This window comes from Ptychodera flava, chromosome 15 (assembly GCF_041260155.1).
Source record: "Ptychodera flava strain L36383 chromosome 15, AS_Pfla_20210202, whole genome shotgun sequence".
NCBI lineage: Eukaryota > Metazoa > Hemichordata > Enteropneusta > Ptychoderidae > Ptychodera > Ptychodera flava.
In genome coordinates this window covers 34,851,339-34,995,517 of record NC_091942.1, presented here as the reverse complement: position 1 = coordinate 34,995,517, position 144,179 = coordinate 34,851,339, and the positions used below count along the sequence as shown (strand labels likewise).

At 37.6% G+C, this 144,179-nt stretch overlaps 11 protein-coding genes and 1 long non-coding RNA gene across 14 annotated transcripts in view; 7 read left to right on the top strand and 5 right to left on the bottom strand.

Moving 5' to 3' along the window:
* LOC139151991 (mpv17-like protein) overlaps positions 1 to 642 on the top strand; it is a 3,653-nt gene extending 3,011 nt beyond the window's left edge. The window contains exon 4 of the mRNA XM_070725065.1: positions 1 to 642. This exon is cut by the window's left edge and continues 458 nt beyond it. The gene's annotated coding sequence lies outside the window, so the exon portion shown is untranslated.
* A 4,547-nt stretch (positions 643 to 5,189) lies between these two features.
* On the top strand, positions 5,190 to 11,696 carry LOC139151990 (mpv17-like protein). Its single transcript, XM_070725064.1, has 4 exons — positions 5,190 to 5,593; positions 6,119 to 6,219; positions 9,382 to 9,480; positions 9,707 to 11,696. The coding sequence occupies exons 1-4, from the start codon at positions 5,296 to 5,298 to the stop codon at positions 9,749 to 9,751; spliced, it is 543 nt and encodes a 180-aa protein (XP_070581165.1). The 5' UTR covers positions 5,190 to 5,295; the 3' UTR covers positions 9,752 to 11,696.
* Positions 11,697 to 14,874: 3,178 nt separating this feature from the next.
* LOC139151992 (mpv17-like protein) lies at positions 14,875 to 18,295 on the top strand. Its single transcript, XM_070725066.1, has 4 exons — positions 14,875 to 15,275; positions 17,185 to 17,285; positions 17,658 to 17,756; positions 17,999 to 18,295. Exons 1-4 carry the CDS (start codon positions 14,981 to 14,983, stop codon positions 18,017 to 18,019), a joined length of 516 nt encoding a protein of 171 aa, XP_070581167.1. The 5' UTR covers positions 14,875 to 14,980; the 3' UTR covers positions 18,020 to 18,295.
* Positions 18,296 to 29,402: 11,107 nt separating this feature from the next.
* Positions 29,403 to 39,430, top strand: LOC139152402 (uncharacterized). Of its 2 annotated transcripts, XM_070725523.1 has the most exons (7): positions 29,403 to 29,683; positions 33,768 to 33,874; positions 34,751 to 34,806; positions 35,692 to 35,842; positions 36,833 to 36,986; positions 37,800 to 37,960; positions 39,154 to 39,430. In XM_070725523.1, the coding sequence occupies exons 2-7, from the start codon at positions 33,839 to 33,841 to the stop codon at positions 39,370 to 39,372; spliced, it is 777 nt and encodes a 258-aa protein (XP_070581624.1). In that variant the 5' UTR covers positions 29,403 to 29,683; positions 33,768 to 33,838; the 3' UTR covers positions 39,373 to 39,430. The 2 variants fall into 2 exon arrangements, with proteins under 2 accessions (XP_070581624.1, XP_070581625.1); XM_070725524.1 differs by lacking the exon at positions 33,768 to 33,874.
* A 2,191-nt stretch (positions 39,431 to 41,621) lies between these two features.
* On the top strand, positions 41,622 to 48,253 carry LOC139151989 (short transient receptor potential channel 7-like). The gene is made up of 6 exons (XM_070725063.1): positions 41,622 to 42,318; positions 44,049 to 44,298; positions 45,714 to 45,857; positions 46,570 to 46,626; positions 47,281 to 47,322; positions 48,037 to 48,253. The coding sequence occupies exons 1-6, from the start codon at positions 42,143 to 42,145 to the stop codon at positions 48,127 to 48,129; spliced, it is 762 nt and encodes a 253-aa protein (XP_070581164.1). The 5' UTR covers positions 41,622 to 42,142; the 3' UTR covers positions 48,130 to 48,253.
* A 6,231-nt stretch (positions 48,254 to 54,484) lies between these two features.
* On the bottom strand, positions 54,485 to 56,218 carry LOC139150780 (uncharacterized). Its single transcript, XM_070723174.1, has one exon. The coding sequence runs from the start codon at positions 56,216 to 56,218 to the stop codon at positions 54,485 to 54,487; it is 1,734 nt and encodes a 577-aa protein (XP_070579275.1).
* Positions 56,219 to 58,672: 2,454 nt separating this feature from the next.
* Positions 58,673 to 66,720, top strand: LOC139151987 (fascin-like). Of its 2 annotated transcripts, XR_011556530.1 has the most exons (5): positions 58,673 to 59,818; positions 60,259 to 60,418; positions 62,021 to 62,325; positions 63,294 to 63,870; positions 64,371 to 66,720. XR_011556530.1 is itself a non-coding variant. In XM_070725060.1 (4 exons), exons 1-4 carry the CDS (start codon positions 59,017 to 59,019, stop codon positions 63,497 to 63,499), a joined length of 1,473 nt encoding a protein of 490 aa, XP_070581161.1. In that variant the 5' UTR covers positions 58,727 to 59,016; the 3' UTR covers positions 63,500 to 65,251. The 2 variants fall into 2 exon arrangements, 1 of the variants encoding a protein (XP_070581161.1); XM_070725060.1 differs by having other exon boundaries at positions 58,727 to 59,818; positions 63,294 to 65,251.
* On the bottom strand, positions 65,253 to 69,979 carry LOC139151988 (large ribosomal subunit protein eL38). The gene is made up of 5 exons (XM_070725062.1): positions 69,883 to 69,979; positions 69,504 to 69,547; positions 68,471 to 68,531; positions 67,165 to 67,287; positions 65,253 to 65,541 (listed from the first exon to the last, which is right to left on the bottom strand). Exons 1-5 carry the CDS (start codon positions 69,962 to 69,964, stop codon positions 65,516 to 65,518), a joined length of 336 nt encoding a protein of 111 aa, XP_070581163.1. The 5' UTR covers positions 69,965 to 69,979; the 3' UTR covers positions 65,253 to 65,515.
* Positions 69,980 to 73,134: 3,155 nt separating this feature from the next.
* Positions 73,135 to 80,659, bottom strand: LOC139151986 (chondroitin sulfate synthase 1-like). Its single transcript, XM_070725059.1, has 2 exons — positions 79,808 to 80,659; positions 73,135 to 76,866 (listed from the first exon to the last, which is right to left on the bottom strand). Exons 1-2 carry the CDS (start codon positions 80,585 to 80,587, stop codon positions 75,388 to 75,390), a joined length of 2,259 nt encoding a protein of 752 aa, XP_070581160.1. The 5' UTR covers positions 80,588 to 80,659; the 3' UTR covers positions 73,135 to 75,387.
* Positions 80,660 to 83,773: 3,114 nt separating this feature from the next.
* On the bottom strand, positions 83,774 to 99,206 carry LOC139152400 (uncharacterized). The gene is made up of 3 exons (XR_011556627.1): positions 99,044 to 99,206; positions 90,722 to 91,206; positions 83,774 to 84,975 (listed from the first exon to the last, which is right to left on the bottom strand). It is a non-coding gene; the product is annotated as an uncharacterized lncRNA (long non-coding RNA).
* A 3,633-nt stretch (positions 99,207 to 102,839) lies between these two features.
* LOC139151997 (kelch-like protein 3) lies at positions 102,840 to 125,160 on the bottom strand. The gene is made up of 9 exons (XM_070725074.1): positions 124,992 to 125,160; positions 111,680 to 112,188; positions 111,220 to 111,381; positions 109,518 to 109,688; positions 108,858 to 108,990; positions 106,997 to 107,431; positions 106,343 to 106,533; positions 105,461 to 105,625; positions 102,840 to 103,448 (listed from the first exon to the last, which is right to left on the bottom strand). Exons 2-9 carry the CDS (start codon positions 112,149 to 112,151, stop codon positions 103,309 to 103,311), a joined length of 1,869 nt encoding a protein of 622 aa, XP_070581175.1. The 5' UTR covers positions 112,152 to 112,188; positions 124,992 to 125,160; the 3' UTR covers positions 102,840 to 103,308.
* A 36-nt stretch (positions 125,161 to 125,196) lies between these two features.
* Positions 125,197 to 141,699, top strand: LOC139151998 (glutathione hydrolase-like YwrD proenzyme). Its single transcript, XM_070725075.1, has 9 exons — positions 125,197 to 125,432; positions 130,988 to 131,141; positions 132,387 to 132,540; positions 133,526 to 133,732; positions 136,132 to 136,375; positions 137,077 to 137,248; positions 139,549 to 139,702; positions 140,391 to 140,561; positions 140,865 to 141,699. The coding sequence occupies exons 1-9, from the start codon at positions 125,324 to 125,326 to the stop codon at positions 141,204 to 141,206; spliced, it is 1,707 nt and encodes a 568-aa protein (XP_070581176.1). The 5' UTR covers positions 125,197 to 125,323; the 3' UTR covers positions 141,207 to 141,699.
* The last annotated feature ends 2,480 nt before the right edge of the window (positions 141,700 to 144,179 follow it).

The following is a 144,179-nucleotide window of genomic DNA, read 5'->3' as shown; positions in this document are numbered from 1 at the left end:
AAAAAAATCTGCAAAAGTCTTTAAAATTTTGAATTTTTTTTAGATTTTACCGACAGAAAGCAACTTTCTGTATTTTTTAGTACATCCTCCCGGCACATTTTTAATTTTAATTTATACATTTAGAGTGACTGTATCACTTATACTGGAAGTTGTGATTATCTTATCTTTTCAGGACTTTTGTATTCTGATCACTTGAAAATTATGAAATTATAGAACCTGTTTTCTACTTGTTTCCTGCGTACAAACCAAGCAGGTACACTAGGTAAAACATTGAAACTATGGTATGGTTGTCAAGACAGAAAGTTGTATTTGCCTTTTAAGATCAAGGTAAACAGATGCAGGCCACATCAGTTTCATTTTTTCGCAGCATTTTATTGCAATGATGACTGCAAGAATGGGTGAACAAGTAGAAACACGTCAATAATGATAAAACAACATATCAAGTCATTATGTATTATTTTGCTTTTAAAAAGGTATTTTCAATTCTTTTTTCTCAAAAAACAGCCTCAAAAAACAACAGCAACACATGTTTTAACATTCAACAATACACTACGTACAATGCCATCTATCCAACAAATCCCAACACAAAAACACACAAAAGGGGTTGAACTTTGAAAGTTTCTCGATAGCAAATACTGAATAAATCTGAATGAATATCGTTTTTGTGTAGCAAATTTCAAAGAAATTGGACAAGCCCTTTCAGAGAATACAGATTTTTTGACCATGAATGGCATAAATTGCCCTAAAAAGACAAATATTGAAATTTCAACACATCTATACACATCCAATCAATTTGGACATGCTGCTACAGAGAAATAGATGTTTTGATCAAAAAAGGGCAACAATTGCTCTAAAAACACAAATATGCAAATTTAACTATATTATTTAGCTTATTTTAGCTTCTCAGCTTGTCAAAATCAATTGTGAATCATGAGATATGCATGATGTTTGGTGGGGTGCATGTAGCCATTTCACCACGCAGTAGAAAGGGAAGCCAGGAAACCAAAATAGTCAATTTCAAAACTATAGAAGGCTACTGAGGAGCAAGAAGACCATGTTTCAGAGGAAGATGTGTAATCCGAAAAAAATGCTCCCAAAGTGCCACCAAATAACACCATTTTTATCTCTATTTTTCAAAAGCTCCAACAGCAGGAGGGGGGACACCCCCCTCCTGACCTCTCCCCGCAAAAATACTCCCCAAGTGCCACCAAATAACACCATTTTAATTTCTATTTTCAAAAGCTCCAACGACAGGAGGGGGACACCCCCTCCTGACCTCCCCCCGCAAAAATACTCCCCAAGTGCCACCAAATAACACCATTTTAATCTTTATTTTTCAAAAGCTCCAACAGCAGCAGGGGACACCCCACTCCTGACCTCCCCCCCCCCGTGACCGCTTGCGTGGCCGCTTGTGGTGCTTGGCACCACAAGCGGCTTTATCTTCAGACAGCGACGAACTAAAAAAAAATTATAAATCTGAAAATTTACTCTGAAAAAAAAAAATTGCACAGCTAATCTCAATTGGAAAAAAAAAATTTCAGAAATTTACAATAGTAAAAAAAAAATTTTCACAATTTCATTGTGACCACCCCCCTCCCAAGGTCTAATGGTCCATAAACAGTAACTCGTTAAATATGCAAATTGTGTTCACGATCTGTAAGCCACGCCTACCCTAGAACATTATATAAGTGCCTGGAAAGTAATATCAAATTTAAGTTCAGTAATTCTTGAGATATAGTCCATCAAATAAATTCAATAATTATGCAAATGACCATTAATTATTGAGACCACACCCACTAACGAGATCCAAATTTTTCTATGATTTTGCTATTTACTAAATTACATATCACTCTGACCTTTAGGGCCTCGGGCCCACGGTTCTCGAAAACTATGTAGGCTGCTCCTCCATGGTGGAAATGAAGAACATATCTTAAATAGACAGACACCTTGTTTTTGTTTTACTATGGAAGAGAGGAGGTCGATTTTCATCATAGAAATTGGACAAATTATAATGAATATCAAGAATTCGATTTCACACTATTCTAATCCCATAAGGGATAGCTTTGTTGGTAAGAAACGAATAAATAAGCGCAGTCTCCGACTCTATACTCAACCCACCGAAAATACGATCTGATTTTCAACCGAGTTGGTTTTGAGGAAACCTCACCAAATGAAGCGTACAACTAAATTTGATCAAAGTAGAATTGCGGCTCTCATATTGTCGACTGAGAATTACTGGGTAATATCATCGGTACAACTGACTTGTTCGAAAGTATGTAATCAGTAACGGAAAAATTTTCAACGATGCAATTCCGTAAAACCTTGAGAGTTGGATAGTTTGTAATTACGAGGTCACTTTGTTTCCGGTTAGTTTACCAAATAGCCTAGAAAAATATCCTGAAATATAACAAACAGAAAACTGAGAAACAAACAAACAAACAAATAAACAGTAAATGGGATTTGGAATAGCATGCATACTAGTACAGTCCCTCTATAGATGGACTGTGATTCTAATATTTAAATCGATCGGTTTTCCGTATTCTGTTGGCAATTTGCTATAGCAACGCTATTAAGTGCATTTATATCGCTTCGAAAAGTATAAAATATTTTCAACAAACAATGTCATTGTCAATGACAACAAATAAAGAAAATATGTAAAACTTTGCATCCTTATCAAGGCTAAAACAGAGTGAAACAAGAATATTTGTAAGTAAATGATAAGGTTTGTGCGTTCATATTTGGTAAATAAATTGGATATGAAAATCTTGTAAGAACGAGTGAACGGGGCCAGTGACATAGAATGTCATGCGATTGCGAAAGCAATTTCATTGTAGAAAATCTATGAAACTTTCTGTGTAACAGGGCAAACATTTATAACGAATGATGGTGACAAAAAGAACTGATCTGCCAATAATAGAAAAATATTTATCGATAACTGTCGCATTTACTGTAACAAGTCCTAAACAGTGTCACGTGACCGACATATTTATGCTGGCAATTAATGCCAAGAAGTAGAGGAATTCGTAGCATTAACAATTTGGTAAAGAAAGACATCTGGACAACCATTTCTTTACTTCGTCTGACAGAATCCTTTGATCGCAGGCTTTGTTCGGTTATGTCTGTTAAAGGAAGGGGCGTCATCATCCTGTGCAGAGCTACATAACTTTCTTGCTGATCAATATTGCCTCTTGCCAAATTTGGGCGATGAATGTCCATCAAATTTGAAGTAAACCAGCATTTGATGCATTTTGCAGCTTTATAATCACTACGTATGGTCAAAGAATCTTAGAAGTCGTGTGAAAATCTGTGTTTTCAGTATTGATGGATGGTCAAATTCATTAAACATGCAAAGAAGCAGATCATCAGCGTCATTTTATTCACGCTGTACACAACATCTCTGGACCGCGGTATAATTAAAAAGACATATCGAAACTGAATATTAAGGGTAAACGTTTTCAAATTGATTTAGAGAAATCCAAACGTATGTATTTACTGGAATAATTCAGCCTCAAGACAGAACGTAGGATTTCTTGAACGAATATATAAGCAGTAGAAGTTAGGCTTCATTGAACTCAGGGAGCCGTCGTTACTTACGGCCGGGGGTCGGAGGAATGTGAGGGGGTAATTCTAAAAATTGGAAACTTGAAGAGTTTGCTCAAAATGCGAAGAGGAAGAAGGGGCATACTCAATTTTTTGTGCGACATTAATTGCAACACCTCTCAGAATGCTCCATTGGACACATCAATTTCTCAAAATGAGATAGGGGACACCCCCTCTCGTGCTCTCCCTTTGGGTTGTTCTAACAGCTTTATTAGTAAAAGGAAATTGAAAACACCCCTCAGATTACACTAGACTGCACTATTGCACACATCAATTTTTCATTTTTTTCACAGGATCTAGGCCAAAACTGAAATTTTGTGAATTCATCCTTTATTATTACAGAAACATATATTTGAATTTACTTCAGTTCAGTAAACATTTTGACATTTAACCATACTGTATTCAGGCTTGTCATTAGAAACTGGCAGCTGGAGACATGACACAAAAAGGTCCCAGATTTTTCAATTCCTCTCTATTCTTTGGTCTTCAATCTCTTGCAAACTGAGAATTATTTTTTACACAAGGTACTGTCATTATTTGGTTGTTGAATCTTATGAGTCAAACTCTAATCATGCAAAAAATGTAATAAAAATATAAGTGTTCGATGTCATTTTCAAACAATTTTACCAAGTGCAAAATTAATTGAAACACCTCTCCGATTGCACCATAACATACATCAATTTCTCACACATTTCGATACGAGAGGGTTGCTACCTCTCGTGCTCTCCCCCTTGAGTTATTCTAACAGTTTTGCTTAATAAAAAACCTGATTAAAAACACCTCTCAGATTGCACTAGACTGAACCAATTCACACATCAATTTTCTCAAAATTTTCCACGCAAGATAGGGGACATCCCCTCTGACACTTTCTCCCTCAGCCTCTCGCGTATCCAACCCCCCCTGTACTTTCAAATTCTGCCCACTCAGATATTCTAGTGAAAACCCTGTCATGATACCCATCCAAATTAAACAATACTATGTTGTTGGGACATTGGTTATAGCGTGACCTTTCATATCTGAATTTCGTTGTCGCTTTTAATGTCATTTTGTCGGTTTACCTTTTTGAACCGTCATGAGAAAAGAGAAGATAATCTAGCAGAGCACGTCAGGATTTGAAAGGTCTGTGCTATTGCTGCCTTTTGAAAATTGCACAAATACATATATTACTATTTAACTTTTCTAAGTGTGGGGGGCAGTCAAAATTTCTGAGTTAGAGAGGGGGTCACTCAAATTCATCATGGTTAGTCGAAATTTCTGAGTTTCCGATAAAATTCCTCCGACCCCCAGGGCCGTAAATCATGACGGCTCCCTAGTCTCGATGCAAACACTTTTGTGACTCTGAGAGAGAAAGAACACGTCTGCTTCATGTGCATGAACAGTAGGAAGTTCTTCGTACAAAAACTCGTGGCCATGTGACCAGAGACATAGGGAAATTAATCGCCACATGTTAGTAGTGGTCGAGCCTCTAACACCCCTTGGCCGCCCCAAAATGTAATGGTACAGTCCGCAGGGTACGTCCGTTACACGCAAGCTTTCGTTGTACGATACTTGACATGGTCCAACTTGTCGATGTTTCCGTCGAACAGCCTAATCACGCCCAATTTGGCAAATAAACTAAGGAGCGGAACTCCAACTATAACAAAAGAATGTGACCAGTTTGTAGGGACCGCAGTGTGAAACTAGCCCGAATATGCAATGGCCGCGTTACTCAGACGTATTGGTAAAAGTCATCTCATCAGAAACGCAGTCTTTCTTGGCACCGCGTACTGTGTAACAGAATCCTTCCAGCAAACAGTCATTGGAGAAGGGTACGACATTGCCAAAATCGAGCGGTTCGGAATATGGGGGCTGTGTTTCAACGGTCCCGCCATGTACGGTTGGTATAAGCTTCTAGATGGATTTCTTCCGGGTACTACAGCCAGGGCTGTCACAATGAAGTTGTGCCTGGACGAAGTGATTATGGGCCCCCTGTTCGCTGTTGGCTTCTTTATAGGTATGCTTTTCAAATGAATCCTATTTTCAATAAGGTACAGGATATACGGATAGATGCACACGAGGGCAATCGACAGCATCATCGCGGGCCGTGCTTTCCTCTGAAGATCGATATTGTTTGAAAATGCCTCATCGAGGGCCCACAAGAAAAACAGCGATTTTGCTGTCGGGTGAAATTCGAAAAAGTGTCAACTCACATGTGCATGCATCGATCAATTGAAAACTTATATAAGATTACATATGTGAAAAATGTGAAGGTTTTTCAAAGAACTCACGTGTGTTCGCAAATAGAGTGACACAAATTCAGAATATGATATCAACATACTTGCATTTGAAAAGTATGGATGAATCGGGGTATGCACACAGATAGGTTGAAAAGGGATGTATGAATAAAATTTACATTCGGGTTCGTCTAATTAGCAAGTTTGTCATCTGACGCATTTCGGTTAAACATTATTAGGACAATCATGTGATATTTATGCAATGCATGATTTATGGAACAAAGTGCTTGATATCTTGCCAACAGCTATGTCTGCTATGGAAGGAAAATCAGACTTGTTTGCTGAGGCCAAGCTGAAAGCTATACCTGCATATCTTGCAGGCGTTGCATTCTGGGTGCCGGCACAGGTAATGAAATGAAATTTTCTATGAGTGACATAATACAATGGTGGCATGTTTTTCAAGGCCATGTTTTATCTCCAATAAAGGTAAAATTGCCCTTTGTCGTCTTCATTTTGATTTGTTGATATCTTTGCAATTGTCAATATAATCTGCAAATACAACCTAATCTACTTTTGTTTTTAAGTTAGACATTCAATTCAATTCAATTCAATAGAACTTTATTTATCCCAAACACGGGCAATTAAAAGCGTGGCTCAAATACAACATCAAAAATATATAATAATAAAATAATTTACAAGAAGGTAGGAGACGCAGGACTATATAAAAAAAACTGTTTAGGAATCATTTAAAAGCTGCACAGCGGTTTGACCTGCAAGCCGGGTATCTAAGCCGCCGACCAGAGGGAAGTGTGTCGAACTCTGCTGATAAAATATGATCACTAGACAAAAGAATTGAGCGGGCTTTCCTGAGTACTTGCTGATTATGAAACGTAGAAAGACTTCTCTGGGTATACCAATCAGTTTGAGCTAAGTGAAACAATTCTATCAAGTGAAGTTTTGTTTTTAACAGACAGATTTTGATACCAACAAATGAATGAAAATGAAATAACGCTTTCAATGTAAGATTTAATAAAAAAAGAGATAAAATTTGTCTATCAACCATGAATGAACGCAGTTTCCTTAAAAAGTACAATCTTTGCTGCCCCTTCTTCAAGATAGCATCGGTGTTATGATCCCATTTCAATTTGTTGTCAAATATTGAACCAAGGTATGTATACTTCGAAACAATCTCGACTTCTTGATCGTGAACAATGGACGTAGGAGGGTTGCGTTCTTGCCTCCTAAAATCAATTATCATTTCCTTAGTTTTCTTAACATTTAAGTTTAGATACGAATTATCACACCACTCAACAAACTCGCTAAGAGCGGGACCATGATGACATTCTGATCCCTGCAGAGTGAAAGCAGAGCACTATCGTCAGCAAACTTAACAAGATGGCTACCTTTTAGGATTTGATTTTGATTTGATTTATTTATTTAGCACTTAAAAAATAACCATACAGTACAAACAAGAAAAAAGACAAAGACAGAAGTGCTGGGATAACACAGAAAAGTTAAAAACTTATTTCCACTGTGGTCCCACGAAAAATAAAATCACAAGCAAATCGGCACGACAACAATTAATAAAAAACAAAATCATTTTGCTCACGTTGAATCATTGCTTCATAAAAATACTTCTTTAACTTTCTTTTAAACAGAGAATTTGAAGTAATACTCTGTATATTTCTTGGAACTTTGTTCCATTCAACACTAGCTGTATATACAAAACTATTCTGATAAAACCGAGCCCCACCTTCAATAAAAATAGAATAGGGTCCGGATCTCGTTCTATGGACATGACTGTTAAAAACAAAATTATCAGACAAATATTTAGGTGCTAATCCTAATGTAACTCTATGGACATGATTGAGTTTTATATATGCGATTCTGTGGCTAACAGGTAGCCATCCCATTTGTTTGAAGTGAACCGATTCAAGGTGTGCTCTTGCTGACATACCAAGGGCAAACCGTATAACTTTATTTTGGGAAGTTTGAAGTTTTTGTTTGCTTTTTAAAGTCAAGGCACTATACCAGTAAGAGCTTGCATAATCAAAATGGCATTGTTATCAAACAGTTAGCAAACAGTTAGCCAAAGGAAACATTTTTTTGAATGTTTCCAAATTACCTTCATGTGTACTTCTACAATCGTCAGTATAAAGGATGTACAACAGAGGAGACAGAACGCAACCCTGAGGAGAACCTGTATTTGTTTGAATGAAACTTGACAAAAGACCATTGACAAACACCCTTTGTGATCTATTTGTAAGAAAGTCAATAATCCAAAGAACAAGTTGATTGCTAAAATTAAATTTTAAGAGTTTTTCTGCAAGGATGTGGGGTTGGATTGTGTTGAAAGCACTGGAGAAATCTGCGAAAAGGATTCTTGCATGAGCACCTGTTTTTTCTAAGTGTTTGTACAGTGTATTGAGAATGAAAAGCTTAGCATCTTCAACACCTTTTCCCGGTCGATATGCAAATTGTAGGGGGTCTAGTTTGTTGCCAACCTTTGTCAGAATAATGGACTTAATTATTTTCTCAAATGTTTTCATTACCAGGGATGTAAGAGCAACAGGTCGAAAATCATTGGGTTCTTTAGGGCTAGCTTTCTTTGGGACGTATACACTATAGAATTTTTCCATGTGGCAGGAATACTAACTGTATCAAGAGAAACTTGGAAAAGGTGTTGTAAGACTACACTAAGCTGATCAGCACAGAACTTCAGGGTGCGACCACAAATACAATCAGGACCTGGACTTTTGTTCACATTTAATGATTTTAAAGTTTTAGCTACTTTCTCTGTCTCTATAGACATCCCTAACTCAGGAGATAATGACTGTTTTAGATTTGAGATCTGAGATGAAAAATCCTCTGTTTCAAAACGAGTGAAGAATGTGTTCAGGACCTTTGGCAGCGCCGCTGAGTCTAAGTTATTTATTGTAACTTTTGACTCTGAAGGAGTAACCTTATTTACTGCTGCCATATGCTTGATACCTTGCCAAGTAGATCGAAAGTTACCAGAAAGAAACTTTGTTCTTATGAGTACCTTGTAATATTGCAACCTTAATCTCTAACACACCTAACGCTTTTCAGAAAGTTGAAAAATAGGAAGATCGAATCATCTAAAATTAGTGGCTACCGCATACATAATCATAATCATAATCAATATATCTTATATATTTCTAATATAATGCATTACACATTTAAATATCCCAGTACGCTTGACATTAAAGAAGTGAAAATGACAACAGTAAAAATATGCAATAAAGGTAACAGCTTGTAAAAATCATGAAATGGTTAAATTAGATCAACAAATAAAAGTAATGTATAAAAAGACTTAAAAGGGTATACTGACATTAATGCCAATAACCTACACAAGGACTGCCAGTCATTTCAGGACTTATTGTCAATTCTAAACCACTACACAGGATACAATCAGTAATCGCTCACCAAGTTGAAAGCTATCGAGCATACTTAACTTACCACACGATACCATAGAGTTACAAGTAACATCACGAGTGAATGTCACGTTCAATTAATGTTGACAGATTATATTTTGTCTTCTGCACAGTTTATCAACTTCAGGCTAGTCCCTCCAAAATTCAGAGTTGTATACGTTGGTACAACGGCTTTCATTTGGGCAAATATCCTTTGCATCATCAAGAGGCAGGTGAGTTGCTACAGTAAACACGTTCCAGTTGCCTAAATTTTGGAATTTGCTTGAATACGTGAAAAAATTACCATTTTCCGGTCACACGATTGGCGTAAAAACAAACGTACCTTCATCACGAAACCATGGCCTGTAGCTGAATTTTAAAGCTTGTCTATTTCTCTTCGGACTTTTTCATTCTTAAATATCATACATTGTTAAGTTTGCGATACATCTTGTCTTTCAGGGTGAACCTGCATTATCTTCTGCGGAGATGAACCATCCTGAGTAACTCCGTCAGCTTACATGATGACGTGGTTCTCAACCATGTACAGAAAAGTTAGTAAGAGTTATTACAACACACCCCGTCCGACGCTCCTCTCCTTATGACGATTAAGCTCGATCAAAATTGAAAGGCAGACGAAGGTTTTAGCTACTAACACTATGTCAATAGAAGCTATTAGACTATAAGTATTGGTATTTGTGCTGCGTTGAGGTCTCTTGACATTGAATGTAATGAAATTTGATATGTGGCCTAATATACAGTAATTCGGTAAATATGCAAATGTGTTTGCGATCTGTAAACCATGCCTACCAAACTTTGATGATAGTTTAACCCTAGAACAGTACAAGTGGCTTGAAAGTAATATCAAATTTTGGTTCAGTAATTCTTGAGATATAGTCCATCACATAAATTCACTAAGTATGCAAAAGACCATTAATTATTGAGACCACACCCACTAACGAGATCTAGATTTTCATATGATTTTGCTATTTACTAAATTACATATCACTCTGACCTTTAGGGCCTCGGGTCCACGGTTCCCGAAAACTATGTAGGCTGATCCTCAAAGGTGGAAATGAAGAACATACTTTAAATAGACAGACACCTTGTATTTGTTTATAATGATGATGGAAGAGAGGAGGTTGATTTTCATCATAGAAATTTGACAAATTATAACGAATACCAAGAATTCGATTTCACTTGATCTAACCCCGTAAGGGATACCTTTGTTGGTAAGAAACTAATAAATTGGCGCAGTCTCCGACTCTATACTCAACCCACCAAAAATATGATCAAATTGTCAACCGAATTCGTTTTGAGGAAACCTCATCAAAGGAAGTTAAATATAAAAACAGTAGAAAAATATGAAAGTTTCTGTGTGACACGGCACATACAGGACACGGTGACAAAGAGAACTGATCTGCCAATAATAGAAAACTACTCTTCGATAACTAGTGCATTTACTGTAACAAGACCTAAACAGTGTCACGTCACCTACATACTTCTGCTGGCAATTTATGTCAAGAAGCACATGGCTGGAGGATTTCGTAACATCAACATCTTGGTAATGGATGAAATCTGGTCAACAACTTCATACACTTCGTCTAACAGAAGCCTTTGTTCGCAGGCCCGGTTCTGTTAGATATCTAACGTCTGAAGGAGAGGGGCGGTATCCAGTCTGCAGCTACGCGACTGTCTTGTTGATAAGCATTGCCTTTTCCCAAACTTACATTTGAAATAAATATCCATCAAATTTGAAGTTAATCCCACATTTGATGCATTTTACAGCTTTCAAATCACTACGTATTGTCAAAGAATCTTAGAAGTCGGGTCCAAATCGGTGTTTTCGGTATCGATGTATGGTCACATTCATGAAACATGCAAAGAAGCAAATCGTCAGCATCATTTTAGTCACGCATCTCTGGAGGATATTAAAGTCGGTCGTGATCTTGACCTCATGACGTAAGCTGATGTTTAACATATGTAATGACACTGATGAAGTGGTGCTGATGTTGCAGTGTGTAGTGATGATATTCTTAGATGAATGAGAACTTAGCGTGCTTGTTCTGTAAGATATCAAAACTGAAGTTGTACATTTTTCATCGCGCTTTAGATATGACGTAAGAGAACTGGACATTCCGACAGCGAGATTTGGGATCTTCTTAGAAATTAGTATTTTAATACAAGTAATCATATGGTCAAAAAGCTTTTTTTGGTATGTGCTGTGAAACGCATTGCCTTCAGAAATTCGCTGCCCTGGAAAATGTACTCCTTTTAATTGTAATTTGAAGAGCCAGCTTTTTACCAAATTTTACATGCAATTGTAGTTTCACTTTTTGGCTGTGATTTTGTCTCATTTAAACCATTGTGTACAATGCACTTAGACGTTTGTGGAGTGTACTTCTTAATAATATTATTTAAATTATTAAAATAGAGCTGTAATACATCTGAAGCCAATACGCCTCCTCTTCTATCTTGTTATGATGGTACGGCAAGAGTATCCTTGTCACATTATCAGATTAAACAATAATTGACTAACTTGGAAATACAACCGGCAATTTTATTTCTTCGTAATCACCATCGTACACTCCATTGGTTGGTATTGAACTTTCATTCTAAAAGTCCATCAACTCCTCAATCTCAACTTTGTCAACTTCAGACCCTGTTGTCACGGTCTTCCCTGATATGCATCTCAATCCATGCCTTGATATGGCCTGTTTCCTGTTGTTACACTGGAATAGCCTTGGCACTCAGGTTAATCTTTGGTCGGCCCGTTACATACCTTGAACACAGTCATGAGTACTTATCTGGACTCCAATATTGTTCGCTGTTGCATTAATGCAGTGTTCCATGATATCTGGAGAAAGACAACCGTGGATGCCCCATTATATCAACTTGCCACTAGGCTAAACAAAGCCAACTCATCCACGGGCTTATGTCAGAGACGTTTTTACTTCGAGGAGGGGGTTTCGATGAAATTTAAGCTGGGTGTGGAATGCGAAAATTGACCTTCTAACATACTTTTGCTGATCTTGATCCACCAAAATTCGTTGATTGTAAATTGTGGCCCATTTCTACTTTAATACACGAAAAGAGACCTTCACAACAGCTTAGCAATCAATTAAAAAGATGCAGATGACACTTATTAGTGGCATTTCCAGGATGACTTGTTATCAATGTGTTCTTCAAATGACAAGATACCTCTTGTACGAGATGTTTCAATCAAAACGCATTACTTTTTGAGAAATATTAGAGAAACTTAACCCTTTCACCATCATGGTTTCTCCTAAATCCGTTCTTTCTATGGTAAAGTTGGACCTGTACACAGGGAACTTGGGGTGAAAGGGTTAAACTAAAATCAAGGGGAGAGATAATTTATAAATCAATACAGATGCAGTATTTAGCGATATCTTTTCAGTATTAAATGATCAGTGCAGGCTGACGCAAATTCATAAAGTTTAGAAATAAATTGTATAAATCACGGATTTCTCTACTTTAAAAGAATCTCTTTTTTATGGAGCACTATGGCTATACATCTTATCACAAACGATATCATGGATCATTTATTAATGCCTCGATGTAAGTGCAAATCAGTGCATTGAGTTGAATAGGAACATCCGGGGAGTTAGCGAGCCAGTGCACGATGTACTGACCGGTTTCAATGATTACCCAGCCAGTGAAGCCCTTCGACGTTTTCGACTTAAAAGTGGACGTTTAACGATAGATGTAAAATATCCATGCGCGCACTGCTATTTTGACTTTCGTTTAAATCTGTTTGGTGCTGGTCGATAATGGTAAAATTGTTTGAAAGTGCTCTGCATGTAACTAAATATCATATATTATTACATGTGAAGAGACATGTAATAAATATATTATTGCCTGAATACATGGGTTTATGTGCTGTCGCGGCAATAATATATAAAATTTCTACATTTCTGATCAGTTTTAGTTTGACCATGGTTCTTTTGTGATTTTTGTGATTAGATATGGGTTTTATGCCAGCATGAGAAAATGATTTGCATGTCAGTCACAAATTTAGGTCTTTTGCAACTTTTGAGTATTTGATAGGTTTTTCAATGATTTCACTAGTCGGATATTTGAGCAAAGAACCTCTTTTTTTCCCACGGACAGTTTTTCCACGGACAGTGATGGTGAGCAAAATCACCCTGTGCCGTGATTTTGGAACATACACGGATACCAATTTCCCCGGAAAGTGACACGACCGGTGCTTCATCAGGAAGTCTTTTAGGTTACTAATCAAAAATTAATTGGAGGGAGACGTCATAACCATAAATTCAAATATCGCTATTCTTTTTGTTTGGTACTTCTCTTTGTTAAAAGTTCAGATAATTAAATCGTTAACTCCTGCGGTTATTTTCATACTGTAATTTTATATCATATCATGATAACAACTATACCAATTTGCATACTATCTCATGACCATCATTTTGGATGCTCTTAATCGCATTAACCCGGCCAGGTTTGGATTAACTAAAGTCTGCCGGCCGGAATTGAGTGAGCAAAGGTACTCATAAACTTCTATAAGTTCTATATCGCTTTAATTGTTATTCAAAATACTATAGCTTTTGTATTATATAATATTTGGTAACTTTTCACATTAATTTCCATTAGTTTTATAGTTACAACAAATTCTTCGTTTGGCTGCAACTTGAATAATCGTAGACTCGGCCGCTACAAAGCCAACATGACAGAGGAAGCCGGCGCATAGCCCGAGGGCTACAATTATTGCAGCTAATTTTTAGCCACAAGGGAACCGTCGTTATTTACGGCCCGGGAATCTTAGTAATTACTTTAGAAATTCCGAATTTCCCAGCCAATCATGATGAATTTGAGTAACCTCCCTCTCTCACACAAAAATTTTGTGAACCCCAACTGGGACATTAAAGTTAAATATCAATACGTGTATGTGTGTACTTTACGGATACAGCAAAACCAACGACCTTTCAAATTCTGGTTTACCCTGCTATATTATCATCAGTTGCCTCATCACGGTTGAATAAGTTTAAACAACTAATGAAAGTCAAAGTTACTACAATATATATATATATATAAGCTAACCCTACAACTAGTATCCAACAATGTAATATTGTTTAGGTTTTAGGGGTATAGTTAATCGTCAAAATGATTGGTACCCTGTATCGTGGCTCTCTCGCGGACTGTGCCATCATATTTTGGGGGCGGCTCAGGGGTCTGGGGGATTGCCATCAATATCCTGGATTGTGATATAATTAAAAAAACATGTCGAAACTTAAGGAAGGCAAACATATTAAAACTGATTTTAAGAAAATCCAAACATGTATTTACTAGAATAATTCAGCCTCCAGATAGGACGTAGGATTTATTGAACACGTACATAGTTGAACTAATAGGCTTAAAGTTTATTGAACTTGTCTCAGTGCAAGGCTTTATCTAACTACTTTCGGTGCAAACACCTTGTTGCCGTGTGACCAGAAACATACTTGAGGAAATTAACAGTGACAGATCAGTAGTGGTCGAGCGGCAGCCTCTCACACTCCTCAGCCACCCCAAAGTATAATGGTACAGTCCGCGGGGATACTTCCGTTGCACGATATTTGATAAGGTCCAACCTGTTGATGTTTCCGTCGAACAGTAATCACCCCAATTAGGCACAAAAGGGAGCGAAAGTCTAATTTTAACAAAAGAATGTGACCAGTTTGTAGGCTGACCGTAGTGTGAAACTAGCCGGTGTGTGCAATGGCGTTACTCAGACGAATTGCTAAAAGTCATCTCATCAGAAACGCAGTCTTTCTTGGCACCACTTACTCTGTAACAGAGTCCGTCCAGCAGACAGTCATTGGCGACGGGTATGACATTGCCAAAATCGAGCGGTTCGGAATATGGGGGCTGTGTTTCAACGGCCCCGCCATGTACGGCTTGTATAAGCTTCTAGATGGATTTCTACCGGGTACTGCAGCCAGGGCTGTCACAATGAAGATGTGCTTAGACCAAGTGATTATGACCCCCGTGTGCATCGTTGGCTTCTATATTGGTTCGTATTAAAATGAATCGAATTTTAAGATATTTCACCTCAAGGTATACAGAAACATGAGTTCAATCAACAGCAGCACCCCGGGTTGCGCTTTTATCGGAAGATCGTCATTTTATGTATGTCACTTGAAGGCGCACAAGAAAAACAGTGATATGACGGCCGACTGAAATTCGAACAAGCATCAATACTTGTGTCTATGCATGCATCAATTGAAAACTTAAGATAAGGCTACACATGTGAGAAATGTGAAAATTTTTTCAAAGAACAGATGTTTGTTCGCAAATAAACACAAATTTAGAAAATGATATAATCGTATTTAAAAAGTATGGATGTGTCATCTTCTAAATTGGCGCAAAAATTGATATTTCAGGCTCTTTGCGTCCTTGGACAAGTTACATCTCGCCGCAATTTCACTCGATATGGTCTATAACAATGCTTGCACCATGAAATACCAGCACGGAATCAACCACATGCTCTAACTTGTTAATACATTTAACCCAGTCACGATGATACAGGCTCGCGCTGAAAGAAAAAATATTGTTTTCTCGAGCCCTAAGTTATGAAAATCAACCTGTGTATGAAATCAAATTGTTTTACTTTCGCGGAAAACCCTTTTCGGTAAACATTTTTGCTTCGCTCAAAACTTTTAACATAAAAATACTATTTCACACCCTTTAAATCTACACATTTTTCTTTCGAATGAGTTCGAGGATCTATTCGATAGCCAATTTAGCAAATATTTTTGGAACACCAATGCTTGGTCTCTGTATTTCCGTTTTACGCCAAGCCGGCGCGTTGTTCTTGTTAGTAAAAATTAACGAACTTTATTCAAAATAATACTGACGGCAAACGAAGATAGGTCACAAGAAGACGCACAAAGTCTGCCATCCATATGCCCACACGCTATTTACTATTATTCTGGGGGCCAAACGAGCCCAATTATTACCCGCAAAAGACGCGAGGATCTTTCAGGTTAATAATAGCGATCGTGCATTTTATATTTAGCTGTTATTACCGTTTTAAATTATTCATACCGAGGGCTTGAAACATTTGAATAGTAGCATGCCACGCAAGGGCAAGTGATTATTTGTACTTTTGTTTCTTTGTTGATGTCTGTAGAAATCAAGTTAATGCATGCCATCTTATTGTCTTCTTAATGGCGTTGGTATCTGGCATAGCCACGACACTATGAATGTACGGACACACACAATAAGGCCAAGGAAAATAAAAAGTTTGTTTCTCATCCTCGCGCGCGTCAATTTAGACCTCATGCGTCAACCTTTTTTCTGCTCATTAGGAAAAAAATGGGTAAAAATAAACGCAAAAATACGCGACGATAGTACATAACACATTGCTGTATAAAACAGACCTGTAAACAAACTAAATGACACTAACATTCCATTCATAACTGTACACATATGTCAAGACTGTACATTGCTGCACTAAAAGTCAAACTTTTTATTTTTCTTGGTCTAACCAAGACACACTCACGGAGGTAGAGTCACCAATAGGCAGAGCTGAGTTATTGACAGACATACTCCCCATACACAGACTCATGGACACGATACTCTCTCATTTAAGGGATACTCCGACGTATCAGTGTCCGGGCCGTGAGGCCCAGCCATGGTTCCGTAGTAAATAAGTTCAAGTTCTACATCACTCGTTGTTAGAACTAGAGTCTTCCGCATATATTTTCTCACCGAATTACGACAAATGCATGGTGGTATTCATGTATATAAGGTTAAAATGGATATATGAACAAAATATAAAATCCAGTAAATCTAATTAGAGAATGAAGATGTAGGAGTTTGTTTTCTGACATATCTTGGTACAAAAAACTTTAATCGGATAACGGTATGATTTTTATGCAACGCATGATTTATTGACTCGCTTCATATCTTGCCAACAGTTATGTCTGCTATGGAAGGAAAATCGGACTTGTTTTCTGAGGCCAAACGGAAAGCTATACCCACATATCTTGCCAGCCTTGCATTCTGGGTGCCAGCACAGGTAATGAAATGCAAATAATGAAAGTTATACATGGACGTCTTCATTTTGAGTTGTTGATATCTTCGCGTAGGAAAAGAGAACAACTATGTATGAAATGAGGTATTATCTGAAACACTGTGAAAGTCTACGGCATACAAAATACACTGACATTAATGCAAATGACCTACACAAGGACCGCCAGTCATTTTATGACTTTATTTGCCATTTCTAAACCACTACACAGGATACAATCAGTAATCGCTCACCAAGTTTAAAGCTAAAAACATCGAATATACTTAACTTACCACACGATACCGTAGAGCTACAAGTAACATCACGAGTGAATATCTCATTCAATCAATGTTGACAGATTCTATTTTGTCTTCTGCACAGTTTATTAACTTCAGGCTAGTCCCTCCAATATTCCGAGTCGTATACGTTGGTTCAACATCTTTCATTTGGGCAAATATCCTTTGCATCATCAAGAGGCAGGTGAGTTGTTACAATAAACATACATGTTATAGCTGCCAGTAGCTCCGGCCCTCACCAAACGTTTTGAAATGTACTTGTTGTATCCACAGAAAATCCAATCGGACGATCAGTTAAAAAGAAAAGTGCTTTCATTACAAAACATGGCCAGCAACTGAATTGTACATTTCTTCAATTCCTCTTTGGACTTAGTAATTCTTAAACCTTAAAAATTGTTGTGTTTGCGATACATTTTGTTTTTTCAGGGTGAGTCTGTATCATCATGACTGAGGTGAACCAACCGGACAATTCCCGGGGGAAGTAAAAGTAAAAGGGATCATACAATAATAATTAATACATAAACAAGTAAAAAGCTGCAACAAAATCTCAATGTGACAGGACGAAAAGAGGAGCTGCGAGGTTATAGGGTTCCTGTCTTATCTGTCTTACTTTTCAAAATTGGGCAACCTGAGTTTATTAATATTGTTCCGTTATAGTTTAGTAATGTAGTAAATTTACCATTAAAATCAAACGCATTAAAGTTTGTAATTATGGATTTGAAACTGTGTTTGCCTTTAATGATGTAGATGTAAAGAGGACATTTCAAAATGTTCTACATCTCCTAAATCTGCACTTTTTACTCATTACACAAGTTCTGTCTTCCAATGGAATCTTTTGAAAGTCTCCCTGTTGCAATTCTCTCTCGAAATACACCTAATCGAAACTGTCTCATTACACCGCCAAATCGTCATTTTGCATTATTGTTCAATATCTTTCTTAGATAACATTTGTTTTATACCTTCTGTAAGGTCCAAGCTTTCCGTACTCTGTGATGTCTCATAGTATGAAAGGTTTTACTAAAGTGAAAAATGCTTACTTTAGTCTATGGTGTGTTAGTGATGCAGAGAACAGCCTGAAAGGATTAGTTTTACCTTCTGATCTACTGAAAGATCTACCTTGTAAAGTTGGTAATGTCTTATATAGATTGAAGTAAGGAATGTGGATGGAACGGCCGATCTTATATTCCATATTACGACGTAATAATCAGAAATATCTTGTCAGCACAGCAATTAGTTTATCCAGATGAAATTGTTCTATCTTGATGTGTAGAGTACCTCAGATTTTGCAAATTCATGGGCGTCAAGTTTATGACTGGTACTTGTGCGTATCTACCTACATGCATATTCCTCTGTCCACGGATAACCATGTCTAATTTGTGCATGGTCCACATGATTGTACGTCTGTGTATGTATCTATGCAAGGCAGCTTGCAAGTGTGAGCATAAATACTAAAAGAATTCATCGGATAACCTTTAGACTTGCAAACTGGTATCATGCTGTGTATATCTTCCACGCCACCAAAGTCAATAGCAGCTATGTGCCATCGACGCTTTTTTCGGTCGATAACGATTGTAGTAACATATTGCAAAGTTAAAAGTTTTTCCCGTGCGACTATTTTTGAGTCTTGCTATCTTTTATCATGGTGTTTATTGTAATATAGAGGATTTGTCACACGTGGTGTTGACTTCTGCGTAAACGTGTTATAGTTTATGAATGAAGCCTGTTTACATAAATATTTCCATATTTATGCGCGTAGCGGAATAAATGTAAGGCCTCGAAATTTAAGGGGTTTCCTATCAGTAGAACAAGACTTTTGCCACTTTTATGGGACTTTTTTAAAAAATGGCTCTAAACCGCTTCTGTGAGTTGGCGTGAACGCCCTAACTAGGTCACATGATAAATTTTAACACACCTCACGCTCATTCCGTTTCGAGATTCGTTAGAACACATCACGTGACGAGAAAGTAGATACGTCTGATTTTCTTATGGTTCGAAAATAAGCGACGTCAGAGGATATGTTTATCCCAAAGACTATTTTCCCAGTGAAATTATCCTTGAAAAGTGCCCGGTCACATGACCATACGCTTCGTTGTCTGTAGCTTTGAAGCGATGGCGGATGATTAGAAGACGAAGCGAACCCGGTTTGGGCGATGAATGTCTGACTGTAATAGCAAGATTTTCCATTCCAACAGCGTAGGAACTTGAAGAGTTCATTGACATCAAAGATTCAAGTGCAACCGAGGACGTTATGTGTAATGCGAAATACATTCTTGCTTCTTGCTGTGAAGAAACCGACACTACTGCTACTGAAAATTTCTGTTAAAGGATGGCCTCTCTGTGTGACAAACGGACGCTGTATCGCCCTCATGACCAGGTAATATGTGTTTGATGTATATGTGTGTGTGTGTGTGTGTGTGTGTGTGTGTGTGTGTGTGTGTATATATATATATATATATATATATATATATATATATATATATATATATATATATAGATAGATATATATATAGATAGATAGATAGATAGATAGATAGATAGATAGATAGATAGATAGATAGATCCTGTTGTCGATCCCCTAATAAAATTTATCATGCAGACTATAAAATGAAATGTTTACCAATATGAAATATCCGTTATTCTTTTACTGATTTTAAAAATCAAAATTTGCGTTCAAGGATTACGCGCATTCTGTAAGGCCAATGGACAGCATGCATAAGTATTTCTGTGTCAGCAGCAACATAATCGAGCTTTTGTCATTGGATTTAACGTGGCACGCTGTTGTAGGAAACTGTAACTCGTGTGGCAAGTTACTGACTCGAAGAGAGTGGCATGAGGCTCTCCGACCTATCCAAAGTAATTCACAACGTGTGGTCTTTGTGCGGACAGCTCCTAAATTACTAAATGTTGACTATGGCTTTCATCGTCACTGAAGTAGAAAGTCATGTCGCCCACTGTTACCTTGGTCGGTTAACTCTGGTTCACCTCAGCAACTGCAGCGGCTAGGTACTAGTAACATTCTGACCAGGGACTTCGCATGATATTTCGGCGCTTATCTCGATTGCGCGCCCAAACAAAGGATGGAGATCTTTACCTGTCTGTATAGACTTGTCAAGCGCCCGTGGGCTAATCATATCAAAGCAGAGTAAACCGAATGAATAGAATTCAGCAGACTTGCGTTGAAAGTGAGGTGATAGCGAAATTGAAGCAATATATTTTGGCGTACTGTCGCTTAGATGACGGGATGAACGCGAAGTAAATATCGCGTATGCCCGAGAAACCAGCGGCTAGTGGGCTAGTCTACTGTTTGTAATAAACATCGTTTTAGCCTTGTTCTTTTGGGCTGATGGTGGAGCAAGGTTTCAAAGTGAAAGAAGACATTGCAATCGCTATACGTTTTAATGACGCTATAAGCTTACTCAGTCTATTCAGAGTTCTGTTCAGAGCTTGTGTAAACCAGATTTGCGTCGCCAAGTTGACCTCTTCGATCAGTTTTAACCATTGCTTCCCACTCACCTGGCGAAGATGTAATCAACTTCACTGTCTATGTAAAAGTTGTTCAGTAACTCTGCGACGCTATTGAAGTAAGGGGAACCAAACACTTGTACAACAAAAATAGCAGCAAAAGTTATTAGAGGTTAACACAGAATCCACTAAGAGGGCAAGATTTCTGAAAAGATTTCAATAATGTATGAGGAATCGATATCGATGGAAATATTGGACAATGATGCATCTTGTGCAGATCCCGATGTTGTACTGAACAAAGGGAAAGATGACTTCGCAAGCCCTTTTTAGTTCAACGGATTCCGTAGCTGACAACGAAGATAAATTGAGTTTTTATGATGACGATCACATTGGTGATACAATTGGTGAAAAGTTGAAAGATTTCGACCTTGAACTGGACAAGTTGACGCCCTCTGAGTGATCCACACCAGACTACGCAACAGAACTGAGCAAGCCAATAACATTGGCTGAAACTGAAAAGGCTATAAAGAAGGCAAAAACTAGCAAAGCATTTACTCCAAAACGCGACAAAACTGGTCCACAGCTTACTCATATCATGTTTTGATTCCGGTATTATACCCTCAATCTGGCGACAAGGTCTTGTTTGTCCAAGTCCGGAGAGTGGTAACAAAGATAAACGTATTCCATTGAACTACAGGGGTATTACTTTGATATTATGTGTATGCAATATATTCACGTCAATACTGAATAACCGCCTGCTTAACTAGGTAGAAATATGGCAAATTGTCGACGAACAGAATTGGTTTAGAAAACTTAGACCTTGTTTGGATCACCTTTTTGTACTTTATTCAGTTATCGAACAAAGACTAAGTAAGAATTCATTGACCTTGGTGACAGGCGGGGATCACCATGTTTTTGAAATGCCCAGTCATTGTGTTTTTGAATTTTGATGTGGGCTAAACTGCCTAAAATGCATCGTGTCAGCCACAAATATTTCATCATTCAGTTGCATTAGCAGCGCGCACCTTCGGGCGCGTAACTTTAATAACCAGACATATTTTTCAGTATGCCCGACTTTACTATATCAGACATACATATATCAGAGATATCTCTATACGTTCAATATTTTTCAGCGATCTCATCGAGCGCATTCCTTTAATATATCAAACTTTAATATATCACGCCCTTCCGGCCCATGACTTTAATATATCAGACATATATCAGAGATTTTAAGATGCTTCATATTTTTAAGCGCGCCCTTCGGGCGCCGTACTTTAATAAATCAGAGATATATGTCAGAGATATCTTGATGTTTGTTGAGTGAAAGTGTACCATTATGAAATCTGCAGTTCCTATGAAAAGCGTGACAAATTCCGTGGCAGTTTTCGTCATTGTTAGCTGTGGTTTTACGGTTTCAATTGCTGTGGTTTTACGGTTTCAATGTATAAAGAAAAGGTTCTCTCAGGCACTGCACACATCAGATTTGGCTAAAATAGCTCTCTATGGCTTCTCAGGAGATTTAATCGCATGCTTGACAAAGTCGTAACACCCATCAAAGTTTTTGATTTACTGCTTTTTCCTCTTTGATATTAATGATTGACATCCATTTCTGTATAACAGTTCAGGACATCTGGTTAAGTATAGAAAGTATGAAATACATTCACAGCTCATTCAAAATACTGTATTCAAACTTTAAAAAATTGACAATTTGAAATTCCTATCTTACTACTGACATGTCAACAATTTCATTAAAACACAGAATGACTGTTTAAAATTTATATATATATATATATATATATATATATATATATATATATATATATATATATATATATATATATATATATATATATATATATATATATATATATATATATATATATATAATATATATATATATATATATATATATATATATATATATATATATATATATATATATATATTCATTCCACATTCTGTTTTACCGTTGTCGAAATTGGAATTGGGGTAACTAGATGTTTTTAAAATTTGGAACAGGGGGGTGAGCCACTTTTTGACGTAGGCAAAAAATAATCCACCGCCCCCAGGCCGTAGAACTGAGCAGTACCTTATGTTGATATGATAAAGGCCTTTGATGGTGTGGAGGGGAATTGTATATGGTGTAAGTTTTACAAAAGTAAAGTCTCGGGAAATTCCTGAATATTTTGCGTTCATTGTAAAATTATGTTTCGTGTAGAGTACAAGTTAATAATTAAACAACGGACAGTTTCCTCCTTTATATGTGTCAAACAAGGAGATAGTCTTTCACCAACTCTTTTTACAATGTACATAAATGATCTACCTACACAGTTGAATCAATCTAGTGTCGGTAAAAAACTTGGTGAAGATAAAATTAACATGTTATTGTACGCAGATGATATTGTCCCGTTGGCTGATTAGGAAGAAAAGTTACGTCTACTTGACAGGGTCACAAATAATGTGTAAAATGGAGACTTAGATTAAGTCAGGACATTATTTGTAACTTTTGACCATTTTTTACCTCGGAAAATTCCATGTTGGAGGCTCATATTTGTAGCAAAATGTTGTTTTACGAAGCAACAAACATGATTAGTGATGTTATAGCCACATAAAACTGCTAATTTTTGTTCAAACGTGTTGCCCTTCCGAGCTCGTTTGTTGACGTCTGGCATGCTCAGCGTGCTGGGGAGAACGCAGATATGGTGACGCCGCGATCACGCGAGATGTACAAGTTCACGTTTATTGCAGGATCAAAACAACATTGCGTCGTGGATTGCCAGACATCTGGCTACGCAACGTGCTCGGACAATGGACTACGACGTATGTACCGGGCATAAGTAATGAATATTTATTTTGAAATTGTTGTAAATGGCTCGCACAGGTGCAGAAGAATGCCTACGTTGCAATCCGCGTGTCAACAGAGTTTGTATTTCTGTCCGGACAAAAATGAAATTTTCGTTGTAAATCACATGTTATTTAGTTGTAGGGTACGTAATGTTTCCGAATAATATGCGATTCTCTGTTATTTGACAGGCTATTCAACATGAGCCAGTGATCATTTCAAGGGCCGACTCGCAGCGATATCGAAGCTGTTATCCAATTGGGTTGCTGAATCTTACCAATATAATGAAAACAATACAAATAGACTCCCTAAGTGGCTGTGAATAGTGACAATCGACCAATCAGATATAACCTTGCAAACACGCTGCGAGTCAGCCGCATTTCAATCAAAAACTAACGGAAAAATCGCCAGAAGATACAGCTAATGGAACTTTAAGTCAGGACAAAACTTTAATTGTTTACTTCAGGAAAAAATGGTACACCGCGTACAAAAATTCAGTTTAACTGCGGTCCTATGTGTGTTAGTTTAACAACAAATTATAAATATTTAGAAATATATACTTCAGCGAACATTTGGATCTGAATGTTACAGCCTCCCACCTTGCTGAATCAGCGTCAAAATCTATTGGTATTGTAATTGCAAAGTGTAAAATGTAAGATGGAATGTATTTATACCAGATGTTTTCAACACTTTCTGATACACTGGTAGTCCCGATTCTTGATTACGCATCAGCTGTTTACCACAGGAATGCATTGTCTGGTCCCCTGCCCCATTTCTTCCGCTGCTAACGAAATATGGTCAGGTATGGACTGTCGTTTCAGTCATAATTTTGACTGCATATTAATGAGCACCGTCACCTGGCATGATCATGTGATCAGCATATCTGAAAAATGGGAAGCTTTGAAATTAGACCACGAAACATCGCATGTTGAAGTTATTTGCACGGCCTCACCTTTAAGTCTCCTTTGGAGGTAAAATTGCTCAATGGGCAAACAAAATCTAAATTCGAAGGTAGCTCCAAGTTGGAAATAAATTCAATACAATCGCTTCGCTCGTACTATTGACCAATGACAGCCATGCTTACAATAGCCCATACCTGACCCTATGTTCGTTAGCAGCGAAGCCAGCAGTTGAAACGGGGCAGGTGACCAGACTGAGGAATGCAATCAATAGTATTGACAAAGTTAAACAACGTGCAATACGTTCATTCCTCGGAGTAGGAATTTCCAGTCCTATTGCGTCACTTTATGGTGACACGGGATGGGCGTCTAGTGAATATATAGGTAAGATAGATGTTATACGATTATGGGCTAGATTATACAGAGATTACCAAATACTAGATTGACAAAACGAGTATTCTAAATGATCAAATATTGAAGAAAAGCAAAACGTGTCTTTAGAGAAGATGGACTTACTGACTTACACATTTGTGTGAGTCTGGAAATGATCAAAATATCAGTATCAATGTTATTCTTAAGCAAGCAAAACAGAAATTGAAAGCAAAAAACTTTGTAAATCGGAGATATAATTGTTTAAACCAACCAAAATTTAAGACTTACTGTACTTTTTAACATAGCTATATTACCGAACCTTATTTATTGTATAATATTCCACGTAAGTTCAGGTTAGTGATCGCAAGGCTGCACAACGGAACATTACCTCTGAGAATCGAACCGCCAGCTTACAAGTTAAAGAAAGAAAATGTTGTGGAAAATGAACTTCACTTTGTCTTTGAGTGCAGATAGTACAATGATATTCGATCACGATTTATAAACGCAGTCATTACTATTGTACCACCGAGTCAGGAGCTTGCAAAAATTTTTACCAGTAATTACATAAATAATTCTCTAAATGTATGTATGAAATGTTTATCCGAAGGAGCAATGTACCTTCAGTTCCTTAAGAGAAATCGTTGCACACTCGGGAGAGTTTCACATTAGTTACTTATGATATATCCTAAAGGATCTATGTATGTATTTTTTATTTATTTAGTTTTATTTACACTTTTACTGAGCGATCGAGTTACTCAAAGAGTAACTTTCGTCGGGGCTCAAATATATATAGAAAAAAGCAGCAGAATATCAATACAAAAAGAAAAAATCTCAAAAACAAAGAACAAAAACTAATTGCAGAGGGCCATTTTCTTTTATGAATTGTTTCACTTTCACCTAAACGTTGTTATATTTGGAGCATGTCTTAATGCACTGGGTAACGAATTCAAGACTTGCGAAGATCGATATTTAAAACTTCTCTGACCCATACATATATTGGAGCATGTCTTAATGCACTGGGTAACGAATTCAAGACTTGCGAAGATCGATATTTAAAACTTCTCTGACCCATACATATATTTGCTTTGGGAATATTGAAATCCATTTTGTCTACAGAACGTGTATAATATTGGTGAATTCTACTTCGGAAGATTTACATATCCGAAATATATTGCGTAGCATTACCTGTCACACAGTTAAATATTAAAATTGCAAGGAAATAATAAATTCTCTGTCTAACTGACAAAACAGAATACAGAAAACGAAAGATTAAAATTGCAAGGAAATAATAAATTCTCTGTCTAACTGACAAAACAGAATACAGAAAACAATTCAACAGAAGGAAAAATCATAGGACAATTCAAAAAGTACACGCAAAGCTCTCTGTTGCAGTGTAAAAAGTTTCTCCAGATTTTTCTCAGTTCTGTTACCCCATACTACGCAACAATAATCTAATGTGCTTTGCATTAAACCATAGTATAAAATAATACGATAATCAATGGGTATAAAAGAACGTACCCTGCGTAAAAGACCAATTCTTTTGCTCAACGATGTACACATGCAATTTATATGATCATTCCAAGATAAGCTTTCATCAAGAGTTACACCTAAAACCTTTGCAGAAACACATGGTATAAAAAATCCATGAATGACTGCAGATAACGATACATCACGATCATTTAAACGATTTCACCTATATGGAGTTGTAATCAAAAGACTCTTAGTTTTCTTAACATTAAGGCGCATAGAATTTACAGAAATCCAGCTCTTGATAGGTACAGCATCATTATCTCATACAAAAGCCAAGTTTGTCGTCTCTGAACAAAAAATACGGTGATTTATACTCTGGTAGTTTCTAGTACGTCACGACAACCTCCGTCTATGTCATCAATTTTTGTGTGTCGGACCTTTTTTTATCGATCTTCGGTGTGCTTGTAAATATGTAAACAAACAACATGGCGGCCGATGTTTCTCCCACGATCAAAATTCATGTAATGAAATCGATATTTTCACAGACTACGACATTACTAATCCGAACAATGTAAACACAAGAGTGTACCGCCTGTATATTCCGAAGGAATTCCGTGAATAATTTGCGGAAACAACGAACTCGAAGCTGGTCGCGTATACCGTGGGTTCCGTAAGCATTGCAAACAGGGTTAGGCGCGACGTTTACAGTGTTCGCGCAGTCGAGATTCAGTCGATATTTGCTCCCGAAAAATAGCGTATCTGCGTCTGTGATAAATTTCTAGGACTATGCTATCTTTGAAATAGAGTATAACTTTGCGGAAGGTGGCCTACGTGTAGACCGAGAGCTGTCATTTGCTCCACACACGAACGACCGTGAGCGCTAACGCACACGACGGACGACTGGAAATGATTGACACCTGTGCACGGCCGTACTGATATTTATTCCTAAAGTAGTTCAAAAGTTTAAACGCGGAATCGTCATGGAAAACTTATTTTATTTTGCAAAAAATAACGAATTCTTGGCTTGTGCATGTGATAAGTATATTATTCCCTAATATTTTTCTTCGCTCAGCTCGGAAAATACTCGTGACGTAATGACCGTGTCACCACTCGTCTTCGACTCGTGGTGACACGGTCATTACGTCACTCGTATTTTCCTTCGCTGAACAAAGAAAAATATTAGGGAATAATATCTAATTATTTATGGTACTCTTTAAATCATCAACGGATTTCCCACGTGCAAGCAACGTCTGATCGTCTGCATACATATGTAAATGAGAAGAAACTACAGATAATGATAAATCATTAATAAAAAGTGTGAATAAGAGCGGGCCTAAAATAGAGCCTTGTGGGACGCCCGCTTGAACGAGAGCTGTCTCAGACATACCGCTCATATAGCTAACGATTAAATGACGATTGGAAAGATAAGATTTGAACCAACTGAAAGCTTCATCACATACACGATAAACTGACAATTTCTTCACGATAAACTGACAATTTCTTCAAAAGAATGTTGCGGTTGATTACATCAAAAGCCTTTGAGAGGTCAAGCAAGAGTACTCCATTTGGGTATCCGTCATCCATATTATATAAAATATCATCTGTAAGGCGTAATAAAGCAGTTTGGCACGAGAATATTTTTCTAAAACCAGACTGGTTATCTAACAGCAAACTATTACATGACAAATAATCATACAGCGCAATGTGAACATGTTTCTCAAGTATCGAAAGAGCTGCATGGTAAGATAGAAATAGGACGATAATTCGCAAAGTCATCGACACTTCCTGATCCTTTGTACGATGGAACCACTCTAACACATTTAAAGGCGTTTGGAAAAACAGACTGAGATAAAGTCATATTAAATAAACGTAGAAGAGAATCAGTAATTACAGGAGCAGCAATTTTCAGGAGTTTGCAATGGACATTATCTGAACCAGTACACTTCGCCTTCAATAACGAAGAAAAGACAAAGTTACTTGAAATAGGAGGGATTCTAAAAACATGCTGATTTCTGAGTAAATCATCAACAAATTCCTGTAACTTTACAAAATTACCAGAAAAAGAGAAATGGTCGAGATGACTATTAATATTTGTAAAATAATTCATGAAAGCGTTGGAATGTCAGTTGGTTTACTCAAGGACAATCCATCTTTAGCAAAAAATGGGCTCTTACAAGTATTAGAGTTAATGATACTATCATAAATTCGCCAAATAACAGCAGGATTAGAATAAGGTGAACAGCTTTGTTCCTTAAAACCTTATACTCAGAGCAAAGCTTATGAGGATCATATGATTTAGCGCGTTTAAGAGTCTTGTCACGCATTTTCATAACATCTGAAATCTCTCTTGAAAACCATTCTGGCTGTCTGAAACGCTTAACACGTCTTTTGACGAAAGGACCATGTAATTAAAAATAATATTGAAAATCGAAATCCACGTATTAAAAGCATCATTGTAATGAAATAATAACTAATGTATTTCGCTTGTTGCCATTTCACAAGACACGTATTTGGTCAAACACGCAGACGCATATACTCACTAGCATACCCTACATCCACGAAAATGCAACCAAAGCCAGTATGTCTTCAGATGTCCTCGGGGTAAAGTCTATCTGACTCATCCACCCACGCTGAGAATTTTACAAATATTTCTATGGTCATGTGATTTTTGTCTTTCTGTGTTTTTAGGTAAAGTACAGCATCCTTTCTGACGAGCCTCCCCCCCGCCGTAAGTTAATGTATTGGCGGCGAGCTCAGGAATTATTCAAATGAATTGTCTGTTGTGTTGTTTTGAAGCAGATCAGATTTTGGCCTCATCATTTTATCCTTAAGTGACTTTTAGCCATATATCGTTCGCTTAAGAGTTGTCTCATCATTAACATTAGAGTTGCCGCATTGGCGAGCCCAAATTTATGAGTTCCAGAGTGCTTTGTGTGTGTGTGTGTGGCTTTACTCGGAGATCCAACAACACTACAGCTAGTCACTATACAGGAAGGAGTGAAACCCATCAACGCCCTCGATACTTTAATAACCAGACTGATTTCTTGGTTTCCTACGTTGCCTTAGGTATGTAATCAGTAGTTTTTTCTATTTTTCCTTTTACAAAACATTGACCAGGAATCAATGTGTTACTTTCAATATCACTTTTTTAATACTGAGATTACAGTCAGAAGAGCATCGTGACAAAAAAACTAAGAACGACATAAGATAACGCGCAAACATTCTATTGTGTGAGAGACAAGACACTCTGCTGCGTTGTCTTACCTCAAAATGAACAATTTATTTTCGGTCGCAATATAAAACGTCAAGCCTTGGTGACAATAGGGATCATGGTTCGCCACAGTTACTGTAATGGACAATTCAGCCAATGGGTAAGTTTTTAAGGGAGAATTTTATGGTCAAATGTATGGTACCAAATCAAGTTTATCCACAAGAAAACATTCGCCTTCTGCAGTCGCTCGCGCAAGACTTTAAACTTCAATCTACATTTAACTCGCACTCAAAACATGCGGTACTCACTCATCTAGCAAAGACGCCCGTATTATAGCCACCCTGTCACATCAACCAAATATCTATAACACATAGCCCTAGAACAAATCTAAGTTCTTTTTCAATTTTGATCAGGACACCTTAGCATGGTACAAGTTCAATCAACCACTGAAAAATATACACACTGACACACACTAGGGAGCCGTCATTATTTACGTCCTAGGGGTCGCAGGAATCTGAAGAGGTCACTCAAAAATTGAAAGTTGCAAGGGAGGGTTGCTCAAAATGTGGAGAGGAAAGGGGGTTACTCAATTTTTTGGGCGAAATTAAGTGAAACACCTCTCAGATTGCACCATTGCACACATCAATTTCTCAAAATTTTCGATACGAGAGGTGGTACACCCCCCTCTCGTGCTCTACCTCTTTGGGTTTTCTAACAGTTTTACTTAGTTACAAACAAATTGAAAAATACCTCTCAGATTGCACCAGGCTGCGTCATTGGGCACAGCAATTTCTCAAAATTTCCCATGCAAGATATAGGACGCTCCCCTCTGACACTTTCCCCCTCAGCCTCTCGCGTGTTCTCCTCCTGTACATTCAAATTCTGCCCACTCAGATATCCTGGTGAAAACCCTGTCATGATACCCATCCAAATTAAACAATGATGTATGTGGTTGCATACTGGCTATTGCGTGAGCTTTGTTGTGACTTTGAGTTTCATTTTATAAGTTTCGCCCTTTTAAAATGCATGACACAATCGATGATAATCTAGCAGGGTACACAAGGATTTGGAAGGTCTTTACTATGGCTGTATTTTTCTAAATTATATTAAATACATGTATTGAAATTTAACCTTTCTATGTAGGGGTTTTAGTTAAATTTCTGTGTTAGAGAGGGGGCCGGGAGAGGGGATTACTCCAATTCACTGTGGTTGGCAGGGGGTTTACTCGAAATTTCAGAGTTTACGATGAAATTCCTCCGACTCCCAGGCCGTAAATAATGACGGTTCCCTTACGGAAACAGATTTAATCTACATATACGTCTAAGTTGTCCAGGGTTCACATGACCTCGGAGACAACTTTGAGAGCTTTTCTTTGTGCAGTCTTGTTTATGGTTGTTCGAGCGCATTAGTCCTTTCATGTATGTCGTCTTTTTTGTTTGGCGAAACTGACTTTCTTGAAGGTTTTATAACCATCCCAGCAACCCTAATGACCTTTGGTCATATGTTTCATTTGCTCATGCGTAGTCTGGCCGTAAAACTTACAATCATGGTGTTAGTAAGTGGTAGCATGCAAGTTTGAGTGCACATTGTGTACGGAACTAAAAAACTCATCAAACAAGTAGAAGTGAAACCAATACATACGTGCCTTCGGTAATAGGTGGTTTGATGAAATTTGATTTGATGGTCGTTAGACATGCTGAAAGTATTACAATCAGTCCCTTTCCTGCTACACATCATACACCATGGACAAGCATTAAGTTGCGACTGGCAGTACCACGGTACTTTTCTTAACAACAACACCGATCGCAGAGAATCCAGAAAGCCAAGGAATAAGCATGCAAACGTCATTGAAGGAGTATGAGTGACACAACTCTGCTTTATAGCCATTGTAGATCTCAGCTTTGCTGTCAACTGTTTAGCGCGGCCTATTCTGAGTGGCATTAGCCGTACTGCAGTGAATAGAATAAGTCAAGTATGGTCTGCTTCATTTGCTTGAAATATACCTGAAGAGAAAATTGCTTCACAAATTTAGTTACCGTTGTTCGCAAACTTTGCTACAAAATGCATGGTGGAGAAAGCAGTACTCATGGTCTATATATGATTATTTAGGGGCACAGACGGATTTTGTCAACATCACTTGACGATTATGGGAAACTACTGGGACTGAAAAGGATTCGCAATAATTAATTGAATTGATTTTTGTTGCGACCAATTGCCAAAAACTAAAAAGATGATTTCTGGTCAATTATTTTGATACCTAGACCAAAAACATTTTTCATTTTCACTATCTATGAGTAACCTTTCTCTAACAAAGAAATTTTGACCCCCACTTAGAAAAGTTAAAAATCAAGACATGTCGTAAAATTTACCAAAAAAAGCAATAGAACAGACCTTTCATATCCCGCTAGATTATCATCGGTTATCTCATGATAGTTGAAAAAGGAGAAACCAGCAAAATGAAATGTAAAATGAAATCCGAAGTCACAATAAAATGCAGATATAAAAGCTCACGCTATAGGCTAACCAGTATCTAACCATATAATATTGTTTACTTTCGATGGGTATCATGACAAGGTTTTCACCAAAATATCTGACAGGGCAGAATTTGAAAGTACAGAGGAGAGAACACGCAGGAGGCAGAGCAGCAGTATCAGAGGAGGTTGTACTCTCTCTTGTGTCGAAAAATTTCAGAAATTGATGTGTGCAATGATGAAATTTGGTGCAATATGAGAGATGTTTTCAATTTGTATTTTTACTGAGTAAAACTGTTAGAACACCCCAAGGGGGTGGAAAGTGCAAGAGGGGGTGTACCCCCTCTCGCATCGAAAATTTTTGAGAAATTGATGCGTGAAATGGTGCAATCTGAGAGGTGTTTAATTCATTTTGCACCAAAAATTGAGTCATCCCCCTTCTTTCTCTCCACATTTTGAGCAACTCTCTTGTAGCTTTCAATTTTTGAGTGACCCCCACCTCATATTCCTCCGACCCCCAGACCGTAAATAATGATGGCTCCCTTAGAGTAACCATTGTAGAACACATCGAGTCCTTTTTATTCCGGAGTAGAACCATACGAAGTCTTTCAGACTTTCTTTTAGCTACGTGTGGACATTGGTCAGACTCGCTAGCTAGATAATAATCGCAAAAGCTGAGCTACAATCTCTGTACGGAGATTGATGCTATAGTAGACCCTAGAAAAGAATAGTCTATGGTGGTATTCATCATTTTATGTATAATGCTGATATATGAAAAGAGCAAGTTATCGGTAACCAGTTTCCAGAACTGTTAACCAGTTCACGGCTCGGAACCACTTTGACTCTGAGGAAGTTGGAAAGTGCTGTCCATGCGCGCGCATTCTAGAACGTGTGAAGAAGATGAACGTGTCATCTGCGACTGAGACGAGTGGTGATAGTTGAGGAACTTCTCGATTTATTCGGTGGGAATTAGAATCACAGGACAACTAGGTACATGACACAATTATAGGATTCTGTTTTACAAACCCCATGCGTAGACCGGCCAAGTCATCCCTACCTCCACCCTACCCCTGGGACAGACTTGTCCGCTGTTCCCCATATAAAATGTTAAAAATTATGGATGAAATATCGAGTAGGTCTTATTACGATGAATGCGAAGTGCTTTTATTTAAATAGACAGCTTTGTCCCGGACATGGCAGCGTGCATGAAATTGATATTTTCTGGTGAAATACGCCCGGAAGTGACATAGATCCTGGCAAAACATACCATTTATTGAATTACAATATGATAGGATCGTTTCTTTTACAGCCATCGTCTGTGAATCAACATTAGTGTGAAAAGCAGAAACAGATTTCTACAGCAGATCGGCATCAGAGATGTCAGTACAGCCACTTAAAGAGTTATAAGATTCTTTTGCAATTTATCTTGAACATTTCCAAACAATTATCAATTATTTTAACTTTTCAGAGCACTCCGACTCCCTTGACAGTGATTCGATCATTCGATCGATTTGAAAGTGTTATAAGCAAGGAGATAACATGGCAAAGGATCTTTTTGGAGGCTTTGAACCAAAGGTAAATACAAGATACTTCTTTGGTTTTGCTGATGACGTCACTCCTTGCACGTCTTTGGTCTTTCTAATATTCCCTTCATGTCACTTTTCTTACTAAACCGCCCTTATTCTGTCCACAGCTATTCTACCTCAAAGTAAAACCATCAAAACCTTGTAAGGGTATTCCTTATCTTCACTGAAGGCTGCAACGATGAAGCCCCCATATAACAGCAGATGCTACAAAATACAATCAATTTGCCATCCAAAACATTGCCAAGGAAATGCTGAGTGACCTTGTGCTAGATATAATGTAGATGTTTGCATGTTTAATATTCTCATATTTTGCCCTACGGGCTAACCAAGGGCAATTAACCATTCGGTTGACGGCCAAAATACGATAACATTGCACTCGGTGAATTTCTTGCCTCTTTTTGACTTGGAAGTGTCATTACTCCTGTTTTTGCAAGAATAAGCAAAATATTTTCATAAAATCGTGACACCATATTTAAGTGTTACTCCTTGACTTTAATGTTTATACACTAAAGCTGTTACAACTTCCAAATACATTTTCCTAATTTATTTACCATTCGAGCCTGGAGTTCGTGGAAGTCTTACTTAGATTTCATTATAGAGACAATGACAAAATATTGAAATCTTCGGAGTTCTTTTGGTATATCGTGAAAATTCTAGCAGTTCCTTCTCAAATTTGCCTTTGCAATGCGGTTAACTGCTGATCAGTTGACTTTATCAAAAGACAGTTTATCCATAAATGAACATTTCATTAGCTCTGTTGACATTATAGCATAATAGCATGGAATGTCAAGTGCACTTTGACGTGCTTACTGAGTGTAGTGCAGTGCAGTATTGACTCGCTCTGTCTTCTGAACTTGTTTAACAGCGCATGCCCGATGAAGCCGATGGCAAAACTTACGATGAAGCTGACGACGCTGATAGGTAAGAATGACTTACCTTTAAATGAATAAATAATTGTAGATCTATTGTCATATTGTTGAAACTTTTCAATGATGGGGTATATGTATGAATGAAATCGCTCATATGCTGGAGTCCCTCGAGTTTCTCTTTAATACGTCGTTAACTTCAATACCAGTAAGTTAAGAGATTTCTGCAAGGTGGAATAATCTATCGGTTCGTTCAGAAAATCGAGTTAGTTTGGAAATTCATGAAACTTCAATATTCACATGGAAGACATCAATTGAACGCTGTTATGTGCTTCCATTTGAACAGAACTAATGGAAGTCGGGCGTATCAAATTTAAATAACATCTTGTTTTATCAAATTATAACATTGGCCTAAACTTATCAGTGCAAAATCATCACAATTTGAATAAATCTTGATTAGGTCACCCCCTAGAACCGAAATGATCGAGTTTCTGGGCAAATATGTTTTGATTATAAATGACAAAAATGACCTAAAAAATTATAAACACAAATTTTCATAATCACGAGAATAGAGTTTTAGAGTTCAGTATACAAGTACCTTTGAAGAAAACTTATTACTTTCCCCCAACCACTCCCTGAAACGGAAAAGGAAAAAATAGAATGTCAGATGAAAAACAGTTTTCCAGAAGACCATACTTTTACTGAACCAGAACACCTTTACACTTTGATTGCTCGCCTATTGAATACATCTTTCAAAAAAAAAAAAGCAGACGAGTTTAGATTAAGCGCAGTCGTTCGAGAGCACACTGTAATGTGTAGACAACTTGGCATAATTACCTATTGCACTCCCTATATATTTCTGATTCAATTTCTCATCAAAATGTGTCACAGGGTGTGTATTCACTCCGAAATTTATTTTATTTTATTGTTCTATGCATAGGTGTGGAGCTAACATCAGTGAAATATTTGGAAATGTTGGAAATGATATACTGCTGTACCTTAAAGGTGGTCAAAGAAATGAAGGAGAGAGGGACAAATTCCTGCAATATGTCAGGCAGGGAAACATAGGAAAGATCAAAGAGATGATGTCGGTAGGTCATCTTTTAGTTTTGGAGAGACGTTGATGAATAATAATCACAATCATATCCATTCATAATCCAATAACACTTGGTAAAAATTTGGCAATACATAGTCAATTGTTATAAACATACAAAACAGCACAGAACAGACAGTAAAGCACCGGTACACACAACAAAGTCAAATTCATGAAAGAAAGATATATGGATCTGTGGGCAAAAGACCAAGAATTAATGTCTGGTGTTTCGAAAATCGTAAGCGAATCCTGCCCCACATTTGGCCCCCGCCATATATCAGTCAAGTCAAAATAGGTAGTGGTCACCAACTAAGTCCCAATGTCACTGATGCCATCAGCGATCATTTGTCGAAGAGAGATATCGTATTTATCTAACAGCTTGTGATACCTGCTTGTGATATTGCATCAGAGCGACACGTATCATTTTGACGTTCCTAACCAAACCCTCTATGATGAATACGGTATCGAACTGAAAAGGAGGTTAGAAAATAAACAAAACTTAGAAACTTTTGCTCAAACTTTCATCAAGCAACTTTTCAACCACTCTCTTTGAAAATCAAGAATAAAAATCAGGGGTCACTGAGCAAATTTTGGTACTGGAGACACGAATTACCAAATACTTACATACATTTGAAATTCAAAATGGCCACCGCCCCAGTGTTTTCTCTATGGAGTAAAATAAACTTCCCAAATTTCACAAGTTTACTTTATAAGCTTCAAAATGAGCCCCGACAATTTATCGATCAAAAGAATATTGTTACAAGTTTAAGAGTCCGAATATCTGTCCCCGAGGCGCATTCTACCCAGATTTGTTCTGAAATGAGGTAATCATGTGTATGGATTAGAATAGAGAGATGAATCAAACATAGGTGCTGCTATTTTGGAGCTCATGCTTGTTTCTGTTGATGAATCATTCGATTAGTACGAGGTTAATCATGTTATTATGGTAGTACACAGACTTTCACTCTAAATACTTCCCTCTTTCAAGCTCGAACACGTCAACAAAGATGAAAAATACAAGATGGAGAGAATGCAACCGAAAGCCTTGCAAATAGCCTCAGAGAATGGGTGTTTTCAAATGGTTCACTTGTTCAAGAAGGCTTGCGGAAAACTCGAAATTGTGGGAATATATCAAGCCAAAGGTACTTTAAAGGAAAGGGGTCGTCCCGTCTGCGGCTTTGCGTATGGGACCCATACGTTGAGTCTGTTTCTATGCACAACATATTCCAACATCCCTCGTGCATATCCAAAATTTAAAATGGCGGCTGTACCGACACAAGTGACAATATAAACGAAGTGACGCAACCAATGTGTATTTGACAGTCTTCCAGTAATTTGAAAGCTACAAGACTGGTGAATTATGTTCATGCATCAAGTGCTGAGTGTGCTTGACATTTGCTCGACATTGATCGCCAATTTCTGAGAAGAGGCAATGTTAATTAGCGAGGAAGTCGCGCAGCTGCAGACGGGACTACCTCTTCCTCTAATGTCTACGTGGCAGTGAACATTTTACATTTATTTCCGATGCGATTTTCATGCTATTTATTTTGCATTATACAATTGATTGATGGTAATCAATGTCAAAAAATTTGCAAGTTCAGTACACATTACAATAGTGAATGAACAATATATTGTATGGCGTCTATTCAAAGTAACAAATCAATCAAACTACGAGAAAGTGTGTAAGATCATATAATATATATAGTAACCTCTGCCACTGGCGTTTACGAGACAAAACATTACGTCATACATCTTTCCCGGTTCAGTGTGGTTTTCAACAGTGTTGTTAACATTTTTAAGACTAAAGATAGTCGCAAAGTCATTCGTAGCGAAGACAAAAAAGTTTCTCTCGATTTAAATTTCTGGAGAGGTATCCTATTGAGTGTGCACTACGCAGCAATTTTTTATTTTATTGTTTTGATGACGGCCAATGCTTGGACCAAAATATTCTACAGATATTGACTATGAAGCCGTTGAGCAATTACCAAAGATGGTCGCCAAAGCGAATCCAGCTTACTTGTGCGTGAACGAGGATGATCCAATTCAAGCCGCTTTCATGTGGCCGTCAGAGTTCAAAGACGTATTTGGACCAACGAACACTTTACATGTACTTCGGGTATGTTTGTCACGTTTATTGTACTTTACTTTTTGTGAGTGTTCCTGTTATATTTAGCTCGTTGAGTCGCGGACCCGTAGTATGATTTAATAACCCCATCCTTGCGCGGTGACTTATCATTGCACTTGTTCCTGCCCCATTTCGTCAAATTTCTGAGAAAATAAAATGATATTGGTTTTGTTGTTTCATCCTTCGTTCCCCTCGGTCGGCATATCCAAAAGCAAATTCACTAAATTCTGTACGCGAAATGCGGCCCAGAGTTTACTTTAATGCAAATATTATCTTTGCTTTGTCACGACACCGAAATAAATTATTGCGTACTAAACAACATCTCCAGCAATGTCCTGCTAAAAGTGCCAGAATTTTAGGCTATACAAATGTCATGAAAATGGCCAACAACAGGCCTGGATATCCAAAGTATAAGGTTAGGGCAATGAGAACTAAGGTTGCCTTGCTGCAGGAGATATCGCAGCCGAGTTGGCATCGTGACAACAGCTTAAGTATATTTTTCAATTTGTTTACAATATTCCAATACAACAACTCATACGCAGTCTTACTCCTCATGTTCCAATATCAACATTAATGCCTAACATTGGCAAAGATATGGTATTTTATTTATTCCCCTTAAATATTTGAAGCACACCAGTTTCTTCAAAAACAGGAAGAAGCTGATCAACAGATGTAGCAAGTCGACAGCATCAAACAGCTAGCTCATTTGTAATAAAAGTGAATCTTTAAGCAAATGTCAGGTTTTCATTTAACATCTGGCTTCCTATAATGGCTTGCCCTATATCTGTGAAAGCCTGCCAGGAACCTGTCATTTCACTTAGGCTGCATAACAGGCTTTTATACATGAGATTTTCCCATGAAAAATGTTAGTGAGATCACAGTGGTGAATATTTTAAGCTGTTTATTCGGCTGATATTTTTGAAAATCGAGTGATGAGCCCCTCACCTAACAGTGGCATGTAAACAAAACATGACCTACGCCTCCGCTTAGATATCCCCCAGGGTGTTGCCAAACCAGCCCGGCCATAATAACTTTAGAGAACGGTTACGCCGACATGTTCAGAGAGAGAGAGAGAGAGAGAGAGAGAGAGAGAGAGAGAGAGAGAGAGAGAGAGAGAGAGAGAGAGGTGTTATAGCACATGTTCATTTGTATAGTTCTTTTGTTATGACATTGATCGTTTTCAGGAAAAGTATAAGTTCTGCAAGAGACAACTGACAACCTTCCTTGAAAATCTACTTCACTGTTGCCATACACCAACAGAAGTGAGAACATTGTTAAAGGGTAAATGTGATAAGAAGAGCGGAATCTTTCTCAATGACAGATTGCATTTGGTCTACGATGCTGTTAAATATGAAGGGAAAGGGGTAGGTGATCAACCTATTGTCTGTTTCATTTTTATGTGAAAGTTTGTATTCAACCACAGATACATAGATAAATACATACATACCTACATACATACATACATACATACATGCATGCATGCATGCATGCATACATGCACACACACACACACACACACACACACACACACACACACACACACACACACACACACGCACATACATACATGCATGCAGGCATGCATGCATACATACACACACATACATACATACATACATACATACATACATACATACATACATACATACATACATACATACATACATACATACATACATACATACATACATACATACATACATACATACATACATACATACATACATACATACATACATACATACATACATACATACATACATACATACATACATACATACATACATACATACATACATACATACATACATACAAGCATGCATGCATGCATGCATGCATGCATGCATGCATACATACACACACACACACACACACACACACACACACACACACACATACATACATACATACATACATACATACATACATACATACATACATACATACATACATACATACATACATACACACATAGTTTTTGTTTTGTTATTTCTCTGGCAACAATCTGATTTTTTATTCTGTTTTCTCTGTTACAGTTTGTTGCTCATCGTTGCTCATCGCAAGAGAGATGTAGCTCAGGAACACTGTCAACCATAGTATTTGAAGAGAGCATGATAAAGACAAAGATTGGAAACTTGGATGCTAACAAAGCTGCAGGTCCAGACCAAATAACAAATAGAGTACTGATCGAGTGTAAGGGACAATTATCTTTTCCGCTGTCGATACTATTTAGTAGATCTTTGAAGGAAAGACACATACCATCTGATTGGAAGATGGCTAATGTATGTCCGATATTTAAAAAGGGGAAGAAAACAGTACCAGGTAACTACAGACCTGTGAGTTTGACATCAGTTGTGTGCAAGCTTATGGAATCATGCCTGAGGGACAGTATTATTAGCCATTTGAAGGTTCATCGCTTGATTAACACATCTCAACATGGATTTGCATCTGGTAAATCATGCCTGACCAACTTGCTTGAATTTCTAGAAGACATAACAGAGTATGCTGACAAAGGGTCTCCAGTTGACATCATTTATTTAGATTTTGCCAAGGCGTTTGATAAGGTTCCACATAAGAGGTTGATTCATAAACTGCATATACATGGAATAATGGAAGACATCTCAGGATGGATACAGGAATGGCTAAGTAATCGGCAGCAAAGAGTGGTCGTTAGTGGTAAATGTTCTTCATGGAAACCAGTGACTAGTGGTGTACCACAAGGATCCGTATTAGGGCCTGTTCTGTTCGTCATTTTTATAAACGATATCGATGACAATATCCATGCTCGTCTTAAGAAATTTGCCGATGACACAAAGGTTTATAGAGAAATTCATAGCTTCAATGACCATGTAAAGTTACAGAGAGATTTGGATCATCCAGTGGACTGGTCTGATAAATGGTTCATGAAATTTTATACTGACAAGTACAAAGTTATCCATATTAGACATGATAACTCCAAAAGGAATTATGAAATGTGTAATGTGCCTCTAGAAGAAGTTGAAAAAGAAAAGGATATTGGAATTATAGTGCACAGAAGTTTAAAACCCAGTCGTCAGTGTTCAGAGGCACTTAAAAAGGCAAATCATGTAATTGGTATGATCAAGAGATCATTCACTTCGCACGAGAGATATCATGCTCAGGCTTTATAAGCAATTTGTGAGGCCTTGCCTAGAGTATGCTGTTCAAGTGTGGTCTCCTTGGTTACAAAACGATAAACGTTTATTGGAGAAAGTCCAGGCCCGTTTTACCATGTCTATCCGAGAATGTAGAGGCAAATCTTATTTTGAAAGACTATCCTTACTTGAACTAACTACCTTGGAAACTCGTCGTGTGAGAGGTGATATGATAGAAGTGTACAAGATCTTGAATAATATAGATGACTGCAACATAATAATGGAGCGATGTTTGTCTAAAACTACAAGAGGACATGTAGAGAAACTACAAAAGAAATTGTGTAGACTGGATATCCGTAAATACTCCTTTTCCCTTCGCATTGTTGATGAGTGGAACTCATTACCGGACTATGTAGTACTTTCGAAGGATGTAAATAGCTTCAAGAACAACATTGATAGATACTTCCGTACCATTAACAGGATCTGACATGGGATGTTATTATCGCAAGATAGTCAATCCCTAGTATACTGAACTGAACTGAACTGCAAGACTCAAGTTGAGCTTCAAAGGCAGTGGCTTGATGGGCAGCCCAAGTGGTTTCGATGGGGAGGAAGCAGTTGGGGATTATTTTTATTCTACCATTTGTTTTTCTTTTTGTTCTACGCACTATCCTACCCTATCCTACCTTTGGTCTATCTATTCCCCTGTTGTAATGGATTAATATCCAGTCCAAAAGGAAAATTCGCCGGGGAGTTCATCTCTTCAGCCTTCTTCCTGGTTGCACTGTTCTTCTATGAGGTTTTTGATGTCTATCATTATATTGTGTACTATTTTCTTCTTTCATGGATCGTCGGATCTTTTCTGTATGAACTCGTGCAGATTAACATCGTTGGCTGTAGGCTTTACTTCACTGATATCTGGAATATTCTAGATATAATAATTTTGATTTCGTTTGCCGCGGGTGTAATCATAAAGGATTTTGTCGATACAGGATATCACTTTGTCTTCTTCCTGGAAAAGTTGCCTGCCTTGACATTGGTCTGTATCCTGCTCCGCCGCATGCAGGCGTTTTACCTATCGGCATTAATTGGAAAAATGTTTTTGATATTCCTTGAAATGAGGGCTGAAGTCTTCCGCTTTCTTGTCATCTTTGGATACGTGGTCCTGGTGTTTGCGAGTGCGTTCTATTTTCTCTACCATCGTATGCGAAGTGGAATCTTCAGGCCATTTTCAACGTAAGTGAAACTTTGTAAATTCTGTTGTCTGTGCAAAGCGACGACACCTTAGAAAAATTGGCGATTTTATGATCAGTAGATGTATAGATCTTGCGCAGTCGCTTTTTCCACACACTCAAGATGAGGTGGATGTCAGACAACCGCGAATGCATTTTTCTGGAATCGGAGTTCAACATAGACAAAACGTACTACAGTATCTCCTGTGAGTAAGGAAAATATTCGTCCTTGCTTTGTCGTTTTCTCCTTCAGTCATCAACTTGGTAAGACTTGTCCAAAGTTTGATATTATTAGGCTATCAAACTTTGTACAAGACTTGTCCAAAGTTTGCTAGCCTAATATTGCGCCATTTTAATAGATTGTCGTCATTTTGTGATAAAAGTGTGAGGGGCGCAACCCACTTATACCGTCCCTTGATTTGATAGTCGTGAATTGTTTTACGGGCCATCATGGCCGGAGATAGAGTCACGCGTTCGACTGACGCCGGGCAAATTACCACCTGATCTGGTATGCAGAACCAAAGGCCTTGTAAACAACGACATGAAGCGTACGGTTCGAGATTGAAACAAGTGATTCTGAATCAGTTCTTGTTCGTTCTTGAGTCATTACGCCAAATATTATGTTCTTTCCAAAAAAGGTAGGTTGGTCGGGATTTTTTTGCACTGTTTTAGTTCTTATTCAAGTAATGCAGTTGCTTAATACAACAGTAGTGGTGAATAGTTCCTTTGTAACACGTACTCGGATTGGCTGGTGTTGTTATCACAAGACAAGACGAGTTTTTTATGCAATTAAGTGCCACCAAAACTGATTTGACTCATTATTATTAATATACAGGAGACTAAGCCGGTTGTCATTGACCACAGTAAGGGTTTAGAAATGAAATTATGATTCACTCATATTAATTTGATGGCATTCATGTAAATAGGAATGAACACTTAACATTTATGCTTATCAACTACACTATTAGTCCAGACACAAACCGCAGCTTGGGTACGAGCTCCGTCCTTACTTTCAGATGATTTTTGAAAATACTGTTCATCTATGTATTAGTCACTACGCTAGTTTAGCTCAAACATGCAATTCGAAAATGGACGACAGTATGGCTTGGTCGATCGAATATGTAAGATTCCGGTCGATTAACTCGCTAGTGATTTTGAAAGTGTCTGCACTGGGCTGAACGATGCGACGATGGAAGTATTACTAGTTGGTGCGTGAAAGGATGAAGAATTATATCAGGGCTAGAATATTTCTCATGGTAACACTACTGTCAGACCAAAAGAAACTGATTTTTTCGTCCCCACGATCGAAATTGTTTGCATAATAGACCCTCGAGAAGGTCTATGATTGCATGCTACAGACATCGCTAGCTGCCTTGTTGCTTCTTCGTAGCGCAACAAAAAATTACGTTAGAGATCCCGATGGATTTGTCACGGACTTGCATAATTCGCCTGATTTCACATGCCTTTTAAATGTTTTTCACTTCCGCGTTTTCGTAGGACTTTAAAAAGTTCAGGTTCGGCGGATGATCGTTAGGATAGGTCAGATAACAGGAACCACTCAACTTTTTCTGGCCTTACCGAGCAACGGTACGCCTACTGATGAGCGTATCGACACTCCCATGATAATCAGATAATTTAACTCCTTTATTTTTGTCTGCAGGCACCTGCATACTTATTGTGAACTACGCTTTCATGCGACAAATTCTAACACTAAATACTGCATTTGCTACTCAGATTCAATTCCTCCTTGCTGCACTTGACAATGACTATGTTTTCTGGAGGTGGCCATATTGAATTTCTACAACTGCTCAACCACAATGTTACCCGTGTAAATGCACTGTCGAATGGAACTCACGTGATCGATAACAGTAATATCTACGACATTATCGGGTTTACGTTGTACATGGTATTTTTGACGATGGCTATCTTCATCCTTCTAAAATTGTGCGGCGCCATGATGACCAATAAATACAGCATTCTGGACGTAAGTATGAACAATTAAGCTGAAAAAGAAAAGATTTTGTTTCTCATGCTTGCGGGCGCCCTCCTAGACTGTACACGTCTGTTTTCACTATCGCCCGAAAAAATTAACATCCGGAAATCCCGGTATTTCTCGCAGCAGAAAATGCTAGTATCTGAACAGTCACACATATATGATCTGCGTAGTTCTTATTGGCCAACATGGTTAAGTCGAACCCTGTAAGCTGGAAAAAGAAAAAGAAACAAACAAAAAGACAAACAAAATGGACAAATCTGCATTACCACATCATATTTGTAAGAGTGCTGGTATGAGAAACAAGTCTATAAATTTTGGCTTAATAATGATTTTTACCGTCTGTTAATAGAAATGTATATTCCAGAGAAATGTTATCACAATAGGAAGCGTTGAATGTCTATGCCCTATGCATCAGTCATGTCGGGACACATTGCGTTTAGGATTTATTATAACACGCCACATGCTCATTCCGTGTAGCTATTCGCCAGCATACGTCACGTGACGAGAAAATGGATACGTCTAGTCCCCACCGGATCGACAAAAGTGACGTCAGAGGGTATTTTTGAAAAGCTATTTCCCTAAGGAAATAGTTCTGACCAAATTTCGAAACGTGCCCGGTCACGTGACCGTAGTGTCGTCTGCAGCTTTGGAACAATGGCGGGTAACTAGAACGTGAAGCGCGTCCGGAATAGGTGACGACACATTCTCTAAAACAGATTTTCCAACATTTTCCAACATTCAAACAACGTAGGAACTTGAACAGCTCATCGACGGAAAAGATTAAAGTGCAACTAAGGATGTCGCTAGGTATGCTTATAATATTTTTGAAAGAAGGTGGTACCACGTACAACTGAAACCGCTGTGGAAACATCGCCCAGTAAACTTGTCACAATGGATTGTTGCCGTGCAAAATATCAAAACACATTAAAAACTATATAACAGTACAGCATGAACATGTGGTGTGTTATAAAACACCTATAGCCTAGTCTTTATTCGGGCTATAGCGCTCGTCTATTACCTCTCGTGGCCGTGTGTTACCAGAAACACATCGCTATACCCTCAACGTACGGCCTCGGGGAATAGCGATGTGTTTCTGGTAACACACGGCCCCTCGGGGTAATAGACGGGCGCTATAGCCCTCATGACCAGACAATAGGTGTTTACTATCTGCTGAATCACAACAAAATGTGTGCCGGAGCTGGTGCTCAGTAGTTCATAGTCTGGTCGACTTCTACAGCACCTGTCGTTCACCTTTCCGAAGTTATAAATTGACGTTTGACTAAATTCTATAAACGACTTTCGATTGCTAATTGTCAAGCCTAATACCTGTGAAAACATATATTTCGCAAACATATTCTTAGTGTATATTTATTTCTGCTTCCTATCGATGTATTGCTTTCAAGGAACGTATCGTGAGGGAATGGTATTTCAAGAGATCTGAGATCTGGCTACTGTTCATCAGACAGAAGATCATATTTCCACCACCGCACAATAAACTGGAAATTATTTTCAGAACATTGCTTGGTCTGAAACGATGCATTCAGTCGGTAATATCTATAAAATTTTAAGTTGGTGAACTTTGCTCGTTAAGGTTGTTTGAAAAGGATTTATGAGACTGAAGGCGAAGTAAATAAGCACAAAGTAATATATTCTATGATGAATTTAATGTCTCAAAATGTTGCATCAGACACTTCAAGTTACCTGGAAGAGTTACTGGGGAAAGTAACCTTGGGGACGAATATTCAGACTCGGAAACTATTATAATATTCTTTTTGCCTACCACTTGTTTGGGACTCACTTTTAAGCTTATAAAAAAATATCACCGGCTTGCTTTTCTGACAATCAGGAATTCCATTTTCCTGCATAGAGATAACACAGGGATAGTGGCCATTTTGAATTTCAAATATCGGTAAATATTAGGTAAATTTTTCCCTAGTCCAAAAATTTGCTTAAAGAGAATAGTTTCAAGTTTGCTTGAGGGAAGTTTGAGCAGAAATTTAAGTCTTGTATTTTCGAGTATGGTCTAGATCGACATGTTTACTTTTAATCGTTACGTATTTTCTACACAGGACAAGTGGCAAAATATCAAGTTTTCACGTGACATTAGTTTTCCGCCAAGCCTTTTCTATCGGAAAGAGTACTTTCCTCTTCTAATTAAATCGCCTATCTTAATTTTTAATGTTATGGGATCACGATTTCCTCATTTTTAGTCAATTTCATGTTCTTTTTTTGATTGAAATTGATGTCTTTGATTTGCAGGCTCTCTATCGTAGGTGTAAAATTGACACAAACCGCAAGGACGAGGAGCGGATTCAGGTGGGTGTTTTAGATAGTACAGAAACTGACTCCTGCATGTTGTGAGATAAAAGATGGAATGGTAGAGTATTGTTAATTAAAAATAATACATCATTATAAGTGGCATCAAGATGCTGTTTTACTAAGTCTTTAACGACAACGAGTGCCTGATCACTGAGACCTTGGAGGGCTCTGATGTACAAAAACGAAATTGTTCGTTTCTCATACTCGCATGCCATTTCGTCAAATGATAGAAATCTAAAGCTGACATACATATTTCTATAAAGAATTTACAAACAATCATTTTGTCCCTCTGAATGTACACAAACACACTCATCGACAGCTAAAAATTAACTTAAACTGCACTGCGTCATGCAGGTCATGAGGTTAATGTTCAGAAGGCATGGTGCTTCCGTCATAAAACCTGTAAAAACCCTCGCTGTAAAATATCCCCTGATTAGTTTAAATTCGGAGCAATAATTCATGATTGCGTCGTTTGATAAATCTTGCAAACTGAAACCTTCTAATGAACTGCGAGCAGAACTGTACCGGAGAGTGGCTGCAATATTCTGTGATATTTGACGCTATGTCTGCTTACCGCAATTAAGTTCACCAAAAAGACATGTTATTGTATCCACATAGTTTTTTCCCGATTTTTTTAAAAATTTATTTTAGATGGCAGATGGACGAGAAGATTTCATTCCAAGCTACGAACAGGTATTCAATATTAATTTAATGTACATGAACATTGATAAGTTGTTGTGTAATTTATACACAGTAGTTTAACTTGTGTGGGATAATTAAGGGCAGTGGCTGTCGTCGTTTGAAAAAAGAACACAGAAGCCCTCCGAGTTCCTGATCTTCTCTCTCTTGAAATGTTGGTACATCTGCGGAGCGGACATAATTCAGGCGTAAGTGGTTGATTCAAGTACGGGTACTCATTGAACAATTACCCGTCAGGCATTGACCCTAAATCCTGTTCCTCATTGTGTACCTTCAGCTGGTGGGTGACAAATGTCTAGGCAGTGAGTTGCCTGATAGAGTATGGTTTCCAGTGGACACGGCAGTGATAAGAAGCCGCGGGTGGAAATAATGGTTGCAAAGAATGAATGTTGATTTGCTTTTTACTTTCCTTCAAAGGATTCATTTCCACAGACATACATGAAGATTCCTCCAAGTTTGCAAGATAAACAATGCATGCGCTGATGGTGATATTTGTTGTTGGAAGTCGGTCAATGCAGGGCAAAGGATATCGATCTTTGCAGCGCTGAACAAAATCATGAAACTGTTTAACTGTCAATTTCTACCAAGTCTGGACATTATTTCAAGCTTGATACCCATTTTACTCGTATAAAATCGTTCTGGTTAGGGCCGAAAATTAAACTCTGTTAACTTATCCTATTAATGCTGGTGTCTTTTTCCCTCCAACAGCTTATTACAATTCTGAAAATTCGCTACTACCGAGAGTATGGCCGTAAAAACTGCCGGATACATGGACTTTGTGAAGACAAAACACACGTTTGATGCTGCTACATAAATACCAGTGTGAAGAAGAAGACGAAGACTTTAATGAAACGATAGAGTAGCAGAGTTGTTGGTCATCTTGGATGACAGAGGATAAAACAATTCGAGTCCGATTGTTATTCTCATTGATTGAGCATTAACACGTTACACTTAGAATAATATAAAGCTGTTGTGTAGGCAGGCTTATACTTTGTTAAAGATTATTGCTTGCAGTGGTATATATGAAAGTCTTTGACATTTTCGTGTTTGGGACTGATTTTAAAGAAACTAGTAAAGAAGCCTCTAGTTATTTACCTGTCACGTGATGGTAATGTAAGCAATGGTGACACCGTGGTTACCAAAATGTTCCTCTATATCTAGGCTATCAGAAAATGTATAATTTACAGGGGTTCTTAATCACCAGAGAATTGTTAGATTAAAAAGGTCAATTTCTTGTCTTAGAACCTTAACTTATACAAAACTTACCCATAACGTATTCGTCGTACGCCAGCGTATTCACCAAATTTTTTATTCGTTTTCAAGGTGTGACAGGACAGTTACAGGGGGAAGGCTGCCACTGGCTGGTGTTTTTCGCACAGGCAGTTTTGAAGGGAAATTTCACACATGCCTTTTGGGGAAGGTCAGCAATTTTTTGCGCAACTATTTGAAGCCAAGATGTGGTCGATATAGGCTTTGTCCAAAATTATAAAATCATAATACATTGGAGTCGATTTGGCAAACTATTTACAATTTTCTCCAACAAAACAAGCTATATCTGTACTGCTATATATATTTGGTAATTCATGTTAATGTGCATTTCAAACTATTAAGTTTGGAGTGGGATTACATTTTAAAAAGGGGCATCATTTTACATGATGGACCATCCTCAATTTCCTCCTGCCCACCCCCTCATAATAACTGAAGGCTCCCGAAAAGGGTTCTACATCAACTGTGAATTGCTATTAGACAGCTCTGTTTGACGTCATAGATAAAAGCAAAACAGGGCGCCCTCTGTCAGCTATCCTATTGGCGATATCTATTTTTTTTTTATTGCAGAAATACGAAACGCTTTTAATCAAAGTAAGGATTAAAGTTGGTACCGTGTGCCAAAATGAATGCATTAGAAACGCGGTGCAGAAGCGGAAGATAGCTAAATTACCAGTGTTCATCCAAAGTTGTTTATGTATATATCATCCCATAGAATCATTTGTTCTTAGGCTCGGTTATTCAAGATATCATCAAAATCTTATGAAGGGAGGGCATCATCCCGTCTGCGGCTGAGCTACTTTCTTGTTAATAAATATCGCCCCTTCCCAAAAATTGGCGATGAATGAAGAACAAATGTGAAGCAAATTGATTCATTTTTGCAGCTTCCCAACCACTGCAACACTTTGCCAAATAAACTTTTGTCCCTTCGTTTATATGAGGCCGTTCGGCGCTGCGGACACCGGCTTCGGTACATCCGCCATTTCAAAATTCTTGAAATGCACAAGGGATGTTTGGATATTTTGTGCATAGCAACAGACCTGTTTTATGGATTCCGTACGCACAGCCGAAGACGGGACAACCCCTCCCCATAAACAATAATTTTAATCGGTAAATATTTAAGTAAGCCAGAATACGCCTCGCGGTAGATACTCGGACTCTCAGACGTTTACAATATTTTGTCTACAACTTGTGCGGCTTAGTTCTTTTGTTTTTTGTTTCGATGAAAATCCAACATTTAACTTTTCCCTGCGTAGCTAAAAGAGGGGTGGCGACCATTTTGAATTTCAAGTGCCGGTATATATTTGGTAATTTATCTCTCTGGTACCACTGTCTTTACGGTGACCCCCGATTTTTATTCTTGGTTTCTTGGTTTCAAAAGGAAATGATTTAAAGTTTCCGTGCGGAAAGTCATAACAAAAGTTTAAGTCTTTTATTTTCGAGGCGAGTATACTACAATAATACTGCTTACTTTGGTGGTAGCTTGCAAACATTTCAATTATTCATGGGGAATTACACATGAAACAAAGTTGTATACTCATACACAAACGTGATTTGTTAAGCTTTTAGAAATTGTAATCATCGGAATTTTTCCCCAGAAATTGTAATGGATCATTTCATGTCTTCCCCTGTCTTCGATTGTAGTGTTGTGTTTTATAACACGATTGGAACTATTTGGGATAATTGGATCTTAATATTTTTCAAATTTCTAAAATATATTAGGTTTCCTATGGCTGAATGTAACAATTTTTAAAATTAAAAATTACTCTTGAAAACAAGTGCATAATTTAAAAAGAAAAGCAGATGAGCTTACGTTTGCAGATGAAACATACATTACTTTACTATCCAAATGTCCCAAATTAGTTCCAATCGTGTTTTCATCACTTGATGTATTACGCCATTAAAATTCATGTATAATTGTTTATTGTTTGACCCGGACATTTCTTTTTAGTCGTTCACGACTCCTTTCGGTCTTATCATTCATCGTTTTTCTTGTATTCCTGGCAAAATATCGATGTGTCAAGTCTTGCTGCTGGTACACATCATCGTCGTGTTGCTAATATCTTGAAGAAATAAGACGCCATTTTTTCTTCTTTTGGTGCTTGGGCCTTTCTAGAAATATGATGTTGCTTCTATCCAGAACAAAGGATTTGGAGAAAAAAAAAACATTACGGATAGTAAGCGATCAAACGTAAGACGAGGGTATGGAAATGGTAAACGGTCTGTCCGACGAAAGAAGGAACGAACCCATGAAAATGTCATCTATCGACGAAAGAGCTCTGAAGTATTTTCTTTATTTCTACCGCTTAGGAAAAGGAGACGCTCTCGCTCACCTATCCGCTGACGAAAAAGAAATCGCCCATCCGCCCTCATGAGGCTAATTGCGAACATATCCTGTTTTGAACAGTTTTATACAAGTTCGACTTTTTGCCGTAGGAACTTTTAGAGATATTCCAAAATGTTATGGTGAAATGCAAACGTTCATCATGTTGTCAATTTTGTAGTTCGTCTTTTTTAGACATATACGTTTGTAAAGCAGTGTCAGAATTAATGTTGTAGTCCTCCCATCCTGTTAAGGGAGGTGTTGATAATTTAGTTTGTGTTTTGAAACGTAACGTGCACGACGCACATCTTGAAGTGGTTGTTTTCATTAGAAAGTTTCGATCACGTAGAAGAGACAAACCACGTGGATATTTCTCAGTGAACATTTCCATAAAAATAGATCCTATAACAGGAAATATCATACTATAGGAAAGAGGCCGCAACAGTCGATGTTTGCGATTTGTATTTTATCGCTCTACAGTGATCCGAGTAACTCATACCCCCATCCTGACTTCTTGTTGAATAATTACCACACACAAGGTGATAGGGTGGAAGATTTGAGTATAAGTCCATGGCCGCGACTTTGTTATCCTCGGATGAATATTCAGTGAAATTACGTTCTTAATCACAGACACTAACAAATTAAAGTCTTCGTCTGACGGAAGAATATCTCATATTAAAACATAGTGTTTATTACAGTTCTTGTTAGACACTGACGTGATTTATGGGTGATCATATAACACCGCTTTCACTTCCAGATTATTCAGGGCACGCGCCAGTGAATCCTTTTTTATGAACTTAGATAAAAAGGAATTAATCTACGGAAACATTAAAAATAGTGCGGTAAATATCGTATTTCATTCGAAATAAACTTAAGATACAGGAAATATGGGTTAGAATCCAGGCTGCTAGCAGGAATTAGGCCAGGCGGGTCGGGGGGACTGAGCGAGGGTCACTTTTTAGAAAATGTCCTGGGAGAACGGTCGCCTTTTACAAAATGTTTGGGTAACGTTTCGCAGAAATTAATTTTATGAAATTGAATCCCAAATAATCGATATCAAATTTCAGGAGAAGGTAAAATTTAAAAATTTAAACGACACTTTTCAAAAATTTAAACGACACTTTTCAATATCTGATTATAGTTTAGGTGGTCCACCTTGACCAGCTGATTTTATGAAATCCTGTTACGTATATGGATGACCGACATCTTCAAAAGGAGCAAGAAAGAATGTGATACAGGAAGGGAAATCCATGGTAATAGCCACAGCACTCAACCTATTCTAAACTTAACTCCTGGAAGAAGAAGTCACTGCGCATAATGTTTCAGAATCTTTAATGGCATCGCATAAAGCAACCTGACGTCTGTGGATCCGTAAATCAATGTCTGTGTTTAACGTAATTTGATTTAGAGACCTAGGTGATCTTTTGTCGGTAACTCATCAAATACGTGAACGGTCGCATAATATTTTACTATACAAACTAAAACATTAATTACATTGATAAGACAATAACATCATCAAAGTATACATGCTGGTCTTATTTAATATATGGCATTCATGGCGTAGTACCATTTCGCTTAAAATCCTTAATTGTACAAATCATACGATGCGAGTATATGTAAAGATAAGTAAACACCCAAACACAATAATGAGGTGCATTTCGTGGTTTGAAATATTAAAAAATAAACATGATGAAATCGAGACAAATTTTACTTTTATTTTTTGCCTAACTTATGTACTTTAAAAATCCAGTTCGGTTCAAAGTTAACTGTCATATTTAGTTAGTTACTGATTTAATGCGCAGCACAAGCAAGAGTGTCAAATTGCCATAAAAATGTACGTTACAAAAGACGTGTTGAGAAGTTATCTGTTATGAAAAGTTTAATGTTTTACATGCAAGAACAGTAACTATGAAAAAATCAGAGGAAGACATTGTAGTTTAACAAAATGTGATCAACTGGCATATTGTCTCAAGTATTTCACAGAGCCGGTTTTCAAGAGCTCCACTTCTATGGCGCCCGACCAACAATTTCAGTTCAATGTCAAAAGTATGTTACGATCGTTCAGTATAAATTAACAAATAGACAGCCCAGAACAATTTAGTTAGTCTCACACAACAGTCCACTGAATACTTAAACAAAACAGCAAAACGTTGAAGATGTTTATCGTATTGAGCTTTGAGTGTCAATGCAAATGTAGCAGCCATACACAGTTAACGAACATTTCAAGACGATGACATTTTTCCGCCTTATGTAATCTTTATCCAATCGCAAGTTACACACTGAATGGAGTTGCTTTGAATATGTGCAAGTTTAGAAAAGTACAACGTTCTCCAAAAAACGTATTTCCTTAAGCCTGTTTTGGACATGTTTTTCATCCAAATGCAGACTCCATAGCTGGATAGATAATGATAAGATTAAATACTAGGGATGAAAAACCAGCCAATGCCGGTAACACAAACATGTAGTCATCAATACTTCATTATCTTGTTCTGTTAAGTTGTAGTTCATGGAACCATGATCTAACCCTAACTATATTACAAGTTCATGTTCATCAAATTTTTAAAACAAAGGCAACAACTAACATTTTAAAACAGTAACGAATGTTTCATGGAAAGTAAGTGTTTCTGCAAAGTTATACGGGCAGTCAGTAAATGTGTTTGCCAGTAGTGCGTTTGTATAGTTCGGCGTGACACGCGAAAATATGGTTTTTAGAGGCATGAAAAGTCAACAAACCATAAGTATGAACAATGTTGAACAGTTATTATCTTAGCCGGTAACGAACATTTCAAGGCAACTGCGTGAACTTTTCGAGGATACACTCGCGATCCTCCGCGTCCAATCCAATTTCACCATTCTCTTTGACTTCCGACTGGCAATGGTTCTTTCACTTTGCATATTATGTCTTTTCTATCACACCAGATGACGTCTTGTCTTGATGGCCACTGGAAAAGTTGTTTTTTCTTTTCCATGAAAGTTATTTCAACAGTGTTATCACTTCCGTCAACGGTTAACACTTTTCCGATGTACCAGTTTCCATCATAAATAGCTGCTACATAATGACCGACTGAAACATCGATTTCTAAACAGCAACTGGTCGATGGTTGGGTATCCTGTGTGCCAGCATCATTTTCACCTTCAACGGCAATACTATCAGCATCACCTGCACCACTGTACGCTGTATGCTTGTCAGATATTTCCGTGGTTTCATCTTTCCATTTTCCACACATTTCCCCCGAAACACAGATTTGGCAATAGCAGCTGACTTCACTGACTGCAACGACTGAATTGCCTTTTCCAACAACTGCATGCAACTTCATGGTTCCTCTCACTGCTTGCAACTTTTTCCCTTGACCTGATCGGAAATTTCCTGACACTCTGCCGCTGAAACAAAGACAAACTTTACAGCTTTCATGCTAGATTCTGTTGCCCACTTGAAGAAATCAGTTGCATCCTGAATGGCACATTTACCACTACGAACAGCTTCATCAGCCATGCGCTTGCAGGTGCCTCCTAGACCGTCGCATGGTCCTTTACCATGCCCTGCTTCGAAGTAATTCCAACGTGCTTTCATTCCAAATACAGTTTCATGGTTTGCAACAGTATTGAATATGACTTTGTTGCGATACTGACTGGTGGACTGTCTGTCCAGTAGTGTACAACATCAATGTCTTTGACCAATGACTTAATGTCGGGCATGACCTTTCCCAGAATGGCAAGAACTGTTGGTGATGAATGGGACATTTCGTCGGATACTGCGATGAAACTCTGATGCTCAAGCTTGTTGTCTTGTCCTCTGAAATACACCACAATCGGGTGCAGTGTAACACCTACTTGGTTCCAGTATGCACTTTGGACCTCATCAACTGTCTTGCAGGAGTAATTTTCTGCAAAGTCCATATGGACAATGACGTCATGCTGCGGGAGTTGTTCCTTTAATCTTCTGATTTCAGCATACTGAGTTTTAACGCGTTCTACGTGATCCTTGAAATCAAAGGTTTGCTTCTTAAACGCTTCAATGAAGTCACCTACTTTCATCTGCGAATCAACAATTCTTGTAACGCTTTTGCTTTTCTCTTTCTCTTTGATGATGACTCTTTTCCACTGACTTACAACAATAGTTGACGGGAGTTGCTTCACTAAGTCATCGATGTCGTGTTCTTCTTTCAGAAATGTTTCCGGATTTGATGGTACAACCACCCCCTCTCGCCTTAGAGTTTTCATCTGAAGTGCCATGTTTTGATGTTTCGTGCAAAGACAGCTATGTCGGCTGATGAGCGATGTCAATAAGATATATCTTGGTCGCATACGGCGAAACGTTTCTATGGACATTTTGATGTCTGGGTTCTCAGCCTGAAACTTGGCAAACAAATTTGATATATAGTCTGTCAAGACCCGTGTTTGCATTTTCTCACCATTTTCCACTTTCTTCGCATCAGCTTTGCCGGGTTGTGATCTGCTGTTGTCATCCCTGGTAAGAAATTCTAACACAGTGGCTTTATTTTTCTCCATGATACGACATCGTTTACTTTTCGACCAGGTCATATTTTTGCTAGTTACGTTTGATAGTCGATTGCGACAAAATCCGGTAGACATGCTTAACGATTTTATACATCGGTATTTCTTTACGATTTTGCCGGCGACTGTCTGGTGTAAAACCCGAATCTTTGACTTTTGAGCACCCTTTTTAGCTTTGTTGACTTCAGCTAGAACTGCATTACCAAGAAGAAGTTGCTTCCTCACACTACTTGCTTGCTGTCTATTCAAACGTGCAGCGCGAATAAGTGACTCTGTTTTACTTCTGGGAGAGTTCGCGGTCATGGCAGTTTTCTTTTTCAGCCTTTCCAGGCGCTTTTTAACTGCTTCGTGGTTCCTCTGGAGTTGTGTATATTTACCCTCTAACTTTGAGATTTTTCTATATGCGCTTGCTAATGCCCTCTGTGTTCTTCGTTTAGGACCTAATCTGCGACCACTTAGTCTTGGAAATGGTAGTTTAACAACGAGCGGGGTGGTTTGCGAAGAACTGCCTTCCCCACGAGTTTCATACCCACTGCTTTCAACTGGTGAATCTGACTGTCTCTCTTCGGCTAACGCTTCAAGCATTTGTCTTTTTTTATCTCTGTGTTTTCTCAGGCGCATTCTATTTTGCTCGTTTCTTCGAATTCGCTGCACACGATTTAGCTGAGAAGATGGAATGTAGTTTCGTCTTCGTCTCTCGCGTTCTTTTGCCAAGTAGGCATCTCCCTCCTTTTCTTTCTTTCTTTCCCTGTAGGCCCGCTGTATTTCTGCCCTAGACTTTGGCATTCTATCTGCAATCAATTACGTTTTCGTTATGCTACACAAGATTACTTGGTATCCAATGGCAATGGTAAAATCACGTGGTAATTAAGTTTGTAATGTACGTGATTAATTTATGAAATGTCTGTTACCGTAATAGCATTTGTATTGCCAAGAGATGATATATGTATTTCAACAAACTAGCATAAATCGGTGATATGATTTTACTTAGTTACACAAATAGTTATATTTCATTGAGTAGAACATTAGATACACACTAAGACGCTGTCTCAAATACAAGGGAACTTTTATCTCTAGACACAGTATGTTTTTGAATAGCAAGGAACTTCTACTATCGTGTTATTTGAGAGTGAATCGAGAAAATTAAATCATTGCAAATTTTACCATATCTATTGAAGATTTAACTTAAATCAATACGTAGAGTTTTAGTTCATTTTGAACAAAGAAGTAGCTTATGAAGACAAAGACAATTCTTCTGAAATGTACGTTACCTCCTGTAACGAACATTTCAGCAACAATAACAGCATCAATATATGCGAGGCGCGAGTTTTGAGTAATTCACATAGATGCGCTAGAATTATTGTTTCATCAGCATCTTAAAAACCAAGTATCATTGCCAGGAAGTACTAATTGAACTGTCCTCAAATACAGTGTATGCATCATACCTTATTGACTGAGGAAACTCCCGTTTCTTACGTAGCCGAAATGACAGCTGGCTCAGATCAAAGAGATTCTTTTGAAAATGGCAGGCGAAAGGAAACACGTGATGGTCCTAAAATGAGTTGGTTTATTGTTTTTTTGCTCCAATTTTGAAAATTGGTATCGTACATTTCATTAACGTACATTTTTTCATATACATTTTCGACTGCCTCCTGAATATTGTATAACGAATTTAGTCCTGCTATGCAACATTGCAACAGTTTTACCCCCTTAGGTGTTTCAATGAGTTGTTATTAAATTTGTACTGTATTTATATAATATCCAAGTCGTAACGCACATTTCACACTAAAAATTACGCACCCAATCATTTACCTTCACGACTTACTGGTTTCCACGGATGAAATAATAAAGACTTTTGACTATGTTCTGCACTGATTCCAATATAAACCACATATTCTGCAGACTTATTTACCAGGAACAGAAGAAATATTAATAGTATTTTATCGACGGAAATTATGTGTAACGTACATTTTGCTTGACCTAGGGACAGCCCATTTTTTGCTGATTGCAAACCCATATTGTGATATCATGGGCCATTAATCTAGGAAACTTTGAGTACAAGGACTGGTGATAGCAGATATATGACAGATTTGGCTTTATGAATGGTTTTATATACAATGCCACTGTAAAGTGTGTCACACTTTCCTCATCGGGACAGTAACGTACATGTCTTTTAAGGGGGTTATTCTGAATTTTAGACTAAGTTAATGAAATGCTAGAGAAATGAAACTTTTGTTTTCAGTAGACCAGGGTATGGCCTTCACTAGGAACACATAAAATATTTCACTTCATGGGTCCTATTCAAGCAGGTTGCGCAGGACAGCATTTGCACCTCATTATTGTGTTTGGGTGAAAAACTAGTGAAGTCGAGATTTTCGTCAGGACATCGTAATTATACAATAAAGGAAATTTGTATTTGATAAATTGCTTTCATGTTATCATTGAATAAATTTGTGAGTGGACATATTACACCTGCTAGACCCTTGTTGACGCAATGGGAGAGAGAGAGAGAGAGAGAGAGAGAGAGAGAGAGAGAGAGAGAGAGAGAGAGAGAGAGAGAGAGAGAGAGAGAGAGATTACAATAAGATGGTATTCGTGCCTCGAGCGCATTGCAACAAACACTATCTGTCGTGGTCAGATCTGACAGACACTTTGGATTGTATGAGAAACATATGGTAAATATATACATATACACTGAATATACACTCACAAAAACACACATGTATACACCTGACTTGCACATGTCTTTCCGGTGAGATACAGTGGTCGATGCTACATCGCAGAGCCGTATATCTGTAAAACAATGTTAAAATGTCAAATATTTAGGATGTCTGTTGCTAAAGTTTCTGGCATTCAGGCGATCATCAGACAGACAGAGGCGGGTCACATTATGACGGACCTGCATGTTTGAAACCTTCTCATTTTCTCGATCCGCCCTCTATGTTATAATTACTGCAAGTTGCCTGGAAAGGTCACCTAAATGTGAATATCTACTGATCGCAAAGCTTCAGGATATTTACCAGTCAGGGCAATCATCGAGAATGCTATTAAATTACTGATGTCGGTGTTTCATCCAGTAACATATTTTTGCATATCCGTCTTCGGAGCTGATAATTTGTTTTCGTTCACACAAAACTATACGTTTGAAGCCCCTGGCTAAATAGCTATATGATCGCTATGTAATTTAATTACATTGTAATATGGTTCTCCAATTGTGTGAACATCGCCCCATGATTCTCCGCGCGAGAGTGACTGGACTGGGAGTGACTACACGCGTACAATCAGCGTTCCAATATTCCATAGGGAGATTGTGGAAGTAACAATCACTAATTTCAAGCTGTCGAAACTTTTTAAGCTCTTTCTTCCGTGTCTGAGATTTCTAACCATTTCCCGGTAGAGTGTTATAGACTGATAAAACCCGTCACTGTCAGCCATGAATTTTATCACATGGTTATTCTCACAGCTATCCTGGAAAGAGGTATCATTATATCCACAGCAACTCTCGTAGACAGCATACAATTGCAGAGGTAAGGCGTTGATTGCGGATTTCTTTGTTCTGTATAACACCTAACTTACATCCCACGATGTCCTTTGGTGGTGAGAAGCACTTGGTATTGGGTCTGATCGGCCACAACAAGAAATACTTGACGCAGGAAAAATTTGGCATGAAAGTGAACGCGATGGGAAGATCCATGCAAGTAAAGCAGCGATGGACCGTAGAACAGCCCGGTGGCGATGACTATGTACTTTTACGCAGTCATCTGGATCGGTACCTGTCTGCCGATGCGAAGGGCAACATTCGTTGCGATGCAGAGGCAGCGGGTGAAAACGAAAGATTCACCGTAGAAACACAGAATGACGGTCGATGGGCCATCCGTAGCAGCGCTTATGGGTGTTATTTCGGCGGCACCGATGATATGCTGAGCTGCCGCAGCAAGACGATCGGCAATACGGAACTCTGGACGGCGCAAATGTGTATCCATCCGCAGGTGCATCTGAAAAATGTCGCACGCAAGAGATATGTGAAGCTACAAGAGGGAGAACTGAGAATCACGGATGATATTCCTTGGGGCAATGAATCTGTAATCACGCTTGGCTTTGAAGATGGAAAGCACACTCTGCAAGCTTACGATGGCACATATCTGAGAGGTGACGGTAAAATGGTGGAAGAATCTAGCCAAGATACTCGGTTCAATCTTGAACTTCGCGGCGGAAAAGTGACTTTCAGAGATCACGAGGGCCGTTACCTATCACCGTTCGGTCCAAGAGCAATCCTGCAGCGTAGAAATAAGACATTGGGAAAGGACGATTTCTTCGTCCTGGAAGAAAGTGTGGCGCAGGGTGCATTCCTTGCACACAATGGTAAATATGTTTCGTATAAACAAGGTAAGCCTTGGTTCATCTGTCAATTTTAGCATCATGACTCTGTGATATTAAGCGCAATCAAAGAATAAAAAAAAGACTTTTCAATCTGCATTTACATAAATATCAGACGAGGAAGCAGCTGAAAGATTGAAGCATTAAGCTTTTAACAATTCTCTTTCATCTATGTGTTTCCGTATATCTGGGTAAGATCAAAATAGCATGGTCGTACCTTTTCAAGCAGCTGATGCAACGCTTAAGGAACCGTTTGAAATTTCCTAAATATCTATCGTAATTTATCTTGATGTAAAAATCTCAGATATATCAACATCGAAATTTATTATAGGTTATGTACGAACGAAATAAATACTTAATAACCTTCACCTTGTCGGGATAAACAATGCGCCCTCAGGGGAAGCGCATTCCCTATACAGACTCTGAACTTTTCATACTTACTGGCACAGGTGAAGATCTGTCTGCGAACCAGCGAGGAAATCCTGGAAATCTGGAGACGTTTCAATTGGAATACGACGACGACAATGGCAAGTGGGCTGTGCGTGCTGCTGTAGACAAATACTGGTCATTAACGCAGACATCTGGTATACAACTCACCACAATGAATCAGTGGGTATTTTTTTATAACTGCAACGCCTGGTATCGTTCATCCACCTTCCCCTTGGAAGTCTGTCGTTATATATTAGGGTGTAATAGGGATAAGGTTCTGATTTGAAATTACGCAAGTGACGTTATCGGCACAGCCAAACCACATGGATGGACCGGATTGTACGTTCCGACGTTTGTCCTGGCACTGTCAATGAATTCCCCAATTGCGCCATTAACCATTCAAAATCTAATCGAGTAGACAGAATTTGTTATATGAGGACCATTTAGGCTATATCCCGTTACAGTATACACTTGATTTATGAACACTGACCAATGTAAAAAGTTAGTGTCCGAGACATGTATAGCCCCGAAACCAATACAATATATCATCCTGACGTGCAGATCTTCATTCAATCTAGACAGCCACCGTGACAGGAAAACTAATTCGTGCAACTCACAAAAAGAGGATTACCCATCAGACACAAAAATTTCACGAGACAACAAACCGAGAATTAATTCACAGAATTTGTAGCTTTCCGTACCTTATCAGTACCGTCAGGTAGAATGGGCCTCGGGGACAGGTATACAGAGACTCTACATTTTACAATACATTTACGGCTTATCACCTGTGGGGCTTATTTTGAAGCTCGTGCATTGAAGAAACTTTTCACCCGCCTATTTTTGTGAAAATCAAACATTAAATTTTTTCCCTTATAGTTAAAACAGGGATAGCGAATTTGAAGTTTATCGGTAAATATCGGGTTGTTTCTCGAGTACCAAATTTTGCACCGTGACCCCTGACTGTTATTCTAGATTTTGAAAGGGAAACGGTTTAATGTTTCCTAGAGGAAAGTTTGGTCAAAAGTTTACGTAATTTATTTTCAAGGCGCGAACTGCCTACCTTAAGACCATTTTCACGTGTAGATTTATCTATTTCTTTTGTCTGTTCCAATGTTGAAGACCAGGTTGGTCACATATAGTAATAATACTGTGATATACATTGCCAAAACTAAAAGGTCGACTAGTACACCGAGTATGGTACAACCGAGCTGAGACAGGGTGGCGTGAAAGCCGTCTAAATCTCGTGTTACTCGGAGCATAGACCCTCGAGGGTCTATTTATGATCGGAGACAGCTAACATATATCGCCGATTGACAGCACTCGAATATCAATATTTTTATCATGACTGAATCGAGTAATCATTTCTTTCAGTTTCTGTAAAATTAAGAACTTTAAAGAACTTTCAAAGAAACACGGACCGAAACAACTACTCAAAAGCTTTTAATAAACCAAAAATATGTATTTTATTAAAGAAATTTAACACACTGTAGTCGTATCTTCTTTCAAGCGCCGGCCAGCTTTCCTACGCAGTTATGCACACAGAACAGCTGCCTATTAGAAAGGCCAAAGTCATTCGGTCATAAAGAATCCATGTGAATAATTCAGCATCTTTCCTGATAGTTTTTTCAACTATTGACCATTAGATTTGGTCACACTCTCATACTCTACAGCTACGTCAGTGAGACGAGTGGCTCCATCGCTGACATTTTGGGGGGAACGATGGTTTCACATAGTGTCCGATGAACCGACCGAAACTTCACCGCGTTACTGTTGTCTTTACAGGATAACACCCGAGGCACTATTCAGTATCGAATACGGGGACAGGTGCCTGGCTATGATGGCGAACAACGGCAAATACATCACAGCCAAACCGAACGGCCACCTCTACGCTACATGTGAGTCAATCTCGGAAAAGACGAATCTGAAATTCCAGTTGATGAATCGTAATGCACTGGTCTTGCGAGGGCAGTACGGTTTTGTCGGCGTGAAACCGACGTCTGCGACCAACAAACTGGAATGTAATTGCAGCAAATACAGTTTGGTTCACCTAACTTACCGAGATGGCACTTACCAAGTCAGGGTCAAAGGTAAAATTGATGTTTTCCGAGATCTTTGTAGAATGTTTGGGCTACCACAAAATACAGTACAAAGATGTACTAAATATTGGGTAGAATTTGAAAATTGTCTTGAAGAGATATAGCCACACATGTTACGATATATTACGTCAAATTAAAGAGAAATAATTAAGTTTAAACCAAGGAGCGTAGATCTCACTATGGGTACGTCCATCACTGATTTCATCGAATTATTAGAACACGGTAAGCGCGATGAGATTCATATGAATATCATTTCCTGTTGCTTTGTCAATTTTCAATAATCATCGAGACAAATGTATTCCTACAGCCTTCAATGCAACATCTGTGAGGAAACGTATTTAGGTTATGAATGACAGATGATGTCGGTCCTCGTAGGTGTTGTGCACTATTTGCATTTCCATGACATTAATTTCAGATAAATGATTTACAACATATTGAATATTTTTTCTCCGCAATTTTTTGTGGATTGCATGCAACGTACCAAACGCCTTCACAGAGCCCGGTGACTTGACATTTATGTACTGAAAGCGACACGACTTCACATGACCCAAGCTCTGCAGCATTTCTTATAAAATCAATACAAAAGACTTGTCAGTCGAGGTCAAATACGATCACTGAATGCAAAACGAGTCAAGGGGGTCAACACTAATTATGCAAATGTCTCTAGAAACTTGATTCGCCGATCTCCGTTGGCACCCTTCGTTTTTGGCAGGTTTACTTAACACTTCTTCCGCAACTGCAATGTTTTATTTCGTCATGTACCCTGTAACGTCACAGTCCTAACGCCCTCCTTTCCACTCATTGTTTTTTGTTGTTGATAATTACAATTTACCTAACGCTCAATCCCTGTATAGGAAGTTTGCATCGAAAATTGGGTTTGAAATAAAGCTGGGTTTTAACCACAAATATGTTCTCGTTGCTTTGCTTTCCCTAACTCATCTGTTTAAATTGTTTCACAGGATCAGATGGAAACTTCCTGTCACTCGGCAAGGATGGAAGCCTATCGACGGATGGCACGGAACCTTGTGAATTTACGTTGGAATTCCACAAGGGCAATAAGGTCTGTCTGCGCGCCCCCAACGGCAACTTAGTGAAAGGTGAACAACACGGAACAATCAGCGCCACTGGCGACAAAGTCGAACTCAAGACGCTGTGGGAATTTTGAATTAGCCTCTGACACTGTATACGCGACCTTCATGTAGCATAAGATTCTTAGGTGTTTCAAACTACATTAGTGTACTTAGAGTAACAATTAGATTTTTAAATAAATACTGAGAGATTGGTGCATTTTTCAAGAGTAAGAGGGACAAAACATAATTTACCCTTTAACTTGCTATTTTAAAGTTCTCCGAATTTCAATTTGCCTATTTTTATCATTTTAAACATCTCAGAAACTTGATTGTACATTGTACAAGTAATGGTCACTTTTCTAAGTCGCATAAGGCATGGTTTAACATTCAACTCCTTTTTTTCTTTATTTCTGATGCCCATGGAGCAAAAAAAATCAATGTTCAATAATTTAAATTATAATACCAAGCCCTGGCTGTCGCATTTTGATTGGTCGAGCTGAACCACGTGACTGACCACAAATACACAGTAATGGTCTGTTTACGTGCCCGTGAATATGAATAATAAGATTAACAACTCAAAGTATGGTAACTTTACAGCTCAAACGTAAATCATAATCAATCACAAAATAAAATGGAGCACTTGTGGGCCAAGTTGAGATACTTTTTTCTGAAAATCTCTCCGGATTTGCCAATTTTTTACAGCGCGCGTGACAATTTATCATGTATTGCTCAGTTCTGGGGACCAGTTGACGTTCGCTCCGGAAATTTTCGCAAATTTTGACAGTTTTCTTCGGTTCGTTGATAATTTAATGGAAATAACAGACTCCGCTCTGACCATTAACGTTTGGGCGCGGGCTCGAGGAAAGCCAAATTAACGGGCTCGGCTTAATTTTTGGCTTTCCTCTCGCCCTTGCCCATAAATGTTAATGGTCTGCGCGTCGCCCGTTATTTCTATAATACAGTTAGTTATATTTGCAGAGCAAAGTGCCACATTCACCAGTCTCCAAGGGCCCAAACTATACTACAATGAGCAGTCTTCATGATTTTTGTAGCCAGAAAAAAACTGATATCCTAATGTCAAGGGCAAAGTCAAGTGTTGGCATGATACTAATGCACTAATGCAGGATCTGTCACTCTATGGACCTGCCCACACATTGCAGGATTTCAGAGTGGAAGAGTTGAGTGCCCCTGGCAAGGATTTTAGTTATATTGGTTATGCTAAGAGATACACTGGAGTACCATTTGCTATTACCTTTAAAATTTCAGAATTGGCACTGTGTAGGGGACCATTGGTAATTACGACATGCACATGGCAAACATAACTCCTTATGTTTGACGTCGACCAATATCCTCTTCTCCTAAATTAAGTTTTGAAGAAAGAAAAACTTCAAATTGTGATTTGAACTTGTCATATAACTCAATTGCTGAAATAGACTTTTCGGATCTATTCACAGGTTTCTGAACAAAACCATCATTACGCATTGGGTAGCACATAATACAGTGTTTCATCCAGGATGGCATCAACGGGGTGATTTCCCCCTTTATCAGAAAATTTAGGGGGGGGGGGGATTTCACCAGTTTGTGTTCTACTTGTATCTCTAGGGTGTGACTCGCACCATTTCATGGGACGCTGGTCCCTCATGACAAATTACCAGCGGTGCCAAGGTGTCAACAGAGGGGGAATCCCCATCCCTCTTCCAGATGAAACACTGATAATGAATAAAGTGAATTTGCACACAGAAATCAAAATACAAATATCCCCCTAAAGCATGACTAGTTATGTTTTTCATTCACATGGCTTAATTATCCAGAAGAAGGCATTACAAAGCACACATGCAATGCACTATATTGTTTGACCAATATTACTTTTATTGATCATCAAAAACTGCATGGTGACTGTTAATTAATATTTACCAATCCTAAATCCTGGCAATCGACAGGAAATACATTGTAATTGGTTCATTTGATGTTAAGAAGTACAACAAAATTATTTCCTGTTAATTTTTGATGGCAAAATGTCAATTTGATGAAAACACGACACAGCAAGATGAATTTCTGTGACAAAGAAGCCCCTTTATTTTTCTTGTTTCATCCTAAAATACAAATCTTGTCTACTTCAGTTCTTTCACAGAGAGACCTGAAAGGGAAAAGAAAACAGGAGTTACTAAACAAATTTACAACTACTTCAGTTATTATATATAGTGTCTGGATGAAGACAGGTCACAATAATTTAAGCAGATTTACTAAATAGTGTAACAGTAAGCGGATAATATCATATATCTTTATCATATAGCTTTACCCAGTAAAGGTAAAGTAACTAGATTGAAATATTGGAGAAACATCTCTAGCCAGATATGAAGTTGATACTTCACAGGTATCTCTTCAGAAAACTAACTGCCACTTATCTGTGCTACATTTATAGTGAGTCAGCATCTACTATTTGAGACAATATAAACACACAAGGTGCATATGATTTCTCTTTGACAATGAAATTTTGACATTCTATATACTTATATACGTCAGCCATCAAGACATTTTTATGAACTTTATACATTGATTAATTCACTAAAGGTGCTCATATACATTGCGTGTTTGAAGGGTACACCTGTACGATTGACTGATCAATGTCTGTGTAAAGCATTTCACATTAACATACTTGTCTAATCCTGAACCCATAGTGTGTCACATTCAATATGTGTAACTCAGAGAGAGTTGACAGCATTGATGTACATGCTGATTTTGACATTGTATTACACAGACATAACCTGTCGCAATCTGCAGCATGTATTCTCACATATTGTAGTCGGTAAAAATGTTCATTTGATTCTGTTAGTCCTCATTTAAACTCTCAAGTGAGTTTCTTTGCATGAGACTATGGAGTTATTTCAGTGAAACAGGGACAGAGTTGCTGTTACGAAACATTAAGTTTGCAAATTTCATGTAAGAAAGCATGTCCCTCATAGATTGAAAGGATGGTCAATACAACATGTTTTGGGAACCTCAGTACCAATTGTTGTCCTTTTGTTTAATTGCATTGATATTCCAAGAGAACTCTGGTAAAATGACTGGGATTTCAAACACAATTTACCAGGGTACCGACCTTAACAAAAACCCTGCTACAAAAAACACGTTCTGTGGGCTACTGACTATGTAAAGGAAGCAATAGAATTCCAGGGGTTACTTGACACATCATACTCTACAAGTACGTTATCTAAATCAATGCATTTGACTTGAATGACAGAACATTGGAATTATGCCTCTTTGAAGTTATATTGTCACTATTTTAAGACATTAAAAAAAACTATACAAGCAGTGCAAATATGTGTTGTCTATATATCTAATATTCGTACGCAGACGAATAGTAGGGTCAAACAGTCTGCCCTGAAAGTTGGAAGTGTGACTTGTCATATTTTTGTTTGGCTACAGTAATTGCACAGTCCATTAATGCAAGTCAGATTTGACGTTTATTCTGACAAATGCTACATTTTCAGAGCAAGCAATTTCACTGTACAGGCCAATGACATAAGGCAACCAGGAAGCTGCACAGCAAAGTTTGGCACTGTTAATGCACTCCCAATATACTGTTCAGAGGATGTACCTGTCAATTTGCATTTACAGCTGGGGATCTTTGTTAAGTAATTTGTAGAGACATATCTTTGAACAGTGTCTACATCCAAACACACAATGTATACAGGCTGTAATAAGGTCAGAGGATCTCTGCTAGCACAGTCACTAACTAGATGAGCTGTCTTCTACAAACCTGGGGGCAATGACTGTTTCAGTTTTTCTGCCTTCTCTTTATCTTGGATGACCAATGTGTACAGATATCTGCTACATCGCACCTTGAATTTGGTGTTGTCTTTGTTCTTCTTGATCTTGACGGCTGCATAAAAAGGAGAATATCAGAAACTTCCTACTTACACAAAGAGCATATTCAGAACACCACCATTCCACCACTGCACAGTTTGACTAATAGTGGAAATGAATGGCTACACTGGCCTTACTTTGTGATGGCATTGACAGCCAAGGTCAGAGTCCCAAGCTAGCCCACACTTGTTTAATTTCATTGAATTTACAGGGTCACTGGTACACAACCATAAAATGCCCAATTAAAATCTCTCTGGTCAAGTAAACATATCCATACACGACAATCACATGGCTACTATCATGGCAACTTGTCAGAGTAAATCTCTCATGAAAATACTGTAAGGCCCCCAAAAAAAAGTGTGTTTCTCATCCTAGACATATTTCAAAAATGGTGCAGTGACACGGTTTTTTTCTTCTCTCAATTTTTTTAATTGTTCAATCATCAAGAACACTCAAAAAACCATGAAAACAACGTAGGAATGCATGCAGAGATAAATGCACAACAGCGTTGCTTTAGTATTTTTGTATAGCAACAGCTCTGTGGTTTGACTTTTAGTGCAGCAGTCAGTGCACAGTTTTGACAGCGTAATATGACAGTGACATATGTGTACAGTTCTGATTGGAATGTTAGTGTCTGTTATTTTGTTTATGGTTCTGTTTTATACAGCACTGTATTATGCACTATCGTTGCATATTTTTACATTTATTTTTTTCATTTTATTTCCTCATGACCAGAAAAAAAGGTGACGCTGTGGGTCTGAATTGGTGTGCAGGGGATTAGAAACAAACTTTTTATTTTTCTTGGCCTAACAAGCTTTAAGATACATTTGGTCTGAAAACGGCATCTGATATGTGAAATACATAGCACGCTAAGAAACACAGTCTGGTGTAAGGAGAGTTTGAACAACGGGATTTGCGGAAAGGTATGTCAAGCAAAATGAAGTAACATTTTTGAAGTCCAACTAAAGAGAGAAATAATTTTGCTCTTTTACGTTGTATAAAACACGTACACTGCCCTATTTCCTCAGACCAAGTAGAAATATTCTTTTTGAAAACTTTCTCTTTGTAGAGGACGTACGGTAATGTCACTCTAGAACAAAAGTTCATCAGATGGGATCTATCAAAGGCAATCACATTTATAAAGGCTCGGTATCAACTTGTGATTTCTTGTCATACAAATCACAGCACCTTTCACTTACATTTTGCATCTTTCCTCCTTGCTGTCAGCAGGAAGTCTTTGATTTCCATAATCTGTTTAGGCTGAAGACAAACATCAAATTAGACAATGCTAGCTACTGAAATCAGTTATGTCTTTACAGTACAACTTTCTGCATCACTATGAGCCAACTTGGTGAAAAAGGATCAACAGGCAATATGAAGGAAGAACCCTCATGACAGAGATTATTCTGTATTATGAGAACAGGTATACATATTGCAGAAAAATATGTATTGTATAGTATGTACTGACATATTTCACTGCGTTTATACCAGCCATGTTGATGTTGGTTTCCAAGGCAACCATAGAATGTTTTTGTTCTGTAAACAGCCTGTACAATCCTGAAGCCAGACAACCAATGACAAAATTCACAGAAAGTACTACAAAAGAGAGTGGAACAAACCCAATGGCTGGGAACACAGAAGGTGATTAAATCTTGCAACAAACATCCATAGTGACTACTGTAATATCACTTTCATCGCAGAATTTCCGTACCAATGATATGAAAGACAGTTAAACAAATCAGTATTTAAAATCAATAAAATATTTCAGCTGTACAAATATTTTATAGTAGGACAGAAATGTCCTTATGTCATGATGATGATGATGTAGAGTTCTCTGGTGTGTCCACATATCTACAAAGGTTGAGTTCAGCAGTATTACACGTGTCAAGAACTTAGACAGAGTGTTGCATACACCGCAACTTTGTACACCAGCATGACGGTAGAAGCAAGACTTGTTATGTACCTCCACCATGATACCAGATGCAACACACTGTTCAAAGCCAGGCACATTGAGGAAATGGCACAAAAATCTAAACACTAATACACAACCCACACTCATGTTATTTCAATAAAAATTACGTTGTGGTGTGAACGCTCAGAATGCGTGCAGTGAATTTACTATCTTACGGCAACTTGTACTTGAACGCTTGAGTTTCTACAGTGTCTAGATCGAGAGAGAAATGGAAACTCCCAAGTTCGAGAGGATCGAGTTTGTTGTGATCCAGCACTCACCATTTTGACGCGAGGATTTGCAGTAGCTTCTCCGAACAAGACCTCTGTAAATTAACAAAAGAGGATGTGTGATTTATTGAGGGGGCTCCAGACGGTCAAGATAGATATGTCAACTGAACAGTGGCAAGAAAGACTTTGTCAGGGCGATCCAAGTACACGTACATTCTGTACCATGGAAGCCGCCATTTTGGATTTCAAAGTAGGGGATGTACATGTAATAGTAAACAATTTTGTTGTGCTTTTACGGGGTAAATTGGATCCAACGGCTATAAGATAACTCTGATATAAATAATAGTTCAAAATCTATGTAAAGTTTTTCTATCATAGGTTAAGTTACGCTGATGGATGGCGATAGGATGTCCAGTGTATTCATTCTTACCTATCGAATACAGAAGGCTCTGCAGAAAGGAAAGATTGCCCGGATGTGACCTGCATACTGGCAGTGTCTGGAGCGCCCTCATGATAATGTGCGACACACGTAAATCACTTTGTTTTCACAGCCGTACGTTGTCATTACGGTAAACAGAACTTTTTTCTGGTGCTAATCTGTTAAACTATTATAACTTTTCTCCGCATTTTTTTAATAGGGTTGATAGAATTGGTTCCCATGTGCTCTGTATGCTGGATTTGAACAAATAATGAAATGATTTTATTTATGATGATATTGAATTTGTTTATGAAAACCTGTTACCTGTTTGCCATCATGCAAATTCAAACCAACGATGTTCTGCCTTTTACGCTTAAAGGGACAAAAACTGAAATGCTTCAGCTCTAATAATCTGATACGTTAATTTTACATCCTAAAATCATTAATTTTTATAAATTACATGTACCATTTTTTCATATTTCTTAATCAAATTTTTTTGTATTTGTGCATATATTGATATTTTTTGTACAAATATTCGATATCTGAGTCAGTGAACTGGGGAAAACTATGTCATCAGATTATCTTCTGCGTAATATGAGGAAGTATACACCAGTATGTAACGCTCCCCAATGGATTTTTCAATCGAGCAATTTGTAATTGTTTTCTTTATCTTTCAAAAGGAGTAACTACAATATTTTACTGTACTTATTTTAAAAGCTGCAATATTATCTTATCGGTCGCATTAAAACGAAAGTTACTCAATCCAAAAACGATATATTCAGTTCGTCTATTCGTGGGGACAGGTGATACGAATGCATCTGTCCATATGTGGCCAAAAGTCAAACACTTGTCTTCGATGACGTCAGAAGTTCAGAATACGGGAACATAAGGCCAGAGTAACTACTATTATCAGACTCGGCCTTGACAGTGAACAAGGGCATGGGGTCTTGGGCATCGTCAGTATTCTGCCGCTATACGCTCTAACAACTTGAACAATCATAGCTGCTGAACTACAATCGGGTTAAAATGTCACCTCAAACCAAACGGTTCTGAATTACTAAAGCTAAACGTGCCTGTCGTTGTCACACAAACTAAAATCTTTGTTGAAAAGTCGATTTTACACTTTGTAATGGGCAATGACACTCAATCAACACAGTTTAAATTAATCAACGTAAATAAACTGCCAGGCTGCTCGACACACTTCAATGCCTTCAAAGTCGTACAGAAATCGCGATTTTTGCCCAGAAATCGCGATATTTTTGCCTCTTCCCTCGTCTTGTGGAGTCTGCAGTATATTCCATACTATATATATATATATATATATATATATATATATATATATATATATATATTATATATATATATATATATATATATATATATATATATATATGGTGTAGATTCAGAGACGACATTTTCCTAATCTTCATTGGAACTGAACACGAACTCCACGAATTCATTACACTAATCAACAAAATGCATCCCACTTTCAAATTTTCATATGAAAGTTCCTCACACGAAATAACATATCTTGACCTAGTCATTTACAAAGGTCAACGATACAACAAGGAAAACATACTAGACACCAGAACACACACAAAACCAACAGATACATTCCAGTTCCTACATAGAAAATCATGTCATCCAAAATCAACCTTCAAGGGCCTAATCAAAGGCGAAACATTAAGGTACATGAGGACATGTAACAATGAAGAAGACTTCAACAACAAAGTCAAAACATTTAATGAAAAGCTATTACTGCGAGAATATCCACAACAAGAAATATCAAACATCAATGCGGAAACAAATTACGCTACACGAAGAACACATTTAAATCACAAACAAACGCACAACAACAACAACAACAACACAAATAAATTGATATTTGCTACCAAATATAGTCCACACATCAAAACAAAAGACATCAAACAAGCACTCCTGAAGAACTGGAAGAAATAGAAAAAGACCAAACACTAAATAATTTATTCACGATGAAACCGATCATCGCTTACAAAAGAAATCCAAACATTGGCGACACACTCATAAATGCACAAGTACACAATCTTGGAGAAACGACCGAACAAAATGCAACACAGCAAACGGACCCAAACATAAGTATTCTAGCCTCCTTGCTAGACGAACAAAACACTGACAATAATTAAACCACGAACAGTGAAACATAAATCTAAGGAGAGCAATCTCCAAAGAAAAGCGACCGAGGAAGAAACCACACACTGGTTTCGAAACGTAGCGTCAATCACCCTGTCATTCGACAGCCAGATTACGGCTACGTCTCGCCATGGCTTAGGCCTATATCTACACCAATAGCCAAACACACAAAATCAAACACAAACACAGAGAACGAAAAAATAGTGTAGGCGATGTGTGCAGCCGCTTTCCCTTTATAACAACAGAGTTGCAACGGGTATTGTTTAAGGCGTGAAGCGGTTACGTAACCCATCCATGTTCGCCTCGCCTCAGGTTGCTCTCGCCTCTCTTTTCCGAAGAGTGCCGACCATGCATCCTTCGGTAATTTTCGGATTTTCGCCAATTGTTAGGCGAAAGTATGTTCGGCAAAGTTTGTGTTGTTGTTGTCGTGTGGTGCTGAGCGGAATTGACGTGCTTGAGAAAACGGGAGTGTTTTGAGCTTCAGGAAAGTGAGTTTTAACCGTTTTAAAAATTCCTCTCATATTTTTATGAATATATAATGAGTGTGTTTGAACCAAATTTGAAAGTCCTTTATCGATAATGTCTGGTTTTACTCAATGGTTTACGTCGTCTAGTCTACCGTCTTTTACACGTGCGTCAAGGAAGGACATGTTTATGAAACTGCTGGCGTGTTATGTTTTGATTTGCGTGAAGCAGTGTTTCTGGCCTGAGAGCTCACAAAGTAACTATGGTTGCTACGCGACTGGCAGTACGATGCCATCTCGTCGTATTTTTCGCATAATCTCGTGTAATTATCAACCACAAACAAAGCCTCCAAAAAGTTTAACACCTTTGAAACTCATTTTAATATGAAAAGCCAATAGTCTACCGAGACGACCATGGAACAAAAGGCATGCAAGCGTTGCCACTCTGTCTATGTTACTCTGTGGCTCTGCTTAGCATCGAGCACTGTAATTTTCCAAGAGGACATCTGTATATATCTTTATTTTTTGCAGTAGTAAGACTAAGTCATTCAGCATAAATGACAGAGTACAGATCACATAAACAGTTATGATACCGGGTTATCTTACGTTTTTATTCATTTTCACGGCAAATTTCATATGAAAGGCCGGTGGCAATATTATGGTAACAATTTATGATTTAATAGACAAAAAATTGAAAAATGACACAATGACAACAAAATGTTAGCCTACTACTATTTCTCAGTTGCTGCTACTATTTTAAAGACCACAATACTCGGCGCAAAGGGCAAAGAACTCCTGCACTGTTCATGGCATACTACCTTTCACTCATAAATTTCATAATAAATTAACCCGGAAAAAATCAAATTTTATATCTTCCGATTTTGGTCTACTTTTAGTTATGTTACTTGGCAGTATCCCCCGAGCACAAAACCGCATGAATGATTTATGTTGCGATTTGTTTGAGGTTTGGCTACTTTTTTCGTTATTTTGACTGGACTAAGTCGAGTCAGTTACGGGACGCCTAACATAACATCGAGTGCAATCGTTGTGTCAGTCAAGGGGCTGTATTATGGACGTTTTTTCATTGACCGGATATATGTGTCCCATCTACCGAAAAAACTTCACCAAACATATTAAACATATTACTTCAGGCTGCGAGTCTATGTTGTAAAGTCTGTAAACACAATCCCTGCCGGAAAAACAAAACAAAACACATGAAATTCTACACACCTCTAGAACAGAAACATCACGGTAGCGATTGAAAATGTTAAACCTCCACGTATCACAAATAATATAATAACAATAATATTTATTGCTTAAACGCGCACTACACTACGTCTCATTTTTCTTTACATTACAATAAAAATTACATAAACATGACATAAAAATCAATTCCAGTAATATAAAATTACAGATAAGTACTATAACACTGCCTAAAAGATTGGTTTTAATTTTGACAACGTTTAAAAGACTCACAAGACCAACCAAGACAGTGCGTATCAAACCTCATTCCACAGCTAGTGAGCAGCAATTGAAAATGCGCGATAACTATTATTAACTGTAGCGGCCCTGGCGACACGACTGGTAAGAAATATTTTGTTAGATGAACGGAGAGCACGCTCAGGGATATTTATATCCACCAATGATTGCAAATACTGTGGACATTCTCTACGAAGAATTTTGAACACACAAAAGGACGATTTTGAACTTGATCCTCTCTTTCACTGGCAACTAATGAAGTTGGAATAAAACAGGTGTGATGTGTTCACACGTGCAGCCGCATTGTGAACTGACTGAAATTTTTTAATCTGGTAGTCAGGAATCCCATGCATCAGGCCATTAAAATAGTCCAGTCGTGATATGACAAAGCATGTACTAATTTCTCTGTGTGGTCGGCGTATCTATCAAAGAACGAATTTTACCGATTTTTTCAGTGCGAAAAAGACAGATTTACAAGTGCTATTTATTTGACTTATCGTAGAACCATCCGAATCGGGCAGAACACCAAGATCTTTTACTATGACGGATGGGTGACATAGAACGTACCGATCTTGAGACTGTCAAGACTGTCAAATTTCTTTTGAAACGCGATGAAAAGTGAACAACCTCAGTCTTATCATCATTTAAGATCAGCATATTTGACCTCATCCATTCGCGCACATAATCAATGCCTAATTCGAGATCCAACTTGACATCGTCTGGACTATTACAAACAACATAAATCTGAGAATCGTCAGCGCAAAGCATGTAATCAAGGCCATGACAAGAAATAATATCATCAAGAGGAGTTGTGTAAAGAGTAAAAAGTAAAGGTCCTAGAACAGATTCGAACCTTATGGGACACCGAATCGTAGAACAGCATCTTGCGATGTTGTGGAATGAACATAAACACGTTGAAGATGGCCTGTTAAATACGAATGAACTCACTGTAAGGCTGAACCTGTGAGAGTTCAATATGTGAGAGTTTAAAGAACACGATTGAAACTTATTTGGGATAATTGGATAACAAAGTATTGTCGGTTTAATCTGCAAATGTAATCTCATCTGCTTTTCTTTTTTAAGTTATACACTTGTTTTTATGAGTAGTATATATTACTGCAATATTAAGCTATAGGGCACCTAACACTTTTGAGAAATTATAAAATATGAAGATCCATTTATCCCAAATTAGTTCCAGACGTGTTAAAGTAGAACGCGCCTCGGGAACAAGTATCCAGACTCTCAATTTTAGAATTTGTTCTGATCTACCACTTGTTAGGGGTCATTTTAAGGCTCTTGGAGTAAGAAAATTGACATTGACAATGATGATGACCCTGATCCTGATCCTGACAATCATCATCATCATCATCATCATCATCATCATCATCATCACCTTTCCATCCGATTAATACTTGTCGCTTGTGTGTCTTTTGTTATCTATGATTTTAGACAACTGTACCGTGTTGGCAATAATCATGCTCTTCGATCCAATGCACATGTTATACTGTTTCTTATTGAGTTGAGGATCACAGTGCTTCGCATGGTACTTATGTATCATATCGACATCGAACGAGCGAAAAACTGTTACGTTATTGCGAAGAAATTTATCATAGAGATCAACATCCTCGGAACCCCATCCAACAATGCTAAGATCAAAGCCGCCTACATTTTTAATATCTCGGTTGTATGCACAAAGCATCCCATACGAAAAATCTCGGAAAAAACCGACGTCATCGGATATTGTGAATTTGGAATCAGGACGATGATCATACGCTGTTGTATTGTGAACAAATCTTGGGTCATATTGATTGAACATAATGGGAAAGTAGACCTGTTTCCCTTTGATGGCATTTCCACGACAACGGTGTAGGAGACTTCGTCCAATGTGAAGATCGACGTCTAAAAACATGAGTAAGGCGTCATCCGGGTACTCCGCTGCTCCCAATTCAAGTGCCACGCCACGAGAAAATTGTCCTTTAGCCAATACAAGGCGAATGTCAACACCAGAGTGTTTACTCTGATATTTGCGAATCAGCTCGATGGAAGTGCTTCTCGTTGGATCTTCTGTTGACTCTCCGAACAAAACCACGACAAGTTTCACGTCTTCTTTATTGTTTAGAAAGACTTCTTCGAAATTCTTCAAAAAGTCTTGGAGAGTTTCAAATCTACCCGACAATGGAACGATAAAGTGAACACTGTTCGCACTCAAAGTTTTCTCTTCCACATAGCTTCCATGGTTTTCAAGTGAAAATGGATGGGACGGGTCCTCACGGAATTCTATTATGCCAAATGGTCGACGTAGATAAACATATCGCATTGAAGTGGGATCTGAGTGTTTCCTTTTCGTTCTCCTACGAGATTTGAGCGACAGATTTAAAATGTAAGAACATCCCACCTGAGGATTAACTTGTCTGTATCCGTGCATTAATCTTTGGAGATTAGTCGCACTTTTAAAGTCTATTTTCCCGGTCTCAACAAACAAAGATACAAGATCTCTTAACTCCACAAGATAGGAGTACAGTATCCGTTGTTTTTCGCGTCCTGTCACCCATGACGAGTATGATGACGTAGAACGAAATTCCCAGGGGATCACCTGCCTGTAATCGGTGACCTTAACGTTCCAAGATGAACTTGACATTTCAGTTTCAGCTGATATGAAGTTCTCGCCTAAAATTTCGTTCATTTGTTCCATTTCTTGCTTGATTTTAGAGATTTTTGAATTCAACGTGGCAATCTGATCGGCCTGGGTATGGGAATGCATTCTGTACACATTGTGCGTTGTTTTAATTGGGTGGAGAGATATCGCCGTGTTAACTTCAGGCACATTCAGGTTTCCATTGAAGCCGTCTTTAGTGGAGTGATTTTGATAGAACATTCGTTGCATCTGTGGAAATATGAAAGAAGAGAAACCGTTGCCATGATAACCATAGTCTCCGGTCCCCATTTACTGTGGGTACCCCTGTCATCTTGCCAGACTATTTAGCTCGTCACCCTAATCAAGCAATTTACAAGGAGAAATGCCAGTTATCATTGAAGGGTAAGCAGCTGCAACTTCTAATTATTTATTCACTATTGCAAGTTCTTCTTCTACTCCCTAACGCATGTTGAATGCATAGCGCTATGGTCATCCTGGTTATCCTTAATGGCTTGATCATCATACTGAACCAAGTCATGCCAACCGCTCTACATTTGCTTCAGATGTACTACTCATTTTTGTTGCCATTCGGGATTTTTTAAGCAATAAGCTTGTTTTATCTAGACTCCAACTTCACATTGCTATGATTGTTAATGCTTGTGCAGGGGTATAAACAACGACATGCAGCTAGAATGACAGCTGTGCGTCTGTGAATGACAGTTCTGAACAAGTTACTCTGAATTAATGTTTTTAATTTCGTCATTACGACAGTCTGCAAATTCATTTCAAAGAGATCCGCTATGGTTAAACACAAGAAAGAATTCAGCAATATTCACTCGATGCAATATTCGGCACAAACAGAACAGTATACGAGAGTAAATAAACTGTGAATACAGTCAGAAGAAAACCCTTTTCGTTTCCCCCGGATAATAATATTTAGTGTGAATAACTAAACGTGTCAATGAGAACACCTGGTTATGTTGAATCCTGTCAAAGCTTCGCTGGCATATGAAGACGTAAAACGCAATATGTCAAGGTTAAATGTTAAATTGCAGTATCTGCAAGTGTAAATACAGAAACTCAACAAGGCGGGTGATTTGTACAGCTGCTACAATGAAATGTGCAGGTACCCCATCGTTCGGTCCGCACCGCTTGGTAAGGTCGACGCAGCATAATCTCTTAACAAAGTAAACACCCCTTGGCCAGTGAAGTTGCAGGTACCGGTGGACATGGGTTTGCAAATACGCAAATTTTTGGGGTGGCTAGTAGCTTTATTTGATTGCTAACTACTCGAGTGTCAAGTCACTGTGATGAAATATGGTAAAGAAGGGTAGGTTTACTGGGCTTGTTTAACGTTTGTTTCTTTTCAAATTGCTGTATTGTTAGGGATTTTCATCGTCGAGAAGCCAGCGCCGGCCGCGCCGACGATGAATCGTTTCCTTTCTGAACATTGTGGGAAAACGCAGAAGGGTAAATTTGAAAATATCAGCTTATTATAGTTTATCTATAATTGATAATACTCCATATCAGAGAAATACAATATAAATAAGTCTCTTCTTTAGTGTTCCTGACGGCACTCAAAATTTATTTGATAATTTAATGGGCTTACTCGCACATACAGTTATTAATTACAGTACCAGTACCTTTGATGATTTTTCGTTGTATGTCAGCTCCAGTTTCTACTCCCTAAATCATGTTAGATACACAATATTTACCTTGTCGATTCTGCCTGTACACGAGTAGACTGCACTTTTATTGTTGACACGTGAATTCTGGTTCTGACAAGAATTCAACTGTTTGAACAATAGCAGGGCTTTTTACATGTTTATAGACGCTCTGTTGGTAAGCTAAATAGCTGATGTTTGAACATGCTATTGGAGTAGAACAAGGGACTAGCTTACATTAAACACCACCAGATATGAACTGAAAATGCGCACATGTTTCATTATATATTTCAGTTATGTGTAAATTTGAACCTTTGCCACATGTTTGCAACTTCATTGAAATTATTATGATCAACATAATGAATAATATTCACCACAGATTAATTCTGAATCCAAGTATATATCCCCAATCAGGAAAGTTCATTGAAATATACAAATTAGGAATTGACTGAAGTAAAAATGTTAAATGACTTTCAATAATGTCGTATCATAGTATCTTTAACCCTTTTAGGCCTAAACCTCTAAATATAGGGGTAGCTCTGATAAGTTACCAGAAAGTCAGGCCTGAAAGGGTTAATGTACAAAGCAATTCGTCAACTTTGATCTAGTCAAGACAGATAAAGTTAAGAAAGTTCATTAAATTTGCAAATAAGGAATTGGTTAAAGTAAAAATGTTTAATGACTTTCAATTTTGTATCATAGTATCTTTAATGTACGTATCAAGTTTTGTCAAATTTTGTCTAGTCAATACAGATAAATATCCCTAATTAGGAAAGTTCATTAAATATGCAAATTAGGAATTCGCTGAAGTAAAAAAGTTTAATGACTTTCAATAATGTTGTTTTCTAGTATCTTCGATATATGTAGCAAGATTCATCAACTTCGGTCGAGTCAATTCAGATATATACCCCTAATTAGTGAAGTTCATTAAATATGTAAATAAGGAATTGGCTGAAGTAAAACTGCTTAATGACTTTCAACAATGCTTTATCATAGTATCTTTAATGTACATAGCATGTTTCATCAATTTTGGTCGAGTCAATTTAAATAAATATCCCTAATTTCAAAAGTTCATCAAATATGCAAATTAGGACAGACATCGCTGCGACATATGCTCATGTGTGTGAACACGTGAGCAAAAATAGAGGACAAAAATCATCAAATGTTACAGCTACTGGCCTTTCAACCGACTTGTTACTCTTCACATTTGTCAGTGCAAAGACTATCACATTCACCAATGCGTAGAAGTTAAAATCAGCGCTCTAACTCGTCGTATTTTATTTATATATGACAAACCGTACGGAACCAAACGACGACTCGATCTAAATGCCTAAGTAAAGTCACTCCTCGCATTTCTTTCTCCTATCATATTCATTATGTTTTTATTCATATTTCACCGAACTTCAGTGCAAAGACGTTTAATTATGATGGGTCAAACTTTGATAAAGTTGATTGTAAGAATCTTAGCATCTTAGCATGGAAATATGGATTGAACAAATGTTATAGGAATGGCTTTCTAGACTTACATCGTATGACCAGGTGCAATTGACTTTGGCAAACCTGTGGACACAGCGTCCTATTTCCACATCTTCATGTGTAGTATAAGTGTTCTTCACGCAGTGGCTGATGTGTGGAACAATCCTGCGTAGCGTTTCACCACTGAATACAACACCTGGCCCTCCTATACAGTAGTTTTGGCCAGGATCGAGGTAAAGCTTACCCAGTTCTTCCTTGTTACCTAGTCCGCACTGTCCAATGTAATGTGTCTGGGAACTGTTAATGGAACGCAAAAATCGTTCCAGTTTGTCGCCCTTGATGTAAACATCGTCATCGGCACGTATAAACCACTCATATTGATCAATGTAATTGTCATACATGTATTTCAACATCAGGAATGCTTTCTTTTGAGGAGGGTACGTGTCATCGACCCCTGGAAGACTAACCAATGGTAAATGCAGGTGGGAAACATTGGAGTCTACACTGGAGAAAAATGTCACTTTTCCTGGTATCGATTCGGCCCATGTACGATTGATTGCTGCAGCTCGAGACGAGAGGTACTTTTTAGCTGTCATCACTCCAACAAAGAGGAAATTTTCGTTTCGTTGATGTGCTTTACAAACCCTTCCCACATGATCAGCACTAGTATCTTGCGATAACAGGCTGTGGCTTCGACGTTCCCAAGGCAGTCTGCTAATTCCTTTGCCGATCGCCAAGTAACAGTAGAAATAGCCAACGATTAATCCTGTGAGCAATTTTCCTACGGTGCAGAGAATTCTTGTCTTTGATCGTGACCACCGACAGAACATGGCTGAAATCTTGGCTACTGTTATTGGTAGAAATAAACAGTGAATGATGATTTGGTCTCGGTGGATTCTGTTCGCACAAGGCTTGTTCTTTCCATATAGCGGTTTATATATGGCACATACGGGCACAATGTAAATGAGCCCAATGTCAAACACTGGAACATATTGTTCTGCATTGTAAATTTTTTGAATTTACCTTTGATGCCAGACAACGACTCTTGTCTTGACCTATCGTAACCCAAATCACCAAACTATACCTTGTTGTAACTTTTGTCTTCCTTTGGCGATAGCGATGACCCAAGGTTTAGATTTGACCACCATGCCTTGTGTTGACAGATCCGCTTCATCAAGTTAACTATCATATTAGGGAGTGGCTCCTGTGTCCCCTTTCTGTATTTATGTCTTACGGATGCGTGCCAAAGTCACTACAATGTGCAGATTTTAAACGAAAGGCCCATTCCATTCACTAAACATGTGAACGTAGTTTGAGACTTACAGGTACACGTACTTGAAGACATACCACTTACTTCAATAACAAAACAGCCCGTTTAAACTGTGGGGGACATTGTCTTTGATGATATATCTGGCTTTCCTAGATATTGTAACCATATAGAAGTATTATGATTAAACTTATACTGAATCATGAAGTACATGCATGTACATTATTATCGTCCATCAACAATTGGCGACGTGAAAATATGGCATATATATATATATAGAGAGAGAGAGAGAGAGAGAGAGAGAGAGAGACAGAGACAGAGAGAGGCAGAGAGACAGAGAGACAGAGAGAGACAGAGAAGGGTTATCATATCAAGTAAGCTCTCCTTCCGAAACAAAACGTTTGCTCTTGGAATATGTTTATAAAAGGTCGCCATTTTTAAACTAGCCGTATTCTTGTACATCGACTTTATAGAGACACCACGCTACGACCATACCCAGTGAGAAATACTGTACCACGCTGACAAGTTATAGCTCTGTTATTGTCACGGCCGCTGACCTCTGAAGCATATGCCCTCTGGCCTCTGTTGTTGCACAGAGGAACATAAACAGAGTCGCAACGGGTATTGTTTAAGGCGTGAAGCGGTTACGTAACCCAGCCATGTTCGCCTCGCCTCAGGTTGCTCTCGCCTCTCTTTTCCGAAGAGTGCCGACCATGCATCCTTCGGTAATTTTCGGATTTTCGCCAATTGTTAAACGAAAGTATGTTCGACAAAGTTTGTGTTGTTGTTGTCGTGTGGTGCTGAGCGGAATTGACGTGCTTGCGAAAACGGGAGTGTTTTGAGCTTCAGGAAAGTGAGTTTTACCAATTTTAAAAATTCCTCTCATATTTTTATGAATATATAATGAGTGTGTTTGAACCAAATTTGAAAGTCTTTTATCGATACTGTCTGGTTTTACTCAATGGTTTACGGTCAGTCATACCGTCTTTTACACGTGCGTCAAGGAAGGACATGTTTATGAAACTGCTGGCGTGTTATGTTTTGATTTGCGTGAAGCAGTGTTTCTGGCCTGAGAGCTCACAAAGTAGCTATGGTTGCTACGCGACTGGCAGTACGATGCCATCTCGTCGTATTTTTCGCATAATCTCGTGTAATTATCAACCACAAACAAAGCTAGTCTGGTTCCCTGACCCTTTTCCCCTGTAGAGGGCGTGGGGAAATATAGGGTCAGGTACCGGGTAGCCATCTTGAACAGAATTTTGTTCAAGATGGCGGAGATTAGCCACCTGACAGAACATGCTACAACAAATATGGCTGCTACCATCAAAACGCCGGTCAAAATTCGACTGGATCAGAATTATGTTCGAACACTGGTATCCGAACCAAAATCATTGGCACACGAGACGGGAAACATAAACTGAAAGGATTAATCCATAAGTACGGGGAAATAGAGGTGATTGAAGGCTGGCTGTGATATCGCAGCAGTACTTGTTGCGTGTATCGAACGCGCTAGGGTCATTGAGGTCATCGCCGACTGTGGCGTGACCCCAATGACCCGAGCACGTTCGATACACGCCACAAGTACTGCTACGATATCACAGCTAATTGAAAGCAAACTTTCTTGGAACTGTGAAGGACGATTGATTTCGATGGATAGAATGGTGTCCGAATTTCGTGAAAAATGCCAGGCATCATGTCGACGTTCTAAAAGTATTGAGAGGTGTGCTAAATCACAGTGGCTAAATCATGGAGGTAGAAAGTCTTTCTTTCTACCTCCACGGCTTTGTGGTACAAACAAGAAGTTAATGTCAAGTGAGCCTGAAAGTGCGAAACCCAAGAAAGATTAGAAAAAGTTACAAGTGTTACTTTCATCCAATCACAGCTTGTTTATTTTAACCCAATGGCGTCCATGTTACATTAGCCGGTACCTGACCCTATATTTCCCCACGCCCTCTACCGGGGAAATGGGTCAGGGAACCAGCTCCCTAGCTCGCCCACCTTTATTTGACACAGAAAAAAGCCAGATGTAGGTTGCAATATTAGCCCTAACGATAAAGTTTGTACGGGAGTTTCGGAAAACTTAAGGTACTAAGCTTATCTTCTGAAGTCGCCCCTGCTGAAATTTTAAGAACACTGTATCTACGAGATAGCAACCTCTGTCTCTGTTGATATAGTTGATGCCACAAAGCAAGTGATTGAAGCAGCTATATAAAGTATTGGATTAATCAAACAACGTCCTTGCCGAAGCTCTAAGTTTCTCGGGAAGAAAGCTGAGAATCTCATGCAAGAAGCCTAGTGTGACTGTACAGCTTCTCTATTATTTATGCATATAACACGATTGGAACTAATTTTGGATAATTGGATCTTCATATTTTTCAAATTTCTCAAAAGTGTTTGGTGCTTTATAGGTGAATGTTTCAATTATACAAATTACTCATAAAAAGAAGTGTATAACTTGAAAAGAAAAGCAGATGAGCTAAATAAATGTTTGCAGATCAAACTGACATTACTATACCATCCTATTATCCCAAATTAGTTCCAATCGTGTTATATTCAAACGCATTTTCTTCTAGTTCAAAGTGCAAAAATGTTAATGGGGCATGTGTTCTTAATCAGATAATCAATTTATAAATCTACGCAACGAACTTGAGTGTCACTGGAAAGGAACACCTTTGTTGATGTTTCATGCAGCATTCTCCTTGTCATGGACATATTCTTATCTCACAATCATTGACAGTATACAAATGGATAGAATAGTCAAATTGCTATTTACTTCTCTGTAAATCGGGTATGTGATTATTAATACATTCATAATTGGAGCGCAAAAAGCAAACAGACATACAACAAAAATAGTCCGCATTTGCGTATGTGCAAGTCGAAAGTAGTTGTAACAATCTGCGTTAAAGGTATAAAGTCCGAAAGCCATACGCACTGATGTAAAATCAATCTATCATAACAAGCCGGCAGTGTACGTAGGTCTGGGTCTGTTACGAACTGTTTTTACGAACGTGATAACTGAATAGCAGAAACTGGGTACACAAACAATTGCTTAAATGTAAATTATTTGTTGTGTTTATGAAATGTTGGCAGGATCATCGATTTTGACAGATAAAGATTGAAACCAGTTATCTTTGAAATTGGTATGGTAATTTTGTTATATTTATTTATTTACTTATCAAGTTATTGAGTTCACTTTTGTAACCTTCATTGTTTGCGCTTTTTTCCTTCTACATTTACTTTTTCAGTTCTTTTTCTGCAAAAAAACCTCCAAAGTTTTTCTCACACGTACCACTCGGCTATAAAAACAGTCGAATTTGCCACCTGTAATCCCCCAATCCATACTTTGGCGAGAAGCTGTACAAACCTAAGTGTCGCAAAGAAGTGACTACGTATATGCAGCACAGCGGTTTCCAGGATCACCGACAGAGGGCGCGATGTAAATCTAAAATGTTATAAATGTTGGGGTTCAGGTGACATCAACCAGGTGTTTGTCTAACAAACAGGAGAAAACAAGCATTGAACTTAAAACCAAATGAATATAGAAGGAAAAAATACCGCACACGATAAAGGAGGTTTACAAGTGAACTTCAAAAGTAAATAAATCTTGTAGTAAAAGTAAAACTGAAGCAAAAATTGCTTCAATAACTTTATTGGCCAGTTTCAATCTTGATGACATTGACATTCGATTATAGTTACTGAATAGGAATTGGTATTTCATTAGGGAGGTAACTTCCACTGTTACAACCGGAAGACGTTCTCTTGCTCTTCTTCTTACTACATTTAGAATCCTTTGTTCTCGACGGTCCGACAATGAATGTGGGTTCATAAACACTTTCAACTCTGTACTTGTCGTCACCGTTAAAATGTGAAGTTCCGTAATAATCGATGACGTCAGTAGTTTCTGTGTGTACGTTGGCAGATAATGAGTTCTCCGTCACTGTTGAAATATAACTGTGAAAGAATGAAAAAGAGGGTAAAGAGTAAGTGGAAATTATTTCGAACAGTTTCGTAAGTTTTTGTATATATAGCTTAACGTTGATAATCTTATTTTTGACTATGACTCTTTTGTATTGAATATTTGTATATGATGTCATTCTTTCATTGTAAAGTCGATTTTATAAATGCATTTATTGTGTTCTCAAACTATATGAAAGGAGATTTTTCTAAGCTATGGAGTTATCAAGGTTGTATGAATATATATCACAAAAACACATAATTTGCGATGATACTAACAATGCGAATAAAAATGATTTTGGAGCAAAAAACTGGGTACAGCGCCCCCTTAACAGAGGTTTTAGACATACAATAAAAAAATTGTCACTACATCTTTAGTATTCATTGTCCACGAACTATCCTTATATGTACTTATATTTTGGGAAACATTAGAAGTGTTTTTTCGTATATTTAAATAAATTCATCGGTGATTATTTACTCCTTAACTATACCTCCATACACCTTCAAGGAATGTCGATAGAATAGTATTGACATGTTGCTGTCGAGACACCCTAATGATGAGGGCATTCGCTGGCTCAAAGAGATTACGCCGATTTAGCAATCACTTCCAGAGTCAGTGCTCGCGTGTACTCCACACTGCACAGATTTATGAGAAACATGAAACATTTGGCAAACTCCAAATTTTAACAGTGCTCTCATCAAAAGTTCTGCTTTTTTATCACTCAACAGCTACCTTACATAATAATGTTTATTGCAGATTTGATCAGTGAATACAGTAGGGTTGGTTTGTAGCATATTTTTCTTTGTTATCTAATAGAGTATAGACATATACTGTCAACATTAACATGAAGCTGAACATTAGCGCCATGTTCTGGTGTGTGCCCAAACATGTAATTTGTACACTTAAATCAAGTCATACATCGTCCTTATAAGCGCAATACCAGATAATCACATGTCTCTAGCTTAGACTGCAAACAAAAACCTCTGGAGGGGGCGGGAGATTCAAAAACGAGTTCTCCGATTTTTTCAACTACCCTCTAACAAACTCACAATGTGTTCAAGTCCCCCTTTCTGTCTTATTGAAATTTTGAACTCCCCCCTCAAAGGAAGGCAAAATGTGGCGGATATAATGTTTCGTCCAAAAATATCAAATCATAATACATGGGAGTCAATTTGGCAAACTATTAACATTTTCCCCATGAAAACAAGCTATATCCCTACATCTATAATGTGTGATTATTCATGTAAATGCTCTTTGCTTGAAGTGACGAGTAGAAAGTGATGTGTGTACAAAAAAATTTGATATTCGGATTTCTTCGATAATGTTGATTCACTGTACAAGGTAGTCATGAGAAAACTATGGACGCGTATTTTCCAATATAAAACTAGCAATAGCTGTTCATCTATAGATATAAGTCATTTAATAACTGATATAAATGTACTTGATTAGCATGGGGTGTTTACAAGTGCACTTGTGTACAATGAAATTTAGTTTGGAATTTCGCCGAAAATGTACATACGGCGACATGAACATTTGACACTGACCTATACCCAATTTTTTGTCATGGGGAGAATGTTATCAAAAAAGTTATCTCCTAAATTGTTATTGAAAGGTTAAGTTAAAACTTTTGGTCATTATAGAGGACAGTTTTGCACAACAGAGGCGTTGGGTAAGTAGAAATCATGACAACCTAAATGTTTGCCTCAAGTGGCTGCTTGGATCAATAAATTGTTTAATATACCCTAAAACTTGCGCCCGAAGGGGGCGCCGAAAATGGAAATGGCAAGAAATGAAAGTGCTAGAACGTATTTGAAAAAGGAATTTGATATTCAATAAATTTTCAAGTCCCCCTTTGCAATGTCAATTTTTTCAGATCCCCCTGGCATGTTGTAATTTTTTTTCAAGTACCCCCTTGAAATCTCCCAACCCCTTCCACAGGTGTTAGTGAATGCAGCCTTAATGATTATAATAACGTGAAATAACATCAGCTTGGAAGTAAACTCATGACAATATGCGAAAAGTCAAAGATATTGGGGATATAATGTGATTGGTAATGCGTATGGATTATTAAGCCTCATACGTAAGTATACCATTGACATAAGTACACAATCGAGAAAGTTTGTCATCAGTTTCTATGAGTCTACGTCGACGTCACACTGACAGGCAATGGTTTGTGCCATCAGATCTTCCATTGAAGACTTATCGACTGAAAGGCACATTCAGTGCCACTCATTTACCGTTAAAAATAACAGCAACTGAAAAATATTGTCGTTTGAAAAACCTTACTAAGTGCCTCATCTAGATAATTTAATGTAAGAAAGCGTTATTAAAAATACAGAAACACATTAAATCCATGAAAACTAATGTGACTTCTGACATTTAAAGTTCACATGTTTATTTTCTTTTTATTATACAGTAACAGAATAACCGTAATACGCCCGAGGCGATAGAGCGAGTAATGTTATTCTCGTGGTCACCCTTTACACGACACAGAATCCAATAATCGCATAAAAGCCAAGGGAACATAACTGTATTGAGAACACGATGGATACCATCATCAAGAGATGCAATGAACAGTTTGAATTTCAAGAACAGTTGAAGTACTTTAGCTTGTCTACGCCTGTTTATGAATTAATGATATGTATTCAGCTTCCTGCATTATATGAAACCAGTCATTTTAACTATGTATGCTGTCATAAGGGAGCGTTCAGTTTTTACGGCCTGGGGGGGCCGGCAAAATCTTGTCGCCAGTGTTCAAAAAAATAGAGACCCCCCCTGCATTTTTCGTGAAAAAAAGATGACCCCCCCCCCCTTTGTCAGACGAAAAAATTGATGACCCCCCCCCCCCTGAAAAATAACCAAACCCATATGTCAAATTTACCCGCATGGTTTGGATTTGAACTCCGGTACGCGGCGCACTTTATTCGATGCCAGTGCACAAACTTCTCAGCCACATCCATTGAAACGTCTGTTAATTAGGACGACTGTAAGGCAATTTTTAACTTCATTTCCATAGACAACTCATGTCCATGGACATTGTATAAAGTAAACTTTATTGGAGTGGTTCGCCAAAGGCAGCCCTTTGGTTAAGAGGGTCATGGGCCATTACGTACATACATACATGTTTTAAACTCAGACAAGACAAAATGAAAAAGACAAAGTAAACTATTTATGAACCTTTAATATGTTGACCTCATGTATAGATATTTATATTTTATATATATATTATATATACTCTTTCATTGTTTTTTTTTTGCAAAACCTTTATTGTACTTTATGATCAAGATCCCAACTGGGATACGATTTCAATAAAGGCTTACTTTACTTTACTTTACGTAAAGTCAACTTTATTCTAGTGGGCCACCAAAGGTGGTACGCCGGTAAAGAGGGTCAATCATGGCTATTGCATAAAGTAGACTTTACTGGACAGGGCCGCTGAAGGCGCGCGGCCATTACCATTATTCAGTGCGTGATCCCAGGGGTCCCTCAAAAATGTTTCTAATACAAGCCGCGGCTTCAATTGGGAATTTTACGGTAAGATTGCCGTGGGGTATTACATAAAGTCAATTTATTGTAGTGGGCCGCCAGAGGCGGCCCGCCGGTAAAGAGGGTCAATCATGGCCATTGCATGAAGTAAACCTAATTGGAGTGGGCCGCCAAAGGCGTCTGCCCGTTAAGAGGGTCATGGGTAATACATAATGTATATTTATTGTAGTGGGCCGCCGAAGGCGGCCCGCCGGTAAAGAGGGTCGATCATGGCCATGGCATAAAGTGAACTTTATTGTTGGTATCATGTTTTTGAAAATGTGGTGACCCCCCCTTTCCTACCAGTGAAAAAGCGATGACCCCCCCTTTGCGGATTCCAAAATTATGATGACCCCCCCCCCCCTGGATTTTGCCGGGCCCCCCCCCCCGGCCGTAAAACTGAACGGTACCATAATGTTGCAGGATTCATTGTAAACCTTCAATCTTTCTCGACGCCAGTCCAGCAACACCACCGTTACAAACATTTGTGGCGTAGAATTTTCACCCATGACACCATACATGCACGATACTGCATACTAGCACGTACTGACACACAAATCACGCATGGCATGACATGGCTCACTGCAAATATCATGTAAAAGATAATGTTCCATTAAAACATAGAAGACACGGCAACCGCGCACAACACTAAGTTGGTTTGAATTATACAATTAACAGTAGTCACCAAATCACTGAGCAAGCTACCTCATTACGCTACACCTTACAAAGTCTGGCACACAGGGACGCGTTATATTCCCAGCTGTGTCATGCGCACGCTGCAACCTCTTGCGAATTTGGGTACTATGAATAGTTGTACACACACTCTTACTCATAAGAAATCCAAGAACATATATAAGAACAGTGGCAAAGCACTTAATCTTGAAAATACTATTTTTACAATCAGACGGAAATATAAATATTCATTAATAATTGATATGTTATTGTGAACAAGCAAACACGGAAAACAAATGTTGTAAAAGATCGAGTCATAATGTTCGAAAATGGGTACTCATAGTACCAACATTCGTCATTCGAAAGATAACGCGTCCCTGTGGTCTGGCAGAGACCCTGCGATTCGCGTTCTTCCCTGCTGGAACACGCGCGCGCCCTTCAGAGACGCGACGCGAATCCCAGGGTCTGGACGTTCTTGCAAGCGACCGGTCGGATTTCTGCCTGATCCGGGTACTTTATAGAACTCCACACATCCGTTAATCAAAACAAAAAATGACAGGTAGCATAGCCAAATAAAATGAAAAATGAAAAGTAAAAACATACCGCGTATATAAGTCTACCAGCTACTAGTTTATATTCATATACTTGCAAGAACCGACAGTCGCTGTGTCTGGCAGCGCGTGCGCACAGCTGCACAGCCTTCGAATGCAGGCCATCGCGGCGCGCACAAAACAAGGCACAGCGACTGTGGAGAGTCATTACGCTACACCTTACAAAGTTTCAACGCACTACATCACACTGCAATGGAATAGTATACCTTGTCAGTGTACTTATAGAGAACTGGAATTTCTGTCTCATCGACTAAGTTTATGGAAAGTTTTGATATCATTATAAAAGTATAAAACTGCGTCAACAACTTCTTAGACCCTTGTGTATTTCATCCATCAGTCAAAACTCAATCAAGCAAAGGGGACAAAAATGCGTTTATGAGCCCATCATCAGGCATAACCTCACCATTTTCTGACTCCAAACCAAGTACTCTCCCTACTCGGCAACGATGTATATATCCAAAATTCTACAGTACACTACACCATCTAGGTGTCATTAGATTAGATTAGATTAGATAAGATTAGATTAGATTACGTTAGATTACATTAGATGAGATTACATTTAATCACATTATAAACACCCGCTCTTGTATTTTAGGTTTCACTCTTTTTTTCTGAGTCATCACAGTCAAAATTCGATTATTAGAGAAAAAAATAAAAAACATATTGCAACACGGGTACAACTACCAATAAGTTAAGCAAATACACCACTAAAAAGTCATTTTAGATTATTTTTTTTTTAATCAAACTTTAACGTTAAAGAACTCGGCAAAAACTAAATGAGCGAAACCCTAAATACATGAGCGGGTGTTTACATTACATTGCACCACATCACAGACTCAAAGGATTTACATGGCATTAGCTATTACTCTCAGTGATTTCCTTTATATAATAATTAGACAACGTCAGAGAAGTCACAGATAATTTGATAGCTTACCTAGTGTGACGTTGCATTCCGCGTTCTTGTTCAAAATCCACCTGATCATAGCGTTGGTCACATCTGACGTCAACACCATCCAAAGGGTTGCTCACAACAGGCGCAACCAAGTCCCGTTTAGCTTTGATCAACATGTACAGGTAGATACAGGACACCACTATGATAAACATCCCCAGGGCTATTATGACTATACCATAGTAATATGCACCGGAGTGTACTCCAGTCACTGACGTAATAGTGTAGATTAAACCGATGCAAACCGTAATAAGTCCCGTCAAAGTAGTTCGTTTGGTTCGAAACTGTCTTTCTTGGTTGTCCTTCCTCTTCACGTCCAATTCATTCTGCCAAACCCAGTCGTATTTGCCGTCATTCATCACTGTCTTTTCTCAGTCTTCAAGTTGTTTTGTTTTCTTAAGATTTGTAGTCTCGTACCGTAGAAAAATGTACAACTGATCAAGTCAACTCCATATCGCTCTCGAAGAACTCTGGGAAACAAAAATGACAAAGAAAGTCAGGTTTCTTCTGGGTAAACCAGCTTGTCTACTGTCAAAATAAATTATCAGGTCTATCGACTAACTCCACATAAACTATAACAGTTTGTCTGTTACCTAAGTGCAGTTGAGAAATGGACTTGGCCATGACGAGAGTATACTGTTGAACAAAAATTTTATTGAGCCATGAATTGAGTGGAAACTTACAGATATGGGTATAGTTTACTTGAATTCATTCCTACATGTACATACCTCAGCCTCACAATACGGGGCATCACAACTACAACCATTCTTGTATAAACTGTTTAAAAACCATTTCTAAGATTGACTCAAAAATCTTCAAAAATTCACTTTAATGGTACCAGCATCTTTTTGCATTTCCCGTTCAAATATCAATTAAATTTCAGCAACTTTCTCTGAAGACACATTTGCCAGAAAAGTATAATGCTGCCTTGTTGTCCTATTGTGACCGCTGATCAGTTTATGAAAGTTTGTGTTTTAGGGTCAAAACTTTCAAATTATGATTTGTATTCTGGTGTCATTTGTTATGTATTAATACAATGAACTTCACTGTGAGACATGTTGAGGAATGCAGAAAGGTAACTTTCTGATATTGCTTTTCCTACATTATTTTTACTAGGCAGGTATATGTTTACATGTATGAAGCCAAGGTAATATTTGCCTATTCATTCCGTCCCAACCTTTTCTGTCAATGTATAAAGTTAATATATGAACGCATGAAACATAAAAACCAATGTGATCTGTGATTGCTCGTGGACAAATGTGTAAAAACTCTATGAACATTCTGTTTGCTGTTTGAAGTTACAAATCAGTGATACTCCAAAACAATGTGATTTGAGTGAAAACAATATCACTTGGCTGAATCAGTGGCATAAAGCACTTTTATTGAATAATTATTTTAAGCGAATTTCGGACAAAAATTATTTCACGCAACACGACATCACATAACATAACTCTACCTGAGTGATTCCATTGAAAGTTGGTACAAGACGATACACTTTGACATATATATGCATTTTCATTGGTTTTGCGACAGCATGGGGTCCGATATTGGTGATTGGTGGCCATTTTGTTAAAATTTGTCTTGAGCAAGATTTCTGACATACATGGCCCAATTCTAATCAAACTTGATCAACTAGAAGGACATAGTACATTGAAATGCAAGTGCATGTCAACATATATCGCGATGCAACCGAATATGTGCGCAAAACATTTTCTTAGGTTATTGTCACATAGCTTTTAAATGTATGATTACTTTTCCAGTCTTTTAGGGACGACTTACTCTATTTTTGATGAAATGGTGGTATAAATTTGCTGGTGCAAATTTCAAGTATATAACTATATTTTATAGAAAATGTTTCCCCTTTGAAGTTACTTGTCACCTATACGTGGTGAATCGTCAGAACGGCGTTTATTGTGACGATCAGTTTAAGGTCATATCAAATTTCAAAGCGATTGGACAAGCACTGGTCTCTTTCAACCAAAAACTGCAAACAAATTTTAGGAAAGCGAAATATTCCATTACAATTTAAGAAATCTCAATGACGTCACCCCAGGAAGGTGTTCAAAATAATAATAATAATAATAATAATAATAATAATAATAATAATAATAATGGATTCCAAAAGCTGATTCCTTAACCAAAACCTGCAACATAGCACAAAAATTGTAATCTGTATAAATTTTGTCAAAATTTGAACAAATCTGACTTCGATCAACTCTACTGACCTGTATATCGAACATCAAACTGTGTGACCAGAGATTTCTCAGAAGAAGTCACTGATTGGCGGACGATGACGGACAATCACTCTCTACGATTTTTTTGACAAATCAGCAAAATCATCTACTTGTTTGATCGTTACTAATGACTTGAAGTCTGGATTTTACAAACTTTCCATAAGGGCATTCAATATACAGACAGCATCGACAGGACAAATTCTGTGCATTTCCACAAACAAAATCTTTGAAAATATGCACTACAAAATGCCCTAACAGATGCAGTACAGAAATATATATATTTGACGCAATTTAAAAAAAAAAATCAAAATTGGCGAAGCAGGAGCGTCGATTCCGAGAAACAATTTAATTATTCTTTCCGGCCTAATAGCTTATCTTATTTTACTGTTTGCAAAAACAAGTAAATATTATAGTATTGTTTACAGCTTGTACGCAAAATTTAATTCAGTTTTTCTGTCGGATTCTAAACCGCACTCGACAGTTCCTACACCCGTTGGTATCTCGGGTATGGGGGTAACTTGGGTAAACACTACCGCGTTTGACATCCTGCCGTCAATAAAAGATTCAAATGAAGACTGCAGAACACATTTTTTTGCTGATGGTCAAGAACAATCTTGAAAAATATTAACTTTGCTCACTGCATGCGGATGTATCTCCTCTTATCAGTGTAGAATTTTGCTAAAAGAATGTGTTGTTATTACTGAACGTTCGCTGAACAAAAACAGTGGCGTGTCTCCCATGCTTTAAGTCTGTCATCTGCTATCGAACGCAAAACCAAAAAGAAGCTGATCTATATTTAAGATTGAACAGCCAAATTCTATGTATGTATGTATGTATGTATGTATGTATGTATGTATGTATGTATGTATGTATGTATGTATGTATGTATGTATGTATGTATGTATGTATGTATGTATGTATGTATGTATGTATGTATGTATGTATGTATGTATGTATGTATGTATGTATGTATGTATGTATGTATGTATGTATGTATGTATGTATGTATGTATGGATGGATGGATGGATGTATGTATGGATGGATGTATGTATGGATGGATGTATGTATGGATGGATGGATGAATCAATGTGTGAGAGAGTGCGTGCATTCGTGTGTACGCATATGCCTTTAAGGGACTGGTCAGTTTCTTCGACCGGGGTGGATTATTTTTTGCAGAAGTCAAAAAGTGGCTGACCCCCCATTCCAACTTTTGAAAACAGGGTGACCCCACCACATCGCGCGCGACAAAGGTAAAACAAAATTTGGAATATAAATTCGGTAAATATATATATATAATATATATATTATATATATATATATATATATATATATATATATAATATATATATATATATATATATATATATATATATATATATATATATATAATAATTTGGGGATATATTTTATGCATTCAGTTAATTCTAAAGTTTGAATACAGTATTTTGAATGAGTTGTGATAATGAGATGTCATTGTATTCCACGCTTTCTATGCATAACCAGATATCCAGAAGTGTTTTAAGAGAAATGTGATTGTGGAATATTATTCAGTACATGCTACTTTCTAATACTGAATTCTCATAGAGAACACAGAGTATCAGGAACTTGTCATGCTTTTCATATGAACTGCAGATTGCATTATGATGAGAAGACTTTGCAAAACAGACTTTCAATTTACAGACATCAAGATATTTCTGACATATATCTCTGATATATTAAAGTATCGCGGCCGAAGGGCGCGCCGAAAAAAATGAAACATCCAGATATCTCTGATATATATGTCTGATATATGCTATGAAGGTCATGCAGCTGAAGGGCATGCTGAAAAATATGTTTGATATTTTTAAGTAACGCGCCCCGCCGAAAAAATTTAAACATACAGATATCTCTGATATATGTCTGTCTGATATATTAAAGTTTCACGCTTGGAGGGGGCTCTGAAAAATATGTCTTATTAGATTATTACTATTAAAGTTACGCATCCGAAGGGTGCGCCTAAAATGCAACTGAATGATGAAATTTGTGGCTGGCACGATACATTTTAGGCAAGCATGAGCCCGTGTTGAAATTCAAAAACACACTGACCCCCCCCCCCCAATTGGGCATTTTTTAAGCATGGTGACCCCCTATCACCAAAGTCAAAAACAGGGTGACCTCCATGAATCTACCAGTCCCCCCCCCAGGCCGAAGAAACTGACCAGTCCCTAATACGTACTTAAGGTGTGTGTATGTGCGTGGGTGTATGCCTGCAGGCCTAAGGACATCGTACAGCTTAACCTTTAATTGATAAACAAGGCACTGGAATAAAATACCGCAAAAGGAAGGCCACAAAAACTGCAATTTTTCCTTCTTTTCCATGCAACAAAAGGCTTGCAGTTTCAATTCAAAAGATTTGCTTGAACCTCCAGGCTATGTCATGTTTCCAAATAATCATGATAATGATTCCTCATGTTGCATTAACGACTGAGGAAACGGCTTTAGTCGAGGGAATGTAATTGATGCAATGCAAGTGAAAGAGGAAGTTACTAACGGGTAAGCAGTAGAAGGTTTATCATGTTCATTCTTACACTATCGCTACCGTAATCTGACTCTTCCTGGCGTTGATACACTTGTATACTTTGGCTAAAAATAGAAAGTGTCGGGCAAACAGTTTCTAAAGAGTGCAGACGTGGATGAAAGATAAAATGAAGGACAAATACGGCCAAATGATGCTGGAAATAATGGAAAATGAAAATTACGGCAAAATTGTGAAGAAGGAAAACGTACCATGAACCATGGAATCTGGTTTATCCAGCTAATGTATATGTTTATTAAACACCCGCAAGCAACCGAGACTGTACAGCTCAGTCTATTAAATTTTGCCTTGTGCTAATACGATTCCATTTTCAAGAAAGATCAAGGACGGCTTATTTGAATATGGTTTCGGAAAAATGGTTGAAAGGTACAACCCAGTTGAAGTTAAATGATATAAAATATGCAGATTCGAAAATAAACAATTCGTGGTCGAAATACTCAACGCTTGGTTCACATTACGTGGAAACCCTGCTTATGTCGACAATTGTCACTTCGCAATACGTCTAACTAGTCATGGCGCCAACAACATCCAATCAATTCTTAATACCATTTAGCTAATAATCCAAGAAACCCAGAGGAAGAGAAAGGAATGAAGGTATCATATATGTAACAGAGGAAGATGGACGCCGACCATTTCTCAACGCCGATAAAACAGGCTGATCCTTATCATAATGTGCAGTGATTGCAAATGATTTAGTAATACTCAGGAAAATTGCTTTATAGTTTCTCATCCTCGCAACCGTCGATCTAGACGAGCCACGTCAGCCTTTTACCTTCGCTTGAAAAATTAAATGTAAATGACTGGTGTATGTACGGCAGAGTATTTGAAGGATCATGTGTCAGTTAATCAGAGGCATGTAGAATGCTATCATGAAGCAGTAATTCAGCGGTAATATTCGTTAGTGGGATCTTGTAAGCTACTTTCATATGACAACCCCATCTCCCCAAATAATATTAAACAAACAAACAAACAAATCAAACAAAACAAAACAGCGTCACTGCACCATTTTTGTGAGCGGCTTAGGATTAGAAACATATCATTTTTTTTGTTGAAGCTTTATACATAATTGTTTTCATCGAGACACCAAATTATTCCGAAAACTACATTTTTAATTTAGCCACAAACAAACCAATTAGAGCAAATGAAATGTATTTCTCTGTTCCTTAATGAGTCTGTAGTTTTCTTTTCTATCTCAAATCATTTTACCACCTTTATTTTTACCACACTGTGTCGTGACAACTGTATAGAATCTAAGTAAGTCCGTCAAACATAGATGCATGATAATCAAATTGTCTTCCATAAAATTCCATTTTTTCCAGGGAAAGCAAACGAAAACTATATCAAATATTTAGTGATACCCTAGCCATGGTGTAGCCTTCCCATTATTTACACGAGAACCACTGTAGAAATTAAATAAGTCTTGCTCTATAGACTTAGTTCTGTGACACTTTCATTGTATAGGGTATGTCCATCAAGAGTCCGGACAATAATGAGATTTCAATCTGAAAGAAAACTCCGATATTCCGCCAGGACCGTTGTTGAATGAGTGCCGTAAATTAGATCACCTACAGCGTTGACGTGCAATTTCCTTGTGATTTGAATGCATATAATTAGAGAGGTTAGAAGGGCGACTTTTTGATAGGTTACATATTTTCATGAACTCTCCATGAGTTAATTTTACACTCGAAACGCAAAATGACGAATAGATGTATTGACTCATAATTTCACAACATCAGATCCAGAAATATCTGACATCGAATTTAATACGCCGGTAGCCTAACTTCTCCATCTAATCCTGCAAAGCAATTCTTTTCATCTTCCACAGCATGTTTTCAGCTGCGCTAGGTTGGTTTTTAAGACGCATGCCGTGTGACTCGACCTACTTTTATAAGCATTACAATTAATTGTAGCAGCCCGAACACCCACAGATTACTAAGCATATCTTATCCGTCACGGAGGCTGGACAATGCATGATAATTAAAAATTTATGCCTACCGCAAAAAAACCTACACAGATCAACAAAAATGATATGACATGCGTCAAACGACTGAGGAGTGTTACTGTTAAATTTATCAGCGTATCCGAAATAAAATTCATTGACACAAAGCTCGCCAGACTACCACTGCAATATCAATTTTCTAATAACTGGTTTAATACGTCCACGGACTTCTATACGATTCGGTTCCAAGTTACAGACAAACAAGTTCAATGTTCATATTGATATTGCGAAGTTTTATTCGAGCATTATTCTGTAAGTACGCGGCACCTCAATGAAAAACCAGTCTCATAAAATTAAACGCTGGGTTCCAAACTGCATTCTTGCTTTTCGGTGAAGTTCATGGATGAGTTGGCTTAAACGGTTAAACGAGCAGCTTCCTGTATGTGATAGCTGCTGTCTTATAACGTATACTCGTGACTGCAGAAGGCACTGCCATTATTCAGGTGTCACTCCTTTGTAAGTGAATCGTGCCGTGACATCATTTCAAAATTTGGGAGCAATGAACGAGATCATGTTTTGTGACAACTCAAAATGTAAAACAAGGTTCAACGCTATGACCTGAACATGTACGAATTGTGGCATAATACGATGAGCTCTCTCTCTCTCTCTCTCTCTCTCTCTCTCTCTCTCTCTGATATCCGATATCCTGTCGCATGCAAAATGTAAAACACATATCTCAGCACGTTCTAAAAATTCACAACGGGGACAAAATATGTCGTGTGAAAGTATAAGGATAATGGTTTTTGGAAATTGTTTCCCCCTAACATATATATGTAAATATCTCAGGAAATTGGGGATAGAAAAACCCCAAACTACATTATTTACACAAAATTGTTCTTTGATTTTAATGATTTACCGTAAGTAATTTGCAAAACGATTTCTGTTTCAAGGGATTTCAACTCGCCAATCCTTTGTCCAAGCGTCCTTACGTCACACAGTTCTTGGTTGCTAGGTGAAGCGATCGTAGAGATCAAATTTTAGCATCGCACGACATGTTCTGATTCTGTGACTTGTACAAATGATAAATCTAACGGTAGAATTGAACAGATGTCATGAGTGGCAGCAATCGATAATCTTTGGTGAATCACCTCTCTTTCTCTCAAATGTCAGTCAGATTCAAAGTTCATTTTACATCCCTGCCTGCACTACATTATCCCATGGAAGCGAATTAATTATTTTACTCGTTCATGATCTCTGCATCAAATATAAGGGAAAATCGTCAAATGTAAGAGGAACTCGTCGTGCCATGTATTCTTACATTATGTATTCGGTGTAGTGGATGAGACACAAGTAATCGACAGCAATCTGATATGTGGAGAAAAATACGGAATATATCTTAATTTACAAGAGACTATAATCATTATTATGTCGCATGTAAACTATACCTGCAGTATCATATAGCGAAACGTGTAACGGAACATTGAACGCAAAGGAAACATATATTTCAGGAACTCTATCACAAGGCACAATTACGACACCAGAGAAATCACGACATTACCTTTGTAAGAAAGCATGAATCACTATTTCTCCCTCTATGATTGTCGTTTCCGCTCATTTGCCTCGCACACGAAAAATATTGCTTCCATGGCAGCCGTTCAGTGATGTTTTCATTTCGTGTGAAACCCTAAAGCAGCATCTTTTCTCTTTCGACTAATTTGCGCATGCGTGGCCGGAAAATAATCGAATCACCAGCTTGTTGATTGTTTGCAATTTTGGGGAAGGTAAGGAAACATATACCTTTACATTTAACTGTTGCCCTTAATACCGGAAAATTCTAGAATATCCATATAATTCAATGTATTTAAGGCTATGATTCTTCCGAAATGGACTATGTCGTACTTTCCGACAACCTTTGCCAAGATACAAGTTATTAGCACGTGGCAACAATTGTGTAGCACAATGACTATGTATTAAACCACCAAATGATGTTTTCATTTGCTCACTCATCCGTGGCTGCTTTCCTGGCCGTAGTGCAGTTGTGCGTTGTTGTGCTTGGCTGCCTGTGTTTGTGAAAGTACGTGTCTGTTCATAAATGGTAGTAAATTACGGTGACAGAAATCGTACACGTTGTTAAAATTGCCATAATCATGGTGTGTCTGAAACAACCGGATCCGATTTTAATGGACCGTGAAACACGAGCCAACATTATACACTCAGATTAAGGAAGAAATTACAAGCTAGATGGCGCCTCTTCGACAGTAAGTGGTATTAGCGATGCAAATGTATGTCTGCGACACCTGTTGTTAAATATTAAGTTGTATCTTGTAGATATGTGATCAAATATGACATCGATGATATCTGTCTTTACAATGTTACAGTGTTACACGCTAACATAGGTGGCATCACAGGTGGCACCTTAGCGTAGAAATGTGCCAAATGCACGTGCTCAGCTCTTGTCTACAGAACATGACCACCTGCTCAGCTTATATTTCTTTGGTTGGTGATGTTAATCAGTGACGCAATCACTTCAAGAGTTGACACATAATGTTATCGAGCGAGCAGTCTCATCACAACAAGACTTTCATTGTCTACCATCACACAAGATGCGGAGAGATAAAAGGACATCTACCACGGGCCTCGTCGATCATCCATATGAGATCCTGACAGCACAATGAATACACTGACACCTTAAGTAACTGGATTAAACTCTACGATATTGATTTTCACTCAGCACCAGAGTTCCTGTATGCTATGAATCTCTCCGCACGAGGATTTCTGATAATAGGTAACTTTCGAAGGCTCACTGTTCCAAAGGACTGCTACAAACGTGGTTGAATTCCGAAATCTCGTTTAACCCCTATGAACTCCTCTGCCTCACATTGTAAAAACACGTTGTTACTAAAGTATTGTGCTCGTCGTGTATGTATTACAGTATTTGAGATTAGACGACTTTGTTGGTTTTGTATCTGAAGATATTTCGGTTCCCTATTTTTTAACTTTCCCAGATTCCACAATTTGGTAGGTAACTCTGTAAAAATGAAAGAACTGCATTCATGGCGCTAATGTTTAAATACAATAATTAACCAAATTCTTCAATATAGCAACTACAGTTTCTTGCTATCTTCCTACAGCATGCTGAAACACACAATATTGAACTTGTCAACAAAGCATGTATAAATATGGATTGTTGATGATTGAATTAGAGTCCAGACCGACATTCTTTCGTCAACCACAGTCCCTCCACCAACAGGCTATGCCGGCAAACTGAATACTGAAGATTTCAACATGATACCATCGACACTATTAATAGCTTTGTAAAACTTGTCATTTGAAATAGTCTCTGAAGAGTCATCAGAAAGCTTCAAAATTACTCTTAAAACATTAAAAAATACCGCAATTACACGGTGTCGCTCAAATTTGATCAGAATTGGTATATACCAGTATGGGTTACCAATGATCAACAATAAATGTTTTTTCTATCTGTTCAGTGCAGGAAAATTCTACGTTGTTGTTATGACAATGATTTCTGCACAGTACAACCAGAAAAACGACAAGAAATATTTAAACCAGAAAAACAAGAAAGACAAAAGTAATTAAGGTCTGAAACTTAAGGTACTGGAGGTCAACTTTAGCAACATGCATAGCAGAAACAAGCCCCTCTTAGTTTGAGCATAGACGGTCTTCCCCCTCTACTGTCTATGGTTTGAGCAGGTCTGTTAATATGTAACAGTTCATAAACAATGACAGGAAATGACTCAAGATAGTGGAGTTGGCCTGTTTCGTACTCGCATGCAATCACTCCTGCACATTTGCAGGATTTCACTTTTTCTTACCTCATTTGCACATTTTTGACACTGTTGAGTTCATTTGAACAAATTTACATTTCAACCCCTGCATCTACCTGTACACCAAATACTGAGATGGTAGCTCTGGCGATATGGGAGCCTTTGTGTGTGATGATCATACATCCGCACATACATACAGACATACAGACGCCACCGACTCATCTTTTAAGCTCTTTTTGGTATTTATATACAAAACCAAATATGAGCTAAAAAACAATCACTGAAAATCCATAATATTATCTTTGAAAGTGTACAGGGCTCAAAATAGCCTGAAAAACTCACAAAATTTCGAGGACCTTCAGTTCCACCAGGCTGTCATTTTTTAGCCTCTTAACAAACAAAGTGATGAAAGCCCTGTGACAGGGTGTAAAACATAAGATTGGAGTTGAAACAGACTCAGAGAGAAAATACTAAAAATCGATATCAAAACTTGGCTTAATATTTCTCCATATAATGCGGGAGGGGAATTTGAACATTTTTTATAATAGAAGGGTGGGATGTGAAAGGATTTTGAGGGATCTGAGAGAGGTCCTAAAATGAATGAAGATTTCAATCGCGATTCCCTCCCCCTCCCCCCCACGCCCCCTTAATTGTGAATGCAGCCTAAGCAGGATAGCAGACAAGGACATATGCTACTCTTACACAAGTTGTTGAAAAGATAAATGCAAAACGTGATGAGAAGTACTAAAATCTTCAAAGGGACCATTGAACACAAGTAAATGTTTATCATTTATCAACTGAATGGGACATTGGAATCAATCATTGTATACCCTGTCCCCTTAAGTTAAGATAGCCTGTGTCTAGGGGACAGACATTAAGAGTGTGTCTAGGAAACAGACATTCATACTCGTTTTTTTCTACAATACCTTGCTGGGCTACTGCTGATGTTGACTCATTTTGAAGGTAGTGAGTAAATGAAGTTTTCACCGTCCTGTTTTTGTGAAAATCAAAATTTTATTTTTTTCTTCATTGTGTTAAGAGTAATGGCCATGGTGAAAATAAAATGTTGATCAAATTAGGGTAATTTGATTCCCTGGTGCTGAAATTTTCATGGTAATGATGAAAGAGGATTGTTTGAAGTTTCCTTAAGATACATTTGAACAAAATTCACTGCAAACGACCTTGATATATGGACAATGAACAAAGACGTACACATATGATAGTTTGGATCAGGATACGATCCACTGGGGAGGCCAAGTGGCAATTTTGTCACTATTTTTTTCACATTCATAGCCATTACTCAGATGTGTCTGAACCGATTCCAATCAAACTTTGTACAAGTAAATTGTACTTTGATTTGAATATTCTAGTCGAAGATTGCATCAAATACCATCAAGAATGGTTAAAATCAAATTGGGATTAACACTCTCGAAAACATTTGATCTAGCGGGGACCATGTCATTAATAATGACTCATTTACTATATTGTTGGCAATTACAAAAGTATAGCATGGCTTGTGCCATAAGGAGTAAAACAATCACTAATGGAGACAACACCAGCTCTTGGTAATATGTTTTTTCTTTATTAAAATGGTTCTGACAAGTAGAACACCAGGGTTTTAACAAAATTCCTACAATAAAACTTTTAATATTCGGTGAGCATGAATTTAATCCACTGAAACAAATATGTAAAACAGAAAAATAGACAAAATGATAACTCAGAATGACTTATCGATGACAACTACAACTTCAGATACATCTGATGACATTGAAATTATGAAGTACAACTAAATCACAATGTTGATACCACCATTTGTCTTGTATCTTTGTGGTTTCATCTTTTGAAGTCATGATGTGTTGTTAAATACAATTACAGATGAGATAACTATACAAGAGATGAAAATAAAAACATTGTCATTGTCTCACAAACTCATGAATACTTCCATGGTGGCTGTACCATAACTTGTGAAAACCAGGTAAATCTGTTGAAAGAAAATGTCTGTCCTTATAGCACAAATGAGACAAAACTACAGACTTTTTTAAAGGACAGAGACTGACATCATACATCTGGGTGTCTTCATGGAACTTATGAACCTCCATTCGTCTTTGATTGGATCGTAAACTTCAGCGCTATTCAACACTGTACGAGCACCACCATCATCATTAGAATAGGATTTACCTGCAACAGGAAATAAAACATGCATCATCATGGCAAGATAGAATGTTAAAACCAATTGCTTGACAGTAAATTTTGACTCTAAATATGGTATGTTTCCTTTCGGCATGAGTAAAAACAAACATAACATTCATGGACTATTGCAAGGAATAGCGGTGACTACTTCAATGAATGAAAGTGGCAGAACTTACCTGGACCGCTACCATAGGATGTACATTACGAGATATACATGTAGTGAGGGAAACCACAATAAATGACATTGTAGTGTACAACAAAACTTTACAAGATATCTGATACCAAAACATGTTTTGCAAATGCATGTACATGTAATTATCAGCTCTCCCAATCTTTGTTATAAATTGTATATTTAAAGTAAAAATTTTTGTAAAGGCAGGAGTCATTGTGTTTCACCAATATTTTGATCATGTCACTTTCATGTGTAAGGTGTTTTCTTTTAACTTGCCGAATTAACTGTACTTGTCATATATCTACATTTATGCTTCTCATTGGATTAATGAAAATATTATAGTTATCAAAGTGATAAAATGTCCCGTTTTATCATAGCAGTAACCAAAACAAGTAAATGCTAGGCTTTCATGCAAGGATTGAGTTGACCAACTCTTTACCGGGCTGTAGTCAACCACAACTTCTAAGATAGAATGAAAATTGTCAAAATATTTATAACAGTGTCCCTTGAAAAGTACAATATATAACTAGAAAGCGAAGTTCCAGAGACCAGAGCAGCGGAAGAAACAAGAGAATGTGTGACAAAGATAGGTGCAGAATGAAAGAGTGCTTTGGATTTTAATAATCAAGCACGTACCTATAGTTATCGCTGCTAGCAGTAAACACCATAATACAACTAAAAGCAAGGCAGTCCACAGATTACAAATGCCTACATGTACAGTAAAAACGCAACAGATACATACGGGGGCGACAACGCACGGAAATGTATATCAGACGACATTCTCGCGAGCCAGAGCAATAATTTTCGCTCCGCTCACCTACGCAAAAATCAATCGCTTGACGGGTAGCGCTGAGTTGTTGCCGTAAAGAGGCGCGTGGTTTACGACGATGATCAGACGAGAGGAAACATCGGACCCCATTGCCCCATGGATCTATTTTTTACATCCATGATCAGACCTAGGCCGTTGAAATTGAAAACCGAGACCACATGCATTGTCATTTGATTAAAAGCACAGACTAAAACAATTTTCATTGCAATGTCGCTGTTTTCACAAGATACTGACCGTTTGATCTTGGAAAGTTGAGCTGCTTTAACGTGCAGCCAACGCATGCCCTTGCGGTGACAGGGCTGTGTGTTACCGGCGTTAAACGGCCTCGCAGACTGATATAGGAAAAACCGCTGGTGGCTCCTCAGAAATACGGCGGGCAGTTTCTCCGCCAAAACAGCCGATTTTGAATCCAAATTTTGCATCGATCTTCGTTTCGAACACACCCACCTCGCCTAGGTACACGATGTGCCCAGCCGCGCTTGTAAACTTACGGAAAGCATATTTTCTCTCTCTATGCGAGCGAAATCCGCCGCCATTGTTATCTCATGAGCATGCGGGCGAAACAGTATAGCCATGTACGGCGAGTATTTCGAGAAAATAAAATCAAAAAGCAACAAAAACAAAGCGAAAGAAAGCTAGAATTATTAATAGCTGAACGCAATATGATAGTCGAGCAATGGAGAATAACAAATAAATAAATAAACACACAAGAAATGCCCGTAAAACCCGTCCGAGCTGAGCGATGACGTCATAAGCGTGTCGCAATGCATTCTGGGTAATTAAGGTAAAATTTGTGTATAGCATGTTCTATGATAGTAATACCGGAAATAGAGAAAGAAAGAAAGAAAGAAAGAAAGAAACAAAGAAAGAAAGAAAGAAAGAAAGAAGGAAAGTGAGCAAAAACTAACAGTTCCAGAGCTGGTCTCTGGAACTAATAATCAAATGAACTTGATAATTTATTCCAAACACAACAGTTTTCAATGCATGATTTCAACTTACCTCCAATAGCGTAAATCAAGTTATTACATGTGGCAACACCCAGGAAGGAACGTTGTTTGTGCATATTGCTGACATAAGTCCATGTATCTTCATTCGGATCATATCTTTCAACAGTTTTCTGCCGAGCAGTATCACTGATACCACCAATTGCATAGATATATCCATCTGTGAAAATGAAACAACAACAAAAACAGGGTATTTACAGTATTCTTGAAGATGTACAATATTGCTGAAATTACCTCCCCAGTTCAACATTCATCCAACAAAATTCAATCATTTCACATCCTCTGCCTCATCAAATGTATTTCCTCTTATTTCATTTATCAATAAGCCTTGTGCAGAACCATTTGATCAGAGACAATTTTCAGAATAAAAGAGTTGTTTTATTTCTCTGTTAGTTGGAGGACAGTTGAGACAAGGTTAGACAAGTTTTTACATTCATTCACAGAGGGCGATGTTATGCTTCTATAGGTTGAAGAATGCTTTTCATCACAGATAACGTGTGAATTCATCTTCTTGATGCTCTCAACACAACAAGTAATTTAAATGAAGAATGTTGCCTTTCAAAGAGCTAAAACTTGCTTACATAGAAATGAATTGGCTAAAAGCATCACAACAGTATTGTTCTTCCCTCTGATCAAAAGGATAATAAGAGTAATGAGCTAAATACCAAATATGAGATTGCCTGCCTCTTGTTTGGCTCTGTTTGAAAAGAAATCACTTCAAATTGGTCACTGACTTCCATAATAGTAACACCTGTCTAGTTTGAAATGTATCAAATACCAGCAGTTGTCAACATTTTCAACTCACAGTGAACTAATAATATAAATCAGTGACATTTACTTGCATACATATATTAAATTGCAAGAAAATTCTACTCACCAACTGCTGCTAATCCAAGCCCAAGCCTTGGTGTGTTCATATTTCTTTTCTCCAACCAGCAGCCTTCCTCGGGATCGTACATAACGACTGAAGATTTGACTTCCTGTCTGACATTGCCAATGTGAACTGATACATCATTTCCACCAATCACATACAGTCTCTTATCCACTACAATAGCACTGTGATTATACCTGAAATAGTTTAATTAATCAACATGATAGCTTTGACAGACTTCTAGAGTACTACATGTATATCATTGCCTCTGATGAACTCTCTTCATGGGGAAAATGTCCTCTTAAACGTGTACCTGTTTAGGTTGCTTATGTATTTGATCTGACCAACTACTATGAATAGCATAACTTTTAGTGAAAATAAACGACCAAGTCAGAGTGGGATGATGGTAAACATGGACCATATGCATCATGTCTCTGCTTAAAGATGAAAACTTTTTTGCAGTTGCAAGGGTGGATTGTTGATTTCATTAACAGTACACGAGAAAACTCTGTATGATTTCAAAATGTGCCATCACACTGACTCCAAGAAGTAACGATCCTATGTTAAGGGGTATAATCATTGTTTTAAACAGACACATTTGGAATATACACCCTATTCCCTTGAACACATGATAAATTTCATAATTCTACAAATTCTTACCTCAGTTCTGGTAGATTTGGCAGTTGAGACCATTCATCATTCTCAATATCTAACTTCAATACACTCTTTTGCATAAAGCTACCTGTTGGTTCCTTCCCTCCGCAGACATAAATTACATTATTGTCTTTGCACACAGCGACAGCAGACTGTTTAAAGCTGCACAGCAGAGCCAGCACAGTGTACTGACTTATTTCTTTGGTTTTCCATCCATTTTGAATTACATTATACGTGCAGAGTGTGTGGACTGTTCCAACATTTGTAAAGGTTGGAATTTTAAGTTTTGGTTGTTTCAGTTTTTTATGTACAAAGAACATTTCTCCATTGACTGATACAACATTTTGACATTCCAGGTTGAATGGTAGTTTTCCCATTTCTTTCCATTGGTCTTGGTTGATGTCATACCTCTCTATGGTCAGAGTGTGTGGACAATTACCCCTGTCAAGAAAAAAATACAGTATACCTAACATTACTGGAAAATCTTTCCAAATTTCAAAACTATCAATCCCAGTGTCAAAAAAATATCACACTTACAATTCCTAATAGTCTGAACTTAAGCAAATCAGACATCCTAATTCTGTATATTATGTCATTGATGCACCTGTTGTATACCTGTTTGCACATTGTTTCCACCAAGAGATTAACCAATCAGCAACAACTTAATGAGACCCTAGCACAGCAGACCTACCTATTGGTAGATCACAAACAGTAATAGTCTTTGTATAGACCCTGCATTATACACATAATCAAGAAGAATATTTCTGTCAAGACTTGACAGGGTAATTTTAAAGGTTATGAAAATTGGCAAGCTTATAAAAGAACTTGTTTCTTTGACGATATTCAGAGGCACCAAAACAATCGGCCCTAACTTTCCATAATGAGATGTTTTGTCCCCTGTTGTGAAGGGGCCATCTTCTTCAAAGAAATCATTTGGGTTTGAAGTGTAACAGCACAAAAAATACCGCAATTATTCGGTGTCGCTCAAATTTGATCAGAATTGGTATATACAGTATGGGTACCAAAGATCAACAATACACATTGTTTCTATCTGTTCAATGCAGGAAAATCTACGCTGATGTTATAACAATGATTCTGCACAGTACAACCAGAAAAACAACAAGAAATATTTAAACCAGCAATAAAAGAATGGCAAAAGTAAATAAGGTCTGAAACTTTAGGTACTGGAGTTCAACTTTAGCAACATGCATAGCAGAAACAGTTAGTCCCTCTTAGTTGGACCATAGACAGTCTTCCCCCCTCTACTGTCTATGGTTTGATCTGGTCTGTTAATATGTAACAGTTCATAAACAATGACAGGAAATGACTCAAGCCTGTTTCAGACACTGGCCATCACTCCTGCACATTTGCAGGATTTCGCTTTTTCTTACCTCATATACACATTTTTGACACTGAAAAGTTCATTTGAACAAATTCACATCTCAACCCCTGCATCTACCTGTACACCAGATACTGAGATGGTAGCTTGGTGGTATGGGAGGGGCCTTTGTGTGTGACGGACATACATCCGCACATACCCACAAATATACAGACATACAGACGCCATTCAGACTCATCATACAAGCTCTTTTTGGTGTTTATATATAAAACCAAATTTGAGCTAAAAATGTCAAATTCCAAAGGAGTATATCACGATATGGTGGCTGAGAGACTAGAGTCAAAATAAGAAGTGTGTGTGTGAGTTTGAAGTCAAAGTAGGCGGTGATGTTACTTAAATTTTAATAACTTCCTTACCAAGGAGTAAAGAGGCTCCTACGTTTTAAGTGATGGACATGATTAAACTAAACATAAAAGTAAATAGATTCATATGGAAGAGGACAATCTACTGAAATATTGCATTGCTCACCCTGTTCTGGATTGTAAATAGCCTCCAAGTACATATATTGAAGATGCTGGTAATCTTGGTCCATTGAGATGACTCGGCAGTTTTTGTCTGTCTTCAGCATACGGCATTGCCTCTTCTATCATTCTACAACACACTGCAAATAGGAAATACTTGCTACATGAAATATTTTGATCCTCTTATGGTAGATTGCAGTTCAGGGACAAATATTCAGACAATACTTTGCTGGTTTGCTGTTTGTATGTTATATCATCTGAAACCTGTCGAGTAAACAACTTTTCAGTCTTGTTGTTGTGAGAATGGAATATATAACTTTTCCTGTACTTTTAATGGAGAAAAAGGAAGAAACTTTCAAATCTCAGTAAATTGCAGATAATGTATTTATCTAATATCAAGAAAAAGATACTAAGAATATTCCTGGTAAGGTAAAAAGAGAAAGCAATTTGTTTCAGTGAATTTAAAATTTAACGGAAAATAGGGGCCTGCGAGGTGTGAATTTGAAAGTTAGCACATATAGAACAATAGGGTGTACCATGCCGCTTTAACCCTTTCACCACAATGATTTGGCCCAAACACATGATATCAATGGTAATTGTGGATCTTATTACAGAAAATTGGGGTGAACAGGTTAAATAAGTGATGTACAATGCTATCATTTCTTACCTGCATTGTCCTTGATATACATTTCATCTCTGACTTGTTGCAGTAGTTCTGATGACACCAAATGCAGCCTGACATGCTTCAGTAACTCTTCCAAATGTTTTGCTCTGGAGATAAGGTCATAGTTCAACCACCTAATGACACTTTCCAAAACAACATTTTCACTTTTCATACCTGGTAAAAGTTATGAAAATAAAAAATATATTTAAAACTCTGCTCATCACACAAATTGACATTTCAGACTTGATGCCATCGATTAGGTTTGTGTCGACAGAAGTCTCGAAAATGAAGATATGGCTACGAGAAACTGAAAACATTGATGTTCAAAAGATCCTGCCATTGTATCAAGGGTTTCCTCAAAAGATAATTATGGGAAATTGACCCTATCAGGTTAAATTGTTCTAAGGCATAAACATCAAGGTAGCTAGAAGATCATAATGCCGATGCTTGTAAAACGCTATTCCTGTCACTAATAGAACGCCATGTTCAAACGTTTTGTCAGCCATGTTATATTTACAAATTATGTACCGGTATGTCTTTAGCAAGAGAAGTGAATGAATGTTTGTTTTCAGAGTTTTCCAATTTCAAGTCTCTGAAATTATACTATACAGTATGTGAGTCACCCTATACTTTACACCTTTTAGCAAATTGACTGATCACCGAGATATCAAAAGACACGCCTGGAAGTAACAGAGTTGATCCAAATTTCTCTGAAACAAATGGTATCTTATGTGTCTCAAAATAGTTCTTTGTGATTGAAAATGCTTTACTTAAATCTCACTGAATTGATATTGCATATTCTGCTCGTCAACTTTCAAGATGTTTGAAAGTTTTGTCAAGAGGTCATTGAAGGTCAAGATACAGTGTTCTGTTTTCTGAAACAAATAAGGGGGCCGTCGATAATAAAAGGTGATGCACAAGAAACATAATTCCTTTGTTTTACTTGAAACCCCCTCCCTCCGCCTTAAAACAAAAGTTCACATGCGAAATCAATTTCGTATTATGATGCCGTTTCTGACAAACCCACACACACCTCTCTGATCCGCACGCCCATGAAAAATACCGGAAGTGCACATTAATTAATAAACCTTCACTTTATGCATTTCACTTTTTAAGACACAGAACATTTTAATGTATTTCGCATGTAGGAAAATGTTTCCCATACATGTTTCAAGTTGAAAAAGCATACAAGTTTTTATTTCACATTCAAGTCTTTTCGTTGTCTTTTCCGTCTCCGTATTTTGTGGTCATTCTGCTCTCAATGAACGTGAAGGTAGTTTCGCGTTCTCGCTGCAAAGTTACACTTTGAAAACAATAGAAAATCCTTATGCGATTTTGACGCACACAAAACGAAATGAGCTTTTACCCCCACCCCCTAAAGGAAAGAATTACGTTGTCGTGCGTCAGCTTTTATTATCGATGGCCCCTAATTAATCAACACTTGACACTTTCGTAATTTCTTCAGAACCAATCACCACCCCTATAGTCTTCAGAAGAGTTATTAAATGTATCGGTTTGTCTCTGAAATACTAACCAGGTCTTATGACAGTTCCCAAAGATTTACATATCACGGCCATTTGTGGATTTACTTCATGATATAATTCTCACAAAAAACTACTCTGAAATATGAAACATCAAGCTGTGGCAGATAGCATTTGAGTGTAAAAGACAATCTGAGGAAATACTAAAGATAAACAGTACTTGCCTAAATTCAGATCATCAAATGTAAGGATTTCTTGTAATATGTTCTTGTCAAGGATCAGAAATTCTTCTTGCTGTGTTATGCTTGGAAATCTTGATTTCAGCAAATGGTTAGCTTTGTTATATACCTCTTCAAGGTGGTGAATTTCAGAAAATGTCCATATACCTAGAGACGCAAAAAAAACCCATAGTGAACACAGAAAGATTAATTTACATGTGACACATGAGGTCATCTTATAATGTGCTATTCTACTCTGTATTGTAACTCCCATTTAGTACACAGTTTTTACTATAATTTCCACTTAAACTGTACTCGAGCATGGTGTATTGTGGATATATGTTTTGTGTGAATCTTTGCTGAACGTCATGACTTTTACCATAGATAGTAGAAGCTTCTACTGCCCATGCTTTTACCGACCAAGTAAACTGACAATGGCAATCTACAGCACTACTACAATGCTTACCAAGACAATTGGACACATCAATATAACGCAGCAGACAATGACTGCAAATATCTTTAACTTCTTCAATTTGAAGCATACAAGCTGCATTCAGCAAATCTTGAACATTATCTTTGTTGACATCCAACGTCCCTGTATACATGTAGTCCACAAGTTTTTCCAGTGAAGTAAATTCTATTTCCTTGATTTCAATTTCCTTGGTTCTACTTTCCATCATTCCTGTTGTAAACATGGCCCGGAAGTATTCACTGTGGACGGACAGGACACTTCTGTGTGCAAGCAGCTTATTGCCATCCACTGTCAGTTCTACATCACACATTAAACCCTGTTTGCGCAGTTCATTCTGACCTGACAGGGTCTTCTTTGCGATGTGCTTTGCACCAACAAATCTGATGCTGTCTTTGATGGCATTGACAGTACCCGTATGATTTTGAAAACAAAATGTGTGATGTTTTTCCTTTTTCTTTGAGGCCATACTTTGTAGACGTCTAGTTTTGCTGTTGAAGGGCTTTCTGTGAAAGCAAAGAAGACAAAATTGTGCAAAATTAGCATTAATGATGTTTCATCATTGATGATAGATTAAAATAATTGATATTAAAATTTCTTCATTGTGGTTTTTTCTTTCCATTTCGTGTCATTTAGAGTGACTTAATCATGAGGGATGTAGTATGTGCCTTGGAGTAGAAAGACCTAAACTTTTGCTAAAACTTTCCTCAATGAAAGTAGAATCCACCATAGCATTACATGGTTCCTGAGGTTGTAGCACAGCTCAGCTAAAACCTGGCTGCATGGTGTTGGCTGATAGGAAAATTGTTGACTGCAATAAACTAACAGGGTAAGTTTAATTGTCCATGAAACATCACTGTCATCAATCATAAATACTATGGTTATTTCCAGGAGTGGTACTAGCTGACAGATTAGGCAGGACCCGTCAGTATAATGATCTTTGCTGGCAACTGCGCTTATTATAGTGCCATCAAGTTATACATGTACCTCTATCCTAAAAGAGAAAGTAAGCGGTTTTTTGGTTGAAATCAGATGCCATTCACGGGGAATGACATTATGAAATACTACAGTCTCTAACATCAACTGCATAAACCTAACATTAAGACTGAAATGTCAGTTGTATCCAAAGGCTCTGCAAACTCTAACCAAAACTATGGCTGTGGTTGGACTTTGTGCAATGGTATTACAAGCCATTGTAAATATGGTATAAACCACCAACAGCAACAGAGGTACTGCCATTATATCAATGTGCAGGGTTTTGGGTTTGAAGTGGTTGGTCCGATAGGCTTTAGGGACCGTTCAGTTTTTACGGCCGGGGGGTGGGGAGTTGCGGCAAAATCCAGGGGGGGTCATCGTAATTTTGGAATCCGCAAAGGGGGGGGGGGGGGGGTCATCGCTTTTTCACTGGTAGGAAAGGGGGGGTCACCACATTTTCAAAAACACAATACCTACAATAAAGTTCACTTTATGCCATGGCCAAGATCGACCCTCTTTACCGGCGGGCCGCCTTCAGCGGCCCACTACAATAAATTGACTTTATGTAATGGCCCATGACCCTCTTAATACCTACAATAAAGTTCACTTTATGCCATGGCCAAGATTGACCCTAGCCGGCGGGCCGCCTTCAGCGGCCCACTACAATAAATTGACTTTATGTAATGTCCCATGACCCTCTTAATAGGCAGACACCTTTGGTGCCCCTCTCCAATTAGGTTTAATTCATGCAATGGCCATGATCGACGTGTGGCCCATGACCCTCTTTACCGGCAGGCCCGGACTTTGCCAACCCACTACAATTATAAGCAGCGGGCTGCCCTCGGCGGCCAACTCATATTACAGTAGTATCTGGTTAAGTGCCTATTTCATCTTTGAAAGACCATTTACACGCTCGTGACCCTGAATGGTAGCACTGCTCAAGACAAAAAGGGGAATTTGCATAACAGTGTGATGGACATAAGTTGTCTATGGAAATGAAGTTAAAAATTGCCTTACAGTTGTCCTAATTAACAGACATTTGCATGGATGCGGATTAGAAGTTTGTGCACTGGCATCTCTGCCACGGATAAAGTTCGCCGCGTACCGGAGTTCAAATCCAAACCGTGCCGGTAATGGGTTTTGGTTATTTTTCAGCCCGGGGGGGAGGGGGGGGGTCATCAAATTTTTTCATCTGACAAAGGGGGGGTCATCTATTTTTCACCAAAATGCAGGGGGGTCCATATTATTTTGAAAACCAGCAACAAGATTTTGCCCCCCCCCCCCCCCCCCCCCCCCCCCCGGCCGTAAAACCGAATGGTCCCTTATCAAAAACTTAAACAGTATTTATCTGAGCCACAAAATTAACCTCCTTCTTCCTCACATTTTGAGCAATCCTCTTTAAAGTTTTCAATATTTTTAGTAACCCCACCCGGTCGTAAATATGACGGCTCCCTATACCAGTGTGCGAAATTAAGAGAAAATAGCTTCAGGTCATAAGGGCCAACACCAAGCCAAAGCTTCAGGTCCTTACAGAAAACTGCCGGTCCTCAATAAATGCAGTTGTTAACGACAATTAAAGTCAACCTCTCCACCAATACTATGCTTTTGAATGTTGTAATATTTAATTTTTCATGTCCTTTTATCAATAGAGTCAGTAAGTATTCACTCAAAAGGACTATTGTTCACATAGATTGCAGAATAGTGTAAGTGAATTATCATGAATCATTCATCTACATGATTTGGAATCTGAAAAAGATCACAGCCCTCATCTTCCTCACTGTCATGCGCACACATTTATCAATGTTTTCCACCACAGGGGAGGGGTATGGAACGCCGTTGCTGCCTTCTGAGGTTTATTTGCTGTATTTGATGAGATGACATCAATATATGATTTAGTAATGCCTTTATATGATTAGGTCGTGTCAATATATGATTAGGTGATGCCTTTATATTATAAGTGGGTATCAATATATCATAAGGTGTTGTTATTATATAATTAGGTGACATCAATATATGATTTAGTAATGCCTTTATATGATTAGGTTGTGTCAATATATGATTAGGTGACGCCTTTATATTATAAGGTGGTGTCAATATATCATACGGTGCTGTTATTATATAATTAGATGACATCAATATATGATTAAGTAATGTCTTTATATGATAAGGTAGTGTCAATATATGATTAGGTGACGCCTTTATATTATAAGGTGGTGTCAATATATCATAAGGTGCTGTTATTATCGTGTCAATATATGATTAGGTGACGCCTTTATATTATAAGGTGGTATCAATATATCATAAGGTGTTGTTCTTATATAATTAGGTGACATCAATATATGATTTAGTAATGCCTTTATATGATTAGGTCGTGTCAATATATGATTAGGTGACGCCTTTATATTATAAGGTGGTGTCAATATATCATACGGTGCTGTTATTATATAATTAGATGACATCAATATATGATTAAGTAATGTCTTTATATGATAAGGTAGTGTCAATATATGATTAGGTGACGCTTTATATTATAAGGTGGTGTCAATATATCATAAGGTGCTGTTATTATCGTGTCAATATATGATTAGGTGACGCCTTTATATTATAAGGTGGTATCAATATATCATAAGGTGCTGTTATTATATAATTAGGTGACATCAATATATGATTTAGTAATGCCTTTATATGATTAGGTCGTGTCAATATATGATTAGGTGACGCCTTTATATTATAAGGTGGTGTCAATATATCATAAGGTGCTGTTATTATAGAATAAGATGACATCAATATATGATTTAGTAATGCCTTTATATGATTAGGTAGTGTCAATATATGATTAGGTGACGCCTTTATATTATAAGGTGGTATCAATATATCATAAGGTGCTGTTATTATAGAATTAGATGACATCAATATATGATTAAGTAATGTCTTTATATGATAAGGTAGTATCAATATATGATTAGGTGACGCCTTTATATTATAAGGTGGTATCAATATATCATAAGGTGCTGTTATTATATAATTAGATGACATCAATATATGATTTAGTAATGTCTTTATATGATAAAGTAGTATCAATATATGATTAGGTGACGCCTTTATATTATAAGGTGGTATCAATATATCATAAGGTGCTGTTATTATATAATTAGATGACATCAATATATGATTTAGTAATGCCTTTATATGATTAGGTAGTGTCAATATATGATTAGGTGACGCCTTTATATTATAAGGTGGTATCAATATATCATAAGGTGCTGTTATTATATAATTAGGTGACATCAATATATGATTTAGTAATGCCTTTATATGATTAGGTCGTGTCAATATATGATTAGGTGACGCCTTTATATTATAAGGTGTGTCAATATATCATACGGTGCTGTTATTATATAATTAGATGACATCAATATATGATTAAGTAATGTCTTTATATGATAAGGTAGTGTCAATATATGATTAGGTGACGCCTTTATATTATAAGGTGGTATCAATATATCATAAGGTGCTGTTATTATATAATTAGATGACATCAATATATGATTTAGTAATGCCTTTATATGATTAGGTAGTGTCAATATATGATTAGGTGACGCCTTTATATTATAAGGTGGTATCAATATATCATAAGGTGCTGTTATTATATAATTAGATGACATCAATATATGATTTAGTAATGCCTTTATATGATTAGGTAGTGTCAATATATGATTAGGTGACGCCTTTATATTATAAGGTGGTATCAATATATCATAAGGTGCTGTTATTATATAATTAGATGACATCAATATATGATTTAGTAATGTCTTTATATGATAAAGTAGTATCAATATATGATTAGGTGACGCCTTTATATTATAAGGTGGTATCAATATATCATAAGGTGCTGTTATTATATAATTAGATGACATCAATATATGATTTAGTAATGCCTTTATATGATTAGGTAGTGTCAATATATGATTAGGTGACGCCTTTATATTATAAGGTGCTGTTATTATATAATTAGGTGACATCAATATATGATTTAGTATTGCCTTTATATGATTAGGTAGTGTCAATATATGATTAGGTGACGCCTTTATAGTATGAGGTGGTGTCAATATATCATAAGGTGCCCTTAATATATAATTCGGTGATTTCAATATATGATTTAGTAATGCCTTTATATGATTAAGTTGTGTCAATATATGATTAGGTGACGCATTTATATTATAAGGTGGTATCAATATATCATAAGGTGCCGTTATTATATAATTAGGTGACATCAATATATGATTAGGTCGTGTCAATATATGATTAGGTGACGCCTTTATATGATGAGGTTGTGTCAATATATCACTAGGTTCCGTAAATATATAATTAGGTGACATCTACATGTGAATAGGCAATGCCTTTATATTTCGAGTCAATAACAGTATATGATTAAGTAGTGCTTATATATTGTTAGATCACAGCAATATATGAATTGAAAAGGCCATTATATTATAAGGTAATGTAAATATATCATTTAGTAGCGTCAATATGTTATGTGTGCACGCCATTATTATTATGTGTAACGTCTTTATTATTATGTTTAAAGTCATTATATGATTATATAGAGGGCGCACCCCTTCGGACACTTTCTTTGAGCGTGCAAGCTTTCATTCGCTTAGCCCGACGCATGAGTACCTGAGGGGTACATCACTCAAATCTCAATGGATGGAACGGATTTTACGGGAGTTGGGACTTGGAAATCTCTTGCAGAAATTCACAGACGAATGAGTCGATCCTAAAGTAGTGATCTCATCAGATGGACAGTTGGAGCGTCTTTGCGGGAGTACGATTGGTGATCGTTCAATACTCCTGTGTAAGTGCGAGAGCACAGTTGCACCGGACGAGAGTGCGGCGCAAGTGTAAGTGATCCCATCGCTGCTAGCAGTGCAGGTATACCACAGGGAACTTAGTAATCTTGTTGTTGTTGTTGTTGTTGTTGTTGTTGATGATGATGATGGTGGTGATGATGATGTTGACGATAATAAAAAATATTAAAAAACAATGTCTCATTCCTTGCTGTTGTTTGTCGATGTTGTAGATAATTGTAAAAGAAACTGTAATCGTGATCAAAAAACGACGTAGGTCGCCCAACGTCACTCCCGTCCTATTATACAACCAAGGGTGGAATCGAGATGCCCCTGATCAAGGCTCATCAGCCCTTCAAGGCCCAGAAAAACACCCCATTCACGAGCGATCGATTGAAATGTGCTATCATAGGCACTGAATTTATCTCACTGACCTAATTTGGGCTTCACTTGAACTACCGACCTGCAAACGAGTGGAAAAACGGCGATTTCCAAGTCGTACCCGGTCAAAATCGATCACATTTGAACTTCCCGGTCGATGGTGACGGCGCTTTCGTCACTGGGCATTTAAATTGACCAATTGGGGGCCCTGTAAAGGCTGCTTCGGCCAGCCGATTGTTTATGTTTCAATGCTCCCTGCTCGTACGCGTACGTGTAACGTTCAAAAGTACGCGAAAAAACGTAGAAAAACCTTCATAGTCATGCAGATAAACGGAGACTTTCCAACTCTTTGTCAGGAAATCTGCCATTTTACGTCAGGATATACTGTCGATAGTTAGAGCGTACACTTCCGTGTATTTGACTTTCCCCCGTTACAAGGATACAAGCGTAATCAACATCCGGCTCGTACTTGAGCGAGTGTACATTGTCGTTGTGAATGAGTATTCCAGGTGATAGTTTACAGTAAATGACGGGTTGATTTGTCATTGGTATCCATATATAAGTATTATTCTACAAGAATAGAAATTGAATGAAGTTGAGACCGCGAAGTTTAAACTGTAGTGAAATTTTGCGTTGGGACAAGCCTCCTCATGTATTGGTAATGAGAGCCTGGCCGAAGCAGCCTTACAGGGCCCCAATTGGTCAATTTAAATGCCCAGTGACGAAAGCGCCGTCACCATCGACCGGGAAGTTCAAATGTGATCGATTTTGACCGGGTACGACTTGGAAATCGCCGTTTTTTCCACTCGTTTGCAGGTCGGTAGTTCAAGTGAAGCCCAAATTAGGTCAGTGAGATAAATTTCAGTGCCTATGATAGCACATTTCAATCGATCGCTCGTGAATGGGGTGTTTTTTCTGGGCCTTGAAGGTGGCTGATGAGCCTTGATCAGGGGCATCTCGATTCCACCCTTGGTTGTATAATAGGACGGGAGTGACGTTGGGCGACCTATGTCGTCTTTTGATCACGATTACAGTTTTCTTTTACAATTATCTACAACATCGACAAACAACAGCAAGGAATGAGACATTGTTTTTTAATATTTTTATTATCGTCATCATCATCATCATCACCACCATCAACAACAACAACAACAACAACAACAACAACAACAACAACAAGATTACTAAGTTCCCTGTGGGTATACAGTCAAATTTGCGACGAAATATATCGTATTTGTTGACATGTCGTATTTCTGCAGTAATTAAACAATGTCAGACGAGGGTGGACACGGAGAGACGTCAAACCACAGTCCATCCACAAAGGGACCGTGGTCAAACATAAGTTCGATCGTGCATAGTTGTGGAAAAGCAGCCATCTGTTGGCGTAATAGCGTGCTTCACTATGCGGATCATCTAAAGGTCAACACCGCCACGGCTTTGACCATTTGATGACCCGCATAGCGACGCACGCTTGTCTACCCCGCCAAAAGATAGCCGCGTTTCTACAACTAGATCGTGGAATGCAATAATCTTGTGTTTAGCTAAACACAAGAAATACAGCTGTATTTCGATCAGCCAAACACAAGAATGTTACCGTCCAATCCAAGATCGAACTTTATGTTTGACGTCTCTCCCACAGTTGCGAGTGGAGTGATACGTACCGGCCGCCGCGTACTATGCATAGAATAATTGTAGTACGCGGCGGCCGGTACGTATCACTCCACTCGCAACTGTGGTCTCTCCCGCCGTGTCCGCCCTCGTCTTACCATGGAGGTAGACTGTAATGGTCTTACATTGTTTACTGCAGAAATACGATATATCGACAAATACGATACATCTCGTCGCAAATTTGACTGTAGACCTGTACTGCTAGTAGCGATAGGATCACACTTTAACTTGCGCTGCACTCTCGTCCGGTGCAACTGTGCTCTCGCACTTACACAGGAGTATTCGAGAACGATCACCAATCGTACTCCCGCAAAGACGCTCCAACTGTCCATCTGATGAGATCACTACTTTAGGATCGACTCATTCGTCTGTGAATTTCTGCAAGAGATTTCCAAATCCCAACTCCCGTAAAATCGTTCCATCCATTGTGATTTGAGTGATGTAACCCTCAGGAACTCATGCGTCGGGCCACGGTCCCTCCACAAATTTTGTGGAGGGACTGTGGTCGGGCAAAGCGAACGAAAGTTTGCACGCTCAAAGAAAGTGTCCGAAGGGGTGCGCCCTCTATATAATCATATAATGACTTTAAACATAATAATAAAGACGTTACACATAATAATAATGGCGTGCACACATAACATATTGACGCTACTAAATGATATATTTACATTACCTTATAATATAATGGCCTTTTCAATTCATATATTGCTGTGATCTAACAATATATAAGCACTACTTAATCATATACTGTTATTGACTCGAAATATAAAGGCATTGCCTATTCACATGTAGATGTCACCTAATCATATATTTACGGAACCTTATGATATATTGACACAACCTCATAATATAAAGGCGTCACCTAATCATATATTGACACGACCTAATCATATATTGATATCACCTAATTATATAATAACGGCACCTTATGATATATTGATACCACCTTATAATATAAATGCGTCACCTAATCATATATTGACACAACCTAATCATATAAAGGCGTCACCTAATCATATATTGAAATCACCGAATTATATATTAAGGGCACCTTATGATATATTGACACCACCTCATAATATAAAGGCGTCACCTAATCATATATTGACACTACCTAATCATATAAAGGCATTACTAAATCATATATTGATGTCACCTAATTATATAATAATGGCACCTCATGATATATTGACACCACCTCATAATATAAAGGCGTCACCTAATCATATATTGACACTACCTTATCATATAAAGGCATTACTAAATCATATATTGATGTCACCTAATTATATAATAACGGCACCTTATGATATATTGACACCACCTCATAATATAAAGGCGTCACCTAATCATATATTGACACTACCTAATCATATAAAGGCATTACTAAATCATATATTGATGTCACCTAATTATATAATAATGGCACCTTATGATATATTGACACCACCTCATAATATAAAGGCGTCACCTAATCATATATTGACACTACCTAATCATATAAAGGCATTACTAAATCATATATTGATGTCACCTAATTATATAATAACGGCACCTTATGATATATTGACACCACCTCATAATATAAAGGCGTCACCTAATCATATATTGACACTACCTAATCATATAAAGGCATTACTAAATCATATATTGATATCACCTTATTATATAATAACAGCACCTTATGATATATTGACACCACCTCACAATATAAAGGCGTCACCTAATCATATATTGACACTACCTAATCATATAAAGGAATTACTAAATCATATATTGATGTCACCTAATTATATAATAACGGCACCTTATGATATATTGACACCACCTCATAATATAAAGGCGTCACCTAATTATATATTAACACAACCTAATCATATAAAGGCATTACTAAATCATATATTGATGTCATCTCATCAAATACAGCAAATAAACCTCAGAAGGCAGCAACGGCGTTCCATAGTGGGGGACTATGGGACTAACAGGAGAATATGACATTTTTTCTAGCCATTTCAAATCCCCACTCTCGGACTATAAAATGATGTCAAACACCAAGGGACCGGGGAATACAGGCTCGTGCACTGGCTACTCGTGACTAATGAAAGCAAGAAAATTTGTCTCTCATGACTTTCTATGGGGAATGGTGTTCTCTACATTGCTGTGTACAAATGTACACTACACCAGGGCATGTGATATTGTGATTTGAAAACGGTTGGCGAGCTGAAAATCACTTCTGAAATTAGCCAACGCGAGTGGTAGAAGGGTGAGTGAATAGCTTAGTACCCTGAAAACAGTCATAAGTGTATGAATAATTTTTTATGCAAACATTGATTACGTCTTTTTTAAACAGAAGGGAGAAAATACTTAGTATGTATTTTGATATGACGTATGGATTACTTTCAACATTTTTCAAAAAATAAATATGCTTAAATGTGGCTTCTGTTGCATTCATGAAGAAACAGGTGAAGTTATACTTTTAATTAAAACGACAAGTACGGTAACTTTTCTTGATTATAGAAATTGCATACAACATGAATGGCAAACGCCAATCGCGGAAATGAATGTATATTTTCTGATCGAAAAGTTTTGCCCGAGCGATTGCTGGGTCTCATCGCCCTTTGAAAGCTTAAAGTTATTAAAATGACTCTGAAAAGTTTGACAGACACTCGACAATCAACACCGTAAAATCTTAAAAGACGTATTTTTTGCGACATTTAGGCCTACAGCCCAGGATGACGGTGAGGTTTGCATGCCTGGCGTAAAACGGTACCGGTATACATCGAAACAATTTGAAGCCCTACTCTCGGCCTCAGAGAGTATACCTAACGGATCGTGCAACTCGACAAAACTGTTATGATAAGGCCGCTCTGTTTTATAAAATGGTCCACAAACAAACGCAGCGAAACGTGAACTTGATTGTCGACTGCAATTGGGCTGTCGTGTAAGATCTAGTCCTTGTATCGGGCGTGGTTCAAAACCATAGAGGTAAAAAAATACCTCCATGTTCAAAACTAAATATTAGTCATTTTTGTCTTAAACTCTTCTATGAACCATTTATGTTTTGAACGCTTGAAGCGTTGGAAAATCAAAGCAAAGAAAACGGAGTCAGTTTGATAAAATGAAGGGCTGTATTATGTACATTATTTGTGTACATGTAAATTCCGAACACAAGTGTGGAACTAGTGAAGTGATACTAGGTGTTGTTGTCATATGACACAGATATGCTAACATTACAAGGGTTACACTCACTAGACGAGTATTATTATAATATTGTATCGCATTATTGCACCAAAATCAATTCATTTCATTGCTAGAATCTGCATGCACGGACATAATTCATACTGATCTGAATGTAATCAGCTGCACCGTACTATGGCATGCGCGTCGATCGGAGGGATTAGACTTCGTAAATGCAAGAAGTCGCAAAACAAAAGTTACTATTTTGCGACATTGTCAACCCCCACCCCCTCCCCGTCTGGCGTACCATAGAGCTCGAATTCCCCACTACCAGGACTCGAAGTGCGATCAATATCCCCTGTTGCCCCGCACTCCCACGGTGGGAAACATTGATAGGTGCATGGCATTCAAGTCTGAATCACATGATTCAGAGTCAGTCATCATCTGCATCTGTTACAGGTCTTGACGGAGAATTTTCATCATTTAAGGGGTGGACCATTTGATATCCTGGGGGGGGCTTGGAAGATTTGGGGGAAAAAAAAGATGCCAGGTGGAGTTGCTCGAAAAAAAAAATCTGGCTTTAGGTGGCTGATGGAAAAAAAATTATGGACCATTGCGACTCGGAAAAAAAAAATCTTGGCAATTGTTCGATGCACACTGCAGCATCAATAAAAATCAAGCAGTAGAGTTTTATAAAGCATAAACCATTTCAAGCTTGAGGAACAATAACTAAATATGAACAATTGTACAGTATACATGACCTTCTGATTAGAGGAAGTATGCTGAAATTGAAATTGCTCACCAGTGTTTTCCAGAAATGTGTAAATCTGAATGTAAGGATTTTGTCAAAATACCATAAGAAGAGAGACATTATATTATTACGCATTGGATCGACTCTCTACACATTTTTTCATTGTTATGAGTTTTCTATATACGCATGTTTTATTCGTAAATGCGAACACTGTTATAGTGAATTATCTTACCAATGTTTTTCTTAACAAAAGCGAATGTGTTTTGATTAGAATTGAATGAGTTTGATGAACTACTATGTGGTAATGAAGAATGGGAAATGGGCAATGAAATGAGCAGACAGCAGGTGATTTAAGATTAAATGTTACATCTTCACTGCAAATAAAACCATAAGTGTGTCATAAATAATACAAACAAAACAAAATCATGTTTGTTTGTTTTGTTGTATGTGAGCCACGTCTAAGACACACAACAAAAGTACTGTTTCAGTCAGTAAATGTCACCTCAGATGCCACCAGAGAAAACCATTTCCACTCCAAAATTTCATTTTTCGCCTTGCGAGAGGGGGGACCCCCCCCTCTTGCGCTCTCCCCCCCCTCGTTCGCTACGCTCACTCGCCACTCAGTCGCTTTGCTCCCTCGCAGTCCACCCGTCTACTTTCTTAAATTACCCGGCTACTTTCAATGTAAGGATAACAATAACAAGTAAATGCCATAAATGTACATGATTTTACAAATATGTTTTTGTAAAGTGAATCAAAAATGTACATGTATTTACATAACTTCATTTAGTTTCTTGAATATAGTCTGTGTGCGATAGAACAGCATCTTGTTACTGGGTGTGAAAAACCAAGCAAACAAACATTGCACCGAAATTTGGTAAAAAAAAATATATCTCGAAGAAGGAAAGTGAAAAAAAAAGTTGCCAGCATATGCCCTGTAGAAAAAAATAATTCATGGTGAAGCACGTGGAAAAAAAATAATGGCTCTCCACCAATCTTCCAAGGCCCCCCCCCCCCAGGATATCAAATGGTCCACCCCTTATTCCAAATTTCAGTCGGTCATAAGGACCGACATGTTGCTAAACACTTTCGGCCCGACGAGAAATCTGTCGGTCTCGGACCGTCGGACCGACGTTAATTTCGCACACTGTCCCTAACCTGAGTCCAGGTTACACTGTTCGGATGGTTGAATCATGTTGCTGGCATGGCATCATGCAGATCTCTAGATGGAAGTAGAATCGTTGGAGTGGAGGCTATCATCATGTGGCCCAAAATAGCTGCAATGGCCACAATCTGTGCTGGTTGCAGTATTGCAGCTCGAGGTTTGCCTGGGCGACCCAAATACCCACGCAAAACCTCGAGCTACAGGACTGCAGCGAAGTCTGTGAGTGTGTGGGCATTGTAGCGCCATGGCTGAGGTATACTATGAAGGAACCTGACCCCATGGCGGCGGACGACATGAGATGCACACGGCAGCCTTCGATGAGATCCAACTATATATGTAGCTCACCTCCATACAACTACTAAGAAGTCAACAACACCACGACTATTTTCATTTGCGATCGGTTTGTCCCCCTCCACTGTCTATGGTTTGTCCACACATTGGCCATACGCCGTCAGCCCCTCACAAAAGCTGCGGCAGTTACAAGGTCAATAACCTGTGATGAAAACATGTACCACATTTGGACGATGAGGGCATAACTCTTCTACCCGGAACGCGACGATACTCAAAAAGGTGAAAGGTTACGTGTTACACATGTAATAAGATAAGACCTATTTATTTCGGTTCACAACTCAATCTGACATATACAGTTGGAGAGTGTGGTTCGAGTCTTCGCAAAGATGTCGTCCCCACCGATGGTCCCAGGCTATATTTCTCGCCGATCTCCTGTTGTAGCGCTTCACGGATGTGTTGGTACCAGTCAGCCACTCGCAACAGCAGTTGGAGAAGGTTGGTACCCGTACACAGTGTGTAATATTCTGAGTTGATAAAATGTGAATATTTAATACTATGAACAACTTTCAAATGTGGTAGATCGCCTGGTCTTCTGTATTAAAGCTCCAAAAATTGCTGAAGGGTGCCGGTTGGGCTGATTTAGTGGCTGGTGTTTCTTATCCTTTAGATTAGTGTATTCGTGTTGGAAACACCAACATGATCATGCAATGCAGCTTAGACCGCTCTGGCTTCTGTATGGTATCTACTACCTGTACAAGCTTGTGTTTCACAGTGAAATAAATTCTATACCTTGACCATAGTACGGCATATGGTTGACAGCGGGCAAAGTCGGAACTACAGCTCAACTTCAGTTCGAATAGTGCATCGCATCGCCAAAATTTACTTGTTGCCTTAGTCTTTGCCTTTGTCAAGGTTTGCATCTACGTGCAACTTTAGTCTAGGATAAGCATGAGCAAGAGCCATACGAATTCCACGATTTTTGTTTGTTTTTTGTTTTTTACTTTCCAATTAGGCTGGAGAATAATTTTGCAAAAATAAAGAACAAAAACAAAAATAACAGTCGTGAGTTTTTACCAATTTTCAGTACTAATTTTTTTTCATTTTCACTCATTTTTTTTTAATTTCAAGTTTCCCCCATTTCTGGGCAAGCTCTACCTCTCTAGCCATAGCTTCTGTTGTTGCCTCAAGACTTATGCTACACGGGCGTCTCTATGCAGTTGCTTCATAGCAACTTGAGCTTAATGAACACTGAGAAATTGTGATATATTTGCTTGCATGAGCTACACTCTATATTTATTCTTGTATGGAGGTATTAAACGGGATGAAAGTCTAGTATGTGTTTGTTTAACTGTACAATTTGCATCTACATCTACCACATTCCAAAAACATCCTGTCAAAATGTACACAAAAAGGGAAAAAAGTTGTGACATCGTAACACTGTATTTCTGGGATACCATGGTTACCATTTTTTCACTCAGTTTCACAACCAAGGCTGTATGTAACAAAAGATTGTCAACAAAAGAGAGTCTTCAAGTACCCTCTCGAATAAAAGAATAAAAAAGTTAAGGGGGCGTTTTTATTTGTACGTTTGTTATACTTGCACCTTCCTGTCAAATGTCAATATTTTTATACTTTGCTTTGTTTATAGCTAAATTTTTCAACCCAACCCAGCTCTGCTGCGATATTACCTGACCAATAAACTGAAAGATTCAGTCGTGTGCGGGCGCTCCGGCACACTGCGACCTACGACCCTTAGGTCGCAGTGCACCGGAGCTCCTGCACACGACTGGATCTTCCAGTCTAACCTGACCAACAAAGCAAACTAAAAATGTGCAAAGTACAGCAAATGTATGCTTCAGTGGAATGAGGTCATATCTGAAAATGTTTTAGTTTATGGCAGTTGTGCCACAAAACCCTTGATTGTTTATTAATAGCACTCATTATATTAAAGCCCCAATAGCTGTGAATTTTATGCATTATTTTCATGATTTTATTTTCAAACCTCAGTTGGTTTGTGTTAATGTGCTAACTGAAGGACTCGGATAGAAGTATCACTGGACGCTGATTTGGACCATGCCTACGTTTTTTAACAAGTTAAATAATAAATGGGTGCATCAGCACTCATAAAATGGTGCCCCAACAGAAAAGTACAAAAAAGCAGTATTTCCTGTACAAACATGTTGTGATCATAAAAGGAACAAGCATGATGCCATTTACTTGAATGCACAGCACACAGTAGTCAACATTTTGTTGTAGTAATCTTTATTTTCTTCGTCACATGAATAGTTTTTTGAAAATGGCGGGAAATGTAAAATGATGTTAAACCGTTTGAATTTACATGGCACTTTCAACACTTATGACAGTGTTATACACTTATTTAGTCTTTAATTGATCTTATTCAAAGAGAAGTCTTAGAAAACAGGGGATATTTTGAGATCAGATTATTGCACACTTGCAGCTATTGGGGCTTTAATAAAATGAATTTTCAATAATGGTCTTTACACAATAATTTTTCACTTTGTTTGCATTTTACCTCTTTTAACAATTTAGTCATTTCAACATATTTTCAGAAGCAGCGTGATTTTGACAAAAAATTCAGTTATGACTGTATTGAGGTTTAACCTCTGTGCAAAGAGTTAAGAAGATTTGAATGGCTTCCTTACAGGGAATAAGATTCAAGCAATACTTTAGAAAGGTGAAAAACTTGACTGTTGAAACTCAGAGGATGTGGCCACTCCCCTGACTTAGCAATTATTGCTTCATTAGTGTCACAAAAGGGCATTGGTACAAACTGTACAAATTGTACATTTACTGTTAGCAATCATTGCTTCATTAATCTAACATCATGAGTGCATTGGTACAAACTGTACAAATTGTAAATCTACTTAATCCACCATCGTGGAATTATCCATGATACTGAATTAACATCTGGATGGTCACCCAACAATTAAACAGCCGACTGATTAAATTGAAAAAAGTCAAAATTTTTTGCGAAAACAACATGACCTGCAGACATCTCTGTCTTCAAACCACCACATCATCTATATGCCTATAATCAAAATCAAAGCTACTTTAAGTGACCAAATATCACTTCAGACTGAAAACACAAGATCAAACCTAGCATTTTAGCTTATTATTATTATTATTGTTTCTGATAGAAAACAATTGTTTCTTGAAACAATAACCCTCAGTATGGTATGGTGGCTCTGCAGTTAATGTGAGGCATATCCAAAGTGCAGCAATATTTAAAGTGCACACATGAATTTAGAAACAATTATTAACACTCCCATTATGCTATCTTTACATATTGAAATGATTTCACAAAAACAAAGCATCTGTCCTGGAGTGTCTGAGTGTGACAACAAGTTGGAAACTGAAAGAAGTTTGATGATTATCTGGCAGTGAAAATTGTCTTAGTATATTTGCCAATAGGTTTTGTCTGCCTAGATACTGTACATCTAATTTCAAGGAATCAACTTTTAAGATTTTCATGATTCACGATTTCATTATTGTTGTAATACCAGTTCACAAGCTTGCATGGACAATCCAGATCTCCAAGTAATGACTGCCATTCTATTCAAAATGTTCAATGTTATCTCGTTACAGGGTGAACACCCACAATTTTATCACGATGTTGTCTGTAAGAAAACATTTATCATAGATAAATACAACTCGAATATTTATAGTTAGAACCTATGATAAGTCTGATGTATTGCCAACTGTCAACACAACATGTGATTATAGAGGTAATGAGCCTTGGGTAATACGGGCAAGTTATTCTCAGCCAGTTCTGTCAGAATTTCAGCTTGAGTTTGTACCTTTTTTTGCACTCCTAGATCTTTGCTAATATTTAAAGTGATATAAATTTGTCTACATTTCTAGTATCTGTTACAATCATATTTGTAAACTGCAACATGTCATTTCCCATCCTGATATGATCAATCATCATCAGTGAATATTCATGTACACTGTATGGTCACTGACTGTTGCAGTCTTACATTCGGAAATCAATTCTGTCATTCCATCATTAATTTGTTTACACTATGATATTCTTTATTTCAGACAATGCTGTACGTGTGTAACAATTTTGCAAATTGTTTTATCACTTTCAGAAGTCATACAGTAATACATACAGAAGAGAAAGAAATAGATTACATAAATATGTCAGTAATATTTTGGACTTGGATTACTTGCGACCGTTGAATTGTCTACTTTTTTGTCCTTTGGACCATAAGTCAATCTGACTTAATGCCATGACATTTTGGATTTTAATTGTAGGCAGAGATATCTCAAAAACTGATCAGTAACTTTTTCATAAACTTGGTGGGATGGCCATTTAGTCAAATGTTTCCAGAGGATTTTAGCTGTTTTTTCCTTAAACCTTTTCAAGTCCCCTTTCAAGGACTTTAGTGGAAATTTACAATTTCAACATTGCTTCAAAACCATTAACTTAATCACTATGATGTTTGTTATGAATGTTCCTTGAGTTTAACTGGAGTTAGAATTGTTAGTGTTGCAGCAATACCGGTCTTTTGCTATTTTTTAAATAATATTTTATCCATTATTAGTCAATTTTTGGCATATGTAGGTAATGACAACAATTGATATGAGCATGCATGTACCAGCTTATTTAAGTAAAACAGTGTGTGCAGTTTGGCAAAAAAACACATGCCAGATTTGTAACGAAGTAAATGTACTACAAAACCAAACTTATCGATATTATTGGTTTTATCCAATAGTCCAACTTTTGATTTTCAATTTGATAGAAAATAGATACACATGTATTAAAGGAAGATTGAGTTGCGTGATTGGTGAAAGTTTCTTATTACCTTTGAATTATTTGATACAATAATTGAATGTGAATTAGATTCATATTATCATTTTGTGAAAAATATTTTGGCAGAGCCATACAGGTCATTCAGTCAATGTTTCCCATTAAATTTGTATGGAAGTACCTCCCCTCAGTTATCGATTTTTTTTATCAGTGAAATATTCTTTGTTTTCTGTTACCACCCATGAACGTGAAGTAGAGATCATTGAGTTTTCAAAACATGCAAAGATCACAAACACACCCACTAACCCGGTCAAAATTCCACATGTCAGCATGATTTTAATCCCATGACCAACTAAATTTAGCTATGATGTATGCTTCTGTGAGTACCTGTCACATTGTGGATAAATTCAGGTTATTCATGATTAAAGTAGGTTTTTACTAACATTGCAACTATCTTAATGAAATAGTTGAAGTGTTCCATATGAATGATGATGCTTCTTTGCAACATAATTGCATTCAGTTTTGTCCTAAGCAGTGTCAATTGGCATTTTAGACTTAATTAATCTCTTTACGTACTTTACTTGTATGTAGGACTATGAAACCATGAATCGTCTGAAAAATGAAGTCATGATTGATATGAATGCAAGTAAACATAATGGCAGTTTTTCCATTTTCTGAAACTTCGTGAAAAATACCCAAACATAAACAGAATATTTTAGTCTCAATTTACAGACTTCAATATTTACAGAATTAATGATGATATCAGAAAACTGTAACTGCTTCAATTTGATCGTTTTCTTTAATTTGTAAGTCCATTATGCATGAGCACTGTCGTATCTGTTCGCATTGTCATGAAATGAAAAAAAGATTGTATTACGGTGTTATCAATAGAAATATCTCTTTAGATTCGGCTGTTCAACTCGTGTTTATGTTTCCCTGGTAGTTCTTCAGTGTGATTGGTTGATAATATTGACATACAATTTTTTTTTTGTCGTAAGCTAAATGTTTTATCGGGAAAGCAAATGAATACATTGTTTACATATTTTGATGCTACAAAGTCCATGTGAAGTCAGCTCTAAACAAAATTTACTCAATTCAAATAATTCTTCAATAAAATGTCTTCATCTAATTCTGTATGTAAATGTATTAGTGATTTGTTTCAGTATGCAAATGAACTTATTATAAGTCATTATCATTGCCAAATAGCTTTTGCCTAAAATTGTACGTTTGCAAAGAAATTATCATTGTCTTTTCCATTTGTGTTTGTTTTCAATAGAAATCTTACGGAAAGGCGGCAACGCAGCTGATGCTGCTGTGGGTGTGATTGCAGCATTGAATGTAACAGAGCCTGGTAGCTGCGGAATTGGAGGTGATGCATTCTGTATTTATTACAACAACACAACAAAGGCTGTTCAAGGAATCAATGGAAGGTACCGTCACATTGACGTTTTCATGACCAACATTTTGCACGACACTGAACAGATTACAAGATGTATATCATGTAATTCCACTACTTGATAGTTCCGTTTGATTTGTAAAAATGCCATTTAAAATCAAGAACTAAGATTTTGGATTCATGTCAGTCTACAAAAGTCATGTTGCCACCACATTGCTCTAAACCTTTGAGTATCAACTTGCTCAAGCTCATTAATCTTTTTTATATCTTAAAGACATATCCAAAACTGGGGGTTTTGTGTTGAACTACACCTGTTGCCTTTGACTATATGCCATATCTTATCGATTTTTTCTAAATGCGTAATATATCATTTATGACGGGTACTTGACGTGAAATATTGCAGCTGACATACAGTTCGTGATTGAGGTGATTGTTTAAAGACAGTTTCGTGCAATACTGGAGCATATTATACACACCATTTAACTTTTTCAACATCTTTAGATTTATGACATGCATAACTATTTCTGACAACTACACCAGTGTGTGTGTGGAAAGACAAAGTTTTTAGCAATAAAAATTTACTCTGTGCCATGTTTGCAAGCTGTTTAAATGAGCAGAGTACCTGATAGTGCATTATGTTTTATGAAGAGTAGATCAAAGCATTGTGGTTGATACAATTGGATCAAAATATTGATAAAGAATAATCATATCTTGCATTTGCTGTAGTTTTGACCTAAATTTACCCCAAATTTACCATATCAATAATTACCAACCTGCCTTCCCCATTTCTCTGTACAGAGGTCCATATTTACTATTAATAGCGATGGTGTTGGGATGAATGATGGTGGTGAAAGGGTAGAATTGCCATAAACAAAATATGTAATTGGATAACAAAAAATAATTTGATGTTTGCACACCATGTATGTTGCCCTTAAATAAATTCAATAATTCAAAAATGTTGACTTTTCTGCAAAACATTCTGAGTAAAAGAAGATAGTCTCCCCCGTAACTCTTCTATCGTATTGTCTAAATTTGTTGGTCTGAGTTATGAATGTCAGTAACACTTAAGTTTATCGTGAGAAGTTTCATTGGTTGTCGCTTGTTATTTTGCCTGCTGCCTGAAAACAGTCCAGTGCTTCAAAGCTCTTGAGTCTCACAGCTGTTCAGTTGCATCAATTGAAGAGTGGACTTTTTACTGTTTCTGTATCTTAGTTGTGTATCAGCAATTCCAATAACAATGCTGTATGTGCTTTCCTTTCCTTTGTTTTCTGGCCGACAGTGGAAGAGCTCCGGCAGGCCTTACATTAGAATACTTGAATGGCCTTGGCTATGACGAAAATAATCCAATTCCTTCGCGCCACGCTTTGAACATAACAGTCCCTGGTGCTGCTGCATGCTGGGTAGATACAGTAGAGACGTTTGGAAGTGGTCAGGTTGGCACTGTTGAATTTAATTTCAAATCAGATATTAGAATTTATTTTTATAGCTTTAAAAAGAATATTTCATCTGCCTGTTTGGTACATGACTTTTCAGCCAATTATACTACAGCTTTCAATTTAGTGTAACACATCGAGAAGATAGGACCAACGTTGTTTTGGAGTAAATTGATAACATAAACATTGGATTTTGGAGCCACTAAAGTAATTAACCAGGCACTATCAGTGTTTGTAGAAGTAGATATGGGTGATATGATTTTGTTTTAATCATTTACATTATAAAAATTGTGTTGCCACGATAATGATAATTTTTGTCCTAGAATTATTTTTCTGACATTATTGCACATCTTAGAGTTGAGTATTCCAACTAACAAGCAGCTCAGGTGATCAAGGTATACTGGTAAACCCGCAAAACATGGTGTAATAGATTGCAAATGTGTCCAACACATAAGATAGAGATTCTGTTTCACAATATTTTCTTTTATAAATTTAGAAGAGTAATGTAGACATCACTGCTACCTTTTATCAAGATTACTTTTGAAGTTGCACGAAGAAAAATATCTTTGTATGGAATCATATAGAGAGTGAACTTCACCTAATCTTAAAGGTATAAAGTGAACTGCACTGAGGCAATCGTTAACCTAGGGTGATTTTAATTATAAACATGTATTAATTCTTCAATCAAAGTTAGGTGTGTCGCATTATGTGCTTTTTATCCTCTAAATAAAATGCTGTAACTCTAATAATCAAAAGCCATCTGTGTATTAATACCTCTTTGCATGCAATCATCAGCTACTGTGCTGTTTTCATAATGTCATCTGTCCACCTAGTGAACAGTCTTTCATTTCCAACGCACTGATACCTTGCAAAGACTCTGTGAGGCTAATCAACCATTTTCCCAGTATCTATCACATCACCTGTAACTTTGATAGCACAGAAACCGCTCACTTCCTGAAGTTGATTTTCTATACTGTATTAACAGCTGACACTGATGGACATAATGGAACCGGCCATTAAACTTGCTGAGAATGGATTCCCTGTGCATCTGTTGTCTGCGATGAGTTGGAAAGGTAGCGAGGGGTTATTCACCAACCCAAGCAATCGTTTTGGAGGAGACATGTTGTTGAATGGTCAGGCACCGAGAACTGGAGAAATCATGACACTGCCATTGATGGCTCAAACATTCCGAGTAAGTCAATTTTGTCTTTACATAGACGGTAGAAGACTCCTTTCTATTTATTGTCTATCTAATATTGAACACTATGTTTTAAATTCAAACTGTTACTTAAAGGGGAAGTTCACCAAGGATGATTTTTACATATGTGCTAGCTTTGTGGTCACTTACCCCGGAAAAGCTATTTTCGCCATTTATAACTTGCAAGATTTTTTACAAAAAACGATAGAAATAGTACAGGAAGTTGCCCATGTAATTTGAATCATGGGAAAAAGCGCCAAGCTTGGAGCTTGCATAATGTGATGTGGAAGGGACCATTTTCCCATGGGTATGGCATTGTCCACTCACCCATGCTTAAACCAGGCTGTGCGTATTTACATAATTTTTGTTTATACTGTTTATCCTTGCATAAACAATGAATCCCTTATAATAAACTTTCCACTGTCAGATTTTGTGTTGCTGTTTACTATTGTGTTACTGTGAGTGGACAATGTGGGGCCATACTCGTCCGGAGATGGTCCCTTCCATATCACATTATGCAACATGGGCAACTTCGTGTACTATTTTATCGTTTTTTGTAAAAAATCCTGCGAGTTATAAATGGTGAAAATAGTTTTTCCTGGGTAAATGACCACAGAGCTACCACATATGTAAAAATCATCCTTGGTGAACTTCCCCTTTAAGCAATAAAGCACACCCGTGACGTTATACCACGAGATTTTGACCAGTTCTCGACATATACACACGAGCGATAGCGAGTGCATATATGAAGTGAACTGGTCAAAATCTCGTGATATAAATATATATATATATATATATATATATATATATATATATATATATATATATATATATATATATATACTGATTATTCAATTTATATTCCACCTTTTGTTTTACCTTTACATCGCGTGTGGGGGGAGGGGTCACCCTGTTTAGCTCATATTTGGTTTTATATATAAATACCAAAAAGAGCTTATATGATGAGTCGGTTGCGTCTGTATGTCTGTATATTTGTGGGTATGTATGTGCGGATGTATGTCCGTCACACACAAGGCTCCCATACCGCCAAAGCTACTGTCTCAGTATTTGGTGTACAGGTAGATGTAGGGGTTGAGATGTGAATTTGTTCAAATGAACATATCAGTGTCAAAATGTGCAAATGAGGTAGAAAAAGGGAAATCCTGCAAATGTGCAGGAGTGGTGGCAGTGAACTGAATCAGCCACACAATCTGAATAAGAGGATTTTGACCTTTAACCTATTTGTATGCAGGGTACCTATTATGTTTGGGAGTGGTAGCAGTAACTGAAACAGCTAATTGTCATTTCCTGTCATTGTTTATGAACTGTGACATATTAACAGATCTGCTGAAACCATGGATGGTCTATTTTTGTACGTACATCCATGGTTGAAAGATTCTCTGCTATGCATGTTGCTGAAGTTGACTTCAGTACCTAAAGTTTCAGACGTTATTTACTTTTGTCATTCTTAATTTTCTGGTTTAAATATTTCTTGTTTCTGGTTGTACTGTGCAGAAATTGTCATTACATCAACGTATAATTTTCCCGCACTGAACAGATAGAAATAACACTTATTGTTGATCTTTGGTATGTACCAATTCTGATCAAATTTGAGCGACACCGTATAATTGCGGTATATTTTTGAAAGTTGGAATAAGGGGGTCACCCTGTTTTCGAAAGTTGGAATGGGGGGGGGGGGGGGGGGTCAGCCACTTTTTGACGTCACCAAAAAATAATCCACCCCCCACCCCAGGCCGAAGAAGCTGACCAGTCCCTAATTTCATCGTTTACGCAGTGGAGCTTACAAAATGTGACCCGAATTCGTCTTTGACCTTCAGCCAGTCGTAAATAACAAGCCAAATTCTTTGTGTCAAGGTCAACCTCACCTAAGCAAACAATAGAAGGACAATGTTGCGGCAGTTTAAAAGTTCCACTAGGTTTTGTCAATGCCATGGAAAAATATAACTTATCAAAGTAGTTAGTGGATCTCTAATGAAGATTTCATTCAAAGTACTTTATTTTAACATGGTGAAATATTAATTTTCCAACAGCAAACCAATTGTACAATCCTACTTTCTTCAATGAACCATTTTCCAAAAGTGAAATACTGTAACTGCCTGTCAAAATATCTTTCAGCCACAAATAAAATTTCTGAATATTGCAATTATCACATAAAAAACCAGAGTTTTCACAGATTATTATTTAGTATACTACTGACTTGGTAGTGTAGTTGTGGTAATACATACTGTGCATTGTGGATTTAAATCTGATCATGATTTTACTGACTTGCGCTGGTACATGTCCTGGTGTCAAAAGTTGTAAGGACCAGAATGTGTTAATAGATTGTGTGCAATGTTTTACACATATTTTGGGTTGTACCTATTTTATGATAGGAACTTGCTACAAATGGCAAAAAAGGATACTACGAGGGCAGAATTGCTCAGGCTATATCTGATGTGGTGAAAGAGCACGGTGGCGTCATGGAAATCAGTGATCTGAAGGTCCATGAATCAACATTTGACGTCCCCATCTACACTGACTACAAAGGTGTCAGGGTCTATGAAATGCCACCAAATGGACAAGGTATCACGGCATTGATGGCTCTGAACATCCTGGAAGGTATCCCAGGACTCAAAGGTTAGTCAATTCATTTCCAAACGTTTATACGTTATAATCATGAATACCTCTTGATAATCTGCCTATTATTTTGTTATGTTCAATAATAAGAATACTATACAAAAACAAACATGCTAACTTCTAATAATTTTTTCACCATTTTTGTTTTGAATGTCAACCATAATTCCTTGTTCAGCTCCCAAAGATTACTGTTGATATACGCAATGTTCACTTTGTCAACTCGGCCCATATTTGTGTAAACTGCATTATTATTGTTGAAAAGTGAATTCTGGTCTGGACTAGAATTAAAGTGTAAACAATAATAGTGCATTTTACACATATAGACGCTAAGTTGAAAAGCTAATTAGTGGGTGTTTCAACATTCTTTTGGGAGTAGAATAAGAAGTTGCAGTTGACATACCAAATAAAATATGACAAAATCATCAAAAGTTAGCATTACTGGCCGTTTAACAGACTGTGTGTAAATTCCTCCTGTAAGGCAGAGTTTTGTTGCTTGTTGGTCTAGCCATATATCAAAGGATCTGCATATTATATTGTGTATCAAGGAAATAAACACTTTCGTTATTCCATGCTTCATGAAATTGATACGGCCAGAAGATGCCGACAAAAAATAGCTATTATCAAAGCTCAAATTTTAATGATGATATTTAGAAACTCCAATATTACCACTGATCACCATTTTTTCTTTCCCAATTTACCAGAGATGGGTCACAACTCCACACAGTACCTCCACCATCTCATAGAGTCACTCAGACTTAGTTTTGCAGACACCACATACTATGTAGCTGACCCAGCAAAAGTCAGCGTTCCAGTCACAGGAATGCTTTCAAAGGAGTATGCAAATGAGAGACGTGCCCTGATTGATCCAAATAGGTCAGTATTATCTCCCATATACCAACGTGGTGCAAATAAAGTACATATCGAATTGTCGAATATTCAGCTCAATGACTCCCATAAAATGTTTTCTGTTAATGATATTAGGAATGCTGTCAGTAAGTTGGAAAAGAGTAAAGCTTGCGGTCCTGATGGTATTTCATCTGAACATATACTGTATTCTATTCATAGACTTGCTGTACCTCTGACCATTATTTCTAATGCCTGTTTGTTACATGGTTATTTACCTTCTAGTATGATTTCTACTGTTTTGGTGCCTATTATCAAAGATAAGGCCGGTGATATAGCTGACAAGGGCAATTATCGACCCATTGCGTTGTCATCTGTATTTTCTAAGATTTTTGAAAATGTCTTGTTAACTTATATCGAGTCATATTTATATACATCAGATAACCAGTTCGGTTTTAAAGCCGCACTTTTCAATCCCAGGTTCTCGCATTAGTGGAGTTCTCCTCCCAGTCAAACACATGGCCAGTACGATGTTTGATTTCTATTACATTTATTACACAAACTGATTTCAATCTTTTGTCACCTTTTGCTAATCCTGCAAATAGAGCTTATATAACCGTTTGATTGACGGTCGGTTCAAATTGCCAACGGTCATTTATTCCCCAGCACCACACTCGAATTTCCTTAAAAACGTCTTCCAGTCACGTTAGAATTTGAATATAACCACAGGGTTCGATCGGCAGCAGCTTCGTGCTGACCGCTTGGCAGTCTGTCAGCGTTTTTGCGGTCAGAAAGAACTAAAAAGTGGCATTTTCTGGAGCGTGTGCCCTCATGTTGCCTGTTTGGTGTCCACTTACACAATGAACGCCGCCATAGGTTTGCGGCCTTTTAAAGGGAGGCTCCGCCTTGAAGGCTAAACATTCTACAGATCAATGTATTTATCTCTTAAAGGAAGTTATTCAGTTTTATAAGACACATAAACTCCCATGTTTTTATGTTTTATGGATGCCTCTAAGGCGTTCGACCGTGTCAATCATTGGACACTTTTTCAGAAGCTTTTATCGAGAGGAGTTCCTGAAGTATTCGTACGACTGATTGTTTTTTGGTATAGATCTCAGCAAGTGTGCGTTAGGTGGGGATCTACAATATCTACTGTATTTAATGTTTTAAACGGTGTTCGTCAAGGGGGCATTCTCTCGCCACTTTTCTTCAATGTTTACATTGATGAACTTAGCTCTAGTTTATCCAGTTGTAATGTTGGCTGTCTTTTTGATGATTTAGTTATCTTTTGCCCGACAAGCAAGGGCCTGCAAAAACTTATTCTTATTTGTGAGGTTTACGGTGCTGAACATGATATCATTTATAATCAAAAGAAAACTGTATGTGTGATTGTAATGCCCAATAGTTTTAAACTTATCAATATGCCTGAAATCTGTCTTAGTGGTATGAAGCTTTCTTTTGTCCATTCGTACAAGTATTTGGGTGTCTTTATAATTAGCTCTTTCAACGATGACGATGACATTAAAAGACCAATGCGGCTATTGTATATTCGTGGTAACTTTCTTTTCAGGAAGTTTGCTTACTGTTCTATACAGGTGAAAACCAGATTATTTAAATCATTTTGCTCAAATTTATACTGCTGCCAGCTTTGGTCCACCTTTACAAAGCGCTCTCTAACGAAAATTCGAGTGGCGTATAATAATTGTTTCAGACGACTTTTTAATCTGTCAAGACGTTGTAGTATTAGTACCATGTTTGTTGTCTATGATGTATTGCCTTTTTGCGAGTTACTGCGTAAAAACACTTTTAACTTTATGAACAGAATTAAGAGATCTCAGAATTCTTATATTAAGACTATTTATGCTTTTACATATATTGACTCACTCCAGTGCAGGCGCTGGAGAACTATTTTATACTGAAGTTTTTTTTCCTGTATAGCTGATTTTTGTGTGTATCTGTTATTTTTTCTTTATTTTATGGTATTTTTCTATGGACCTAGAGCCTGATTCAAATAAATATATTAAATAAAGTACACATATAAGATAAATTCTAAACTTGCCTGGAACAATTTTTCAAACCCCTGTATATCAACTCTATAAACTCTATATCAAAATTTTGCCTGACAAACTTATTTGGAAAAATACACCACTTTCCTTCTTCAATACGGTTTTGACATGTCACAGACTACATAATAAGCAGTAAACTTTGTAGAGTGCAAAAGTAAATCCAGATCACATCTTTTAATCCATTGCTTTATACTTCCATCCATAGCAAAGTACCTTCCCATGTATAGTCTATTGGCTAACTCATCACTGATTTTTTTCCCCAAGGGCAATCGAAGTTACTCGTGGCAACCCCCCTAGTAGTGACACTGTGTATTTCACAGTGGTTGATGGTGATGGTAATGCGTGTTCCTTCATCTGCAGTAATTACCAAGGCTTTGGTACTGCACTTGTACCAGAAGGTTGTGGTTTTACTTTGCAGGTACAGTTTATCGTTTTACAATCACCAGTACTTTGGAAACTTTCTCTCAATTTTAGAGTACATTATTTGAATGCTTTGCTGAACCTGTATAGGCATCATATGGCACACGACCACTAATTTATTTCCCATAGGCCAACACAGTAGCGTTGAGCTCGATTTTCCTATTTTAAAACATTCAGCGTCACGAATCCTCCTAACAGGTGTTAGGTCAATGTCAGCTTGACTACTGATGAATTTTTCGTGTGGGCAAGTTCACAGAAAATTTGAGATAGCGATGAAAATAGCGCCCTCAGTGGTGTTTTTGACAAAATTCAGGCTTATTATTATGATTTCTTTGGCCCTTAGAACTCATATTACCGCTGAATGCTTCAGCCATTATTCACAACAGTCTGCATTATTTTGATTCAGGCAGAAAAATATCTTTACAAAAATACTTGACATTAAAGTTCAAACTAGACAAGCATCCATGCAGATATCAAAACTTCAAGGTCTGCACTATTTTTCTTCCAAACTATCTTCGTGGGTAACAAACCCGGAAGTGAATTAGCGGTCTTGTGCCATATGTGTACTTGTATCAGATACAGTTTATTGCTTCTATTATATTGTTTTTGCCATCCTCAGATATTTTCATCACAGGTGATTATCTTGTAAATAATGTGAAGAGCCTGTGATATTGTTTTTCTTCCAGAACCGAGGTGCAAATTTCACTCTTGAGACAGATCATCCCAACGTGGTGGCGCCAGACAAGAGACCCTACCACACCATTATTCCTGCCCTAGCAACCTCAGCCACCACAGGCGACTTGTTGGCATCATTTGGTGTGATGGGAGGATTCATGCAACCCCAGGGACATGTTCAGGTACACATAGACTTTTACAGTTTATCGTTTGTCCGTTTTCAATCAGATCTGATGGCAAATGGGTTCAGATAAGTAGCTGAGGCATTGCAGTCCTTATGAAATATGGAAAGGGAAGGCTGGGGAGGTACGGAGAGATGTCTGTGTGATATCTTAAAGTTGTTTGAGGAATTATCTTTAGCATTTACTCCCTACACCAGATTTCTTGAGGTAACCACATTGTCTTGAATTACATGCTTTTACTTATATAGCAGATATTGATTTAGAAGGAGAATATTAATTTTATACCATCTACTTTCATGACAGGTGCTTCTGAACATGTTTGAATTTGGTATGGACCCCCAGACAGCCTTGGACGAGCCACGTTTTTGCATACAAAGCGTGACATCAACTTCCCAGAAGGTATCGATGGAAGACGGCATCCCGGACTCTGTCATGCAAGAGTTGTCAGCCATGGGTCACACCATCGAGGGACCAATCACAAATAGCAGTAGATCACTGTTTGGCAGGGGACAAATCATTACAAAAGGAGCATGGTGGTTGGATGCCCGAAGTGAGCAAGATAAAGTGTACTTCCATGATGATAAGAATGTGTACTGGGTTGGTTCTGATCCAAGAGCTGATGGAATGGCAGGATTGGTCCTGTAAGCCAGTAGTCAGTACATCCTTACTCAAAGTTCTCTTTTCTCTCCTATACCCTCTTTTCGCTGTGGTGTCGTGATCTACTACAGGAAACAATAGGTTTTTAGCTCCCATAGCCATATGTATATATGGCAATGGAAGCTATTCTTATAGGCTAGGGAAATGTCTGTATGTATGTATGTCTGTATGTCTGTATGTCTGTGTGTCTGTATGTCTGTATGTCTGTATGTCTGTCCGTCAACATCAAAAACTCCAAAACCGCTGCACATTTCATCTTGATATTTGGTGTGTACATGGATAATGGGCTGTAGATGAGATTTTGTTCAAATGAAGTTGTCATTGCCAAAAATATGCAAATTAGTGCCAAAAAAGGCGTTTTTGGTAAAAAATCTCCTTCTTCATAACCGCTGGTCAGACAGCTTTGATATTTGGTATACAGGTCCCTAGGGATAACCCAACTTGGATTTGTTCAAATTGTGATGAAATATGCAAATCTGTATTTTTAAGGAATTTTTTGTCATTTTTGGTCAAAATTTATTTCATCAAAACCGCTCGTCTGACAGCTTTGATATTTGGTATACAGGTTCCTACAGATAAACTTAATATGATATATAGAATATATGATGAAATCTGCAATTTTGTATTTTTGGTGCAATTTTTGCCGTTTTTGGTCAAAAAATGTGTTTCTCAAAAACTACTTGTCTGATGCCTTTGATATTTGGTATACAGGTTCCTAGGGGTTCTCTTAGTGTGATATAGTGAAATTTGATGAAATCTTCAATTTTTGTATTTTTGAGTCAATTTTTGCCGTTTTTGGTCAAAATATTTGTTCTCAAAAGTTAGTCATGTGATAGCTTTGATATTTGGTATACATTTTTATACATAATTATGATGAAATCATCAATTTTGTATTTTTGCAGCTAATTTTGCCATTTTAGGTCAGGCCATCCTGCAATGAGCTATCAAAGATCTCAACCTTCTTCATCAATACATGTCACGAAAAGTTGCTCTCTACATAACACAGCAGAGCTCTGTCGACTATTTGGTCGCTTGTTTTTTTCAAAACCGCTGGTCAGACAGCTTTAATATTTGGCTAACAGGTCCCTAGGATGACCTTAGTGAGATGATTTCATACAGTCAGGAAATACTTAATTTTGTATCCATGTCTATAGTAGCTTCAGGGACATTGGCCCTATGTTCAAGATAATGCGGTGATTCAGTAAGCATTTGAAATGGTAAACTGTATTTGGTGTTGAAATGCGGTAAAAAATAATGAGAAAACATAGCTGAGGTGATTTCAGCAGGTTTGGTTTCCAACAAATATATTCAAAGTTTTTTTCAATGTTAAAGAGTCCTGGCAAATTTTGAAAAAAATCCAAACAAATGTCAATAAAAAAATCAGCCACAGAAGGTTTGTCAAAAAGAAAAGGTGGGATAGTGGGAAAAAAGAATGTACAATGTATCGGATAAAAAGATAATGTTCCTCATCAATCTTCCAGACAACCCCCTTTTATCAAATGGTACACCCCTGATGTATTTTTGTGTGCAATTAACCATGCAGTGTATTTTAGTTTAAGATGTCAATCAAGTTAGGTAAGGATTTGAAAGGAATAGTCAAGTTCACCACAGTTAAATTTCTTAACTTTATCTCTTGTGTCATCATCCTTGTGTAATTGGTTAAGTTTGTATGTTGCTCCAGATGTGGATGTACCAGCTGTTCTGGAAGAAAACAATGTTTACTTTTTCCTGTAGGGTTTCTGAGTTGATGATTATATGTTGAAATCTCTCCATGTATCTGGTGCATGGGCAAAATGTAAATACTGGTTGCATGTTATGTATTTCAGTCTATGTCAAATATTGTAAATGAAAAATCATGAACAGTTTGCTGTGTGCTTGTAAAAGATAACATGTTTGTCAATACATATTAAAACTGCCTTGCAGTTTGATTGTCTTAAAAATTATCACAGAAGTAGAAAACGAAAAGAAACTAATCAAATTGCTGTAACATATTCACCCTCAGTGTCTGTAGGCCTATACTTAACTATTTTATCATTACATTCAGCTTTTTGTTATATCTTTATCACTCTTCATGGGCCAAGGCACACTTGGGGTCAATGTCATCACTGAGTGCCAGTCTGTGAATGTCAGTCTGTCTGTATGTGTATGTCCATGTTTCATACAATTGTGGTTTGTTTTGATAACTGTATGGGAGCGAACAGTGATTATTGTCACTATTTTTTCCATACCTCACAGGAAAGGGTTCACACAATAACTTTATTTGCAAAATTTAACAAAATCTGGTGTCTTACTAACCAAGAAATATAATGTCAGTATAATATATAAGCTTTCAAAATTAGAACACAATATCTTTATGATGAAACTAATCAGCTAGATTAATTCACTTATAATTACAAGATCAGTGTTGAAACAATGTGCTCTTATCAGTACCAAATATGGTACAAGACTTCTGATGGCCAGGTTGGCACTTCCAACCCTAAAAACTTTCAATGAAACAAGCCATGTACCAATATGATTCAGGCAATAAGTGAAATTCCATGAAATGTGTGCAACCAAGACTTTCCATTCAAAGAAATATCAGTGCAATTGCCAAGGTTACCATGTATACCTGGACTATTATGTTCTACTTATCAGGACTTTTATGTTGGTCAAAATAAAATAAAATAAGTCTTAAATCCATGCAATTCACACAGTTTTGAAATTGTATGAAACAAGTTCAACCAATAATTTTTTATTGAACGAATGTCAATGCAATTGCAAAGGAAACCATATTTGGTAGTACTGATGGGCAGCTAGTCCAGACGGTGATTTTCCATAGCATCAACAGGCATACTTCAGCATATTGTAAGGTCTTTCAAAATTATCAACACCGATTGCAGGGAGAAAATATTTTATGATGAAAATTAAGAAATTCTCAAATTTGTACATATCTATGTATGTTAGGAATTATATTTCAGCCAT

What these genes read in the sequence shown, in the direction of transcription:
- LOC139151990 (XM_070725064.1), top strand. Translation starts at nt 5,296, where the DNA reads ATGGCCGCGTTACTCAGACGTATTGGTAAAAGTCATCTCATCAGAAAC. An exon ending in CGCTGTTGGCTTCTTTATAG is followed by an intron (nt 5,594 to 6,118) that starts GTATGCTTTTCA and finishes TCTTGCCAACAG; the next exon opens with CTATGTCTGCTATGGAAGGA. An exon ending in CATTCTGGGTGCCGGCACAG is followed by an intron (nt 6,220 to 9,381) that starts GTAATGAAATGA and finishes TCTTCTGCACAG; the next exon opens with TTTATCAACTTCAGGCTAGT.
- LOC139151992 (XM_070725066.1), top strand. Translation starts at nt 14,981, where the DNA reads ATGGCGTTACTCAGACGAATTGCTAAAAGTCATCTCATCAGAAACGCA. An exon ending in CATCGTTGGCTTCTATATTG is followed by an intron (nt 15,276 to 17,184) that starts GTTCGTATTAAA and finishes TCTTGCCAACAG; the next exon opens with TTATGTCTGCTATGGAAGGA. An exon ending in CATTCTGGGTGCCAGCACAG is followed by an intron (nt 17,286 to 17,657) that starts GTAATGAAATGC and finishes TCTTCTGCACAG; the next exon opens with TTTATTAACTTCAGGCTAGT.
- LOC139152402 (XM_070725523.1), top strand. Translation starts at nt 33,839, where the DNA reads ATGGCAAAGGATCTTTTTGGAGGCTTTGAACCAAAG. An exon ending in GAAGCTGACGACGCTGATAG is followed by an intron (nt 34,807 to 35,691) that starts GTAAGAATGACT and finishes TTCTATGCATAG; the next exon opens with GTGTGGAGCTAACATCAGTG. An exon ending in GGGAATATATCAAGCCAAAG is followed by an intron (nt 36,987 to 37,799) that starts GTACTTTAAAGG and finishes AATATTCTACAG; the next exon opens with ATATTGACTATGAAGCCGTT.
- LOC139151989 (XM_070725063.1), top strand. Translation starts at nt 42,143, where the DNA reads ATGCAGGCGTTTTACCTATCGGCATTAATTGGAAAAATGTTTTTGATA. An exon ending in ATCTTCAGGCCATTTTCAAC is followed by an intron (nt 42,319 to 44,048) that starts GTAAGTGAAACT and finishes TTTGCTACTCAG; the next exon opens with ATTCAATTCCTCCTTGCTGC. An exon ending in TGAAACGATGCATTCAGTCG is followed by an intron (nt 45,858 to 46,569) that starts GTAATATCTATA and finishes TTTGATTTGCAG; the next exon opens with GCTCTCTATCGTAGGTGTAA.
- LOC139150780 (XM_070723174.1), bottom strand. Translation starts at nt 56,218, where the DNA reads ATGCCAAAGTCTAGGGCAGAAATACAGCGGGCCTACAGGGAAAGAAAG.
- LOC139151987 (XM_070725060.1), top strand. Translation starts at nt 59,017, where the DNA reads ATGTCCTTTGGTGGTGAGAAGCACTTGGTATTGGGTCTGATCGGCCAC. An exon ending in ATATGTTTCGTATAAACAAG is followed by an intron (nt 59,819 to 60,258) that starts GTAAGCCTTGGT and finishes TTACTGGCACAG; the next exon opens with GTGAAGATCTGTCTGCGAAC. An exon ending in TTACCAAGTCAGGGTCAAAG is followed by an intron (nt 62,326 to 63,293) that starts GTAAAATTGATG and finishes ATTGTTTCACAG; the next exon opens with GATCAGATGGAAACTTCCTG.
- LOC139151988 (XM_070725062.1), bottom strand. Translation starts at nt 69,964, where the DNA reads ATGAGGGCGCTCCAGACACTGCCAGTATGCAGGTCACATCCGGGCAAT. An exon ending in AAGGAGGAAAGATGCAAAAT is followed by an intron (nt 67,288 to 68,470) that starts GTAAGTGAAAGG and finishes CTTTTTATGCAG; the next exon opens with CCGTCAAGATCAAGAAGAAC. An exon ending in GAAACAGTCATTGCCCCCAG is followed by an intron (nt 65,542 to 67,164) that starts GTTTGTAGAAGA and finishes TTTCCCTTTCAG; the next exon opens with GTCTCTCTGTGAAAGAACTG.
- LOC139151986 (XM_070725059.1), bottom strand. Translation starts at nt 80,587, where the DNA reads ATGTTCTGTCGGTGGTCACGATCAAAGACAAGAATTCTCTGCACCGTA. An exon ending in ATTGCACCTGGTCATACGAT is followed by an intron (nt 76,867 to 79,807) that starts GTAAGTCTAGAA and finishes ATATTTCCACAG; the next exon opens with ATGCAACGAATGTTCTATCA.
- LOC139151997 (XM_070725074.1), bottom strand. Translation starts at nt 112,151, where the DNA reads ATGGCCTCAAAGAAAAAGGAAAAACATCACACATTTTGTTTTCAAAAT. An exon ending in TGATGTGTCCAATTGTCTTG is followed by an intron (nt 111,382 to 111,679) that starts GTAAGCATTGTA and finishes TTGCGTCTCTAG; the next exon opens with GTATATGGACATTTTCTGAA. An exon ending in CTTGATTTACGCTATTGGAG is followed by an intron (nt 103,449 to 105,460) that starts GTAAGTTGAAAT and finishes TTCCTGTTGCAG; the next exon opens with GTAAATCCTATTCTAATGAT.
- LOC139151998 (XM_070725075.1), top strand. Translation starts at nt 125,324, where the DNA reads ATGTCGTCCCCACCGATGGTCCCAGGCTATATTTCTCGCCGATCTCCT. An exon ending in CGCAACAGCAGTTGGAGAAG is followed by an intron (nt 125,433 to 130,987) that starts GTTGGTACCCGT and finishes TGTTTTCAATAG; the next exon opens with AAATCTTACGGAAAGGCGGC. An exon ending in TGATGGCTCAAACATTCCGA is followed by an intron (nt 133,733 to 136,131) that starts GTAAGTCAATTT and finishes ATTTTATGATAG; the next exon opens with GAACTTGCTACAAATGGCAA.